At 47.8% G+C, this 110154-nt stretch overlaps 7 protein-coding genes, 3 long non-coding RNA genes and 1 other non-coding gene across 29 annotated transcripts; 6 read left to right on the top strand and 5 right to left on the bottom strand.

Moving 5' to 3' along the window:
- Nucleotides 1-3809: 3809 nt before the first annotated feature.
- Nucleotides 3810-12213, bottom strand: LOC120826556 (tRNA selenocysteine 1-associated protein 1). Of its 10 annotated transcripts, none has more exons than XM_078081225.1 (11): nucleotides 12091-12213; nucleotides 11708-11800; nucleotides 11566-11627; nucleotides 9840-9937; nucleotides 9663-9777; nucleotides 9530-9579; nucleotides 5321-5452; nucleotides 4789-4905; nucleotides 4513-4711; nucleotides 4408-4441; nucleotides 3810-4214 (listed from the first exon to the last, which is right to left on the bottom strand). In XM_078081225.1, the coding sequence occupies exons 3-11, from the start codon at nucleotides 11587-11589 to the stop codon at nucleotides 4054-4056; spliced, it is 930 nt and encodes a 309-aa protein (XP_077937351.1). In that variant the 5' UTR covers nucleotides 11590-11627; nucleotides 11708-11800; nucleotides 12091-12213; the 3' UTR covers nucleotides 3810-4053. The 10 variants fall into 10 exon arrangements, with proteins under 10 accessions (XP_077937351.1, XP_077937355.1, XP_077937356.1 ...); XM_078081229.1 differs by having other exon boundaries at nucleotides 9663-9762; nucleotides 11708-11797; nucleotides 12091-12208; XM_078081230.1 differs by having other exon boundaries at nucleotides 4513-4705; nucleotides 9663-9762; nucleotides 12091-12205.
- Nucleotides 12214-14824: 2611 nt separating this feature from the next.
- sacm1la (SAC1 like phosphatidylinositide phosphatase a) lies at nucleotides 14825-26677 on the bottom strand. Its single transcript, XM_040188731.2, has 20 exons — nucleotides 26475-26677; nucleotides 25509-25606; nucleotides 23763-23837; nucleotides 23561-23688; nucleotides 21579-21728; nucleotides 21241-21300; nucleotides 21122-21155; nucleotides 20919-21020; nucleotides 20765-20850; nucleotides 20597-20683; nucleotides 20457-20525; nucleotides 20303-20382; nucleotides 19779-19877; nucleotides 19560-19698; nucleotides 18479-18548; nucleotides 18327-18399; nucleotides 18152-18245; nucleotides 17752-17844; nucleotides 17617-17674; nucleotides 14825-16740 (listed from the first exon to the last, which is right to left on the bottom strand). The coding sequence occupies exons 1-20, from the start codon at nucleotides 26501-26503 to the stop codon at nucleotides 16604-16606; spliced, it is 1761 nt and encodes a 586-aa protein (XP_040044665.1). The 5' UTR covers nucleotides 26504-26677; the 3' UTR covers nucleotides 14825-16603.
- A 3883-nt stretch (nucleotides 26678-30560) lies between these two features.
- Nucleotides 30561-32651, top strand: LOC144383521 (uncharacterized). Of its 2 annotated transcripts, XR_013450948.1 has the most exons (7): nucleotides 30561-30819; nucleotides 31264-31341; nucleotides 31528-31633; nucleotides 31820-31858; nucleotides 32107-32162; nucleotides 32387-32433; nucleotides 32510-32651. It is a non-coding gene; the product is annotated as an uncharacterized LOC144383521 (long non-coding RNA). The 2 variants fall into 2 exon arrangements; XR_013450949.1 differs by lacking the exon at nucleotides 31528-31633.
- A 392-nt stretch (nucleotides 32652-33043) lies between these two features.
- Nucleotides 33044-37270, top strand: LOC120826086 (uncharacterized). Its single transcript, XR_013450950.1, has 3 exons — nucleotides 33044-33147; nucleotides 33266-34421; nucleotides 35609-37270. It is a non-coding gene; the product is annotated as an uncharacterized LOC120826086 (transcript).
- A 1894-nt stretch (nucleotides 37271-39164) lies between these two features.
- Nucleotides 39165-41983, bottom strand: ppp1r11 (protein phosphatase 1, regulatory (inhibitor) subunit 11). The gene is made up of 3 exons (XM_040188041.2): nucleotides 41507-41983; nucleotides 40598-40706; nucleotides 39165-39725 (listed from the first exon to the last, which is right to left on the bottom strand). The coding sequence occupies exons 1-3, from the start codon at nucleotides 41579-41581 to the stop codon at nucleotides 39532-39534; spliced, it is 378 nt and encodes a 125-aa protein (XP_040043975.1). The 5' UTR covers nucleotides 41582-41983; the 3' UTR covers nucleotides 39165-39531.
- Nucleotides 41984-42036: 53 nt separating this feature from the next.
- On the top strand, nucleotides 42037-59784 carry vars2 (valyl-tRNA synthetase 2, mitochondrial). Of its 3 annotated transcripts, XR_013450947.1 has the most exons (30): nucleotides 42037-42516; nucleotides 43891-43972; nucleotides 44040-44140; nucleotides 44599-44720; nucleotides 44796-44862; nucleotides 44982-45079; nucleotides 45164-45245; nucleotides 46561-46680; nucleotides 47364-47472; nucleotides 47554-47642; nucleotides 50329-50419; nucleotides 50505-50632; nucleotides 50714-50817; nucleotides 51045-51126; nucleotides 51419-51495; nucleotides 51576-51663; nucleotides 51779-51872; nucleotides 52497-52567; nucleotides 52647-52772; nucleotides 52863-52967; nucleotides 54304-54372; nucleotides 54452-54530; nucleotides 54979-55109; nucleotides 55659-55811; nucleotides 57280-57474; nucleotides 57709-57820; nucleotides 57930-58129; nucleotides 58655-58726; nucleotides 59011-59160; nucleotides 59539-59784. XR_013450947.1 is itself a non-coding variant. In XM_040188038.2 (29 exons), the coding sequence occupies exons 1-29, from the start codon at nucleotides 42328-42330 to the stop codon at nucleotides 59614-59616; spliced, it is 3189 nt and encodes a 1062-aa protein (XP_040043972.2). In that variant the 5' UTR covers nucleotides 42037-42327; the 3' UTR covers nucleotides 59617-59784. The 3 variants fall into 3 exon arrangements, 2 of the variants coding, with proteins under 2 accessions (XP_040043972.2, XP_040043971.2); XM_040188038.2 differs by lacking the exon at nucleotides 58655-58726 and having other exon boundaries at nucleotides 51782-51872; XM_040188037.2 differs by lacking the exon at nucleotides 58655-58726.
- A 751-nt stretch (nucleotides 59785-60535) lies between these two features.
- Nucleotides 60536-64686, bottom strand: LOC144383522 (uncharacterized). Of its 2 annotated transcripts, XR_013450952.1 has the most exons (4): nucleotides 64578-64686; nucleotides 62939-63266; nucleotides 61984-62209; nucleotides 60536-61841 (listed from the first exon to the last, which is right to left on the bottom strand). It is a non-coding gene; the product is annotated as an uncharacterized LOC144383522 (long non-coding RNA). The 2 variants fall into 2 exon arrangements; XR_013450951.1 differs by lacking the exon at nucleotides 64578-64686 and having other exon boundaries at nucleotides 62939-63678.
- Nucleotides 63645-73996, top strand: mgat1b (alpha-1,3-mannosyl-glycoprotein 2-beta-N-acetylglucosaminyltransferase b). 4 transcript variants are annotated; one of them, XM_040188663.2, is made up of 3 exons: nucleotides 63645-64328; nucleotides 68842-70063; nucleotides 71779-73996. In XM_040188663.2, the coding sequence occupies exons 2-3, from the start codon at nucleotides 69212-69214 to the stop codon at nucleotides 72478-72480; spliced, it is 1554 nt and encodes a 517-aa protein (XP_040044597.2). In that variant the 5' UTR covers nucleotides 63645-64328; nucleotides 68842-69211; the 3' UTR covers nucleotides 72481-73996. The 4 variants fall into 4 exon arrangements, with proteins under 4 accessions (XP_040044597.2, XP_040044598.2, XP_040044599.2 ...); XM_040188664.2 differs by lacking the exon at nucleotides 63645-64328 and adding an exon at nucleotides 64721-64836; XM_040188665.2 differs by lacking the exon at nucleotides 63645-64328 and adding an exon at nucleotides 64808-66997.
- Nucleotides 73997-74847: 851 nt separating this feature from the next.
- LOC120826518 (uncharacterized) lies at nucleotides 74848-76564 on the bottom strand. Its single transcript, XR_005713260.2, has 2 exons — nucleotides 76435-76564; nucleotides 74848-76344 (listed from the first exon to the last, which is right to left on the bottom strand). It is a non-coding gene; the product is annotated as an uncharacterized LOC120826518 (long non-coding RNA).
- Nucleotides 76565-77435: 871 nt separating this feature from the next.
- On the top strand, nucleotides 77436-78910 carry polr1h (RNA polymerase I subunit H). Of its 2 annotated transcripts, none has more exons than XM_040188885.2 (5): nucleotides 77436-77610; nucleotides 77855-78014; nucleotides 78306-78409; nucleotides 78488-78597; nucleotides 78686-78910. In XM_040188885.2, the coding sequence occupies exons 2-5, from the start codon at nucleotides 77897-77899 to the stop codon at nucleotides 78708-78710; spliced, it is 357 nt and encodes a 118-aa protein (XP_040044819.1). In that variant the 5' UTR covers nucleotides 77436-77610; nucleotides 77855-77896; the 3' UTR covers nucleotides 78711-78910. The 2 variants fall into 2 exon arrangements, with proteins under 2 accessions (XP_040044819.1, XP_077937349.1); XM_078081223.1 differs by having other exon boundaries at nucleotides 77495-77607.
- An 839-nt stretch (nucleotides 78911-79749) lies between these two features.
- Nucleotides 79750-87995, top strand: gtf2h4 (general transcription factor IIH, polypeptide 4). Of its 2 annotated transcripts, none has more exons than XM_040188882.2 (14): nucleotides 79750-80016; nucleotides 80137-80255; nucleotides 80327-80431; nucleotides 81522-81653; nucleotides 81790-81975; nucleotides 82576-82684; nucleotides 83371-83439; nucleotides 83536-83619; nucleotides 85447-85591; nucleotides 85983-86113; nucleotides 86754-86801; nucleotides 86870-86948; nucleotides 87319-87380; nucleotides 87753-87995. In XM_040188882.2, the coding sequence occupies exons 2-14, from the start codon at nucleotides 80140-80142 to the stop codon at nucleotides 87864-87866; spliced, it is 1380 nt and encodes a 459-aa protein (XP_040044816.1). In that variant the 5' UTR covers nucleotides 79750-80016; nucleotides 80137-80139; the 3' UTR covers nucleotides 87867-87995. The 2 variants fall into 2 exon arrangements, with proteins under 2 accessions (XP_040044816.1, XP_040044817.1); XM_040188883.2 differs by having other exon boundaries at nucleotides 79791-80016; nucleotides 86049-86113.
- The last annotated feature ends 22159 nt before the right edge of the window (nucleotides 87996-110154 follow it).

The following is a 110154-nucleotide window of genomic DNA, read 5'->3' as shown; positions in this document are numbered from 1 at the left end:
CATCTGAAAATCAACCCCGACAAGACTGAACTACTTCTCTTTCCGGGACAAGATTCTTCTACCCAGGACCTGACTGTTAACTTTGGCAACTCCGTGTTAACGCCCACTTTAACCGCTAGGAACCTCGGCGTGACACTCGACAGCCAACTCTCCCTGACTCCCAACATTACTGCAACAACACAATCCTGTAGATACACGCTCTACAACATCAGGAGAATAGGTCCCCTTCTCACTCAGAAGGCAGCGCAGGTACTGTTTCAGGCTCTTATCATCTCCCTCCTGGACTACTGTAACTCTCTCCTGCAGGTCTCCCTGCTACCACCATTCCACCTCTGCAGCTCATCCAGAATGCAGCAGCTCCACTGGTCTTTAACCTTCCTAAATTCTCCCACACTCCTCCACTCCTCCGCTTTCTTCACTGGCTGCCTCCATCCACTTCAAAACATTGGTACCCAGGTACCATGCTGTAAATGGATCGGGTCCAGTCTACATCCAGGACATGTTTAAACCCAGGTCTGTCGAAGTTGGTTCTTACAATACCAATCTCTTCCAGTCCTAACAATTTCGATTTTGACACTTTGAAGCCGTTATCCTGTAGCCACCGCTGGACTGTTCTGGTAGCGGACATAATGGTTTCTGGGCTAGTCCCTGCCAGCAGGGTGGTGTCCACATATAATAAGACGACTCGTACTGGAAGTTTTAACTTGGTCAAAATGTTTCTCTTGACTTCTCACCTGGAGGGATACAGAAAAAAGCATTAGCCCGGTTGGTGCAGGTGAATCATCTCCTATCAGGGCCTATTGCATTTAACATGGTGTAAGGATTTGGGGTGTCATAGTGAGTTGGCACTACAACTTTTCTGATGGGCCTCAAATTGTGCACCCGGTTAATCGGAGTATTCCAGGGGGGCCCCATCCTTTCCAAAATGTCTCCAGAAACCCTTCGATTGTTTTTGCTATCCCTAGTTTGTTCTTTCGTTAAGGATGGTAAATTGGGGCCAGTATGGTTTTTAATTCCCTTTTGTCCAAAATGTGTCAGGAAAACCATCTAGTTATGTGTTTTCATGGTCAGTGTTTTCCCTACTTAGCATGTCTTTCTTTGGAATGAGTTTTACTTCAAATGTGTGTGCAATATGGTACATGTCAGTGGCCTGCGAGTAATGTAAGTTAACATTTTGGGTGGGCCCGTCTGTGGTGTCAACCCGTCTTCACCATTGGCCCCATAATCTTAGCTTCTCTTCTGCATTGGATGAGCAAGGTGATGGGAGGAGCCCATGTCTCTTTTAACGCATACAAAACTTGTAACTCAGAGTTTAGTTCCAGCTGCTGTGCATTGGTTCCCCACGTAGATCTCGTAGACTTTAACCGTTGGATGTCCATGTACCTTGCTTTCTAACTCCAGTCCATGGTTCCACGAATGGTTCATTGTGCAATGGGAAGGATCCACCGGTGGTTCGGTCGGGTGCAGTTTGATCACAGTCTTCCACTCTCCCCCACTAGACCTCTGCCTCATTACTCAGTGTCTGTTAGACTTCAGCTTGCAGCAACCGGTGGCAATAGGAGTGGGGCGTGGCACTTCATTGTTGGGTTAACCGGGCAGCCAGTGACAACCAAAAAGGATTAGTCAAAACAGAGCAATTTCCATTTACACAGGACTCAGACAGAAAGTGGTCAGTCCTCTGGTTGACCCTAAAATCCGATAACTGGCGCAGTATTCCTCGATGGTGGCAGAGGCGTGTTTATTGTAGCATACCTAGCACCCAAATTAAGCATACATTTGTAATCTCATCAATTGACATTGCCAGAGTCACCATGGGAAACAGGTTACTGTCAGCTATCGGATCTGGTTACCCCTGTGGTGATGACCCCTTGTTGATGACCCAGGGCCTGATGCCGCAGGCTATGCGGGCTACCCTGTTGTGGTGTTTATGGTGCCCGTGGTCAATAGACATCATAAGGGTATTGAACTGGGTCGGACTGAGGCCTCTGGCCCTTCTCGGTTGGTTGTAGCCACCGTACAGTGACATGACACCCGTCATGGGTTGTGGTCCTGCTTGGTGCGGGGCATTAAGTTGGGGATAGCAAGCCTGTGGAGGAGTGTATAAGGCCCCTTTCTGGTTGCTGGTAGACCGGCGCATAAGGGTAGGGAGGGGGATCTGGTAAGGGCTGTGTTGAGGTGCGCTTCCACCTGAGATGATGTCCACTCTTACCCTGGTTCACATTTTCTCTGCTTTACCTCAGCCATGTTTTTGCCAATTGTAACTGGATATTGTTTAATTCTGCACTTTGTTAATATTTTTCCTTGGCTCAGTACACATTGTGTTTAAATTGTGTTGACCAAGCATCAAAGTTCATGCCAGATAACCCAACTATTCCTTTTAGTTGGACTTTACCGTCTCCGAGACAGATGACTCTATGGCGCTGGACCGGAGCTGGGTTCTCTGATCGTCCATGGCGTCTTGTGGTTCCATAGTTCCTTATCTCTCTTTAAATAACTAGTTTGTCCCTCACCATCTTTTGGAGGAATATACATGGGTTGTTGATAGCCACCTTCACAGGATATTAAAAGTCTGAGCCATTTAATTTATGATTGTCAGACAATATTTGTTTTCTTCTCCTTGATTTAGTTCAAATTCATTCATGTATTGGTCATGTATTGGTGTGGATTTTCTGGTCATTAAAATTTTAGGGTTGTGCTTTGCACAATAAATGCATGCCTAATTCTTTTTATTTTAGTAATTAGTACAGCTAAACTGTGTACATGCATTACCGTCCCTCCTTCTGAGGCATGTATTAATTTAAAACCTGCTGTGGTGCATTATTTCTCATGAACAGCCAAATTATAAATCACTACATAAATATTGCCGCCACAAGGAATTGTGGGACAAATTATTTCCTTTCCGTTTGTAAAGAATGATCCAGTGGTTCCTGTGCCAACAGGCCGAAGTAGGGAAGCATTGAAGCTCCTTTCCTTAGCATTAGAGAATTCCAACAGCTCTTATCATGGCGGCCGCTTAACAGTACTTCCGGGTGTTTTCACTCAGTGAGGGACCCTCCTAAGCAGAAAGGACTATTGGAACGCAGCCTGAACCAAGCGGCCTCTAAAATAGGACCATCTGAGCTGCGGTAATAGTCGTGCTTTGCCACTCCTGTTGCCCAACAACCTGCTGCGCTTGAAAGAAGCTTTAAACCCCCCAAAACATGTAGCATGCAGATAAGAGAAGGTAATCTTCCTCTTATTTGATTTAGCAGGACAACCTTCAGCTCCAGAGCATGATATATTTCAGCCTGAGATGAACATGAACATCATTATTTTAGATATTAATCATATTACTTATCGCCCGAAGTTGGCTGGGATGGACTCCAGCCCCCCGCGACCCTGTGTGCAGGATAAGCGGTTTGACAATGGATGGATGGATGGAATCATATTACTGTACTCCTAAACCAACATTACCCTCTCCTAGGTTTTTCATTTGTTGGGGAGTTTTTCCTGTGCCGATGGAGGGTTTCGGGACAGAGGATGTTGTATGTGTACAGACTGTAAAGCCCTCTGAGGCAAATTTGTAATTTGGGGCTACACAAAATAAAATGAATTGAACATTATGCATCGGCATAGGTTATATAGAGACATGGTTCAATTTCTGGAAATCTAGTGAATGACCAAAAGGAACACGGACCCTTTCATTTCTCCACCATCACGTACCGTGTTCCCAAAACGATCTACATACAAGACTTTAACGAGAGGACAAAATGAAGAATGTGCCAATGTTAGCTTATCTGTTTTACACAGACTCAAACCTCAGGTCACTGCGCTGTGGAATGGTATCATTTATTTTTGGTTTACTTCTTCCATTTTAGGATGATAGTTTTTCACATTACGCGTTTTGTTTATGTCAGAATATTTTGGTCTTACGTCTAAAATCACACCTAAGAATTTAACATGAAGTATTCAGTTTATTTCTGTGGGTCCATAAAAACATCAGAAATATGTTTGGTGGTAGAATCCCGGGCATGACGTGTGTCCTTCATGTGGACATAAAAGAGGTTGTGCGAGTCAGCAGTAGACCGGTTCTGGGAGGCTGGAGGTCATGTAGTCCTGCTCTGTAGACGCCTCCGCTGGCTGCCAATGACACTCGATCAGGGCATCATACAGTTCTTCACTGAGCTCCATGAACTTCCTGTTGGCCTCCACCACATCCAGCTCTGGACTGGGATCTGCAACACAGGCGGTTACTTACAAAAAGCTACACAGAACTGATAGAAATCCTAGATCCCGATTAAATGTTCAGATTCAGGTCGGATTTAAATGACACAATAAACACCGTTGAGAACAAACATCTGAAGAGTAAAGAGACAAAACAAATGAAAACTGTCACAGGAGTCAATGGAAGAGGGGGAATTTGTTTACCTTCAAGTCCGTCATCCGGAACAGCCTCACTTTCCTAGAAGAAGAAGAACACGTGTCAGAGAGTCACGTGTGAATGACGACGGGCTGACCGGGGTTCTAACTTACCTGTGGTGGGGGATACTGCGCGTAATCGTACTGCTGGTAGTTGTAGCCGTACCCTCCTCCAGTCTGATCATAGCCCCAAGAGGGGTAGTAGCCAGGATAAGCCTGCTGCTGGTACTGGTTGTACTGGTCATAGCTGGGCTTGTATCCGGAGCTGGACTGCCACAATCTGTGCTCTGACGGCTGCGGTCGGTTCCTTAAACTCAAGAGGTAGGGAGAGGCAGTCATTTGGCTTGTGCTCTTCAGGCCCAATTCAAAGAGTTGAGCAGATTAACTCACTTGTTAGCAGCCAGGCTTAATCGTAGAGGTTTACCCCCCAGTCCCACAGCGCCCTGACAGTCCTCCAGTGCACGCTTCTGGAGGCGCTCGTCTGGGAATTGAACAAAGCCACAGCCCCTACAGAGACATAGCATAGCTGACCTCCATTTGTATAGGATGCAGGGTATTATAGTCCAACCGACATTAAAAGAAAAGGCCATAGTGAGCTTGAGTAATGCAAGGATTCTCAAGTGACCTCATGAATCTTGTCATTGGTTTTGACACTAACTGCTGCTGGGATTCATGACATCCACTGTGTGGCCTACTGCAGGATAGATTATGGACAGCTCATTTCTCACCAAAGATGGGACTTTTTTCTGTGGAAGTGGGCTTAATGATGAAAACAAATATAAAGTGCATAAAAATGAGAGCCCCCCCCTCCCCCAATTATGTTGTACGGCTAAATGAGCAGCACCACACAAACCTGCACCGATGCAGGCCAACAACGTACACAAACATTTCTCCATATTGAGTGGTACGTTCTAATACTCACTTGGAGTTCCCCATGCTGTCCAGCACCACTTTCCCACCTCTACAGGAAGGGTAGCGGTTGTAAAAGAACTCGTAAAGCATTCCATCATCCACCTCTGGCGTTAGATCTCCTACAAATAGAGAATACATCTGTCTACAGGAAGAAGAAAGAAAAATGTGTCAATGACACTACGCACTCCTGTTACAGGGCACAGCCAGTATATTACAAGTGGGTCCTCCTCATGTTTATGCTTCAGTGACTGAATCGGCAGCCTTCACACGAATCGTAAAACTGGGTTCATACATTTTGACCAGTGGATTTCCATGACCAAAAGGTTTGTGAAATCTCTGTATACAGGAGTGAGAAAATGTATTTAAACGAACAATGAGAATACCATCATACAGTGTTTCCCCTCAATTAGTCCAAGAAAGTCTGTTTTTATGTTTACAATTATCCACTATGGAGGAGTATCATTTGGGGTTTTCCTGATGCCAGTGCTAAAACAAGACTTAAACATACGGGTGCCTAAAGAATTTACAATTCAAATTATGGACCATATAGAAACAGTCACACTGGCTATAACCAGAGACTACGTATGTATTACTTGGGAATCTTTAATAGCACTAGTTGGAAAATGACACGTCGCGTACAGAGCCGATGGCCGGAGAGAGAGAGCGACCCCTTCTGCTCAGCGTAGTGGGGTTCCTGTAGTAGCTTCACTAGCAGTCGCCCTCTGATGGGGTTGGTGTAGTAGCTTCGCTAGCAGTCGCCCTCTGATGGGGTTCCTGTAGTAGCTTCACTAGCAGTCGCCCTCTGATGGGGTTGGTGTAGTAGCTTCACTAGCAGTCGCCCTCTGATGGGGTTGGTGTAGTAGCTTCACTAGCAGTCGCCCTCTGATGGGGTTGGTGTAGTAGCTTCACTAGCAGTCGCCCTCTGATGGGGTTGGTGTAGTAGCTTCACTAGCAGTCGCCCTCTGATGGGGTTCCTGTAGTAGCTTCACTAGCAGTCGCCCTCTGATGGGGTTGGTGTAGTAGCTTCGCTAGCAGCCGCCCTCTGATGGGGTTGGTGTAGTAGCTTCGCTAGCAGCCGCCCTCTGATGGGGTTCGTGTAGTAGCTTCGCTAGCAGTCGCCCTCTGATGGGGTTCGTGTAGTAGCTTCACTAGCAGTCGCCCTCTGATGGGGTTCCTGTAGTAGCTTCACTAGCAGTCGCCCTCTGATGGGGTTGGTGTAGTAGCTTCGCTAGCAGTCGCCCTCTGATGGGGTTCCTGTAGTAGCTTCACTAGCAGTCGCCCTCTGATGGGGTTGGTGTAGTAGCTTCGCTAGCAGTCGCCCTCTGATGGGGTTGGTGTAGTAGCTTCACTAGCAGTCGCCCTCTGATGGGGTTGGTGTAGTAGCTTCACTAGCAGTCGCCCTCTGATGGGGTTGGTGTAGTAGCTTCACTAGCAGTCGCCCTCTGATGGGGTTGGTGTAGTAGCTTCGCTAGCAGTCGCCCTCTGATGGGGTTGGTGTAGTAGCTTCGCTAGCAGCCGCCCTCTGATGGGGTTGGTGTAGTAGCTTCGCTAGCAGTCGCCCTCTGATGGGGTTGGTGTAGTAGCTTCGCTAGCAGTCGCCCTCTGATGGGGTTGGTGTAGTAGCTTCGCTAGCAGCCGCCCTCTGATGGGGTTGGTGTAGTAGCTTCGCTAGCAGCCGCCCTCTGATGGGGTTGGTGTAGTAGCTTCGCTAGCAGTCGCCCTCTGATGGGGTTGGTGTAGTAGCTTCGCTAGCAGTCGCCCTCTGATGGGGTTCCTCTAGTAGCTTCGCTTGCAGCCGCCCTCTGATGGGGTTCCTCTAGTAGCTTCGCTAGCAGCCGCCCTCTGATGGGGTTGGTGTAGTAGCTTCGCTAGCAGTCGCCCTCTGATGGGGTTGGTGTAGTAGCTTCGCTAGCAGTCGCCCTCTGATGGGGTTGGTGTAGTAGCTTCGCTAGCAGCCGCCCTCTGATGGGGTTGGTGTAGTAGCTTCACTAGCAGTCGCCCTCTGATGGGGTTGGTGTAGTAGCTTCGCTAGCAGTCGCCCTCTGATGGGGTTGGTGTAGTAGCTTCGCTAGCAGTCGCCCTCTGATGGGGTTGGTGTAGTAGCTTCGCTAGCAGTCGCCCTCTGATGGGGTTGGTGTAGTAGCTTCGCTAGCAGTCGCCCTCTGATGGGGTTGGTGTAGTAGCTTCGCTAGCAGTCGCCCTCTGATGGGGTTGGTGTAGTAGCTTCGCTAGCAGTCGCCCTCTGATGGGGTTGGTGTAGTAGCTTCGCTAGCAGTCGCCCTCTGATGGGGTTGGTGTAGTAGCTTCGCTAGCAGTCGCCCTCTGATGGGGTTCCTGTAGTAGCTTCACTAGCAGTCGCCCTCCGATGGGGTTGGTGTAGTAGCTTCACTAGCAGTCGCCCTCTGATGGGGTTGGTGTAGTAGCTTCACTAGCAGTCGCCCTCTGATGGGGTTGGTGTAGTAGCTTCCCTAGCAGTCGCCCTCTGATGGGGTTGGTGTAGTAGCTTCGCTAGCAGTCGCCCTCTGATGGGGTTGGTGTAGTAGCTTCGCTAGCAGTCGCCCTCTGATGGGGTTGGTGTAGTAGCTTCGCTAGCAGTCGCCCTCTGATGGGGTTCCTGTAGTAGCTTCACTAGCAGTCGCCCTCTGATGGGGTTGGTGTAGTAGCTTCACTAGCAGTCGCCCTCTGATGGGGTTGGTGTAGTAGCTTCACTAGCAGTCGCCCTCTGATGGGGTTGGTGTAGTAGCTTCACTAGCAGTCGCCCTCTGATGGGGTTGGTGTAGTAGCTTCACTAGCAGTCGCCCTCTGATGGGGTTGGTGTAGTAGCTTCACTAGCAGTCGCCCTCTGATGGGGTTGGTGTAGTAGCTTCACTAGCAGTCGCCCTCTGATGGGGTTCCTGTAGTAGCTTCACTAGCAGTCGCCCTCTGATGGGGTTGGTGTAGTAGCTTCGCTAGCAGTCGCCCTCTGATGGGGTTGGTGTAGTAGCTTCGCTAGCAGCCGCCCTCTGATGGGGTTGGTGTAGTAGCTTCGCTAGCAGCCGCCCTCTGATGGGGTTGGTGTAGTAGCTTCGCTAGCAGTCGCCCTCTGATGGGGTTGGTGTAGTAGCTTCGCTAGCAGCCGCCCTCTGATGAGGTTGGTGTAGTAGCTTCGCTAGCAGCTGCCCTCTGATGGGGTTGGTGTAGTAGCTTCGCTAGCAGTCGCCCTCTAATGGGGTTCGTGTAGTAGCTTCACTAGCAGTCGCCCTCTGATGGGGTTCGTGTAGTAGCTTCACTAGCAGTCGCCCTCTGATGGGGTTGGTGTAGTAGCTTCGCTAGCAGTCGCCCTCTGATGGGGTTGGTGTAGTAGCTTCGCTAGCAGTCGCCCTCTGATGGGGTTGGTGTAGTAGCTTCGCTAGCAGTCGCCCTCTGATGGGGTTCCTGTAGTAGCTTCACTAGCAGTCGCCCTCTGATGGGGTTGGTGTAGTAGCTTCGCTAGCAGTCGCCCTCTGATGGGGTTCCTCTAGTAGCTTCGCTAGCAGCCGCCCTCTGATGGGGTTCCTCTAGTAGCTTCGCTAGCAGTCGCCCTCTGATGGGGTTCCTGTAGTAGCTTCACTAGCAGCCGCCCTCTGATGGGGTTCCTCTAGTAGCTTCGCTAGCAGTCGCCCTCTGATGGGGTTCCTGTAGTAGCTTCACTAGCAGCCGCCCTCTGATGGGGTTCCTCTAGTAGCTTTGCTAGCAGCAAACATGGTGAGATTTATTTGCGCTGCGAATAGGAGAGCGTCCTGCTTGTATTTTGAACGTCTCTTTTATAACCATATGAATTATTTCAAACGTATCTTAAATGAACCGCATGAACATAACAGATTTCCATTACTTTTCCAAACCTTTTGGGGTTCGACTTTTTCCATTACTTTTCCAGGCCTGGAAATGACCATTTTAAAATGTGACTTTTCCTGGTTTTCCATGACCAAACCCTGGGAAAACAAATATGTTAACCAAGAGTTCCACATAATGGCCAAAATTATCATAGATTATTTTTGATGTGGTTGTCTTTTGGCAACGCGTGACCACTGTGGGGTCAGGTCATAATTGGCTGCTCTCCCTCTACACCAGACCAACTGCAGAAATTGCTCTCCATTAGTCAGACTCAAAAACATGAAAGTTGGTCCTGGTTGAAAAATACAGATGCTGTCCTTTATATAAAAAGACCTCTAAGACCTCTTGGCTCTCCATATTCACTTACCCGCTTTCCTGTTTCCCAAAGGTGGCTCGGTTTAATTTGAATCTTGTGGGCTGTGGGAAAGAAACAAAAACAAATGCTATTTCTCAGGACAACGGGGATAATATTTTAAAAGTTACTGTCCGAACATCCATACCGGGTTGGCTCCTGGCAAGGCTTTTCCGTTGATTTTGCGGAGACATCTTTCTGCTGTGGCCTCATCGGTCATCTCAACAAAACAGTAGCCCAGGGCCCCCCTGGGTGATGACAAACTGTTTAACGTCAGCATAGATCAGGTCTAAAACAGACAATCGCTTGTGGATTTAATCCTTACCCGGTCATCTTGTTGCGTATGATCCGCACATTAACCACCTGCTCCCCCATGGTGGAGAAGGACCTGGTGATGAACTTCTCATCCATGTAGGTCTCCAGCTACAGACCACCAGATAAGAGGCGGCTTAAGAAGCATTCAGCGATGGTTCCCATTCATACATTCAGTTGTCAGACACTGTGGGACACCCTGAATACTGTTAACGCTGATTTTAATTCTGTATTCGGCAAGTGTAAAAACTGAACACGGCGGCTCATCGTTGTCCACTATCCAGATATCTATATGAAAAGCAGAGTTCTCAAAGCTAAAAATGGGTTCAAAGTAGGACTGGGCAGTAGCATATTCCAAGTGAACACATTCTTTAATGGACCCCGAAAAGGACCGCTGGCCGGCGAGGTCAGCCGGTTAGCCGCTATGTGGCCACCAGAGGGAATACCAGCGGCTCGACCAGTAAAGCCTTCTCTGATTGGACTTACGAAGGACTTTTCCAAACCACAAACCCTCCAAACAGACGCAGCTCCTCCGTTGGGCACACGTTGTGATGGTGCTGTACCCAGCATGCAGTTCGGCGGGGGCATTTTATAAATATGCAACTAATGGTGTTAAACATTGTTTATGTGTCGCAAACGTTTGTGTCGTGGTGTTTTATCCTGTTAAAGAGCCTTTGTTGTGGGTTAATAACTGTTGTAAAATGTTATAAACACGCAACACAAGTAGCTCAGAGTGGGCAGAGACACATTCAGACTTATCCTGGTTCGGCCCCTCATGAACACAGAGTCCTGGTTCGGCCCCTCATAAACACAGAGTCCTGGTTCGGCCCCACATGAACACAGAGTCCTGGTTCGGCCCCACATGAACACAGAGTCCTGGTTCGGCCCCTCATAGACACAGAGTCCTGGTTCGGCCCCTCATGAACACAGAGTCCTGGTTCGGCCCCTCATAGACACAGAGTCCTGGTTCGGCCCCACATAGACACAGAGTCCTGGTTCGGCCCCTCATAGACACAGAGTCCTGGTTCGGCCCCTCATAGACACAGAGTCCTGGTTCGGCCCCTCATAGACACAGAGTCCTGGTACGGCCCCTCATAGACACAGAGTCCTGGTTCGGCCCCTCATGAACATAGAGTCCTGGTTCGGCCCCTCATGAACACAGAGTCCTGGTTCGGCCCCTCATGAACACAGAGTCCTGGTTCGGCCCCTCATGAACACAGAGTCCTGGTTCGGCCCCTCATAAACACAGAGTCCTGGTTCGGCCCCTCATAAACACAGAGTCCTGGTTCGGCCCCTCATAAACACAGAGTCCTGGTTCGGCCCCACATAGACACAGAGTCCTGGTTCGGCCCCTCATAAACACAGAGTCCTGGTTCGGCCCCACATAGACACAGAGTCCTGGTTCGGCCCCACATAGACACAGAGTCCTGGTTCGGCCCCACATAGACACAGAGTCCTGGTTCGGCCCCTCATAAACACAGAGTCCTGGTTCGGCCCCTCATAAACACAGAGTCCTGGTTCGGCCCCTCATGAACCGGATCGCCGTACGGGTTACATTGCAGTGTGCCGTTAACCTACAGTGAACACCGAACAGGACTAACTAATATTACAGCGCCGCTTTCAGCGTTCGGAGTTTTGAATCCGAACCGATTTCCACAACGCATGAGGCGCAAGTCGCGGCGGCGTCAGCCAACACGTTGTTGGCAGGATTCGTCCATTGAACGTTGTTCAGTACTCACGTTCCCCATCCATAGCGTACTCATGCTGCTGCTGCTGAAGACGGCCGACGACAATGGGACTTCTGTGGGAATGTACAGTGTTAATTAGGCGGAACCTCCGAAGCTCAGCATGCTAACTGGCGTAGCAGAAGAGCACACTGACTTTATGTCGACGCTACGTCCCAACGGCGTTCTTCTTCTTCTTCTCTTGTTTTAATGGCGATCTGCATCCACTATGTTGAATTACCGCCACCTGCTGGTTTGAACAGTGCGCTGGTGAATGTGTTGTTAGTGGTACATGTTCTTTAAATAATAATAACTCAACGGTTTGGTTTGCTATAAACTTCAGAGATGTAGTTATAACCCTGCATACTGTTGAGTATTAAAATATAATCATGCACGCTCACGCTAGAATGAAATTACACTTGAACTATAAATGCATAGTAATAATGGATGAAGGCCGCTTAAAGGCCGGATTGCACGAACAGCATGTATTTCAAGTCACAACACCAGCACACGAACATGTAAAAAAAAAGCTGCACGCACTATCTGGGTCAGATGTAGAAAAACAGGAAACACCCGTTTCCCATATTAAGAATAACATGTCCATACTTGGAACTGCACTTAGCACTCGTAACACATCTTGCAAACATCCTGCTATGTAGGCGTAGTGAACCCATGCACAGCGGGAAGCGCGGTGATCCGAGAGCCTAGAGGGATGGACGTCCCTGTGCTCCAATGGGGCTCTCTGAGGGTTCCTAGCAGGAGCCGCCTCCATCTTAATAACCAATCACAAATGCTCCTAAAGACTATATAAATCGAGCGCACTTTGTATTTGTTTTTCATGTTGTTAAAATGCCTGAAATAGGTCCGTGCACGTTAAACTGCAGGACACGTTAAACTTGCCATATTGCTTTGAGTAAAGTCTAGTCCTTGTTTTGCTCGCACGACAATACTTATGAATAATGTTCTGTTTAATATCATTTTCGTATGAAAACCCATAGTTATAATCAGGCGGTGCTCAGGCACCTGCCCTTTTGCTCTGGACAAATGTGTTTTGATATCTGACCGGCATTTATTTGAGTCCTCGTGAGAATTTGGCCCTGACATGCTCCGCGGCGCTCACAAGCCCCTCCCCCCTCCCCGTGGTCATTTACGTCACATGACAGGTCGTTCTAGCGGAGCACCAAAGGGCTGCAACAAACAAAAGGCCCGATCCAGCTGTTTACTGATGTTTGTCGTGTTTAGTGAGAGAAACAGAGATACAGGCAGACCGAGAATGTCAAGGCAGTTTTACGGTTCTGATGATGTACAACATTGATTTATTCCATTTACAAAATGTGCATTATGCTGCACAGAGACCCCAAAGGCAGAAGGACAGGGAATATATCCCACTGTTTTTTTAATTAGTTGTATTATTCATATATAAGCCGGTTTCTGTTGATGCCACCTGTAACTGAACCGAGGTATAAGAAGTGCTCTGCCCTGTATGTAAAAAGATGTATGCTGAGCACGTAGCAGTGACCGTTTTCCCTTTGCAAGGAAATAAAGCTTAGTTTATGCTTCTGCGTTTTCAGAGCCCCTTGCGTGTCTTTTCACTCCTTGCGTGTCGAGACATTTTTCTAGACGCGTCTAAAGCGACGCAGCCTCCTGCAGCACCAGGCTGTGATTGGTCCGCTGACTGCGTCCTTTACGGAGTCTCACGTCTCCGTTTTCACAGCACAATACGGCCGTTATTAAAAGGAAGAACGTTTACTTGAGAACGGATCAGATTGAAGAGCTTTTGTGGGAAGAAATGCGTAAATATGAGCACTTGTAGAAGCGGGTTGGATTCACGGAGGGAGATCGCCGCAAACGCCGGTTTGCCGGTCGAGAGGAACAAAGTTGTGGAGGAAAATACGGGACAAATGTGTCCTTGATGAAAAGCAGCAGTGTCGATGCACGTGGCAATAAAGTCTATGATAAATAAATAAACAAGTAAATAAATAGACGTGACTCTCTAGGTCGTCTTCAACAAAACACGTCACTCCGCCTCTTGTTCTGGAGGTGAATCGCTCTGCAACACACGCAGGACTTTACAACCAGGAAGTGAAACGAGTGCGTCGACGCATGCGCAGAAGCATGCGCCAGCCTTAAACAGAGAAAGACTTTGATTTAGAAACTTTATTTTTAGAATTGAAGCAGTGAAAAGAAACCGTGTGATTCGCTCTTATCATGAGCACCTTAATCATTGTAGGAGCCAAACGTTCACATCAAATGTCCGTTTTATTCTGTGCACTGGGTGGCGCTGTTCTCGGGTCCTGTGCGCACCTACATAATTGATTGGGTAACAATTGACATCAGGTGTCGGATAAAAGGGAGAGCGAAAGGGTTTTGACCCGAGAGAGTTGGTTCCATTGGGAACAAACATTATATGTGAGGAATAAAAGTGAGATCAACGACACTCGAACGTGTCGGTGGATTCTGTCTGCAGGCCGAGACGGACGCGGGGCGATTAAGGCTGGAAGAACATACAGAGCGATCCGGCACCACACCGGGCTCCTTTAACAAGCACGGTCATAGAATTAGGAGTGCTTTTAATCTCCATGTAGCTTCAACCCAGCCATCAAGAATACATTTCAATTAAAAGGTGAAACATTGAATAACTTTGTTACCTAATTCCAACCTGCATTTACTGACATGGCCGCGTTACAAAAAGCTTTCCCATCTTCTCCACATAAAGTCTGATGGAGGTGATTCATTTAGCATCAGAAACTCTTCCTGATTTATTCTCCACTGCCATAATCATTGTGGCGTAGAGCGGGCGCGCCGGGAACCATGAGGTTGGCGGTTTGGAACCCGGCCATGTCGAAGTGTCCCTGAGCAAACCATGGGTTAAAATGTGATGAAAGGGTCAGCTAAATGACCTGTAATGAAGAACAGTCCATTAAAATGTTCTCACTGACAGTGGCATAGGGTCATGTCATTGTTTGGAGTCATAGCGTATGTGTTGTACTCCATAAGCACCGACCTGTTGTTGTTTGGGTGGGCTGCGGCGTGATGTGGTGCCCGTCTTCCTGTCTTTGAGCATCGATGGCGCTCGCACAGGACGTCATCGTGATGCCATAACAGGTCTTTGTGATGTCTGAGAAGTCTCTCCTATTAAACGTCTAACTCAGCGATTCCCAAAGTGGGTTTTCTGGGGGAGTGATGAACTAATCCAGACCTGATCGGTCTCATCTTATCCTGAAAACGATCCAGCCAACTCAGTCAGCCGTGGCCGAGGAACGAGGCCCGGTGGTTCCCAGCCTTTTACTTTATTTCCTTAAATGAAGAATCAACACATGGCAAAAGAAAGCAAATCACTGCTGTTGTAGAAGTGTGCAGTACACCTCAGTGGAGCAACTTGTTACTGGTCCCCCTGTTGTGTTTACAAGCTAAACTTATACACAAAAAACACATTAGAGATTTAATGATCACATACAAGAAAAAACCCAAAGTACTGTGAAACCTGCAGAACATGATGGTGGTAACATGGCCGAGCATCCTGGATCTCTGCATGTACATGGACACATGGACACATGGACACATGATGCCGCTGAGCTCCACTTACTTTATTTCCTCAAGTTCATATTTTCTTCTGTACTTCTGGCTACTTTTTGGGAGTAAGTGGACCTACACAGCTACACAAAGTTGCATAGTTCTGCTCAGAATGAATCAACATTTTACTAAATTTAACAAACAATCAATAACTAACGACCATGATGTGATGTTCACAGAGCAGGAATGATGAGAAGCACATTGGGGACGACTAACCGCACACATCCTGCCTGTGAAACAAACAGAATAAGGCGGCCGGGGGACCAAAGACCACCATGGGGGGCTCAATCTGAATAAGCAATAAGCATCTGACTTGTGTTCTCTGCAGAGGGGCAGGAAAGGAAGGCTGCTCCTCTGGACCAAAGGAACACGAAGACGAAACTGAACCACAGAGGAGACAATTTAAATCACTAACGATCAGCTCAACAAAGAGTATTTGGAATTCACCACCACATAATTATTATTAAGATACAGTATCCCACTAGTAGTTAGAGATATCAGAAAGAACAACATTGTTCGTGGGCCCTTTTCCTGATGAAACGCCATAAAGCGTCAACAGAAGGAGACGGAGCAGGTGATCACTACAGCTCATATCACAATTCAAGCCACAATGAAGAATTGAGACGCCGACAGCTCGTCGGCCTGCTGGGGACCCAAACAGCAAACTAATGACAAATGATTCCTTTCTTATTACCATTAATTAGGTTCTACCTCACCAAGCAGCGGACTGGGCCCGTTTGGATCTCCGGCCTAATTGAAGGTGCAGGCTGAGGTTAGTTAGCAGGTAGCAACGCTCACTGTGGACAACGGAAGCAGGCAGCACATTGCATGGTTCTGCAGAGGGCCACATTATCATGGACACCAGTCACGTTAGCTTCATACGAAGACATATTGTCCACACAGTCGAGCCAAATATTCAGATTCCATTGAGTTTGTAAGGTTTGTTACATTCAGAAGTCCACATATTGCACAGCGTGCTCCATCCATCAGCCAGATACATAGTATGTGTAATAAATGACCTGTTTAGAGAGAAGAAGAACCCTCCACCAAACAAAAGGTCTTCACCCAATTAACCTCACACACTTTCAGCTTAGTTCTGCCTACAAGGGAAAAAGGGCGGGACGTCTAACAACCTCCGCCGTTTCTATTGGTCGGTAGAGTTTGATGACGTGACATTTTCAGCACAGCTCCACCAAACGTCCCCCAGAAGGAGGTGGGACCCCTGTGTGGGGGTAAGCCTGCTGTCACATTATTACATGTATTATTTGCAGAACGGTGAAGGAATAGAAAAATGAGAAGTGTTTTTAAAGAAAAGTAAAGTGCGAACCACAAACCCCTCCTCAGGTACAGTACGTGAACAGAGCCAACAAACCCAACAAGTGGAGAGGCTACATGTGTTGGAGACAGCAGATCCGTCCAGAGTCCAGACCTGAGCAATCTGAGTCCACGTACACACACACACACACACACACACACACGCTCAGTCCATCTTCTCCTTGTGAACCAGTTTGGGGGCGTCGACAAAGTCTTGGCCGTTGAAAAGGATGATGGTGGCTGTGATGGCGCTAGCAGCCCCCCAGAACAGCACATAGGCCAGGGTCTCCGTCCACGTGTCCCCTACAAGACAAGTTGCAGTCTTTTATTCTGGTTGTAAAGGCGCCCAGCGCGAGGAAGAGACGTTTCAGCCGTAATACAGCTGAGCAGAGCAGGCGCTGGGAACTCACTGCTGCCGCCCGGCGCCCATAGTGGGCCAAACATAACGGTTTCCATGGTTTTGCCCAGATGCAGATAACACATCCATCTGTGGTAAAGCTTCATCTTATAGACCTGTGAATCCCAGTAGCTCATCCCCTCCCACACCGCCGACCCTTTAAGCTGTAAACTGACGGATGAATGACCATCCAAAACATTCAGTCAGTCTTTCTTAAGATGTCTTCATGTGAATATAAAGAGCAGGTCCCAGGAAACCAAGGGGTGATACAAAGGTGCGAATGGAAGGAGTGCTCGTGGTCCAACAGTAATGAACACGCCGTATTGCTTTGCACTGGTTTACGCAACTCCATTGGTTGATGCCTATTTTCACGCTACGACAGCTCAAACACAATTTCTCCCAAAATGACGTTGCTTTTTCATCATGTTTGTGAGAAAGTTAAAGTTATTAGAAGAACAACAATGAAAATTTACATTGACGTGTGAACTATTACACCAAATAAATGTACGGACTTTAGCATTAGCATTAGCTACAGGTTAGCGAGAGTCCATCCTTTGATAACTTATGACAATATAGAATGTAACATGCACGTGATGTTGGCTTTGAACCGATGTGGTACATCCTAGAACACGTGGAGTAAAAGGGGAACGTCTAGAGCCCATTGAACCACCGCGCTAATGCCACCAATGCTAAGAACTATTCAATCAAGCCCAGGTTAGAGTGGCCTGCAGCTGTAAACACGTTGTTTGTGGAAGAAGATGCTGAAGCCACATGGAACTTACCGGCCATGAGGAGACAGATGATGCACATGGAAAACGCCACCAGCATAATGATGGGCAGCTGCACAGAGAGCAGAATTAAAACGGTTAGACTGAGCGTCTCGTGTCCCGCTGATGAGACAATTCAGATAAACTGACCGTGAAGAACTTCCAGTCCTTCTGCACACGAAGAGGAGTGGGGGCATCAGACCCATCGACGGCGAAGTTACCCAGAAACAGGTCAATGGAATCCTGCAGCCAACAAACCACAGGGACACCTCCATTCTAACTGGTTCGTCTTCCTTTTGGTGCTCATTTCATATTCGGCTTCCATGGAACGTTAAACATGAGGAGGTAGCATCACACCAGTTTCTAACTATTGCTCCACGGTCTGTTCCCCCACCTGCACACTGGAACATCAGGAACCTTGTTGAAAACGTGTTGCCATAGTGAAGGTGTGCCTTCGCCATTTATTCAACAATGTGCTGATATCTGTGTTAGTCCAGTCTACTGAACATCGCTCATAAACCTCCATGATGTCCCGCCACAGACATCCTACCTGTCTGAATCCATCAGAGAAGTTGTTTTTGTAGTAGCGGATGACTGAGTTCCAGCCGTCCATCAGAAGCCCCCACCTGGTCCTCTTCCCCGTCCTGATGGGGATATCGGCTTTGATTAAAGGGGCCCTCCAGGACACACCACCACCACCACGGCCCGCTCGTATGCTACTGTACCTCGTGAAGTCAGTTTTCAGGGCGCCAGTTCCTGCGTACTGTACGGCGCATGCGTTGGCGTTGTCGGCCCATGCTAGTTGGAGCACACAAACAACAGTGAGGGCTCATTCCCACCAACACGTCACATGCTTACAGCACACGGAGGACATCACCATTCCTGTAGATCTTCTCAAACTCGGCTTGCTCTTCAATCCGCTGACCCACATTGAGAACGCCCATCCTCTGTGGGCACACAGGCACACCATGAACGAACGTGTGCTTTACTCAGGAAGTCTGGTAGTGTGAGCGCAGTGAGGTGAACGATATACGAGGATATACATACCGCCATCAGAGTGTACATGTACTCATACTAGTGCTGTGCAAAGATGACAGGAACTGTAATGGATTAATCACATGGTTTTCTGTGCCCGGCCCCTTGCACGGATTAGTATTTTTTGTTCCCATTCCAGTACATTCTTTGCTCTTTGAAAGAGCATTATATTGTCATTATTTTACCAGTGGCATAAAGCCGTCTGAAAATTGCAATATCATTGTTTATCGCAAATGATGTTGGTGCAATAAACGCACAACAAAAATGTTATATTGTGACAGCTCTATGCAGCGATTGTTCAACAGTAAGGTAGTAGTGAGCACAAAAAACTTGGCTAGTGGCTCTTGGGCTGCATCCATTCTGCGTAAGGCATTTAAATTGGTTAATTGGAGTTTGGAAACAGTGATTATTTGGTTTTGGATTTGTCCATGTTGTGCAGGAGCTGAGAACATACATATGTTGGATTGATTGGTCAACGCTTTTACTGTGTGAAATAAACACCAAACAAAAAGATCTCCTGTCATCCGCGTTAAGAAAATGAAATGATTGTGTCTGCAGCTCAATAATGGAGCGGCGCTTCAGTGGTACTTCAGGCGTGTAGTATTTTGGACTCATCGGTACGCAGTTTCTGACACACACAATGCTTCCTATTTACAGTAGTTACACCGAGCTTGTAAAGCTCCCCACCTGTCTCCACCTGTCTCCACCTGTCTCCATTCTCTCGTTAACGTGTGCAGCAGTGTTAAGCTCCTCCCAACGCTCAAACAAGAAGATGCTGCTAATGGCTTAATGGACGTCGTGTCTCTGTAAACCATATTGGGAATATGGATCGTACTACTTAGTCTAGTTTTACTGACATACGAGTAGTACGAGACGGCCGTGTTCCTTATACAGCCTTTCATAGAGGAGTAGCGTGAAGCCACCTGCAGCTGGGACTGAAGGGAGCGCCGGGCCAGCAGGCTCTGGATGACGTTGGTCCTGTCCAGGCAGTCCATGCAGTTACTGCGGAACAGTCCACTCTGTTGGGCCAACGGTTTCCCCTCTGGGCTCACCATGAAGTAACTGCACACAGAAACATCGGAAACGTCCCACACGGTAACCAACAGCAGCTATCAGCCCAAAGCGGACGCCGGTGAAGCTACCTGTATTGCTCTTGTGTCTCAGCGACGTTATCCACTAGGATCTGCAGGCGGTCCCACCTCATGTGGCTGCACTCTTTGTGGAAGTCAAAGGCAACGTAGCTGAGGAAAGGACAGTGTCAAAAGCCTTCGGGAGTAGATATCGTTTTAGTGTGAACTCAAGGTCTCTATGCAGGAGTAACACCAGATGAACCGGCTTCCTCCAGCAGCAGGTCCACCGAGCAGCAGCACAAGAACCGAAGACCACAAAAGAAGGTTCAAGGAGACAATGCAGAGCATCAAAACATCCTCCCCCATTAAGTTCTATGTTCAAACCGCCCAGACCACATCCCTCTGGTCACTCCGCATGGCCAGGAAACAGCACCATTACATTACAATCCATGAAGCTCACTGAGTGAGTGTGAACCAGGAGGCCAGGCTATTAAAGACATGCTGCCGGTGTACACAGACAACCGGGTGTCTCTGAGTAGCCTGAATGAAGTCGTAAGGGACAATGTCCTCTGCGAGCGAGTCAGGGAGGCACTTACTTGAGCATAGCGTGGTCCATGTCAGACACCATCTTGGCAAAGGCCTGCTCTAGTGGCTTCTCTGAGCCCTTCTGGTTCACCTGGAACAAAACCCCATCACACCAACTGGCCTCTGACATTCATTTACAGGGAAAGAATGATTAAGGGTCCTCACCAGATTCAGAATGGTTTGCTTGCCGTAGACCAGAAGCTGAGAGTCAAAGTGCCTCTGGAAACCATCCATCTACACAACGTTTTCAAAAGGTTAGCATGGTCTCCTCCCACTGACGAGCCGCAGAAAGCAACAACGCTTACGTGATTAGTGGTTTTGGTAATGACAGGTTTGGGTTTGTACTTCAGGTTGGGCCTCTGACTCCAGTAAAAGGGGATGGAGCCTCGTGTCTGGGGCGAGAGAGAAGGGAAATCAGCACGTCTCAATGTGAATACAGAGAGAGGGGTAGAAACAAGCCAGGCGGCGAGTACCTGTATGAATGACGCCCTGGCTCCCTCATACAGAACGATCTGCTCCGTCTCCACAAAGTTGGCAGCATGGCCTTCAGAGTCGATGCCTGGAGGCAGCAGCACACGTCAGCAGTGAGGCGGACAACCTTCATATTGCACAAAGAGGGAGGTCTACCTCTCACGTAGTATCTGACGCCGGCCCGGAAGCAGCTCCTCCTGGATATGAGGATCCACTCAAAGATCTTTCCGTTTATACGACATGGCTTCATGACGATGACTGCAGGCGGGTCAAGGAAACGCGTTCTATCTACCGGGAGCCGCAGATCACACGAGACGACATCACAGAGCATCACATATGAGATTCAGCAGAAAGGATACAGCCGTGGACAACTGGAAGAGCAAACCTATGGAGCTGTGGGGAAGCAGTAGCATCATTGTGATGACACGAGGAGAAAAGCATGGAGTGAAGAACAAACAGGCCAAGTCACTGGTGTTACCTCTGGCTGTGCAGACAGCTCTCTCAGAAGGTTCCCGTTCCACACAAACCTCTGATCCGCCTGAGAAGCACAACAATCCCATCAGTCATCAGGCGCATGATCCGCACCAGCTTCTGATCTACCTCCTAAGGGCCATTTAACCGAGCAGCAGAGGGATGCTCCGTCAGCCAGACCCTATCAACGGGGTCTGGGACGAGTTGACTGGTACCGGATAGTTTAGTAACTCATGACAGCTGAATCCACATTTAGTCCTCTGCGTGTAGGATGGGCGCACAAGAAGAGTATCACACATTCCCTGATTAACCCTTAACGTCCCTCTGCAGAGCCAAATGTCTCACCCTCTCCAGCAGACTCATCTCGTGGAAGTCAGGGCTGGTGTTGGCCAGCCGCTGCAGAGTGTGTGTCAGGTCGTAGTCAGTGCAGAAGTAGAAGCCGTCCGTCATCAGTACGTTGTTTATCATGGACAGGAAGGTCTTATTCTCCTGAGTCTGCAGGCGGGAAACAAACACGCCGTTAGGAGAAGCAGGACGATACACTTGAGAGAAGTGCTCACTTGTTTTTATGCTGCTGCTGTGCGTCCGGATGCATCTCTCATCTGCCTGTACAGAGTTCATCTCTGCAGGTTAACAGGCCACTAACTTAATCACCATCAGAGGATATCCACTAACTAGATCAGTTCTACCAGGCATCAGACTTGCAGTAGAAAGTACAAACTAGGCTGTAACAGTCGACACAGGTCTGACCTGGAGGCTGCAGATTAATAATGCACTGAAATACGAGTCCAGACTGTAAAGAATGGCTGAAACATGAGGTCTGACTCAGTACTCAACAATCAAACAGAGCCAATTCAGCAACGATGAGGAAATACTATGAAGACGCAACTTCACAACCTGATTTGGACAACGAGTGGTCACTAATGTGATCATCTAAAAACAGTCAAAGAAGTTAGTCCTGGATAGCATGAACGACACCAGAGCAGATAGATGGAAGCGTTTAGTCTTATTGACCAGATTTTATTGTTGTTGGTATTTCTGTCGACCACTAAAAGTAATCTGCACTATCGTGCTGCTCTGTTCACACCACGTGACACTGGAGCTCCTCCTTCTCCCGTGGAAGAGTTGTGTTTTTGTACTTGGCTTCTACAGGAGTGTGGGCGCACGCCTGACTATTGACTGAATAAAACAGACTACATAGGCGACAACAGCTTCATGCACTGGTTTGATTATTTGCCGTTCCATGTTTACAGCTCAGCTCACTCAGAGCGTTGAATGTCGGTACTGTAGAACCTTCAGGTTCAGTCACTGAATGAAGCCTGACGTGTGTGGGAACTTTGGCATCATAATGAGCCGTCGTGCAGGAACCTGAATGAAGCACTGGAGGACTGTAGAGAAGAACGCACAGAGCGGGCAGCTTGTCCAAATACCGGATCCTATAATCAATTAGGGGGTGCATTCCTCGGGACCAGTCCAAGAGTCAGTGATCAGAAAACTGGGACTAACTACACGGCACTGGTATAAGGACACGTGGGGAAAAGTTAGACGTTGTGCAAATTGCCATGACAGGGAGTTAAAGTTACTTCCTAAATGGATACACCTAGAAAGGACTCATGAGTAAACATGAAAATCCCGTCCAGCGAGCGTCAGAGAGAGAAGGAAGCACAATAGACCCACGGTACAGACATCTGCCACAGTTTGGAACATGATTCTATCCTTTAGAACATAACGATTCAGAAGTGTGCAGCATCATAGCGACATCTCCGAGGCTTATGGCAAACCAACCTGTTCCAAAAGTACGTGCACCACTGCCAACACACACACACACACACACACACACACACACACACACACACACACACACACACACACACACACACACACACACACACACACACACACACACACACACACACACACACACACACACACACACACACACACACTTCAGGCTAACCAGCAGCCAGCTTGATACCTGCTGGCTCGGACACCAACTACAGGCGTTGAGTCTCAGCTGTGCAGAGGATCTGTTCACTTGGCTGCATTTGCTTTCTGGGTCGCGTCTTTAGTATTCGCTTCATCCGGAATCATTGGAGTCTGTGCATTGTCTTTGCATGGAATCGACTCCCCCAAATAATTTGCTTGGCTTTTGGATGTACCATAAGAGCCCTTTGTCACCATTGAAATATATATTGTGCTTCTTTTCTGACATAGTGAAGACATGAAAAGGTTGCTTTTGAAATCCACAGGACTTGAGATCAGGAAAAGGGTGGATCTGTAGCTCCGGGTGCACTGAGACAGAAGCACATGAGAGAATTCTGGCTGACCTGGACCTCTGAGAGATGCAGCAGCGTCTTCTTATAAGAGATCACGTCAAAATCCACAGCCTTCCACACAGCGTGCCCCAGGAAGCTCCCCACGTTCCTCTTCCTGGTGATGACTATCAGGTACATCCCTGGGTGGGGGAGGGGGGCAGTCAGCGGTTTACCAGCATGATGTCCAAGGCGTCCACATCGGCGCGCTACCTACCTGCTACCAGGCGCACGGTTCCCATGATGCCACATATGGGCCTGGTGACCGTTGAGGGGGGGAGGCCTTTCCTACCTGGGAAAGGGAGCAAAATACAACGTCTACTCATCTTCCTCACAAACTGGATACGATGCTGATATTTCTATCTGGATAGTGATGAATATTCATAATCAGGATGACCAGAGATGTCAAGTAACGACGTACAAATACTTCGTTACTGTACTTAAGTAGAAATTTTGGGTATCTATACTTTACTGGAGTATTTATTTTTCAGACGACTTTTTACTTCTACTCCTTACATTTTCACGTAAATATCTGTACTTTCTACTCCTTACGTTTTAAAAACAGCCTCGTTACTTTCGGCTTGTCACAAACACAAAAACCCGTCCAGATAAATGGCGCTATGCGGACAGTGAATGTGGTTGGATGAGAAGTATAAACATTTAGCATCCTGACACCCGGTTGGTTTTCTCCGCGATGCGCAGATCGGAGCGACACCGGGTGGGAAAAGTGGTCGGTGGAAAGTTGGTATTTAGCGACATGGAGGCTCCTCCTCTTCCTCCTCCTCTTCCTCACGCAGATTCCATGTAACGTTAAATGAGTATCTTCTTGACGGTGGGTTTGTCCTAAATGTATTATTGAGAGTCTGGCACAACACAGCGACTTGCACGCAGTGCAGCGTATTAAATAAAGTGATGTGTGTTTTAATGCGGCTTTGGAAATGAACACAAAGGGATTCTGTATTTGCTCTTGAAGCCTGAACATTCTGGTTATTTGTTTTGATAACCGACGGCTGCCAGTTCAGTGTTTCCCATCATTAGAAACAGGCGTGCCCCCCCATGACGTAGTGAACCTGGGGGAGACACTGCAGTCTACCTGATCAATGCGGACAATGTGTGTGTGACTCGTGTCACTGGAAAATGGGTTGTGGTTTTATCTGTTTAAGTCAGATACATTTGTTGTTGTTGTTGTTGTTTCCACCATCCCATCGGCAGGTCACGTGATCTGCAGGCACCTTCTGATCACATTGTGACGGACTGACGTGTTGTGTGAGCGAGGTTACGCATTAAGAGTTTGTCCTTAATGGAATTTCTTACATTACGTTTACTTTTATACTTTAAGTAGTTTTGAATGCAGTACTTTTATACTTTTACTTAAGTAAAAAGCTTGAGTCGATACTTCAACTTCTACAGGAGTTTTTTTAAACCCTAGTATCTGTACCTCTACTTCAGTAATGAATGTGAATACTTTTGACACCTCTGAGAATTACAAACTAGTCATTAATCATTGAAGTGTATCCTTGGTGGTTTCAATGGAGAAAAACTGTTTTTCAAATAAAGCCCTGATGCTGGATATCAAGGTTTTCGGTCTGGTTCATTAGCTAGCACATTGACTGTGATGCTGAACGCATCCCAGCAGCAACAGGAGAACCAGGGGAATGGACCGGACTGGTGCCGTGGGCCCGACGCGGGGAAAAGGCTGCGTCCTTACAGCCAGCGTGAAGTAATAGAACATTAGGTCGTACCCGTTAACACCGTCCGTCATCAGGCATCATGCTGCATTTAATTCCCATCCCAGCCTAAATGTATGTCATACGACTAAACAGAGTTGAAATACATGTACGTGTTAACCGTGGCTCCACAGCGGAGCACGTAGCACCGGACGCTACATGCTGTGACGTATTCTACAGCAGGCAGCCAATGCATGTGGAGACGCAGGAATCCAGCTTGAACGTCACACTTCTACCTGTGAGGGTCATCTCGTTTGAGAGCCTGTCGATGGTCAGCACGGCATCCGCCCCGTCATCGCAGGCCTCGATGAAGAACTTCTCAGGGCTGGTGTGCCTGAGAGAGAAGAGTGTTCATCCGGGATAAAGGGACAGCAGACGGGCATTGTGGACATGCACACATGGAATAAAAGGCTTTCCCTTGGGCCGATATAAACACAGAATGATCATTACTGTGAGGGAGCTGATACCAAACACGTTGTAATGTAAGCCCTTGTTTCCTGACTGGACTTTTAGGCTTGAGTTCCAACACTTAATACTGCCTTGCGTTACAATATGTACCAATATAGCGTGGGTTAAATGCTGCAGTGTGTTGCTGACCACGTCCACCCCGTTATGACCAGTGTACATCTTCCGAATGCAACACGTCACTATATTAGTCCTCAACTGCAGCTTTAAAATGTAGATTATCGCGACAGCCGAGTTTCAAGTCTCGGCAGGAGAAGAATGTAACGTGTAATGTTGTAGTGACACAACGCACAAACACCCCATTGTTGGCCTTCCACACCCCACATGCCTGTGTGACACAGGCCTCGCCCCACTGCACAGCAAGCCGCTTCTGCCAGCAGGTCCAGCAGGTCCTCGGTGCCTTGTCAGTGCCAGACAAGCTAAAGTTCCCCCACATGTCAGCGTCCGGGTCGGTCAGCTGACCGAGGTTAGTCACGTGACGTTACCCCCGAGTGGAGACGTCCAAATAGGCTCATCTTAGCGAAACGACAAACCCACCACGTACAACAAGCATGTGCTGGGACCGAGGCCCTTCGCGGAGCCGAACCGGACCGCTTCCTGCTTTAAGCCCGAGCTGAGCCGCGGTGTCATCGGACCGAGCGACGGCACCGCGCGCATGCGCTCTGCCTCTCGTCTGTCTCCCATCGGACTTGGAAAAGAAACATTTAAAGAACATTTGCTGTATTGTATGTACTTACAAATTATATCTCTCGTAGGCTGTCGCCATCTTCGCTCTGTCCACCTGAGCCCGGTGTGACGACAGCAGCGGTGGGCGTGGCTTTCTGTGTGTGTTGCCAGGTACAGGCTGTAAAACCCACAGAGGACGCAGTGCTCAAACAACCTGGCATCCACCAGGCCTCTCCTCTTCTTCTTCTTCTTCTTCTTCTTCTTCTTCTTCTGTGGTGTTTAATGGCAGCTTGCATCCTATTGGTTGCATTAGCGCCATCTTCCGGTTCCCAACTATCCCCCTTCAGCCCTGTACCAGCCCCCTCTCTTCCCTTGTCTTTCCTTCCTTGTCCATTTCTCCCACTGTGTCTGTCCTTTCCCTGCTGCGTCTAGTAAAGGTGGTGATAGCATGAGCATTGCTCTTGAGTACATTATTTTAAGCAGCAGATCTTGTTGAGTATTGGACATCAGACTAGCAAGGGCAGACATGGATTCACTGCAAACAAGTACTTTGCCTGGTTTGTGTCGTTCAACCCACTCTGAAGCCATAACAATTACATACAATTCAACTGGATACACAGCCAGACAATTTGAAGTGCGTTTGTATATTTCTAAATTGTGACTAGGGACTGCTGCAGCTGGATCTTTAGACATCTGTAAACACCTGCACAGGCTCTGCATACGTTGTATCCAACTGTGCACCCAGTGAACCACAGAACATAAAGAACACTGAAATATATGTGCAATAAACACTGTAATACACTGTGTGGACGTTTACATATATTTATTTGGTTAATATTTCATTATTGTGTTTTTTTTGCACTCCTTTTTTTCTTTTTCTTTTCGTCTATTATTATTATATATTTACCTATCTACTTATTACTGCTGCCGGTATCCTGTGAATTTCCTCATTGTTGGACTTATAAAGGAATGTCTTATCTTATCTTATCTGTATATTCGTAGAACTCAATTACACGATCAGAGTTCTTTTCTCTTACCTTATTTAGTTAATTAGTTAGTTATTTGCCAAATGACCGTAGGGATAAGCACTATAGCGCCTTCTGAGTGAGAAGGGGACGTATGCTCCTGATGTTGTAGAGCGTGTATCTACAGGATCGCGTTGTCAGTGATGTTGGGAGTCAGGGAGAGTTGGCTGTCGATGTCACGCTGAGGTTCCTGATGACCTGCTTGCGTTTCAATCTCTTCTCTCCTCTTTTTCTGCTTCTACTGTATCTCTGCTGCCAAATACTCTTTCTACCAATCTAGAACTGAGTCCTCATTTTCTAACCTCCCAAAACTATTTTCTATCTTCTCCAACCTCCTCGAACCCCCTAGTCCTCCTCCCCCCTCCCCCCTTCTTCTGGGAGATTTTGTCAACTACTTTACCAAGAAAATATCTGACATACGCTCCTCTTTCTCAAACCCACCTCCTACTACTTGCGTCCCACTGACTTCACCTCTATCACCCTCACTTTCCTCTTTCACCCCCCTGTCTCCTAACCAAATTCTTACCCTAGTAACCTCTGCCCGTCCGACCACCTTGACCCCATTCCATCACATATTCCACAATCTATCGCTCCTGACCTTCTCGTCTCATCAACAATGCTCTGTTATCTGGCTGGTTTCTCTGAAGGAGGCAAGAGTCAACCCTCTCCTGAAGAAACCTACCCTCAACCCTTCTGAAGAAAACAACTACAGACCGGTCTCTCTTCTTCCCTTGCGACCTTTAACCAACTCTCCTCCTATCTCCACTGTAACAACCTCCTTGACCCCCACCAGTCAGGCTTCAAGGCCGTTCCAAAGAGACTGCTCTCCTCGCTGTCTCAGAACAACTCCACACTGCTAGAACTCCTCTCTCTCCTCTGTCCTCGTCCTTCTGGACCTCTCTGCTGCATTTGACACAGTCAACCACCAGATCCTTATTTCCTCCATTCAGGAACTTGGTGTCTCAGGCTCTGCTCTCTCCCTTCTCTCGTCCTACCTCGACGGCCGCACCTACCGAGTAACCTGGCGAGGATCTGTAATCTTACTACTGGAGTTCCTCAGGGTTCCGTCCTGGGTCCCCTCCTCTTCTCGTTCTACACCAACTCTTTCGCCGCTGTCATTTGCTTGCATGGCTTCTGCTACCACAGCTATGCCGATGACACCCAACTCTCTCCGTCCCTCACTCGACACCCAGGTGGCGGCACGGATCTCTGCCTGTCTGACTGACATCTCTCAGTGGATCCGCCCACCATCTGAAAATCAACCCCGACAAGACTGAACTACTTCTCTTTCTGGGAAAAGACTCTCCGACCCAGGACCTGACTGTTAATTTTGGCAACTCCGTGTAAATGCCCACTTTTACTGTCAGGAACCTCGGCGTGACACTCGACAGTCAACTCTCCCTGACTCCCAACATCACTGCGACAACGCGATCCTGTAGATACACGCTCTACAACATCAGGAGGATACGTCCTCTTCTCACTCAGAAGGCGGCGCAGGTACTGATTCAGGCTCTTGTCATCTCCCTCCTGGACTACTGCAACTCTCTCCTGCAGGTCTCCTGCTACCACCATTCCACCTCTGCAGCTCATCCAGAATGCAGCAGCTCCACTGGTCTTTAACCTAAGTTCTCCTCCACTCCTCCGCTCTCTTCACTGGTACCGGTGGCTCATCCAGTTCTAAACACTGGTGCTCACGTACCGTGCTGTGAATGGATGGGGTCCAGCTCACATCCAGGACCTGGTCCAACCCGACATCCCGACCCGCACTCTCCGCTCTGCATGTGATAAACTGCTTGTTCCTCCTCACTGAGAGCAAAACACTCGACTAGATCTACACTCTTTTCTGTCCTGCTCCTAAATGGTGGAAGGAGGTCTCTGAAGACACCAGGACCACAGAGAGCCTTCACATCTTCAGACTAAAGACACACCTCTTCACACTCTACCTCCACTAAAACACCAAGAAATTATGGCAGTTAAATTGTACTTCTAATGGTTCTTATCTATAACAAGTTGTAATTTACAACTTGTCTTGGCTTATTTGATGAAATTGGACTTCTTGTTTCTTGTTCTTCTGAGTTTGTGTCCTTATGGTTAAATGCACTTACTGAACTGATACGTTGAATTGATATGTGTGGTTGAATGGATGCCGACTACAATCACTTTTCTTTATATTCAGTTGAGCAGTGCGTGTTTTCATTGATGCTGACTGACAAACATAATTGACCGCTGTGCAATAATTAAGCAATAAAGCCCGAGACTCAACTTTGTTGCCAATAATGTTACAGTTAATCTGTTGGGAAAGCTAACATTGCCCCAAACAGACGCTGTCTTTTTTTTACCTTTATTTTTAAACTAACACATAGCCTCATATTCTAACCCATGACATTATATTACATGTTATTCCTCTTGCACTATGTCGTATTATCTGTCTTGTTGTCCATTGTCTAACTGTCTGCTGCTATGCACCAATTGCCAAGTCAAATTCCTTGTATGTTTGACATATTTTGGTAATAAATGTTTCCTGTTTCTTGACTGCTGATTCCTGAATAACTACATGTGTGTGTGTGTGTTTGTGTGTGTGTGTGTGTGTGTGTGTGTGTGTGTGTGTGTGTGTGTGTGTGTGTGTGTGTGCACGTGTGCCCGAGCGAACGAGATAGAGAGTAGTAGTTGTGATATGTCATCCTGATTGAAAATGTCTTGATTTCCACTGTGAGTGTGTGTGTGTGTGTCTGTGTGTGTGACTGATAGCTGCAGTTCCTTTTTAACACGTTCTTTCCAATTTTATGGCATTGTCCTCACATTGATAAGAAGTTCAATTAGATGGGCATGTTAAGGCTTCAAACGAGACTTTGCTTTACTTTTTATGTATCCTGTCTACCGTAAAAATACATAAAATAAATAAAATTGTGTATTATACGTTGTTCTTGTACTTTCTCTTTTCTTCTCTGTTCAAATGTATCTATTCATTCCTATTCATTCCTATTCATTCCTATTCATTCCTATTCATTCCTATTCTATTCTATTCTATTCTATTCTATTCTATTGTATTCTATTCTATTCAAGACCGTTGTATAATTTACACAACAGGCATTATTGAAGATACCTAAAGCACGTGGGTGCTGTGAAGGACCCGTATATATAAAGCCTGGCTGGCCCTTGCTTCAGCCTCTCTCGGCCCGCTCTCACAGCAGCAGGAGGCGACGCTCGGTCTCGCGGAGCGGGCAGCACGTGGGGAGAACCAACGGAAGCTGCCGAGGCCCCGCACGTGCGCTTACGATCATGACGTAGGTCGTGGTTTCCCCACGATGAGAACGTGGAGCTGCGGGCAGAGCACGTGGTCCGACGGGAGGAAAGCTTGTCTCTGGGCCTGCGGCCGACCAGGCGGTGAAATGTAAGTCCTCCAGTCCGTTATCATTGGATGCAAAATTAGTGAATTACATGTGTTAATGTCGTAACCTAGTTAGTTAAATAACCGGCTACGGTAAATTGCATATATTCTGAATTATCTAACGAACTTTTGTTTTTAAACATCTGTTAAAGTACCATTGACAAAAGCTTTTGAATATATATTTCCAAAGTGAGTCACATTGAACTGAAGGGTGTGCAGCAGCGCCCCCTGCAGGGCTTTACGCAAAGCTCTACATACAGGTTATAATCTTTAATACCAATACCACCATGGTATTTTAACTGAACTTATAAGTATTCTTGGCTCACTAGTAACTTGTATTCCTAAAATAGCCAGTATGAAATATGTAATGTATTGTCCATAAGATTCGTTAATGTTGTTCATTTAATAACTGGCTCTTTAATTGAAATTGACGCCCTGCATTTTCAGGCTCAATGACGAAGATGTAACTGAACCCACCAGGACTACTGGTGCTCCACCTCCAGTGAGGAGAGGTCTGCAGCCATGGTGAGGGCCAGGATGGGATGCCTGTGATACGCTATGAGAACAAGATGCTGCTGTGATGATTCACTAGACTAGAGTCTCTGATAACCATGAAGCTATTTCACAGTGCACTGAGCATGCATATTAAACATTCTACTCCCAAGTATACATGAGAACGGGTTGTGATGCTGTTGTCTGTGTACTCAACAGGTATCTACAGCAGTGGGACTAGATGAGACCACCAGTGGGTTCTCTGGACGGCTGGCAGTAGTACTACTAGTGCTCCACCTCCAGTGAGGAGAGGTCTGCAGCCATGGTGAGGGCCAGGATGGGATGCCTGTGATACGCTATGAGAACAAGATGCTGCTGTGATGATTCACTAGACTAGAGTCTCTGATAACCATGAAGCTATTTCACAGTGCACTGAGCATGCATATTACACATTCTACTCCCAAGTTCACATGAGAACGGGTTGTGATGCTGTTGTCTGTGTACTCAACAGGTATCTACAGCAGTGGGACTAGATGAGACTGCGCTCTTGGTAAGTTTGGCTTCTAGAGCTTTTGTTTCATGTGGAATGATTTAAGACGTGTTTTGAAAGTGCTGTTCATTTTCCTGTAATTAGGCTTTACTATACTGAGTTTTCTCAACCAAGTTATAAAACTATGCGATCTGAAGGGACTAGCTTCTTCAGAATAACTTTACAAAGGCGATGTGTGATTTAAGGGTGTGCTCTCAGAACGTGTCTTGGTTCTGCCATGTGGTGGTAATGCTACACATTTTCCACAGGTGGTGGACCTGCAGAGGGGCATTGCAGGGTGCAGCGGAGCGCACCAACCTCTCAGGTAATGTGTCTGCGCTCTAAGCCGGTTACTGATGAGCACATGGCGCTTAAGCTTCTCCCATAGCGCTTATGTCTGAGTTTGGTCAATGATGAGTCAGTTATTTGGTTCAACTGATCTTAACTGAAGTTTACTCGCAGCGCACTGAGACACTCGGACTGCCTGTCTTCCATATCCTCTTCAACATGAGCGCAAAGCAGTTTTCACTGATCTTTCCACTTTCTCAGGTATGACTGGCAGCCCCAGCTGGATGACCTCCAGACTGCACAGCCAGGTGAGTGTTGATGGGACGGTGACGTTTAGGACCAGACCTGCTGAGAATTAACCAAACGTGTCATTTGTCTTCACAGGTGCTGTGGGTCTGGAGTGGCTAGAGAGACGGGCCGACACAGAACCTTCAGAGAAACCAAGCATGAACTGTCCCACATTGTCCTTTGTTTGGTTGTGCAAAGTTTCCTAAACTTTTGTAATAAATAAAATATAACTCAAGGATTTTGTTTCCGTGATTGCAGTTTGATTAGAATAATAGACCGGAATCTTCTCCAGTGTTCTCTATTGATGACACCACTTTAATATAAATGGTTGAATATACTGCATGTGGTTGAGGCCTACATGTAACTATTTAATGAAGGATTTCTAACTTGGCACTTGAGGCTGCAGAACATGGTGTCCTCAGAAGACCCCTCGCTGCTATGACTGGTACCATGTAAACCCCCTGCAGTCGGTTCCCCACCAGGATGAGGTCATAGATAGAGACTATTAACCTCAGTGACGGAAGACGTCCTGCTCAATGGATACAAAAAGAGTAAACATTAACTACGTGGTGGCGAGGTGAGTTTTATTTTGAAGGATGACACTGAACCGGTAGCCCGTCTTTAGCCAGACGGCGTTCGCGACACGCGCTGCCGGAAGCTGCGTAACCCGAACCACAAAGCCCAGTGCGTCACAGCGCCTCGGCTCGTCTGAAGCTAGCGGACGCAAACTTACGGTGAGCGTTTATTTATCGTATTCGACACCAGGTCAAACTAGCGGGACGTTACGTCAGTGGCTGCTACGCTCCGACTAACTTCAGCTAACTGACGTGGCGCTTCTCGCGCTGGTTGCAGGTGGACACCGAACGGACACGTTTCTCAAGCGGAGCCGCCGATTGTCGTCGAGACTCCGCAGCGGGTTCGTCCGGTTGAACCCACGACACGTAGACGAGGAATGCGGTGATTCGTTAAGGGCGTTGGGAGTAATGCGGGGCGCGGACCCTCCATGTCCAACACACCCACAGGTGTGTATGGCCTGATGACGTCATCTCTCCGAGGCCTCAACCTGTGTGAACAAGTGTTACAACTTAGCGCTACGTACACGCGTCTCTAGCAGCCAGTCTAACTTGGAGCAGTCCAACAGAAGGCATGGCGGCTGAAGTGGGCCGCGTGTGGGGGTGGGTGCGCTCGTGGGGCAGCGCTGGCGTGTCAGACAATACCACGCCGGCAATAAACAGAAGCCATAGTCCCGGCTTGAGCGGGCGGGGCGCGGGGGGGTGGACCTCTTGGATCTGGGGGGGGTGGAAACGTCAAAATGAGCAAAGTAGCCCAGCAGAGGAGTACTGGGAGGCGCAGGAGAAGCTCCCTGCTGGGGGGAAACCGGAGACACGCGTGTCCAAGTGGTGGAATACTTCTTACCTTTCATGGCCAAGGAAAACCCAACCAAGTGAATTGAGACGGAGGAAACGTGATGCGTGTGACTGTGATATTGATGGGGACTTTTCGGATTACGGAACACCCCCGCCGTCTCCTACGCCCCCTTCCTCTGAGCTGCCGTCTCCTTTCAGAGTCTTTGCGCACAGCTGGAAGGTGGAAATCCTTCCAGAGCACTACGAGATCAGCTTCAACTTCCTCCGCCACTTGTTTGACCTGTTTGTGGTTGGCTTTCTGTGGACCGTGTCCCCCCCTGCCAAGCTGATCTTGGAGGTGTTGGGGGTCCAGGGAGCGCTGAGGCTGTGGTTCCACGGCATGGCCATGTTTTTTGTCTCCACGGTTGGAATGGCGGGATTACTGTGGTTGATCCAGGAGTACCTGCCTCAGTTTGCTCTGATCTTCGGCATCGTCCAGGCGTTGGTGATCTCGGTCAGTGTTCGTCAGAGTGTCGTCCTCGGCGTAGAGGAAGAAAAGAAAGACTATGAGGAGGAGGGAAAGATGGATGAAGACAGGAAGAATGGGAAGGAAGCCAAGGAAAGCCTTGAGTCTGTTGATGACCAGGTGAAGACGATGTAAGGTAAGCCCCTTGACTCAGCGTACTTTGTAACACCTACTGTTCTGCATTATTGAACCCAGAAAGCCAAGCTCTATGTTCCTGGGCCAGCAGTAGACGGACCACGTGGTCAGCTCCATTATCAGTGGCGTTTATCAATAACTACGGGGCGCGTGAACTTTGCACAAAGGCACGATGTTCTTTTAATATATAATGAACCACACAAATATTTATAAATGAGTTTAAATGGTTTCAATTTGCCCAACAGAGGGAAACACTGATAACACTGAAGCCTAGTTTATGCTTCTGCGTTTTCAGAGCGACGCAGACGCAAGAGCCCCTTGCGTGTCCCCTGCGTGTCCCCTGCGTGTCCCTTGCGTGTCCCTTGCGTGTCCCCTGCGTGTCCCCTCCGTGTCCCTTGCGTGTCCCTTGCGTGTCCCCTGCGTGTCCCCTGCGTGTCCCTTGCGTGTCTTCACGCCTCCTTGCGTGTGTCGAGACATTTTTGTAGACGCGTCTAAAGCTTTGCAGCCTCCCGCAGCACCAGGCTGTGATTGGTCCGCTGACTGCGTCCTTTACGGAGTCTCACGTTCCCGCTTTCATAGATCTGCAACACACGCAAGACTTTTAGAACCGTGAAGTGAAACGAGTGCGTGAAGACGCAGAAACATGCGTCAGCCTTAATATGAAACCTGGTAAGAAATCACTCAGGGTACAATTTTCTTTTTGAAAAGATCAATGTGTTCTTTATTTTTTATTATTTATGTAATAGTAGTAGTTTTGTGTCGAGGTAGCTCAAAAATAAGGATTTGTTTGGCACAAGTCTTTAAACTAATTATATTTAATTGATTCCATGATTCCTCTGCTAGGTTTAAGATCTTGGCCGGTGAACAGAACAAACTGGTAGTGATCTTTCCTTAGTCAGAACATAAGACTGATGAGAAGGGTCCACTTCCTCTGCGTATGTGTGTGTGGCAGCGTGAGGAGGACCAGTGTACCTCTACATGTTGTATTCTTCATCTTGCACTAAGCACATATTGATCAAAGGCTGGTATCAACCGCTATGACCCGATCCTTTGAGGAGCAGCTTCTCTGTCAGCTGGTAAACAACATTCACACACTTTGACTGAGCCAACAGATCAGCCGTAGCGTTACATGTCAGTGCCGTGAAACCCAACAGCTTCCTCATGACGACGCTTCTGTCTTTTCCACAGATGCTGAGAAGACGCAGCGAGTCGAGGAGTCCAGCTGTGTCAGACTGTTCATTGCACATCTGGGGGCTGCAGGGTCTCTTAGCAGTTGTGTTGCACGCATACACGTTTTGCTAATGTCACTATATGTTCAACACTATTGATCCTGATTCTGAATGTTTACATGGACTGCACAGTAGAACGTTTTGGATCAGAAGCTACCACTACATCAGTGGTCAGTAATAAAAGGAGCCATTATTGTTTGAACCTTTGGTTCTGTTGTAATGTTGGTGCTGTGGGTACTGGTCTGGTGATTCACCATGAGACATCATTCTGTTTTGGTACCAACTGCCTGCGGTTCTGAAGCTTCAATTTGTGTTTTGTCTTCGGCCCTCATCTTAAGACACTCACATTAAATGTCTCCCAAGCTCATTTCCTTCAATTCAACTGCAGCCTGTGAGACAGAAACATTCCGGCATGTGATCCTTCGGTGTCCTCTTCAGCCTGCTCCAGTGGACCAGCTGCAATTTGTCCATCGACCTTCGTTCAAACCCAACCAGCTCATTTCCACGCCGAGGACTGAAGCACTGCATTTGTAAATGCTTATTATTCTAATACGCCATCGTCAAGTAGTAATGTGAAATATTGCGCACACACACACACACACACACACACACACACACACACACACAAAATCGTGAAGTCCTCAAAGCGGCTTTTTGTCCCTTGAGGCGGATTTGTTGGTTCTGGGCTTAAGAAAACGTAATTGAATTTTATACTTCAAAATAAAAGTGTATTTTGAGAGTGAACACTAAATGAATAAAAGGCCGTTTGGTTTGATGTTGGTAAATGGTTCCAGCGCTCCGCTGTGATGGTCAAACACTTGGTTTGGTGATGAAGTGGAGGATCCCGTTGTGCAGCACTCGCAGCCATTGCCTGTGAGGAGGCTTCCGTTTACTGCACAAACCTTTACTTCATGCCTATTTTCTCTACTATCATATAGCTCTTCTCCACTACAGTGCATTTTTACTTCATTACCTTTCTTTAGATTTGAAGGTACAAACGATGTGTTGCTTTGGTTCATCAACCACTCTGTATAACGTGTAACCCATTCATTCTAAAAGCAGAGCCTACCTGTAACATTGTGATTAAAGCATCTTATTGAGATGTAAGGGTCCAATTGTGTGCACCTTATGATACGACATAATCAGAATATAAATGTTCAAATCCTCTGTGAGGAAGCAGACGTGAAACCAAGAGTCACGTCTTCTCATTTTAGTTTTCAAATGGAAAGTGAAACGTGCAGCTAAATACTGGCTGATAAGATAGTGGACAGTTCGCAGGCTGTGACAGTGTCTATTTGTTTAAGAAAAGCACATCAAATATCCAATTTATTTCATTTCAAAGGCATATTATGAGAGTATTCTTAGTTGTATAATTTCATATATTCTACAGTTGGCCAGGCGGACAACATGTTTCACAAGAAGCACAGACGGAACCAAGCCGGCGTCCGTTCCTCAGATGACATTTAGGCTCTTGTACAACTGCTTTTAAGTCTATACTGCTTTTATGGTACACATGGGCCAAATGTGTGATGCTATTCTCATCTAATTCATATTTTCTGGTTGATACAAAGCCAAAGTTTATGGGCTGTTAATTACCAATAATAAAAATATATGTATATATCGTTGTCTTCACTGACATTCTTTTTGCAGGGCTCACCAGAGCTTTGCGTACATCATAAAGCCACAACTTGGTGGTGCTATACCACATAGTGAGAAAACAGAACATGTAGAAAAAGATTTTCTATATTTTAATACATGTATTGTGATTTTGGTACATTTTCTGACATCAGTATTTTATTTTAATACATTTTTAGGGGTATTTTGTATTAAAATACATTTTCTGTTGCCGTTAATCGGTTGGATTGGTGAGGAGACCAATCCAATAGTTCAGTGAGGAGTTTTGAGTTTATGGAAATAGTGAAAGATTCAGTGCAGCTGCCTTCCAGGACACGGTGGCTCAGTGAAAGGGAGACAAACTAATGAGGGGCCGGAGCATCAGTTGGACGCACTGACGGGGGCTTGGTATCTCACCACGGAGTGCACCACCCACAGAAAAGAAGAATGGAGCAAGAACTGGAGCAAACGTTTGAAAGGTTTGACGTCTGAAGAGGATGCTTTTGAAATGGTCAAGAACATTACAGCTATCTTCAAGTTGTAAAAGTGGATCAGCAAGTCGTGAGGTGCGATTCGATATTCCAGAAGAACATAGTTGGATCTAGACGAGATAAATTGCCAGTAGAACAGGACTACAATGGTGCATTGAGATGCCACCTTCAAGTTTAAATGAAACATCGGAGAACAACCACATACGAGACGTGGGATGTTTCCAGTGATCAGTTCCAGCTCGGACCCGTGTCGCAGGATTGATCGAAAGATGGATGCAGCAATGTGCAGAGACATCCTCAATGAAAATCTGCCCAGAGCGCTCCGGACCTTCGGGACAACTCTGAATGTGTCCCAGGCGGAGCCCGGACTGCCCCCCGTTGAGCATCTCTGGAGAGACGCCGATGGAACCGGAGCTGTTTTGCAGAGAAGAATGGGAGAAAGTGCCCAGAAACAGGTGTGCCAAGCGTGTATTCATCCCACTCAAGAGACTTATTGAGCAATGGCTGTGAATACGCATGTACATCCTTTATTTTAAATGAATCCATTCTGGAATAAGGCTCTATGACAACAAAACGTGGACAGTGAAGCGCTGTCGAACCATTCTGGACGCACTGTATATTTCCGGTGCAACACACATTTGAAGACAAACGTCACACAGGAGAAGTCCTTATCAAAGCGGCTGTAATGTGAGGAGCGTCTGTCGTCATGGATACGCTCATCCACGGCCTCCATATGTACTCACACAGCTTCAGCTGGATCATTCAGTTCTTCCAACAAGAGAAGGAAGCTTTTGTAATCCGATGATCTCTATAATTCTATGTTAAGAAACAAGTTTGAAGAACTCAATAAACCAGTTAGTTAATGAATAAGGACCCAGGGCGGGCTTCTCCATCACGAATTACACTCACTGACCCATAAGCGTGTCACCAGAGCAGAAAAAGGAGGAGGGAGAATATAACCACACTTTATGGGAAGCAAAGCTCTGACAAATGAGTACGTTTACAAAGAAGTCCAGCAATAAATCCATAACAAGCAGCGTGGTAACAATAAGCTCCGCTTCATGCAGCACCAGAGACGTGTAAACTGCAGGTTGCTGCTGCTCCTCCTCGTACAGCAGTGCACACACCTCTGGAGAGCTGCAGCCATGTGCAGCCATGTGCAGCCTGACTAGAACGTCGTGCGTTGATCAACCTGGATGTTGGGCGGTTCAACAGCGTGGTGTGTTCGTGTGTGGAGAGGAGAACACGATCAATGATGCGTCGTGACATCACATGTTTCAGCTCATTTATGACCGTCACATTACTGCGAGAGTCACTTGGGCAGATTACACAACTAAGAAATAATCAGCAGTTGAAAATGTAATTCCCATCAGCGTAACAACCCAGACAAAAATGAAAGCAGCCGTGAAGTTACTGTGAAGGATCGCAAAACTCAAACGTTTATTGTCAGCAGGGTGAATTAAATGGAAACCAATGGCTGCCCAGGAAGTAGGAACGCATTGTTAATGTTACCATCTGTAGTCAACAGGCTAAAACATGCAGGTCTCCTTTAAGAAATCTAAAACGTGAACTTCATCATTCCATGAAGGCATGTCAGCTGGCCATTACTGAGCATGCTTTATTCAATGCTCCACGTGGCTCCGGGCGCTACAGGGCAGTGCTGCAGCTTCTCACTCTGCTGTACTCGAGTGACGGAACGGGACTAAAACAAAAGAAAGAAAAAAAGAGGAGCGCAGTCCTGGTCATGGTGTGATGCCTCTCAGACACACATTGCTCACTAGTGGGTGTGTGACCCTCCGGCGCTGGGGGGCACTGTGGTCCCTCCAGCCCCCGTCTGTCCATGGCCTCTCCTGCTGTGGCCCAGGATGCAGTGAGCACTGCCACAGCCTTCATCGTCATCCCCGTCGTCCTCCCCATCGCTCTCAGAAGACGACTCTCCAAACTGCCGCGGCTTCTCGTAGATGCAGCAGCCTGGAACACAACGTACGGGGTGAGGATCCATCTACGTGCTCAGATGATGCCTTCACTGACTCGCAGGGAGCTCCTACTTCTCCTACAGCACCACATTGTGTTCAGAAAAGGGCAGCGTGGTGTGGAAATAAAAGGTTAGATTTCATTCCATTTCACTCCCGAATGTACACTGCTCAGACAATAAAAGGGAACACTTAATAGTCTTATTAGTTACAACTAATGCTTTGTAAAGAACAAAGTCTTTGATAAGACTGTTACTTAATAGTCTTATTAGTTACAACTAATGCTTTGTAAAGAACAAAGTCTTTGATAAGACTGTTACTTAATAGTCTTATTAAATACTCTTCTTTACATTGAATGTGCTGACAACAAAATCACACAAAAGTGATCAATGAAAATGACACAACCCACATTTATTGCACTACAAATGTTTTAGGATCGCTTGATTGATCACGTAAACCTCTAAAGTCGTAGACTGAATTAAGGGCTTAGTTACAACTTTTTGTTGTTAGAACCTGGACCTCACTGGCCCATCTACACAGCAGGGATACGGGGGGCCAAGGGGTGAGAGAATGTTCCCCTGCTGCCACGATGAACGGAACCACTGCAGGAGATAGAAGATAGATATATATATAGATATATATAAGAATAGAAGTAGAACGGCCAGGCAGAGGGTTGGATACACATGATGTGTGCGTGTCGTGGTTGTAGCAGCAGTGACGTTGCAAGAATTAGCTTCTAGCCCTCGATTCATTTGAGATGGGGGACGTGGCAGGACATGGCGGAGTGAGACCCAGTGTTTAGGACTCGATACAGAAAGTAACCCGTGTGGAACTACTTTACAGTGCGGCTCCTGAGGAAGATGAACTCACATTTTGAAGACCTTCTCCCTAGGTGCTCGTTGTCGACGGTGTCACTGGACCACTCCACCTTCTTCTCAGTCTTCCTCTTCCTCAGCTTGATTGTCAGGCTTCGTCCCTCCTGTAATGGGGAGGGATACAGTGTTTGACTGTGTCCTCACAGCCATGAGGTCCTGTAGTGCTGGAGGTACTAGAGATGCTGTGTGGCTCCAGGGACGACACAGGAGACGATGCAAAAGGAACAGCTTCAGTGGTAAAACATCGCCGCGTTCCCAACAAACAGTTTGCCACATTGGACATTTAAACTGCGATCTTCATCATGCCAACGCATTTAAACGTGGTAGGTATCAGTGGGATGGATAGGACGTGTTGCATATAGAAGCCGTACTACGTGGTACTACGTGGTACTACGTGCTGATGGGGTCGGGGTCTAGGTGGGAATGCTCGCTGGACTCATCTGGTGAAACTGGACGGACCCAAAGTTAAAGCAACACTAATGTGTCACGTGTTCAAGTATTCCAACAAGTACAGAGCCAGAGCACAGCGCTACCACACCAGCTGAGGTTTAGGATTGTTTATACCGGATCCGGTGTTTCTTGGGTTTGCTCCGGACTGAATGCGGTCACGGTACCGTACCATCAGCACCGGCAGCATGCCTTGCACATGGGTCACACTGGTACCCGGCCTTCGCAGAGAGCCGCGAGCCAGCGACCCTGCTGATGCAAACGGTTAGCTAGCACTGTGACACACGTTTACCGTGATGCCCACGGTACCGTGACGTCACAGAGCTCACCGTTACCGGTGACGTCAGTGCCATGTTGTTACAGGTGAGGCCTCGTGAAGCTCCATGAAGTCACGTTAGCACGTAGCGCTTGACGCGTTAGCTAAACAGTATCGCGTCCTCGCGACCGGCCGGCTTACCTGCTGCGGCGGCGGGGTGCTCGTCTCAACCGTCTCCGTTATGGTCTCACTCGATGTCCCGGGAGCCTCCGCCATCCCTGGAGCTGCTCGCTGCTACTTACCGTTAGCTGGCGTAAAGACGGGAAGAGCCAGGGTCGACCGTCAGGGAGAGACAACGTCTGTCCGTTAGCTAGCTAACGTTACAATGGCGGATCTGAGTATTCAAAGAGATTGTTGACGTGCAGGTTGTGAGGCGTTGGACATGTCTTTGAGATGCGGTCAAGCTGCCACACAGGTCGTCGCACTTAAACGGAAGTTGAAGGTTTTCACCTCAGAACGATGCTCATCTAACTTAATTAAGAAATGTGAATATGGGGTCGCATTAACAAAACCCAGTCCCGCTAAACCACCGTGCTACTTCACTGTCTTATTTATTCCAGCTAAGGAGCAGTCAGGGCATTCGTATTGCGGTTCTGTAGAATCTTATTTCTGCGTGTCAGTTTATTTTGAAGGTCTGCAGGACGTTCCGTCTCTGACAGCAGTAGCGTGTGGGGAAGATAATCACAGACGCACACGGGTTACTTCCTGTTGTATTAGTCCGTCAATAACATGACCAGCATGCCAAGAATAAACATACGATATGAAGTGATATGAAAGGATAATTGTTCTAGGGATGAATGTTTACAGAGGACTTGATGAGAAACCGGATATAAACACCCTCTCCTGAAGTGGCGAACTTGAAAGGTCGCGCAGCTTTGGGGGACAGTGCGAGTATCGAAAGCACAGCGAGGACACGAAGCTTCCCTCGCGTGCGTGCTAACGCTCAGCTAACGTCACTCGGGATGTGGAGGACAGGACGTGTCCTCAGGCTGAGGCTGACAGCCACAGGAGAAGCCTCCTTGTGTTCCAGCAAGCCAGCGAACCCTTCTTTGTCTCCTTCACCTCAGTCCAACTCGTCTCCGCGGTCCCAGGCAGACAAGCAGAGGCGGAGACGACAGCGCGAGGACGCCATTCTGTCCAATGCACACTCGGTAAGTAGGAGAGAAGCTTCAGGACAAAACGACGCAAATCGATGTAGTCTCAACTATCGTCAGGTATGTTTTCTCCAGGTAGGATCAAGTCAAAGGTGAGATCACACATCACCTCGTCCAGTGAACAAGGGACTGAACATATGCACTCCTGGACAGACATGCAGGACACTGGCAATGCTCTGTGAGATCAGTTCCTTCCCTTTAAGAATAAACCCCAAATGTACAACGTTAGAGACAGCATGGTGTCCTCAAGAGGTCCAGGCTGTGTAGAGACGCAGTCCTGCTCTGTGACGTCACATCACTCACAGCAGCTCCACACACCAAATGCAAACACATAAACCCCAAAGAATGATTGCAGTTGGCAGCTTTTGGCCAGTTGAATGTTGCTTTTGGGATATGAGGGAGAATTATGTCAATATTTTGCCTGCTCACACGTCAAAATGATTCTGTGGACATTTAAACGTATTCACAGCTGTTGGGAAAGTGCTGAACTGACTGATCACCAAATATTTGAATTGAACTTTATCCTCCATGCACAGTTTTTACATTTGCCCATTTCAGGGCCGTTCCACCCACAGTCCTTACAGTGGAAGCAGCTGCTCTTTAGTGAAGGTGGACCATTTGTCCACACACACACACACACACACACACATCCTTTCTCTATAATACTTCCTATAAAGCATGAATCACTTCTTTGTGCCACTCTTTCTTCTTAAGAACAACAACTGTGTGTCCATATTCTGATGCTGTTAAAAGGGGATTTCTCAATACGACATCATTACTGATCCTAGTGGCCCCCACGTTTCAGTTCAACTGATGAACATGTTTCCCTCCCCCATAGTGGGGTCTGTGTCTCCGTGGGTCTGGGTGGTGGTAAGCTAACGGGGTGGTGACTGTGTCTCCGTGGGTCTGGGTGGTGGTAAGCTAACGGGGTGGTGACTGTGTCTCCGTGGGTCTGGGTGGTGGTAAGCTAACGGGGTGGTGACTGTGTCTCCGTGGGTCTGGGTGGTGGTAAGCTAACGGGGTGGTGACTGTGTCTCCGTGGGTCTGGGTGGTGGTAAGCTCACGGGTGGTGACTGTGTCTCCGTGGGTCTGGGTGGTGGTAAGCTCACGAGGTGGTGACTGTGTCTCCGTGGGTCTGGGTGGTGGTAAGCTCACGGGGTGGTGACTGTGTCTCCGTGGGTCTGGGTGGTGGTAAGCTAACGGGGTGGTGACTGTGTCTCCGTGGGTCTGGGTGGTGGTAAGCTAACGGGGTGGTGACTGTGTCTCCGTGGGTCTGGGTGGTGGTAAGCTAACGGGGTGGTGACTGTGTCTCCGTGGGTCTGGGTGGTGGTAAGCTAACGGGGTGGTGACTGTGTGCTCTGCTGCTTTCAGACTGCTGAAGAGGAAGCGGTGGGATGGAGCGAGAAGCAGACCATGGTGTACGCTGCTCAAACGCCTCCCGGGACAAAGAAAGGTGACTGACTTCTGCAGCAGCAGCTTGTGTATCTGTGCACATCTAAAGGGTGCGTTGTCCTCTGCAGACGCCCGGTCTCCGTTCCCGTCTTCGTACTGCCCACAGTACGTGGAGTCCAGCTGGTATCAGTGGTGGGAGAAAGAAGGATTCTTTCGTCCAGAACAACATGTGAGCAATTTCTAACCAAACAGCGCTTCACTTCTCATAAACTTAGTCCCGCCGTTAATAATATCTATATTATACTACAGACCGGTTTTGGACCGAAGAAGCAGCATTACCGGTCCAAATGCTGATGGTTCTTTACATTTGTTGCATTTAACCTATTTATTTGATGATTAGCAAACCAAGCTGAAATCTATCATTACTGGTTGGCGGAGGGAAGAATGTGTATTTGTATGAGTGTGACACAGACTACTAGCCCCCTTTGAACCCTCTCATTCTGTCAGAGCATGTTGAGCAACCAGCTCAACTAGAGCAGAACGTCCAAATGTGTCCATGTATTGTTTGTGCTCTGCACCCTCTCACAGTCCGATCAGCGGGCTTATTTCACGGCCCTCGTTGAGTTCATGCTCCATTCCAGTAGTTACTGCAAGTCACTGGTCACTCACTGCCGCCATGTTCCCCAGGAGGAGCTGTCTCACCGCGTGGATCAGACCTTCGCCCTGTGCTTGCCTCCACCAAACGTGACCGGCACTCTGCACCTGGGCCACGCTCTCACTGTGGCCGTGGAGGACGCTCTGGTTCGATGGTAACAACAAGTGCGGCTGGTTAACGATTGATCGGTTAGTTTGATGAAGTCAAATATCAACGTGTAATCCGCCAGGAGGAGGATGCAGGGCTACAGGGTCCTGTGGGTCCCTGGATGTGACCATGCAGGTATTGCCACACAGGTAAGACGGCATCTTCCCTTCTCCGTCTGCCCGCTCACTCTCAGGCGTCGAATAAAGGGGTCTGCTTGGGATGTTCCTCTTCCTCTGGCTTAACGTGGCATCCTGTGTGTCTCCGTCAGACGGTGGTGGAGAGGAGACTGCTGAGGGACCGAGGGAAGCGCAGACAGGACTTCACCAGGAAACAGTTTCTACGCGAGGTGTGGAAATGGAAGGAAGAGTGAGTCTTCACATTCACATGCTCCTCTTTATTGTGTGTCTGGGAGGCAGCACGTGTACTTCAGTCTGTCCCCGTGTCTCCCAGGACCGGAGAGGAGATCTACCACCAGCTGAGGAGGCTCGGAGCGTCTCTGGACTGGAGCAGAGCCTGTTTCACCATGGATCCAGTAAGCCGTGCCGTCCTCTGCTTAGAACCTGGGGAAGTCACTGTTTACTCAGCACAGGTTCATGAGACGTGTCCCACCTGCTGCGATGACACGGAGGTCCAGAGGGGGAGACTGGGGCTGTCCTCCCAACAGCTGTCCCTGTGTAATCATCTCATGATGAGGCTCTTAGATCAATACGAAATAACTAATCTCACCTTTTGAGATTCTTTAATTAGATCAATCCGGATGAATCACTTCAAATAGGGTGTATTTTAAACAAGCGAGGAACTACTGACTCTTCCTGTTGTCCTCGTGCACTTTGCTCTTGACTCCATAGTTTGACGTCTGTGACACATTTCGCCAGGACATTTAGTCTTTTATGGACACAGTGGTACATGTTGACATGCAAGTAGCCTAGCAGCTACTAGGGCTGCAGCTGACCATTCTTTGGATTATTGACCGTAGTGTAGGAGCGTGGAAACAAACAGACGCAAGTGTTCCTTCTGGCTACAACGTGTGGCCGTTTACTTCCATCAAATAACGTCTCTCACATTCACTTCCTGCTCCTGGTTTACCCCCCAGGTCACCAGGGTTACGCCCGTTCTCCTCAATTCAGTCCTTCAGGCCCCTAAATAGCTCATTAAAATGATGTATAAGGATGTATTTGAGTGACCAGTTAATACACATGTAATCCTAATGAATCCATTGAATAGTAATACAAAATGTAAGTGCAAATGTGTGTTTAAAAGTAACTCCAAATACTAATAGTCTTTGCAGGTGACAAGCGTGTTCTCTGTCCAGCTCCTTCATCTGCGTGCACGAGCCTCTGAGGGGCAAACGTGTGCACGACGCTCAGTACTACAAGAGGTTAACTATTCAGAAGGAACAAAGGATTCGCCCCTCCAACAGAGAAGTGTTAGCGAGCATCCACAGTGAGACCGTCTCCAACATGTAGCGTGTAAAGCGTAGGATCAGCTAACACGTGAGGACCTTTTAAATGCTGCTGTGAAACGCCAACTCGGTGCTGCGTTGTGCTGTTTGCTTTGGTTCGCTGATGAAATACTCTGGACTTTTTCCACTCTCCCACGTTCAACGTTTCCTTGGTGCATGTAGACACCAGAAGCCGTAGCCCCCCCAGCACTTCCTGCAGTCTATTGCAAGGCTGAATGAAAAAGACCTGTAGCTCTGAATCGTTTTCTAATATACTATAAAAATCCGACGTCAGTTATGTCGACCAATCGTTGCAGCTCAACGTGTTGCGGGTCCCATCGGTCCGTTTGCACTGCGCTGTAAACCCTGTTGATGGCATGTGTAATGTGCTTGGTTGTGACTGCAGGCGTTCAGCAGGGCCGTGACTGAGGCCTTCGTCAGGCTCAGCGACTCGGGTCTCATCTACCGCTCGGAGGCGCTGGTCAACTGGAGCTGTGCTCTGGGATCGGCCATCTCTGACATAGAGGTGAATACAAGGAGAACAAGTCTGAGATGTTCGTAAGTAGGGCTCTTCTTCTGGCACCAGCCGTGTGTTCAAACTGGGAAATATCTAATCCAATATACGGTTTATTAGCGGTCAGGTGACCTACAGTGCTTATGGGGGGCAGTGAGTTTTCTGTACACAAATGACTAAACTTCTTCCACGAGAGACCGACTGCCGGATGCAGCTGAAGGCTCTGGAAGAAGCTTGTAAGATGGTTTTTGTTTGTGTCAAACAGTGTTCATTTCGTCGACGAAAACTATGACGAAAAATGTTCGCGCTGCTTCACAGAAACATGAAGACCCGTTTAAAGACTGTGGGACCTTTCTGCTCTGTTCTCTGGCGACGGCAGGCAGCGTTTCCTCGCTGGATGAGACGTCCCAACCGCGTCTAACGTAATAAACTCATTGCATTTTCGTCTAAAGACTAAGACTAAATCAAAAATAGCTGACAAAATGAACACTGATGTCAAACTAGTTAGAATTTATTTTATTGTACTGTGAGTTGACGCCTGGTAAACACGGCCCATATTTAAATCACGGCTGGTGTCATGAAGAGCAGAATCATTGGCAGATTGTTTCTCATAAAGCAAATCTTCTGCTATAATGAGAAAGAGGAAGATCAGTAGAGATGGAGGTTTGTCGGTCAGCCTGTGCGTTTGCTGTCAGGTTGACTCAAAGGAGCTGTCGGGACGGACCATGCTGTCTGTTCCTGGTTATGACGAAGAGGTGGAGTTTGGAAGCCTGCTGACCTTCGCCTACCCTTTAGAAGGCCACGGTGAGTGCGTGAGACTGATCCCTGTGCTGTTCGATGGTGGTGGTGGTGGTGTGATGATCCCCTCCATCTGTTGTACTTTAGATGGAGAGGTGGCGGTGTCCACCACCCGTCCTGAGACCATGCTGGGAGATGTGGCCATAGCCGTTCACCCTGACGATCCTCGGTATCAGGCTAGTACCAGTCGGCATGCCCCATTGCTTCTGACACAAGGCCTGTAGAAGCACATAAGAACGTCTTTGTTTTCTCAGCGTATAACCACAGATTCTAATGGATTTCATATGAATGGACCACAAAACGGTCCATCATCTGGAGGTCAGGGGAAAGCTCACAAATCAAGGTCTAAAAAGTGAATATGTATTCACCCCCCAACTGTAAAACCCTAAAAGATCTGGTGTGACCAATTGTGTGACCTGAACCAGGAGCATCATGGAGACCAAGGAGCTCACTAAACACCTCAGCGAGGAAGTTTGAGCTCAAATATGAAGCAGGAAAAGTGGAACCAATACGGCACAACGAGAACCGTCCACCTAAAGTGAGCCAAGAAGAAGATGAATCAGAGAAGCAAACAAGAGGCTCATGGGAACTCTGGAGGAGCTGCAAAGAGCCGCACCTGAAGGAAGAATCTGGCCACAGGACAACTGTGACCATGTGCTCCACACATCTGTCCTGCATGGACGAGCGGCACAAGGAAAGCCGCTGTGGAGGTTGTTTGTGTCACAGATTGATTGAATGTCTATTTGAACCCCAGTTTGTAACGGACAGGCACTGTCTGACATTGTGTATGTGTTGCCGTGGTGATAGAAAGTGAATTGTAGAGGAGTCGGGCAGTGCACACCTCTCGTACTCCTCCTCCTCAGACAGGAAACATGTTATTTAGATATTGTACAGGCGGCGTTGGGGCTCTTCTCATGTGTGAGTAGAGCCTACTGGCTTTTAGACTAACTCATCTGCAACCATGTCCTCCATGTTGAGCTGTATTGAGGGAACGGGTTAGTGTCGACATGCCCCCACAATCCAAACAGAAATGATAACACACTGACGTCATATTAAGGTTATGAAAACATTTGACAAAAGCTGATTTTATATATTCAGTAAGATATGAGAAGTAGACCCAAAACAACAATACAGATCTTATGACTCTAGAGGGACAAATATTGACCATTTGGATCATAACCGTGTAAATGAGATGGAATCAGCATTCACATGATGATAAATATAATGTACTTATTATCTGCGGTTTAGTCCCCTGACAGCGCTAACCTCTTCAACGCTACATGACTTCATTCATCCACTGATGACAGGAGCTACCGCACACAGACACCTCCGTCACTAACGTCACACTAGGTACAGCCATCTGTCCATGTCCATCACGCCCAAGGACGTGTGGACATGGACGCCAGTGGAGCATTGGTTGGTATAAATATACCTGTTAAAGAAGATGTCCAGAAGATGGACAAAATGCTACAAGAAGAATTTAAAATCCAACTTTTAGGATTACTCTCATTCAAGAGGCCGTGTCAGAACATCACAGAATCCTGCAGATCGAGCCGCGAGAGGCATGAACGTTAACAACTTTAAGGAAGATTATATGTGGATAAAAGGGCCACCGTTTCTGTGGTGCCCAGATGGTGAACGGCCAACGAGACCAAACAAGGAGGCACAAGACCTGCAACAAGATCCACAGGTCAAGAACATCACGGTGTATCCAGTCTTAACTGAAGAGAATGCTGACACAGTCAACAAATTGCTTCAGTATTACTCACGTTGGGACAGACTTCAGAGAGCAGTGGCATGGATTACGAAAGCCAAGGAAACAGTGAGTTTTACAGCGCTCCATCAGTCGGGTCAACCAGGACCCAGCAAGCCTAAAATCACTTCTGCAGCAACGAATGAAAACGCTCAAACGGTGATATTAAAAGGAAAACACTGAGCTGGGAACAGTTGATGGCTGCAGAAGCAGAAATCATTCTACAGTCGGAAACAATCGTTCCCTGAAGAAGTGAAGGCCCTCTTTGGTAGTGGGTCTGTCAAAAGAAGTAGTCAGCTATACGGTGCCGGAGTATTGTCAAAAGATACGGTGTAATGTTCACCTGTCTCGCCATTCGAGCTGTACATATAGACATTGCAGACAGTCTTGCATCAACGCCTTACGTTGTTTAATAAGTAGAGGCCAGGTCCTGCGCGGAGGACCCTTAATTCTCTTGTGAGAGAGCCGACCTTCACTGACGACAATTTGCTAATGTGTGAGGTTGAAAGTATCTTTAATGGACGACCACGCACCGATGATCCGTGTGACATGGAGCCTTTGACTCCCAATCATCTGCTACTTATGAAAGAGCTGGGAACATTCAACAAAGACGATCTGTATCAGGAAGACGCTGGAGGCAAGTCCAGCATCTCGCAGATCTGTCTGGACCAAGAGCACCTACCTCTCCTCCAGGAGCGACCAAGTGTTCAAGTAGGAAAAGAAACTTCCAGCATGGAGATGTGGTGTTACTAGTGGATAGTTCTTCTCCACGAGACACATGACTAATGGGAAGGATCATCCAGAGCAAAGCTGCAGACCTGTTAATAAACTGTCTTTATTTGCAAGAAGCCACTTGAACATAAGATCATATAATGAAAGAGCACAGTACTTCTACCGTGTGACGGAATGAGCTTTGTGTTAACCAAATACACAAAAAGCTCATTCTGTCACACGGTAGGAAAACTGTGCTCTAGTGCCTCATCTCAGTTACACCTGCTGCAAACATGACGTCAATATAAGCAGGAAAACAAAGGGGGCATCATGCCAACATCTGCATCCAATATAATGTCCTCAATATTCCACTACCCAATTTGTCCACTTTGTTCCAGTGTGTGCACGGGAAGCAGTGCAGACACCCTTTCACCAACCGAGCCCTGCCCATCATCACTGATGCCATGGTGGACATGGAGCTGGGAACCGGTGACAGCAACACTACGCATCAGAAGCAAACACACGGGGCGCCGCCGCGTGATGTGCGCTCACTTCCTGTGTTTGGCTTCTGTAGGCGCCGTGAAGGTGACCCCTGCTCATGACCATACGGACTTCCTGCTGTCACAGAGACATTCTTTGCCACGCGTCACTGTGATTGGAGGAGATGGGACCATGACTCCGCCCTGTGGAAAATGGCTTGAGGTGCATTGAGACCACTGTTATAATGGGTGGATCTTCACGGTGGATTAGTGATAGAAGACAACTGGAATGTGTGTGTCTCAGGGAGTGAAGCGGTTCGATGCCAGACAGCTGATTGTGGATGCCCTGGTTGAGAAGGGGCTGTTCAGAGGGAAGAAGACTCACCCCATGACCTTACCTGTCTGCAGGTTAGTATTCAGACCTTCTGTCTGTGTCTCTTTTTCCTCTTTCTTCTTTACAACACGCAGGCTAAAGGCTGCGGCCTTTAGCCTGGAACGTGGAATAAACTCAGTTTAGGAGAGAGAGAAGCGAAAAGCACCTCTACTAATGAGTCGAGCAATGCACCAATTAAACGGTTAGAATAGGACTACTGTTAATGTTTGTGTCCTTCTTCCCTCCTCCCTCCTTTCCTCAGCCGCTCAGGGGACATCATCGAACCTCTTCTAAAGAAGCAATGGTTCGTACGCTGTGACGAAATGGCTGAAAAAGCGATCCAGGTAAGTTGGTTGAGATGTTGACATGGAGGAGAACCTGGTTGCATTACTTACTTTTAAGCTGTGGTTCTTAACCATTCTTTAGTGATGTACCCATTTCCTTCAGCCAAGTGCCCCCTAAAATTAAATGGATGCTCGTTTTAAATTCATTTAAAAGTAATCTCATGTAGCCTTGGAAGGCCTTAACGTTCCCCCATTCAAGAACTACGGCTTTAACGTAACCATGTCGGGCGCCATCATGTAAATGTAGATCTATAAAATGCTTAAAAATGGAGACTGCTTGTTTCCCTGTCAGGCTGTGGAGGACAAGCAGCTGGAAATCATCCCTCACTACCACACTAAGACATGGAATAACTGGCTGTCCAACATCAGGTGGGCTGTCCTGACCTGCTGGTGTTACTGGTGTGATGTGTGTGTGAAATGACAACAATGCAGCTCTGTTTCCCTTGCAGTGATTGGTGCATTTCCAGGCAGCTTTGGTGGGGTCATCAGATCCCTGCTTACCAAGTGGTCTTCCCTAATGCCACCGACAAACAAGAGGTTGGGTTTTAAGAATAACACCACGAAATGTTACACTGACTTCATCCAACGGAAGACTGGATCCCGTCAGTCTGTCCTAGTCTAAGGACACGGGACGTGTGTGTGTTTCTCATAGGAGCTGTGGGTTTGGGGACAGACTGAGGACGACGCCCGGCACCGAGCTGCCGTTAAATATGGAGTGAAGCCAGAAGACGTCACTTTGACTCAGGGTGACTGGTCTTATCTGTTAAGGGAAAAGCTCTGCCATTTAGCACCTCCCATATTATTGCTTGTGTTGTGCTGCCTCCTCACGTACTACTCTCCACCCCCCGTTATGATGTCATACCGCCTCCCCAGTCCTGCCCTGCTTTCCTAAGGCTGACTTTCTGCTGTGGTAGCAAACCTGTCCAGCAGCCAGGTCTCCACTCACCTTTCCCCGCCTGCAGCCAGCGAATGTGCATGTGTCCTGTCTTTTTTTAGAATTTATTTTTTAATGTTAATTCACATTAACATTTACACGCAGATGTCGGACAGTAAATAACATAAAAGCAACACATCTCTTACTGTGGCTACAGATTTTCTACTTACCCACATTCTTTACCCTCCTCACGTACTACTCTCAACCCCCCGCCGTCGTGGTTTGCCGTCGTGGTTTGCCGTCGTGGTTTGCCGTCGTGGTTTGCCGTCGTGGTTTGCCGTCGTGGTTTGCCGTCGTGGTTTGCCGTCATGGTTTGCCGTCCCTGTCATGAAGTGTGCGAGCTCTTCCAGTTTCGTGGGATCAGCTTTGCTGCCACAATCAAACTTGTAAATGAAAGAATGTCTTTGTTGATTGGTCTTCATGCGTTCTGTGGCAGACCCTGATGTCCTGGATACGTGGTTCTCCTCAGGGCTCTTTCCCTTTGCAATGCTTGGCTGGCCTGAGCAGGTACTGCATCAACACCAGCAGAACACGGTCCTCAATAAACCGCCCCGTCTCTTTATAACCACACCTTCACTTTCCACAGACCAATGACCTTCAGCGCTTCTACCCGAGCTCCATTCTGGAGACGGGCAGTGACCTCCTCTTCTTCTGGGTGGCGAGGATGGTGATGCTGGGCACAGAGCTGACGGGGCAGCTGCCCTTTAAACAGGTCCTTAGTCAACGACAAACAGGTCAGATGCAAACATTTAAATGCAGAAGTGCGTAAGCGCATCCTGCTGTGTTTCTCTCTCCCTTTCAGGTTCTCCTCCACTCTATGGTGAGAGACAAACATGGCAGGAAGATGAGCAAATCTCTGGGAAATGTCATTGACCCATTAGATGTTATACACGGAGTTTCTCTCGAGGTAGGTATACCTGGTCTGGTCCATGAGGCAAATATCTGCTAATGATTATAATCCCACTGAATGAGAGGACGGGAAGGGTCGGGTCGCCCCAGCAGGTTGACCCAGACTTCTTCTCAATGGCATTTCCCAGTTCATCCTGGAGGATCCCGATGCGCTTCCGGGCCGGCTGGGAAATAGAATCCTTCGATGTCATGTGTACACAATCAACAAAGTAAACGATGTACAATACGTCCACTGCATTTGATTCAAATGATTCATACCATGAGAGTAGTATACAAAATAATGATGGAAAAGTGACAAATAATAATAGTCTAAGGGGGAGAAAACAATAAAGAAAGGTCTACAGCAGCTTATATATGGGCTGGTCCAGTCTAAGCTGAGCCAGCCCTAACTAAGCGCTATCAAAGAAGCCTTAGGCCTACTCTACTACTACTAGCTCTAGGCTATAGATATTTTAATACAAATATGTTCAACAAAAGGTTTGTTATCCCTGAGAGTTAAAGGACACAGCCTGATGGATGATAACTAATAAACCATTGTTATGTAGAAAGTCACATAGTTGATCTCTCAAGGATCTTCGAGAGGAAGGGCAGATTAGAGACAGGTCTTAAGAGGAGGTTTAATTACAGCTACCTTGAAGGACTGATGCATGTCAAGACAGATTCATAATGTCTAGTAAAGACGTGCTAACTAAAGGAAAAACTACTTCAAGCAGCCAAGTCGGGATGGGACCCAAGAAACCGCTCTACGGGGAGCAAAGCCAGCAGTGTTTGGGGCTGTTTCTAAGGCTTCTACATTTGAGGATACAGCAGAGTGAAAACGGGTTTGCCTTTGCATGCTTGTCACACCCAAATGTTTCAGATCATCAAAACAAATGTAAATATTATATATATATATACATATAAACAAAAATGCAGAAAAAAACCCAAACCTACATGGCCCTTTCTAAAAAGGGGTTTTAATGGGGGGGGGATCCCTTTTTCACACAGGGCCATGTAAATTAAATCCATTTAAAATCTGTATTTAGTGTTTACGTGTTACTTTGTCTAATATTTAAATCTGTTTGATGATCTGAAACATCTAAGTGTGACAAACATCAGGAAGGGGGCAAACACTTTTTCCCACATCTGTGTATGGGTGCTGGTTTTCTCTCATAGTATCATTAAATAAGTCATTACTACTGAGGTCCACAGGAGTAAACATGCATACGAGCACACACCTGAGGGAGGAGGCCAACTCAATCAAGTGGACCTGCAGAATGTGTGTTGGGCTGCCCGGCTGGGACGGGTACCGCTCTGAGGCTCTCGGACCTGAGTAGTTGCTTGTTTCCTCACAGAGGCTTCAACAGAAAGTGAAGGAGGGGAACCTGGACCCCAGGGAGAGGCTGGTTGCCATGGGAGCGCAGGTCAGCCCCCGTCTCTCCTGTGTGTTGACCTGTGGCTCACTGAGTCTCTCATCTGTCACTTCCATCTGCTCCCCTGCAGAGCAAAGACTTCCCCAAAGGGATCCCTCAGTGTGGGACCGACGCCCTGAGGTTCGCCCTCTGCTCCCACAAGATGCAGGGTGAGAGACTGGTGTCCCCGTGGGCGACTGTGGGTGTGTGAGACAGGAGGAGAAGACGGAGAGCCTGAGGAGACGTGAGCAGTGTTTCATCACTCGCTGGCTCCTCAACACTGACACAGCTCTCAGATCACCCAAACAAATGTCCCTTCCCATTGCTTCAATTCTTGAGAGTTCACCTCAGTGACTTGTGTCAGGGACATTTGCTGTCATTGTAGACTAGGGCTCATGTGAAATAATGAGATGTATCTGAACCATTGAGTATTGAAGCTTTAAAGGGGGACGCTTAATATGTTTTGGTTAAAATAACTCTTTAATAACACTTGACTAGTGTATAATTCAGGCGCTGGTACGACTCATTTGTCCTTCAACTTGATTTGGATCAACTCATGAACTGTGATCATTCGCCTTGGGTCTACTCACGCTCTCACTATGTGGGATTCCTCTTCAGGAGAAGACATCAGTCTGTCCATCTCTGAGGTCCTGAGCTGCAGACACTTCTGTAATAAAATGTGGCAGACGCTGAGGTTCACACTGGGAGTGCTGGGTGACAACACAACACCAGTGGGAACTCTGGAGGAGGTACAGCAAAGACACTGACTTTCCTAGCAGGACACATTTATTTATCTACTCATGAAACATTAAATGTGGTCATCAAAGCAATTTTGACAAAAACATGTAGAGCACTACTTAAAATGACCTGATTTTATGAGCCTCGTTCAAACGGTACATTTTCTATTAAATAAATACCTATAATTGTAAATCATATTTGACGTTGTCATGACGTCGTGCCATGTGGCAGCAAAGTGCTTCATCAATTCATATTTACACCATTTAAAGCCCTCAGACACTCAAAGACTGACCTGGTCAGGGGTCAGGGTTTAGGGGGGGCATATTGGGCCGTAGCATTTCTTGGGGGTGGTGGCATTTGGGGGATCAGCCCCCCCTGTTCTCCTATAACACACCGGTCTAAACTCGGTATCTGTTATTATATGAACTTGTTCATTGATTTTTGAATGTTGTGTGATTGAATGCTTTGAAAGTTGCCTATAAATATAACACAGCCGTGTGTCTGTTAGACACAACGGACGTGAGCGGTAAGTCCTATAAAAGATGATATCAATGTTTCAGACGAGTGCTGTGAGCAGCTTGGACCGTTGGATCTGCTCCAGACTCTACAGCACCGTAGTGGAGTGTGAACGGGCCCTGGAGGCCTACGAGCTGCACGCTGTCACTTCTGCACTCTACTCCTTCTGGGTCCACAGCCTGTGTGACGTCTACGTGGTGAGGAGCTCAACGTGCTCTTTACTTTACTCACTGCTCACCTTCAGGCTAAAGTACACGTCTTTGCATCAGGCCTGTCCTCATCACAGTGCATCTCATAGAAGGAACATAGACTTTTTACCCAAAATGAAGACTTCCATGTTGTGCTACATTCCAGCTAATGTACACGTTGTTCCATCAAAAAGATTTGTGTACATATATCACAAAGTTACAGTGGCGCTGAAGTGCAAAACACAACGGCAAATAGGAAAGCACAACAACATTAACTCCTTACGGAAAGGGGAGGGCCTTATAGCAGAGGACGGGCCCTTCTGAGTGGACAGAGGGACTGTCTGTCTTTTAACAGGAAGTGATACAAGGCTCTCCAGTGTCACGCACTGAGCGAGACAGTCACGCATTTCAGTCTCTTGTCACGCACTCCCGCCACACACCAACTCCTAACGCCAAGGAATCGGACTCGGTCCCCGAGCCGTGTCGGCCGTAGCGTCCGCCATTTCCCAGCTTTCAGAATCCGATTGCGCAAATAGTTAAGGAGTCGCGGTAATTTGAATCCTCCATGTCACTTTCCATCGCAGGCAAAAGGCTTCAGATTAAGAGGGTTAAAAGACACAGTCCGTCTGTCCAATCAGAAGGGCCCGTCCTCTGCTTCCTGCTATAAGGCCCTCCCCTTTCCGTAAGGAGTTGATGTTGTTGTGTTTTGCACTTCAAGGCCACCGTAGAAATTAGCATCAGAGGGCTACACAGTCTGTACACATGCAACATCAAAGTAGCTACAGCATCAATTTGGGTCTTAAAAAGGTATATTATATTATAAAAAGTGTGTTTCACATACTAGATAAAGTAATTATGTACTATTTTATAATCAAGCTAGTGTAACTTGGAGGCTGGAGGAACCCTTTCAGCTCAGTATCATTCGGTTCTTTTAGCATGCAGCTACTTCCATGCTAACTGTATTTACTATTAGCTATTAGGTGTGTTTTCAATAGAAATTGAGCACGATTAAAATATTGTATGCGTAAAGCAACCAAACGCACAGAACATATGTTTACTTGCTGAATGCTAGCATGCTACGAGCTATGCTAACCAGCTTACCAAGGGCCCAAGTAAAAGGACTGGTTATAGTTGCAGGTGTGCTTCATGTAACACTGACGTACTGGCCGTGGTTTCATCAGCCCGTTCATGCCGCTGTTCATAGAGCGTCTTGTTAACAGCTCAGTCTATAGTTCCATATTTATGCCGTTTTAAATCCAATATTTAAATATGTTGAACTCACGTCTTCACGTAGACCAAATGTCGACCTTAATGATAACATTGTTACGACATTATCAAGAAATTAGCCTTTTTTTTTGCACGTCGCTCTTTCAACCACATTTTAGTCGGTTGGAAACACGTAGGAATGAGCTCTTGGCGGCTGAGGAAACCCGCTGACATGAGGCCTGGCGCTCGCGGGCTCTGTGTCTGTGTTCAGGAGCATATGAAGCCGGCGCTGGTCCTCCCTGACACACAGGTGGCCCCCAGCATCCTGTATCACTGTGTGTCCACGTCCCTGGCCCTGCTCTCCCCCTTCATGCCCTTCATCACCGAGGAGCTGTGGCAGAGACTTCCCCGAGCTGCTGCCCACAGCGCTCTGTGTTTACAGCCGTACCCCCGCTCCGCTCAGCTGGTAGGACGCCTTGTTTCCTGCGTGACGCTGTGGTGTAGTCCAGTAATGCAATAATGATTCTCAAAAGGACGATTCCGACTGTGGCTGATGACACTTCTATTGAGGGTTATCTGCTGACATTGATGGGGGAGGCTGTGGTTTGCAGGTGGAGGGGGTCCGTTTAGTCTGATTTATGATGCGTTTAACTTTCCATGTGTTTTAGCTGATGTGTTCTTATTTTCAACATCCTGCCAGGCACACTGGCATTTCCCTGAAGAGGAAAAGGATTTCCTCCTGGTGCAGGAAGTGATCCGAGTGGCCCGGTCACTACGAGCCCAGTGTGCCATGACCAAAGAAAAACCAGCCAGTGAGTCATTTAATGGCTCAAAAGGATCACGTTAATGAATAATACACTGCTGCTCCTCCTGTTAAATGAATGAATGGATCACATAACACGAGGCCGTCGTGTGCTTCAGTGTGGGCCGTGTGCTCAGCCAGCCAGGCCCAGGTCCTCCATCGCTTTGGGTCAGCTGTTTGGACTTTAAGCCGGATCTCCAACCTTCATATCTACTCTCCTGGAGCGGAGCCGCTCCCCCGGGTCCACTCCACCCCTCCACCTGTAGGGAGCCTCGTCGGCGTTGTGGACCACACATGTCAACTACACCTTTACATTCAGGTATGTACCAACGTCTTCCTGCGTCAGTCCTTAAGGGCCCAACCACGTGACTAAGCAAGAGAAGGAATCTACCATAATCAATGAATCATTTCTGGCTTTTCTTCATGTTATATATATATTTAAAAGATAAATGCCGTGTTCCAGATGTATAATGCAGCAAAGACAACAGATAAAAATCACACACAAATCTACTTCGCACAGCCAACAAAGTGTGCAGCGTGCGACAGTACACAGTCAAATAAAGCCGACTTTGAAATGCAATAGAATCAAATATCTTTGGTCATTATTTGAAGACACGGATACTTGGATAACAGTGAAAAATGTGCACAATACACTACTAACATTTTATAGCGTGAACAGTCCTTCCTGTCCATGTTACGGGTGAACGGTGCTTTGTGACACGCCGTCGTCAGCAGGTCATCACTGCATGTCACCACGCTGTTACAAACATATGGTCAAGCCGTGTCCTGTCTCGTATCCGCTGTCCTCTTTCCACCCTCAATCCTCCAAAAATAACAACAACAGTGTTGAAGCGTGCCCACCCGTCCACGTCCTCGGCTTCGCCCTCTGCACTACACTTCCTCAAACAAAGCCCAGGCAGGTACTTTCTCATGTACCAACAAGCTGCATTTCCTCACAACCCTGTTGTACAATGACAGTAAATGTACCTGTAACTTTGTAGCCTTGAATTAAGTTTCCTCCTGCCAACATAAATGGAAAACCTGGCTTCTGATGCCAGATAGATGATGGAATACTACAAAGTGTATACATTCATATCCATAAGGACAACAATGTATGAAACATTATTCAATGCCTTTTCTCGAGTGATTAGTTCCATTGGCATAGTGTGGAGAAGTTGACTTGGTGTCTGACTCTCTCAGGGTGGAATGAACATTGATAAGCGGATGCTGCAGCTCAGCCAGCGCAGAGAGAAGCTCCTTCCAAAGCTGGAGAAACTCCTCTGCAGAGTCCGGTCTCCAGACTACCTGTCCAAGGCTCCTGCTCATGTCAGGCAACAGATGGACACTAAGGTGAGTGCAGCCATGTGTCATCATTGGCTGGACATTTTCTACGATATACAATATTCTAAAGCAATGGGCAATAAGGTCAAAGTCTAGTCATGGTTTGTGGAGGCAGTAGTTCTATTCTTTGTTTCCCTCGTTGGCCCCATTAGGTTGGCCTCCACTTTGGTCCAGACTGGAACCTTCCTGTGCTTCCTGCCATATCATAGTGTTGTTTACCCTAAAAGCACCTTAGTTTAAGTGTTTGCACAGATAAAAGTGCACAATTCATTAATGCATTCGCATTGTTTAGCATTACAATGCAACTAAGCAGAGATTCATGTGATTAATAATAAGAATTGTATGTAAACGCTGCACTTTGAAGCCGTCCCCCTGCTGTGATTACAGACATCTGCCCTGCAGCAGGAGCTGAGGGCCATTGACGACCAGCTGAAGGTCCTGCAGCAGACCCGATCCAAAGAGTAACTACAGCTGCTGTGATCAATTATTTATAATGTTGTCTGAGAAGATGTTTCATAGTACCATGTGCCGGTGTCAAACTCTCATATTGCAGTTCTGCACTAGAAGGAAGTTGTGACAGGCCATTAATCCTTCATATGATCATTGTTTTTCAAATAAATCTGCCAAACTTCACCAACTGTGTTTTGTGAAAATACACACGCACATTCCCGGATGGAGTCTGATGTGGCCACACGCGGATGGAACAAGCATGTCGGACGTACGTACCCATACTGGACCTTTGTCCAACATGACTGTGCCTAGCATCCCTACCTGTGATGTGGAGCTGACCTTCAGTTGGGACCTAAGGTTCCACGACAACACCCATGTGACTGAAGAGTAGAAAGGGTTCAGTAAACTGAAGAAAGCAAGCAGGGCGTTTCTTCTCATGATTCATGTCCAAAATAGAGAATTCTGAGAAAGTGATCAACTCCGACCTCATCTGTGACCAGTGTGTTCACGAACAAAACCAAAATACAAGAAGAAACCTGATGCAACATAATATTGACTAAACGTAGGAGCATAATGGTCAACTTAATTTAAAGTTATATCGGGTATCTTAACAGGAAAAGAGGAGCCCCAACTCTCACTGTTACCTGACTGGGGCCCACAGACCTGTGTCTGAACAAGGAACCTGGGACGCTACTTTGCCCTAAAATAAAAGCCCAAACAGGCAGCTCAGGCATTCCTAAATTACTACGGGTGGATTTTGTTTTTCAAAACAAAGTTCAATTTGTGTCAGCTGATACATTTACAAGTTTCATTTATTTAAGGCAGAGGTCTTCAACAGGGGGTCTGTGAAGGTACTACAGGGAGGTTGCGAAATTTTTGGTTGATAAGACAATTTTTTTTTTTTATTCCCCCACAAATGTAAATGTCTTCAGAATCAGAATCAGAATTTTATTTATGGTCTTTAAATACACATTAACATGAATCCAACATATTGAAGCGAACGGATAAATTGATGCAGAAGACGTTATCTGTCAGTGCGCAACACACACACTCAGCTTCCCTCAGCGGCTCTCAAGCTGCTCACCGGTTCCCTCACAGCTCCTTTCACACTGATACGACCGCGCAGGCACCAGCCAATCAGATCGCCTTTATGCTCACGTCTAAAGAGCGTGAAGCTCAACAATAAAAGATGGCGGACCAAACTCCCTGCTCCACCTCGCCATCTGTTTGGGGGACCTTGGCTTGAAAAACGTTGAAGACCTCTGATTTAAGGCTTTTATCCAACGTGACTTACGTCTTACAATAAGTGCATTCAAGCCCGATGGACCAGAACCAGAACAATAAGAATCAAAGTGCAATGTCTTTACAGTTTTTCTCGATTGCGAAGACACATTTCTTGAAAGCTGCTCTCCTTTTCTCTAAACTGTGAACACAGAACCCAATTTTCAAGCTACGTAGAAAAATAGAAAACACGATGCTCAGACCACAGGACTTCATCCACGTCACAGGCAACGGGGGAAAACCCCTGGCGTGCCATATCCAGGCCTGGCGTGCCGTATCCAGGCCTGGCGTGCCGTATCCAGGCCTGGCGTGCCGTATCCAGGCCTGGCGTGCCGTATCCAGGCCTGGCGTGCCGTATCCAGGGCTGGCGTGCCGTATCCAGGGCTGGCGTGCCGTATCCAGGGCTGGCGTGCCGTATCCAGGGCTGGCGTGCCGTATCCAGGGCTGGCGTGCCGTATCCAGGGCTGGCGTGCCTCCACACCAGGTCACACAGGCAAGTCCTGTGGCTTGCAGGAGATCTACCCTGGTGTAAGGTTGCCGTTCATATACCTTCCACCGCCATGAGGAGAAGAATTCCTCAATGGGGTTTAGGAAAGGGGAGTACGGTGATAAAACCTTGGTTCATATTGAACCTCTCTAACCTGGAGGGCTCTGTGAAAACTCACATTGTCCCAAACAACATCGATGGGATGCTCATCCTGCTGCCCGAACAGAGCATCGCATGCAATTGAGGAAAATGAGGAGCTGGTGAGTGTTGCAGGGCCCCAGGTTGGCGTGACGGTGGACAGCCCCATCATTGCTGATGGCAGCACATAATGTGACGTTGCCACCACGCTGCCCAGGAACACCAACAATGGCCCGATGGCCAATCACATTACGGCCTCTCCTTCTCCTGGTGGGATTAAACCCATGTAGATGTATTCATGGGGTCTTTCCATTGCATCCAGTTGAAAAACCCTCTGTAGAAATAGACATAGTTTTGTAAGTGATACGGAAAAAGTGATTTAGGCCACTACAGTAAATCACTTAGAGTGATCAACATTGGATGTGTCTGGATATATGGCAACCTGTACATAATGGAATCTTTGCCCTTTGACTCACTCTGTAAAGCCGTTTCACGCGCAGTTTGTTGCGCTTGAGGACACGATCAACCGTAGAGAGGCTGACACTGTTGATACTCTCAAAATGTACATGGTCCTCAATGATCTTCTGCTGAATTCCACTCAGTTTAATGGCATTGTTCTCACGGACCATACCAACCATTAGGGTCTCTTGGTGTGGGGAGAACATCCCTGTCCTCCCACCCCCATGTGGCAGTTTTTCAATTCTACAAAGAGAACATGGAGTTACAAAAAATATACATGGAATACTAGGCCTACAAACAGACCAACCCTCCATTACAATACTACAGTACAGTGATGTACTGAAACATACATTTACTTACAGTATACTGTACCACAGTATATAGTATGTCATACAGTAATTGCTGTCAACATTTACACACTGTACTATAATGTAACGGTAATTACTTGTTCTTCTTCTCTAAATCTTTCGGTGGACACAGTGAATCTACTGATGTTTGGTTGTACCTTTTGTCCAGCCTCCCTCATGCTCACATCATGGACAAGAACATGGTCAATCACAGCTCTGATTTCATCAGATATCACTGCTCTTTGTCTTCGCTGACCTCCTCTCACACAAACTCTTCCTCTCAGATTTCTATCCATTATAGGGCCTCACCAACCAGTGCTCTCTGAACTGGCTCACTGTATATGTTCCCTCACATCATTAGCCACACGTGGGATCAATTTTGACTTGTTGTGTTCAAGTGGTGCCACCTGTGCTTTAATTGTGTTTGACATGACATTGTCACCTGTGCTCACCATTATGCAGCACGGGTGCATCACAATGAAAATGTGTTGGCGAGTTGTGTCTAAACAGGTGAAAAGTGCTTATGATTTTGCCAAAAGAGTGATTGATTCAATCAGTGGGTTCAGGCAACTGAGCATTTGGTTCAGACAATAGGGTTTAGTGTTTTAGCAACTAAAGTACATACAGAAGTAAGTGCCACCTCGTCCAGGTGTAGTGGGTAGAGGGCGCTTTTATCTGTATGGCTTTCTGCTGTCGATGGGGAGCTCATTCCACCGTTCACGAGCCAGGACAGCGAACGGTCAGGATTCTGTTGACTTTTTATCTTTCTGTGAGGGAGCAGGAAGCAGATTGTCTGGAACGGAAGGTTTGGCCCCGTTCTGGATGTAGACTGGACCGAAGTACCAATGTTTTGAAATGGATGCGGGCAGCCACTGGTAACCAGTGAAGGGAGCGGAGTACTGGGGGTGAATTTGGGTACGCTGAAGATCCGTCGCTGCTGCATTCTGGGTGAGCTGCAGAGGTCGGATGATGATATTTTATCCAAGTGACAAAAAACAAGGTGAACTATTTGGCTAGAGTTTTACGCTGCACATCTTTTTAAAACAATGTGCACATCTTTTTAAAACAATGAGTGCAGATATATATGAGTCCTCTCATAAAAACACATTCTATCAGTATTATTAGCTGGGTGGACTTGATACAGCCACTCAATTCATCCTCAATGTTGGGCTTGGACCTCCATCTCGGTAACAGCAGCCTGTGGACTTTGTAACATGGGAAGCTCTAAAGTAACTGAATTTCCCAGTGCGTCCCAACTGTAATACCACGCCGAACCACTAGAAGCTCGCGCCCCGCAGTTTGTATCAATTTGAATAATATAATTGAATACTATTATTCAAATTGTGAAGACAACGACCCCAACCCTTATTTTTCCATTCTGCATAAACAACTCAATTTCCTCAGAAATGCAATGAGCTACTTTTTAGCCCAGTAAAATAGACCCAACGCACAGACGCCGTTGTAATAAAGTGTTGCTTTTAGCAGCTTCACATCTCGGCCACATCAGACCGTGAAGTCCGGATACGTGGACCTCCGCTGCACGGATCGGACCCCGTACATAATGGAAATAAATGATTGGAGGTCGCTATCACGAATGGAATTGTCGGGTTTTCGTTCGCAGGTTTACGAATAGAAAAGTTAATTTGTTCGGACTCAAGCAAAACATTGAATAATCAGGAAGTGATCGTCATCACACATCGCAAGAGGCCGCCTGTGACAGCCGGACTCGGGTCGCTCCACCAGGCGACAGAGGAGGACATCTCGCTGCAACATGGCTACACGAGCCGGGCGTCGCTGTTCGAGCGTTAGCTGCTAACATGTGATGGCAACCGGGGCTGGAGGGGCCGTGTAGCACCGCAAAGATGTGCTTTGAATGTGACGCCGAAGGAAAGACCAGAGTGCTGTTACCCAGCTAGCTAGCTAGCTAGCTGGCCGGTCGGCGCTGCGGCTTGACATGAGCCGTTTCCCCTCACGCCGACCAGTGGAACCAATCGGTTCACAGCGGAACGTCAGGGGTGAGTGACACTCGCTTCGGCTGCTACGTCAACAGCTTCGGCCAGCGGGCTCCGGCGCGACAAGAACCCGTTCTGTTGTTCAGCATTAGCCGGCAAGCTAGCTACTGGCTAGCGCGCGCACAAGCTACCCTCCTTGCCCCGATGCGGAGCACCGTGCGCGGGTTTCACTAGCAGCCGAGGGGACGGGGGTCCCTGTCGATGGGCGGCCGCTGAGCCGCTCTGTGCGGCGGGGACTCTTCACGTGTTTACCGGTTAACGGTCCCGGAGGCCTCACTGGCTCCCCGCAGCGGGGTCCTGCGACCTGTCCGCCGGCTGCTACTCGGTGCGGTGCCTCAGTAAGGTCACCTGCCTGCCGCGGGCTCCTCTGCGCGCGCCTACCAGTCCGCTCCACGTTGTCACGGGGCGCCGGGGGGGGGCCCGGGGGGGCCCGGGGGGGCGGGAAGAAGAGACTTTAGTTGCAGCTGGTGCACTCAGTGAGCAGAGCAGCAGCTGCGAGGGACGACCTGTGGTAACGTGTCTACTTTTGCACTTTCATAATGCGTCCCACTGGTCTCCTGTGACTTGGACATGTGTCCCGTTGGACCTGGATGGACCAGCGTGGGCCGCCGTGTCTCCGGCCCCGCTTTGTCTCGTGCGGCCTGCTTGCGATACGGACTCAATGGCTGCGTCCTTATTTCTAGCACGTGATCCAAAGGAACATTAAGTCCTGTTGGACGTTTTGATCACTTTTCTGCAGCACAAAAAGTTGTGCTCATGTATTGTAATTTTACCCGATTTGTATCATAAGTCGTTTTTTAAAGTATAAATAAGGTTTCTTTATCTCCATATTGGTTTGTGTAAAGTCTAGGGTTGCACACTGGTGGGGCTGTTAAAGGCCAGTGGGGCTTAGAAAGCGACAAGTGGATCCGCTCATCCGTCCTCGTTGGGATCCGCTCATCCGTCCTCGCTCATCCGTCCTCGTTGGGATCCGCTCATCCGTCCTCGCTCATCCGTCCTCGCTCATCCGTCCTCGTTGGGATCCGCTCATCCGTCCTCGCTCATCCGTCCTCGTTGGGATCCGCTCATCCGTCCTCGCTCATCCGTCCTCGTTGGGATCCGCTCATCCGTCCTCGCTCATCCGTCCTCGTTGGCGATACCTTCCAGTGTCCATCAGTGGACTACGGGTTGGCTTTACTTTTTCCAGCCACATGGTAGAAATTGTCCGTCTTCGCTAGTCTTCCTTTCCGTTCTGAAAATAGCCGTACTGTGGACAGGGTAGAATAAGTTGACAGTATTTTGTTCTTGGACCAAACAATAGTCTTTGTGGACAACATTAGGTTGGATGTTTGTGGGCCGTTTATGAGAACTCGTATTCGTTCTCTGGTTGCATGTCCTCCTTCTCTTTAAATCCCCTCTTATTGTTTGTGGACAAGTCAATTTGAAGAAAACATTTTGCTTTGGTGTACACAATAGAACATTCCAAGCTTGATTACATCGTCTGCATCTTCACACTAAGAAAGCTTTTCATTTATTAGGCAATATTGTAGGAGGTGGTTTGTTTTGTCAAACAGAGGCAGTTTGCTGATTCAGCAAACACATATTGATGTAAAAAAAAACTTGTGAAAGTAACATTTTTATGTCACAAGTATGACGTATTGTGTACATGTGTTCAAGAACCGTCTTAAAATGATAATGTAGTATTTTGGATCATCCCGAAGCACCTCGTGTCCAGCAGCCCTCTTTAAACATGTCTGTCAGCAGGAAAGAGCAGCGTGGATTTTGGGCGTCGGGTTGCTTCCTCATAGCGGGATGCAAATGTGAGGATGAACGGGAATAACAAAGATTCATGGCTGATTAGTGTCTGTTGCTTCTAGTCAAACATCCACAGTACCGGATTATTGCGCGGCTATATTTATCAGCTGTAATTGGTTTAGCTTTCTAATTCTGAGGCTCTCCTGTGGAGCAGTCAGTGACTCACTGCGTCCCTCCATCTGTTAGGACAAGAACCCCACCTTTACTGACACACAGCCCCATGTAGCTGGACGGGAGGCTGTGTAAACATTTCGACATTTGTACGGGGGCATGTTTGCTCATGAGCAGTTGGACTTTGTTTTATAAAAAGTCAGATTCTTACTTGAATTTAAAGGTTATTTAAATAGTATGTAAATGTCAGCAAACTCAATGACAAAGCAGGTCTTCTCGTGTGGTGAGATATGGATGTCTGCCTCGTCCCCTATTCAGTGGCTGCGTGTGCGTGTGGTGTCTACGTTGACCAGCGTGTACCCGATGCTCTCTGGTCACATGACGCCACGTGGAGCCACTGGCGTGAGCTGTACGGGTCTTCAGTGAGGTGGGAGTCTGCCTGCGTGGCCGGGTCTCCGCTTCCTGGTTTGCATACAATGACTTTCTCAGCTGGCTCGTCGGGCATTAAGACGTGCATCACCTCGGGGGGTGTAACTAGGGTCAGCCTGTCAGCCTGTCAGCCTGTCAGCCTGGCCACCTGTAGAAAAGGTTCACTATGAAAGCGGCCTCCACATGTGCGACCAACAGCTGGAGAACGTTTGCTTAACAAATGGCCTAAACATTTGACTAATTGTTTACTTCAAAACTGGTTAGTTAGGATATGTGACCGTTTGTGTACCAGGGGTCCAACCTCCTGCCCCAAGTCAGCATTTTCATCCAAGTCGCAGGTAGGCACAACAAAATGGATCAGGATCACTAACACTATCCGAACTCATAGGAACGATATGAAGAATGCTCCACAACATCAGGACATGGAGATAAGCAGGGCTCCCCGACCCATTGCAAGCAATAAATTGACTTTTACAGCTTGGATCATTCATCAAGACTGTTTTTATAAGATAAGCATTGAAACAAATCATCCTCTTCTCCCAAACTAGTTTAATTGAAATATTCTACAACACCGGTAAAGTGCCTCGTCTGCATATTGAGCTGGATTCAGCAAGTAGTACCACGTCTTCTTCTGAACAGGACACTGTTGGCTATCTGTTATGAAGCACGTGTGGTTTAAACCTGATCTTAAACAGCCACACATTATATCATTACAGTGTCATAGGTATTGTTACAAAATATGTGTGATCTGGTTAACCGGCTGCGATGGAATGCTTGGATAGAAGTCGTTGTGGTCGCTCTCTGTCCCCGGATGGGCGCAACAACCGAAAGGATCTCTAGATGTGCAAATGCAGCCGTGTGGCCCCTCGTAAATCTGCCCAGGACACAAAGACCACCAGGGATAACTGTATAAAAGACTTTTATTCCTAATAAAACGTGGGAATAATTTATATTTTAAAGTGGCAGCCTCCTAATCCGTTATACTTCCACCGGGAACAATCCATTTACAAAGAGTCCATCTGCAGTCCACGATCAGCCAAAGTTCTGTTAAAACGCAGAAGCGTTAATCCGTATCAATCGTGTACTCCGGGATTTTGATGCCATTATCGCCCAATGACGGCGGCGTGCTCGTGTCTGCGCCACCCGTTACAGCTCCGTTCGTTCTGGTCCGTTTCAGTCCGTCGTCCTCCGTTCGTGTCTCCCTCCCGAATGGTGGCGGCCGTTGGCTTTTTAACACCCACCAACCAAGCAATAGCAATAGACTCGTGAGTTCTGTCGGGGGCAGCAGTCCATGCAACTCCCATTGCCACACAAAGATGATCATGCAATAATAAATAATAGTAAACACACCACAGCAATCAGTACAAATGGCACAGCACACTAGAAACACACCACTTCACTCCTAATCGGCTGACACAGAGCCAAGTGTGTCAAAGTACTGACTCAAGGGGGGCAATACTTCTGTTCTCATTGTTTGTGTCACAATAAAAGGAATTTTGCACCTTCAGAATACTAAACATGTGGTGTTGATCACGAGTCTATTTCAACAGTCCAAAGGTGGGGGGGGTACTCATGCAAGGTATCTGTTAGTCGCAGCGACCAGGTTTATTTAAGCATCATTATTTTAGTAATATTCCACTGCACAATATTTGGACTGTAAATGAGACGTGGTTGCAGTCATTGAGACGGCATTTGTTTTTTAATATTTGAAATGCAGAAGAGTGTCTTGGAGATGCTGCATCGATCACAGTAACCCCGTCCCAAAGCAGTCCCTGCTGTATGGTCCATCTGGCTCTTAATGGACCTTCATTTACTAAGTGAACATCTCGCAGCTTCACTCATCTTTTCAGGCTCGCAGAATTCGGTCAACACAATAGTCAAGTGCATTATTGTACTCTGGTCATCTAAAAACAAAGCGCTTAATTGATGTCAAATACAGATATGTTGTCATTTCTAGGAAAAATCCATATGGCTCTAGAAAAACTATATCTTACTATAAATATCTTGGTAATATCTAGTCTTTGCCAGTCCTACACAGATGTACATAGGATGCAATGATTCTGACAGTGTCTCAGCTTTCATTCAAGTGTACAGTGCATGAGTGGAAAGTGCTTTTCTTTCTCTTCAATCAAATGAGCTCCATACATTCTGCTGATTATTTGTTCTGCTCCTCTGTTTTCAGGAGGATGGCCGAAGGGTGATGTCCAAGAAGTCACTTCCCCTCCAGCCAAAGTGACCCCACTTCCCCCTTTTTTTATTCTCATCTGCACTTTTGAAACCTCCCGTTGCCTGACTTTGTGGGTCCTATCTCAGACAATTTCCCTTTTCTAAAAGGGATTTTAATGGGATGCATACATTCCGCAGCAGGATCATGTGAATTTATTTTAAATTGGAAAATTCTCCTCAGCCTCTCAACCAAAACCTAGGATGTATCCACTTTGAAAAAATCCAATGTGATCAGATATCACCTTCTGAGATTGCCACCTCAGCCTGCAGGAGTTTGACTCTGGTTCTTTTCCACAACCTCATCCGCCTTCTTGTGTCATTGGGCCATGGTTCGCAAGAAGGGTTCTCTTATACTATGCGGTGCTTTCCTCTTTGTAGCCTGGAATGCTTTGCTCCTACTTTATCTTTGGGGTCGTCCTCCTATCGGCCGCCTCGGAGAAGGTGTTGGAGCAGAACCAGGAGGAAAGGACGAGTGGGCCTTGGGAAGAGGGAAAGGAGGCCGAGTCAACCTGGCCGCAGAGGTGATCAGGCTGGCAGAGGAGGTTGAAATTCAGCTAGAGACCCAGAAAGAGCTACTGAAGCAGATTGAAAGTCACAGGGCAGTGTGGGCTCGGCAGAGAGACGTCGGGAAAAGAGAAACTGAGGATACAAAAGAAGTCAAACAAGATGTTGTCCACCAGCCATCAACGCCTCCACTCCCACTCAAAGTGGGCGTGGATGATGTGGACCAAGCTCACGTAAAAAACACACCAAAGCCTGTTCCTACGGTAGACCTGCATCAGGCCATTGGCATAAAGGGAGACATTGCTGAGAGCAATATATTGGCGACTTCTGTCGGCAACCCCGAAGTTGTCGTTCCCGTTTTAGTCATTGCTTGTGACAGAGTGACGGTAAAACGGAGCCTCGACAGACTAATACAGTACCGGCCTTCCGCAGCACTATATCCAATCATCGTCAGCCAAGACTGCGGCCACGCCGAGACCGCTCGAGTGATTGGCTCATATGGGGATCAAGTGACGCACATTAGACAACCAGACCTGTCTGACATCAGAGTTCGACCGGAGCACAGGAAGTTCCAGGGCTACTACAAAATTGCCCGTCATTACCACTGGGCGCTCAACCAGGTGTTCAACACCTTCTCCCACTCCACTGTGGTCATAGTGGAGGATGATCTGGAGGTGAGTGCTGTCAATGATGTGTCCATTGAGATGACTTCCAGGTACTGAATCTTCTCAGAAATGTCTGTACAGGAATGTAGTGTTGACAGACAACTGTAAACCTGCTCGCAGCTCACAGCGGTGACGAGACCGCTAAGAGATTCTTACCTTAAGTTTCCAAAGTAGCAATTGGCTGTAGATGCCAAGGCTACAAGATGGACCGTAGCAGTGAAATGGACTCTTCCTTAAATACACATATTAAAAACGACTGCATGCTCATAACTGCAGCATTCCATTAAATAGAAGTAGACTATTGCTTATTTTACATGCTTTTATTGTGAGCGTAAAGTTCAAGGACCGCCAGGCCTGTTTGTCTCTGCAGGATAAGGGAATCGGTGCGTGTGAGTCGGGTCACCCGGCGCTGTTGACTCTGTAATCATGCTGTGTCTGGCAAGCTCGGCAGTTTAGAAGATGTTTGACGGCCTTTCCATCATGGACACGCCGGTTCCATGATGGTCTCAAGTATTCACTGAAGACTCCTCGACATGGGCCACGGCAGCATGATGCACTCTCACCCGGACCCATCTTAGAGCGTCACAGAGCCCAGACTGGATTCCAGTCGCATCCCTCACTATGTAGGGCTGAGTGTGTTCTGGATCACAGCAGACACTGTGAATAATCTCTATTCACAAGACTTTCTTTCTCTGAGTTGGTTTTAAATGCAATATGGGACACTTGGAGGCCTACTTCGCTTAAATTGTCCCATTTCAACCTACTTTTGAAATCTACACCACACCATTTAAGAGGGAATATTTGGATTCCTCCTTTCCTTTCAGGTAGTAGTGACTTATTGAGTCACTACTACCTGAAAGTCACTACCAGTCTTACATTACAAAGACATGAGTCTTATAAATACAACGTAAGCCTTAAACAAGCAGTGGCCATCCTGATAAAGAGCAGTTTCTAGTTTAGTTTTCAGATGTCTTTGTAAACCTTTTATTCGGTTTAGAAGCACGACTTAAGCTGATCTCATGTTGGCTTTGTTGTTGAAGGTCTTTGACTTATCGTTGTAATAACATCAGCTGGGAACATGCTGACCTCCCTGAAACGAAGTCGGAAACGCAGCTCACTTCCTCCCAGCTCAGACCTGCTGTGTTTGCTGTATTTGTGCTCGTGTTCCCATATTTTAGCCCATAGCTTGTTCAGTGCAACATTATGAATCCTAATAACGGACCCAGTTCTTTTTTGAATGCTGTTCTGTGGTAAAAACCAGAGAGTTATGGTAAATGGTAAATGGCCTGTACTTGTAAAGCGCTTTTCTAGTCTTCTGACCACTCAAAGCGCTTTAACACTACATGACATCACCCATTCATTCACACCCATTCATACACTGATGACATCATTCACCCATTCACACCCATTCACACACTGATGACAGGAGAACCACACACAGTGACACCTGCCATCAGTAACTAACATTCACACACTGTAGTCGCAGCTACAGGAGCCATGTTGGTTAAGTGTCTTGGCCAAGGACACAACGACATGCGGGTTAGCAGAGCCTGGGATCGAACCGACAACCCTCTGATTGGAGGACGACCTGCTCCCCACTCACCCACAGTCACCCACAAGTGTTGAAATACAAGTTTTTGAATGATAGCGATGCATATAAAGTGTGAAGTGTTTTTTTCTGTGGACCGATTTCTGAACTCACCGCTGTGCTTCTTCATTTGAAGGTGGCGCCGGACTTCTTTGAGTATTTCCGAGCCCTGTACCCGATCTTGCGAGCTGACCCCACCCTGTGGTGTGTTTCTGCGTGGAACGATAACGGCAGAGACGCCCTGGTGGATCCATCCAAAGCTGAGCTCCTCTACAGAACAGACTTCTTCCCCGGGCTGGGCTGGATGCTGCTGAAGGAGATGTGGAATGAACTCGAGCCCAAATGGCCCTCGGCCTTCTGGGACGACTGGATGCGCCAACCAGAACAACGCAAGGACCGCTCCTGCATCCGACCCGAAATCTCCCGGACGATCACCTTCGGTCGGAAAGGCGTCAGTTTAGGTCAATTCTTTGACCAGTACCTTCGCTATATTAAGCTCAACACTGAATTTGTGCCTTTTACCAAACAAGATTTGTCTTATTTGTTGAAAGAGAAGTATGATGAAAACTTTAAAAAAGAGATTTACGGCACCCATCTGGTGAGGATTGAGGATCTGCAACAAGGGGGCAGTTTAAGAGGCGCTGCCCCGTACAGGGTGCAGTACTCCACCCGGGACAGTTTCAAAGTCTTTGCTCGAAATCTAGGGGTGATGGATGACTTGAAATCTGGAGTTCCTCGTACAGGTTACAGAGGCGTAGTGAATTTCCTGTACCGGGGTCAAAGGGTGTTCTTGGCTCCACCAGAGGGCTGGACGAAGTATGACGTCAGCTGGAGCTGAGGGGACGTTGCAGACTCTAATGTGAATGGTGTTAAAGAAGGGAGAGACACACCTCTCAGACCAAAGAAGATCAGCAGACACACGAAGGACCTAAAGCAGCGCCGATGGGCCGGGATGGACACCAAGTGTTGAGCCAGACTTAGTTGTTACGAAATGCTTATTCAGGAGTTAAAGGTTTAAGCGCAAGGCGATTCCAACAGAAATACAGCTACTGGCAATGGGCCTTGTTTTGTGGGGCCATTCGTTCCTGTGACTTACTGGCCAAATGCAGTGTTAACGTCACACGCACCAGTCGATTGGGTTAGCTAGTAGGAAACAGCTGATGTGTTTGTCATGTTAAAATACAACTGAGGCCAAACGCATCTCGAGAACTGGTTCATCTTTTTACTGTCAGCAATTCAATTCATGTTGAAATTAATTCAGCTCTTCAGATGTTACTTTTCAATTCTATAGCTAATCACAGGCAGTTTGAGCAAAATGAGAAGCTTGTCTTAACAATTCATAGGGAATACAAAAGCCTACCTAGTTTTGAACATAGTCACCGTATGAACTCAGCCGGTGGTTAACATTAAACACATTATTTCAGTTTGGGCTGAAACGGAAGAGCAAACGCCGCTAGAACAAGCGTCCAGAAAGCAGGACGTGCACATGAAGCGAGGCATATTCTTCCCAGATTACAGTTCCAACAAACTTCAGGAGACCTTCTAGAATCCCTGTCCACCAATGAGCAGGGAGGACATGACATGCTGCGTATTGCCTGTCAAAGCTTCCAGAAGATGACCTTCAATCCGCTGACTTGGCTTTCCGTTATCGTCTAAACACTAACTGTGAGCACATACGCCGCCTTCATCAGTTCAAACATCACTAGGTTTTCAAGCTTAGGAAATAATGAGGGAGGTGCCAGAAAGTAAAAACACCAAAAACCTATGAGGCTTTCAGGGCGTAGCAGATGTTTCTAGGTGCTGCTGAGCAGCGGGAGGACGTCCGTGATCTCAGTGGGGAGGCCGACGCATGCTGCACTCGTTGGGTGGACCTGACACTGGTGTGCGCTTTGTTAGAAGCATACTGAGGCCTTTACAGTGGACGTTCCCTCTAACATTTCTGAGCTTAAACTCATCAGTGTGACGGTCGAAGATAATTTGCTTCTACCCGAGGGTTTCTAGAAGGAAATGGTAAATATCAAGGGTTGAACTTTAATGGTAATGCTATTTTGAAATCATTTATTGTCTTGAACTTAAAGTTCAACAAGTTTATCGTCTAAAGTGCTGACTGCTTGTGATCCTCCCGAAGCCCTGATACAAGTAACATGTCATGGTGTCAGCTTGGGTTTGTTGAAGAACCACTGATTGTTCCACCAGTAAGAAAGCTGTGCAGTGGCTGGAGTGGTTATCACTGTACTGTATTTAGCTGTAGGAGATTATCCACGGTTCGTTTGATTCTCATTTCTATGGTGATGTGTAAACCCACTGTCTGGTGTTTATAACTTCAATACTATAAATAAAATCAACTATTTTAATTGTCCGTGTGCGCATGCACGTCATGAGAACGGCTTGGAATACTTTGTCTGTTGGTTACTGTATCAGTAAGTGTCTTATTTAGGGCTGTCTATAGATTAAAAAACATTACTCGCACATTTTGAAATTCATTAATCTCGATTAATGAATGTTGTTACGATGTTTTTAATAAATGTTTTTCTTCTAGAGACTAAATCTTAAAAATAATGAGTAATCACTTTAGAAAGCGTGTATTTTACAATTGTTCTATTGTTAATGTTTTAAACACAACTCCACACGTTTGATCATCTTGGAGGCAGAATTCCACCGGGGGGAACGTCGAACTAGCGACTTCCTGTTGTCCTCGTGCACTTTGCTCTCCATCATTTACCCGCTGTGTTTGAGTCCAACAATCTCCCCACATCTAGCAGGACGTTTTCAGACCACGTCTGGTAGGGACACAGTGGGGGTCCTCTGCCGACTGAGCCGCGCAGGGTAACGTTAGATGTTGAGGTGGAAGTAAGCTAGCTTAGCATAGCTTTAACTGGTCCGTTTGACACGTGGAGTAATTCCTCTGCATAGTTCTCCGCTCTGTTTTACTTCCAATGCAAAACGCAGCCAGCAGCCGCTTCCTTTCCGGGGTCAACTTCTGCGTTACTTCCGGAAGTAAACCAACGTACGTTAACTGCGCATTAATGTCGGCCGCATTAATCACATAGATTAATGCGTTTCTGTTGACAGCCCCAGTCTTACTTGTTCTTTTAAACGACAAAATTAAACCCTCACTCAAGGTTTAAGCTTTTTTCAAACTCAACTGTGGATCCGTTCTTCGGAGAGGACATCAATCAAGACAGTCAGAAAAACAGCAGCAAAGTAAATGTCAATTCATTTATTTTGCAGGGACAGTTCACAACAATCAACAGTTGTACTGTAAGTGAGCCAGAGAGGCTAATTTTCATCTGAGGCCAAATAAGGCAGCCTAAAATAAAACCAACAAACAGCATAAGAAAAGTGTACGACAACAGAGCAGACATGACATAGCAGAACAAACCCACCTTCAGTACAAGCACATACAGCGGGTACGGAAAGTATCCAGACCCCTCTACATTTTCACTGTTTCATTTTATTTCTCATTAATGTACACTCGTCACCCCATCTTCACAGAAAAAAACTGAAATGTAGAAATGTATTAAAAAAGAAATATGAAAGATATGAAATATGACATGGTCATAAGTATTAAGCAAATTTTGATTTTACAACGGCAAATTTCACCAAAAAGCGACAAGTACCTGGGGAAGTGTGGGAACAGGACACAATCAGACTGGTGACACATGAAGGGCAAGGAACCTGAAACGAGCGCAGAGTTCATTTCCAAAATAAAACAGGAAGTCACAAAAACCAACATGGAGACGGGATAAAAACTCAACTTGACATACAGGTGTGACATTACCCCCCACCCAAGGCCGAATACCAGGCGGCCTTGGAATAAAAGCCCTGAATGAGATCCGGGTCTACGGTGAGGCTAGGAGAGACGCATTGGTTTTCCTCTGGGCCGTATCCCCCCCCAGTCCACGAGGAACTGCCTGCCCCGGCTTCACCGTGTAGACGGGCCCCCGTCGATCATTCCAGCGGGTGGGGGTGGCTTGGGGTTCGGCATCATTGCGCTTTCCTTGACTGGCTTGATCTTGCTAACATGAAACGCAAGGTGTACCCTGAGGGACCGGGGCAGGCGCACCGCTGCTGGGTTCATTATCCTTGAGATGGGGAACGGGCCGACAAAGCGTGGAGCCAGCTTTCGTGATTCAACCTGTAAGGGTCGTTCCTTGGCCGGGGTGATATACAGGTGCTGGCCTCCTCCTGCGGTCTGCTGCTCTTTGAACTCTGTCCCCTGTCGGATTAGTGTCTGGCGTGCTGCTGCCCAGATGACAATATAAACAGTGGTGAAAGCTTTCAGCTTTTGCCCAATGTGAATCTGTAGATTCACGGCATCGCTGGTTTTTGCATGCTGCCCCGATTTTTTATGGCGTACGTCCCTGGCTGACTGGGTATGTAATGTCGGAAGGGGCATTTTCCTCGTAAAAGGATAAGACGTTCATCCACTGTCACCTGTGGCCCTGGGTTTAACATCAGTGGAAGGAGCTGCACCCACCTGTTTCAGACATCCCTGATGCGGGCAAGCTTATCAGAGCTTGCTCTGGTATCTCTGTGGCAACCCCGGGTGAGGGAGGCCAGCTCCCTGCATAAAATAAGCGTCTCAGAGGCCGGAAGTCCAAAACAAAAAGGGTCCTTTTAATAATAAGGCCAAAATAAAGTAGAAGTAGGGCTCCAGCGCTGGGCTAGTGACGCCGGTCTATTCCGCGCCTCCTTCGTCCTGTGAGGGGGAGAGCAGAGAAGAGGGGTGAGTCTTCTGTCCTCCCCTCGAGTCGGTCTCCCTCCCTACATGTATCCTCCACCTGATTACCTGATCGCTCGCAGGTGTGACCAATGCCACGTCCCCAGTGGCTGCAGCACCTGCACAGGATAATTATTACCTCCCCCAATCAGAGCCTGGAGATCTGCCTCCTGTGCTCGGTTCCTCCCCCTGGTCCACCACACTCTGTTGTCAAATCTGATAACTCTTGATATCATGTGAAAGTGACAGTGGCCTCATTGAAAATAGCAAAAGAAACACAATTCATTGCGGACGACAAGTGAAAACCCCATGTTGCACATGGATCCTCTATTCTTCATCATGTATGGCAAAAAGCACAGCTCTGTTGTGCTCTGCACGTAAATATCTTATGCCAGAAATCATCGACGTTATGTATTAAACATGGACTAATTCAAATGGAGATATTACCGGGCATTTGCACTGCTGACGTCACTATGAAATGCTACGCTGTTAGCCTAATCCCCTGCAAAGTCAAAATGACGGCAGCAGTGTCACAGATTCGAGGAAACATACATTCTACATGTCACGCACGTTGTTCCACGTCACGTGCAAAAAACTGTTTGATTCCCAAACACTGATTATAGGGACCTTGGGGCCTAATAGAAACGGTACCCTACGCCCCCTAGTGGTAGGAGGTTAACAAACAACAACAATAATACATATAATTACAGACCTTTTTGATTATCAACTTTTATCTATGGATTGTCGAGAGGATAGCATGATATGCAAAATTTATAATGTTGTTATATGACTTTTTAAGGACAAGAACTGTTAAGGGTTTAGGATAAGAAAAGGGGACACATAAATCCAAAATGTTTTAATCTTATGAGTAGGACCAAAAGTAATACTTTTTGATAAGATAATCAGCCATATTATGGAGTACACATAAAAAGAGATGCTCTGTAGATTTACCCAGACTTAACCTATGGAGCACATCTCCGAAAAGGGTCAGGTGGGACTGAATTATCCCCCTCGCGTTCCCCGAAAACGATCATTTGTGGGGTTTCGGCTTTTCTTTCGGCGCCACGAGAGAAACAGGCAGCACCGGAGCGCCCTGTGACGTCACAGGAGGCGACTGTCAGTAGTTGCAGGACCAGCAGTGAGCCCGGGCTTTAACCAAACTCACCGCTACGTCAGATACCCTCAGCGCAAGACTGCGTGTTGTGTGTTGGTACCAACGCCACACAACGTGCGCACATTAAAGCGGTGAGTAAAGTCAACCAGCTTGTGTTCTTCCCACGTGTGACGCATGTTGCATTTAGTGCTTTAAATTCTTCACGTGACCCGCTAGCCAGTGTCGGTATTATGATGTGATTTTGAAGGCAAGTCGTTAAATCTTGACTTTAAAAGCAAGACACGAAGTCGTGACTGCTGTACATCTATCAATGCACGTTGCTGTTACAAGGACTGCGTTAACTAACGTGACTTCTAATGTCTACAATGCCACCAGCTGCGCGTCACCGACCCCACGAACACGCGGACGCTCGTGGCGATGGCGTATTTTAGTGATGATCCCAATTTCTGCTCTCAATGTGGGAATGTGCTGCCTCTTCCTGGGATACAAGACGTCGTCCGCTGCCCCCGCTGCTCCTTCTGCATCCCGGGAACAGGTAGGGCTGCGCCCCCCCCCTGAGCCCCCCCTGAGCCCCCCCCCCCCCCCCCCCCGTCACCTCCTCTAGACCCTCTCAAGGAGACGTCAGCACAGGAGCCACGTTGACACCTTCACAGTAACCTGGAATCCATCCCTGAAACCCTTTCTTCCTCCGTATTGGTCGAACCAGCGTCTGGCTGATGTGCCTCTACTGGCTGACTGTAGAATGAATCCTCTTCACATGTGTGCTTTCATTGCTGGCCCGTACACCACGTGTTAATACCCTACACGCATGTATTGGATCACCTAGAGTTCTCGGGCCGGGAGATCCGCTCCACTGTGGTGTTGAACCCAGAGGAGCAGTCGTCGATGGCGCTGAAGGACGAGGAGGACGCTGAACTGAAGGGACCAGTGGTGAGAGGCGCTGCTCGCTGTGTGGCCTCGCTGTGTGCGACTGTTCGCCGTATTAATGAAGCTCCCTGCTGCGTGTAGATTGACAGGCGCTGCGCTCGGTGCAATAAAGAGGGAATGGTTTACCACACCAGGCAGATGAGATCTGCAGACGAAGGACAGACGGTCTTCTTCACCTGTATACACTGCAGGTAATCCTTATGGTGGCATTTTCTATGTTCATTTGAATGTCCAGTTCTGTCTGATCTCTTGCTGATCATTTTGGTTTGGGTGTTACAGGTATCAAGACAAGGAAGATTCCTGAGAAGAAGTCAAACGTGTGCCCTCATGTCTACTGGTGTCACTAGGTTGGATGCTGCAACAATCTTGCACTGGGCTCCTCTGGGTTCATCTAGCGATGCCGCTGAGCTTCTTACCTCCTGTTCTCTGATTCCTGGACTTCACTCCTTGAATAACTATAAATAAATCATGTTCCCCCAGTGAGAGCTGAGCGGGTGAAACATCCATGTTGTTATTACCGTACGTGTTTGGGCCCAATCGGTGATCTCGGGGACCCTCAGAAGGCCCTAGTTTAACAGCTCGAGGGTTCCGCCAAGGTTGAACCGAGCGGCCTCTGAAATGGGACGGTCTGTCCTCGGGGGGGACTTCCTGCTTACGTCATCAGCTTTACCGCTTCTGCTCTGAGCTGAACTATAAAAGCCTTAAAACACGAAAAACCAAAGTACAGATAAGAAACATGAACTTATTTCATTTAATTAACGTTATAAGTTGTGAATTTAAAAACACGACATGGTTACCAACGTCACGTAATAGTGATTTCATAAACTAAGATATGTTATATAATATATCATTAATAATCGGTAGATATTAGAGGGAATTCTATTACTTATTACATATATTACCATTTATTTAAAAGTAAATCACCCTCCTCTGTCCTGAATAAATTAAATCCTCGTCGGCCCGCACTGCATGCTGGGATATGATGGGCCGCAAAGGACCGATCCGGTGTGTCCTCCAAACCGGCTCCTGGAGGACTGCGTCCCTCGAGCGCGTTGGGAGGAGCTGACCGATTGGGACAGGCGAGGATAAGTGACGTATGCGGTGGACAAACGCGTCCTTAAGGACGCAGCCAGTGTTTGTGAAAATGTCCAAGGCAGCGAACTGTTGCAGTATTACAAGTTTCCTGCTTTTATGATGCGTTCAGGAGACACACAGGAGACCCTCCGGGGGTCTGTCATCGCCTGCACTTAGTATTCAACGTCACAAATTCGCAGCCTGTCACCCTACGCGCATGTGCGTTCTAGTCGTTTTATTTCTATGGACTGATTCATGAACCTGTCCAGCAGGAGGCGCTGCGGAGCCCTTTAACCTGCGTTGAAAACAGCTGAAGAAGAACGTGACCAATGAGGACGCTTCAAGTCACGTGACCTGAAACCATGGCTCCAAGAAAGCGAAGTGCAGCGTGACAACGATGCGATTCCTTTGTGCTTTGAAACCGCGGTTCTGTCTGGACTACAATGTGCTTACAAGCCGATAGCGGTTCCGTTGGGTTCGGTTGTGTCGTACATTTAACACAGTAGGCCGTTAGAGCACCGGATCACTAACACAAGGTACGTGTCGTCAATAAGAACGCAAGCCTCCGGTCTGTTATTCCGTCACTATGACGAAACGTTAGGCTGTCACGTGGATGAACGACGTCACTAATGGTGACATTCTGCTTCATTTGCTAGATAATGAAGCTTCGGGTCCAGTTGCAGTGTAAGAACCTGCACGAGTACCTGAGAGAGCTGAGTCCGGACGTTTTGGATCGGCTGTACAACCACCCGGCCACGTGTCTGGCTGTGTACAGGTGCGCGCAGGTGAAACGCTGTCCCGCGTCTCTGGCCGGGTGTCCTTTGACCCAGTGTCTGTGTCTCACAGGGAACTGCCCCCTCTGGCCAAGAACTACGTGATGCGCATGCTGTTCCTGGACCAGCCGCTGCCCCAAGCGGCTCTGGCGCTGTGGGTCAAAGTAGACAGTCAGAAGTAAGTCTTCCAACAGCACAGCACTGCGCGTGCGCCGCTCCGCCGGCTTCTGCTCTGCGCCACTGCACCACGGAACAGAAACGGTCCAGTACCTGTAATTCAAGGCCAGCGATCTTGTTTCAGACAAAACAAATAACACACACACACACACACACACACACCAGAGAGCGGCTCAGCCCAGTTTCCAAGGAGGCACCTTACCGATCAGAACCTGCCGTCTGTACATAAGTCTACGCCAACACATCTGATCCTGGTTTATACAATTAAATCGATTTCTCCTCCTCGTAGATGGCAGCAGATTTCTGTCAAGAATGTCACGTTTGCTGGTGCCATTTGCTGAAAAGCAGCCCCACACCTCCAAACCTCACTGTCAGGCTGATGTGTGTATTATGGCCAAACAGTTCAACTTTGCTCTCATCTGACCACACTACATTCTCCCAGTATTTCACTGGCTTTTCCAAATGTTGTGCAGCAAACTTTAAACCAGCTTCAACATGCTTTTTTTCAGCAGTGGAGTCTTGCGTGGTGAGCGTGCATACAGAGTGCATTACTAGCTGAGACAACCGTCTGCTAATCAGGGGCCTCATTTATAAACGTTGGCGTACGCCGCTCTCTACGCAATAATTGGTATTTATTAAAAGCAAACTTGACGGAAAAATGTGCTGTCCTTCACGCAAGCTCGGACCCATGCGTACGCACAAAAACGGGTGAAATGAGAACCGTCGGCAAACGCAAGAAACACGCAAACGTGTGTGAACGTGTGTAAAACTAGACTGTTAAGAAATGCCAATACTGCCTCATAAATAACACAAACACCCGATTGATCTGCAGCGTAAAACAAACAAATACTAATTAACACATTTTCCAAAAGAAAAGTGAAATATGTTCTGCAATAATATCGGCATGTTATTAAATTCATCCTCCACACACAGCTGTTGCTTGTCAGATGAGAGTCTCATCCCAACCAGCAGATAACTTCAAACCACTTGATGCGGGCTGTCCCATAGTGCTGAAGTGTCCCCACCAGAGGACCATGGAGCCCCTCAGTGGGACTCACTGTAGCTTCCTTGTCTGTGGTGTCTCCCTGCAGGGACCACGAGGAATGCGTGTCGGTGTTGGCGGGACTCCGCCTGTGGCACAGTCAGCAGCTGCAGGGAGGTCTGCAGGGATACATCCTAAACCCAGTGTTCAAAGACAACCTGAGGATCGCTCTGCTGGGCGGGTAGGTGCTCCTTGGTGCATGTGGCTCAGATGTACTAGAGGTTCACATCCTCAATGTGGTTCCAGTTATAGCATCCAACATGTCAGTGGCACCCCCCCGCTAGTTCAGTGTAACAGGGAGGGCTGTCGCCACACAGGGGCAAAGCGTGGGCAGACGAGGGCAGCACTCTGGGTCCTGACCGCCATGCGCGGGACATTGAGAGCCTGGACCGCTACGCTATGGAGCGCTGGGAGGTCATCCTGCATTTCATGGTGGGCTCTCCGTGTGCTGCTGTCAGTCAGGATCTGGCTCAGCTGCTGGTCCAAGCAGGCCTGATGAAAAGGTACACACGAGTTCCTCTCTGCCTCACTTTGTCTTTGTCATCTTACTGTTTCTGTTCAACTTAACTATAAATGTTAATGATGCCGTAGAACTTCATGGTTCAACGCTTCCTTCTCTCTCCTGCCACTCTAGCTTGTGTGTGTTTTGGAAAGCGCTCCACCCTGTGCCCATGATGCACCACTCACCTCTCCATGCAAACCCAGAACAGAGGGAATACATTGTGGATGTGATCATTTCTCTGCAGCTTTAATATCAAAGGCCGTTCCACATGTGATAATGAGCAGAAACAGTCAGCCAAAGGGCCTGCAGCCGTAATGACAAACCCATCTGACGAGTACATTACATTTAGCATTCCGCCAAGAGGGAAGGGACCCTCACAGCTAGAATGAAGTGGCATCCCGAGTGCTACCTGAAGTCTGCAGAGGGGGGGTTAGATGTCTCGGCTTTCTGCATCCTGATTGTAATTCCTCATTCCACCACTTATGTAGAACGAATGACTGATTAAAGTCTGAAGTACACGTTAAATAAGGGTTGTGTTAGTGCCACAGAAATGCATGTGAAGCCCACATGTCTCATGCTGTCCCCCTTGTTGCCCCGTCAGTGAAGCAGGAGAGGCGCCCTACATCACATCCGCTGGTTTCCAGTTCCTCCTGCTGGACACCGCCTCTCAGCTGTGGTACTTCACCCTGCAGTACCTCAAAACCGCTCAGGTATCTGGATCACCTGACTAACCAACGGCAGGGCAAGAAAACACGAACCTCAAGATGTCTGATAGCGTTCTTCTGTTCCTTTGTGTAGCCAGCTGTGTGTTTACTGGGACACTTTGATACTTGGTTCATTGGTATAGTAAGCAAACAAAGTCCAACCCGTCTTATCCCGGGTTACACCCTGAATCTTCTCTGCTGCTTTGGATTTGATCCAGGAGGCCAATATACTCACCATGGATGTTCTGCCTCTTGTACGTGTTGCACAGACGCTACTCAGGCCGACTAATGAGAGACGCGGACCCATTTGATGTAACGTAACACTGTAACTGCTTCACTTTCTGTTGATGGAGTTCACACTTAAATTCTGTCCAGCTCCAACAGGCTGCAGCCTTAATGGTGAATGGAGGACATCATCTAGTCTAACTCATGTAAAGGTAGTCAGTTGTTGGCTGTTCATAACTGATGGCTGTAAATGAAGGTGGATGGACCTTTTTCAAGTTCTGATGGACACGGACATGAGCTGCTGAAGACTCTTGATCACACTGGTCCGTTTGTAGGATTACTACCTGTAGGACATGAGTGAATCAGTGGTGTGGTGAACCTACCGGCTTCTAATATCAGGCAATGCTGGAATTCACTTATTTCATCAGCTGTCCACTGATCTATACTTCATGCCTTGTCTCTTGCAGACTAGAGGGATGGACCTGGTAGAGATCTTGTCCTTCTTGTTCCAGCTCAGCTTCTCTACTCTCGGCAGAGTGAGTGTGCTGCAAAGCAACATGACGAGAGAATTCCTGCTTCCTTTGTCGTTCTTTGTTGTTGTTGACCAACATGTTGTTGCTTGTGGGCCTCAGGATTACTCCGTGGAGGGCATGAGTGAGTCATTGCTCACTTTCCTGCAGCACCTGCGAGAATTTGGACTCGTCTTCCAGAGGAAGGTGAGTTCCTTGGAACGGGAGGGAGGATCCAATAACTCCACATCTCCTTCACATGATGCTCACAGGGCAGCCGGGTCACTGAAAGCAAAACCATCACGGCACTGATGAACGAGGGTCATCTTGTGACATCTACTAAAAGTTGCTGATCTTTTATGAAAATGTTTAATGAAATTAGTGTCAATATACTGCTTCCAGTAGGGACGGATCGGTATGTTACTTGTTGAAATGCTGCTTCAACTTCTTCATATTCTATTTCTTCTGTCGCACCTTTTAGCTATTAAAAGCCTTACAGGTGTTTCCAGCCATGACTTTTCTCCCTCTACCTGTTGGAAAATACTACTCAACACGACATTTACCCGACTCAAAGGATTCTTCCTTCGGCTTCAGGTTACAAACATCTGCCCCCCTCCTTGGGGGAGGGGGGGGCAGCATCAGCTCCCACTGCTCACCTCCACATCAAAGGGAGAGATAGCATTGTCATGTTGTTTCCACTGACGCCACACAGCATGGGGACTGGCATGCTGCAGTGGACAGAAGCTTAGAATCTGGTTAAGAAAATATTATTTTAATTAATTATTATTATAAAATAGTATTCCCACACATCCTCTGTCCCGAAACCCACCATCAGCACAGGAAAACTCCCCGAAAAACCCTTCATGGGGAAAAAAGGGAAGAAACCTTAGGGAGAACGTCGGAGGAGGATCCCACTCCCGGGATGGACAGACTACAATGGATGCCATGTGTACAGAATGAACAATGTGTAATACATGCAATTCCTATGATAGAAATGATTCAAGTAACTGAGTAGTAAGCCAGGCGCACAGCAGGACCACTGCAGGGGCCATCACCGTCAGATAGAACCACCATCAGATAGAACCACCATCACATAGAACCACCATCACATAGAACCACCGTCACATAGAACCACCGTCACATAGAACCCCCGTCACATAGAACCCCCGTCACATAGAACCACCGTCACATAGAACCACCGTCACATAGAACCACCATCAGATAGAGCCACCGTCACATAGAGCCACCGTCACATAGAACCACCGTCACATAGAACCACCGTCACATAGAGCCACCGTCACATAGAACCACCATCAGATAGAACCACCATCCACAGAAGCCTAATGTTGGTTTATGAGTGCAGTAATATGATTAATGTCTAAAATAATAATAATAATGATGATGATGATGGCAGCAGCAGGCGTCAGGACCAGGGTCCAGAAGGAACCACGATCTACGGAGACCTGATAGGGGAGAAAACACAAAAAACTCCCGGAAAGAAGCTGAATTAGTCACGTGCATTAATAAAACGTGAATTATTGTAGAACGAGAGCGTGAGAGAGGAGCTTGTGTGTCCTTCATGCCTCATTTGAACTAATGATTGACAATTCATAACGGTCGTGGATCCAACAGACTTACACATTTGGCCTCAGCCCCCCGAGAACCGAGGAGTCCAACTCTCGTCCCATAAGGACCAACTCCAATGTGGTGACCGAGAAAGCAGAAGGTACAAGTGTTTCAAACTGCTGGTGGAGTCGTATTTGTTGCCGGTAACCCCAGGGTTGGCGGTTCAAAATCACGACACCCTAACTGCTGCCCGGGGGCCTTTACTCCCACTTCTCTCTCTGATTCCCTGTACGTATTCTGCTATTGATAGTAATACTATTACTACAAGCCACATAGCCATTTGTTTGAATTCATTTTGGTTTTTCTCATTTCTGTATTTCTGTATTCTGTATTCGGCAATTTTTAAAATGTAATTTCAGCTTCTGGCATTTTCTAGTATTCTGTAATTCTTCTGCTTCTTGTCAACAGAGGAAGTCAAGGCGGTACTACCCCACCAGACTAGCCATAACCCTGGCTGCAGGAGTCACCACCTCCTCCTCATCCTCCATCTCTGTAGCTGGAGATGCAGGCTTCATCGTGGTAGAAACCAATTATCGTATCTACGCCTACACCGGTACGTATGAACTGTGGAAGCTTTCAGTGCTGCCTGCCAACACTCAGAAGTCCCTGCTGAGTGAGAAGACCGTGGCACCACATTGATCGGATTTCGGCCGCCCAGCTGGTTGTGTTTACCAAAATATTTGATACCTGATGTAAAATACAAATAGTATGTTCACTCAATACGAAGCCAGGGTCTCTCTGGCCTCTTGGTTCTGGAGTGAGGAAGTCAATAGCTTAGCATACTTAGCATAGACTGGATACAGGGGGAAACTGGTATCGTGGCTCCGCCCAGTGTTCATAAAACATACCAACACATCTAAAGCTTTTCACAATATTCATTCAACTCATGTATGTCACTATATGTCCGAGTCCGATATGTCCGAGACTGACCCGTTCCCCCACAGACTCCGAACTTCAGATCGCCCTGGTGGCCCTCTTCAGTGAAATGCTTTATCGCTTCCCCAACGTAGTGGTGGCGCATGTAACCAGGGAGTCCGTGCAACAGGCCATTGCCAACGGCATCACAGCACAACAGGTACTCTGCTACTGCACACAATGGAGGATTGTACCATTAATCCTTTGTTTCTTCACTTCTCTTGCGTAACAGGAGAATATCCAGAATATTGTCCAGCTGCCCACTATTCTCAATACTTCTTTTCATTACTCCCTGTTTATGTGTTGCTATTGGGAGTTGGAAGTAAACTCCTTAAAGGCTTGAATCAGAATGAAAATTCTGAAGGACACATTGATTTACTGAAGGCCGGGAAGACCTGCTAGTTCTGTTAAATTCCTCCTGTGTAAGTGACAGCTAGCACTCCACGGGTTATGTGCGTTATTACACATAACCCGTGGAATGTCATTCTAATGGCCGGTTGTTGAGCCCCGGTACCCCCCCCCCTTTTCCCCACTGCAAGATGACAAAGAACAGCACGGAGAACAGTCAAGTCTGACTAGATACATAAGCTAAGGCAATGAGTGAAGAGTTGCATATTTGATCCTCTTTACTCCTGTTATATTCATGTGCACTGTATGCACTGAGCTTTTCTTGCAGTTTATCCAGACATGTAAAAACATACCTCTGCAGGTGACGGTATCAGAAAGTAATGTGATTAACAGAGAAGATGTTGGGCAAAGGGAGATCAGTCTGAATATTTGATGTCCCTTTCCTCCTGCAGATTATCCACTTCCTGAGGACCAGAGCTCACCCTGTCATGCTCAAACAGGTACATCCTACACTTCCCATCTGCTCACACTTCATTCTACGGTTTGACCCTCCTTCTCTGTGCTTCAGACTCCAGTGCTGCCTCCAACTATAACAGACCAGATCCAGCTGTGGGAGCTAGAGAGAGATCGACTGCAGTTCACAGAGGGTATGTTTATTTCAATGGGGGTCGACCCTGCTCAGCTGCTGTGACTGGACGACAGGCCTGGACTTGTGATCTGCTCCTGTTTTCCTGTTTACCTGTAATCAATGTAGTATCAGGCACAGTTCCTCAGCACTAATTCTAAGTAGTGAAGATCAGCACGACAACTGAGCCGTGGGACAAAGATGCTTTTCTTCTATTTCGGCTTCGATAAAAATACCAAAACATTTTGTTGTACATGTTTTATAGCCACAGCTTTTGAGGTTTGTCATCTGTTAATTGATGGAGAAGTGAATGCGATAGCCAGGAGTCTGAGAGGCAGTAATCCAGAGGAGTGCTAGCGACGTGTTGACCTGTATGATGTTGTCTCCTTCAGGAGTGCTCTATAACCAGTTCCTCTCCCAGGCTGACTTCGAGGTGCTCCGAGACAGAGCTCAGGTTGGATTTTATTCCCCATCTGTTAATATCTTGTATTAAGTTGAATGTAAATGTGGATCTATTAATTCAGGAATACTACTGTACACAACAGGAAGCAAACAGCCACTATAAAGATAAACTGATTTGTGTTCCCATATGTTTGTCTACTTACTAAGGTAAATCTTCGAGGAGCACTGTGCTTCATTACATTGTGCTCACCAGTTTGTCATTGCTATGTAAAGGAATGTGCCGTAGATCTGACATGGTAGAACACTCTATCAGAACCCCAGCACATCTCTGACCAAGGGACAAGGCGCGCTTCGATGTGAAGTCCCAGTAACAGAGGACCTTTGCTCCTCATACTGTGTGTCTAATGGAGCCATTGTGGTGCAGGGTCTGGGCTGTCTGGTGTGGCAGGACGTAGCTCACAGAGTGATGGTGGTGTCACCGCACGGACACAGTGAGGTCAAGAGGTTCTGGAAACGGCAGAAGACTCCACACACCTAACTACACTTACTCCCATGATGTCAGGATTGTCTTGCTGCAACAATGGTTCCTTCCTGTCAGTGCTGTATGAAATCTTTTTTTGTTTCATAAAATAAATGCCATGTAATCTGGATTAAATACTAAAAGAAATCTACATCTCTGCTCATTCTTCTTTCTAATAGAAAAAAAAATCAAGTAATGTAAATTGCAGATGAAATTGTGGGTTATAACACCTGCAATAGGTCTGAGCGGATGAAGTAAAAGAGAGATGGGAGAAAAGAGTCAAGGCACCAGGTATATGAAAGACATTTTCGCCCTGGAGCACTGCAGCATTCCTCAAATACTTCAGCTGAATATGACACATGGCATAGCTGCATAATTGCTATACAGCTGGGTCTTATTCGTGCCTTCAATCTAGCACTGACAACTACCGTATCTCTCCAACTTAAAGGTTGGAAACATTTTGGTTTCATGATCACGTGTGAGTGTGCTTGGATGTGAAAAATATCACTGTTGATGTATCTGTGTACATTTTATATATATATATATATATTTTATACATTTTGTATTGGACAAAGAAAAATAACAGATTTGCCTGAAAAGAAAGTACTTGCATGGGCTGTATTCCTGGAAACCATGAAAGATCTTGGCCAAAACTCCTATATGATAGCCCAGTGTGTGAACTATATCTGTAAACGTTGTACTTTGAGGGAAGCAGAACAAATCTAAAAATACTTTAGTGGAGGCCTCACAAGAGTCATGACAGAGGAGTGATGTATATTCTTTCCACAGCTCAGTGAATCATGAGCCAATTTTCAAGTCAAGACCCTTGTTGTAATTGTCAGAACCAAAGTGACTAGAGAAAAGGTGTAGTGAAATCTGTTCCCCACATGGAAATTTCAGCTGAGCTTTATTACTTGAAATATTCAATACATTTTTTCATTGAAAAAGTCAAAGGTAAGGAGCACTTATGAATGAAAAGCCAGAAGGTGATTTCAGTGCTTCCAGTGCTCAACCTAAGATTTTTGCATGCCCCATTTTCGTACTTGTTTGCATCTTGGACTGATCTCCCGGTTTTGACCTTGCTATTAAAATCAAAGAGGAAAGTTTAAAGCTTTATCTTAAAAGAGCTGACCGAATCTGCCCCCTGGACTAAAAGTGGAAGCTGGTTCCACAAAAGTGGCGCTTGATAACTGAAAGCTCTCGCTCCCATCCTACTTTTTAAAACCCTAGAAACAACAAGTAACGCAGAGCAATTCCATCCATAAAAACTGTCACGTAACAGCTGGCTTCGAAGGCGTTCTGGGCCTATCAAGATAACTTATTTATTTACATATAGAGGGTAAATAAAATCGGTCCAAGTACAGAACCTTGTGGGACTCCGTGACCAACATTGGTGGCTTTGAGGATTCACCGTTTACAAGCACAAACTGGGATCGATCCGATAAGTAGGATTTAAACCAGCGGAGTGCAGTTCCTTTGATACTGTTGTGTTCAAAAATGAAGAAACGCCGGACGGACAGAGGTCATCGCTGATCAAAATGTTAAATCAAATGTATTTAATAAAAGAGATGGTGTTGTGGTAAAAAGAACATCTCAGCTGAGGAGCCGCTGGTCTCAGCAAACAAAAGGCCCCAGGTCAGTCCTTTGACCATCCCTAGTGCCCGTGTAGTGGCTAAAGTTCCCTTCTTGCGTTCGGCAGTTGCTTCTTCTTCTTCTTCGTTTACTGGCAGATCGCACCAACTTAAAGGTGCATATACCGCCACCTACTGCACTGGAGTGTGAGGCCGGTCACGGCCTCCCTTCTATATCCTGTTGTACAGCCCCGTGTTCCTAAGAAAAAGAAATACTGCCTTCATTACTGCCTCCTTTCCTTTTCCACCCCCAAGCACCCCACCTAAGTCCCAGCCCCGCTTTGTCTCCCTGACACTACCATACAACACCACCCTCTCCTTATCATACCTCCCACAAACAAACAGTACATGCTCAACTGTTTCCACCACCTCACATCTATCACACAAACCTGTGTCATGTTTTGCCATCACTCTCAACGTGCCATTCAACCCTGTGTGCCCATACCTTAACCTACTCCACACTACCTCTTCCCTCCTGCACCCCATCATTCCCCCAACCTCCTTCACTGAACTATTTATACCCCAGAAGTGCCTCCCTTTACCACCTTCACCCCACTGTCTCTCCCACTCCGCAATCCCTGCTTCCCGTATCAACGACTTAACCTCCCTACGCCCTAACGACACCCTTACATCCACCTCAGTCCTCCTTACAGCACTCTTTGCCACCATGTCAGCCACCTCATTACCCTCCACTCCAGCATGCGCAGGAACCCAGCAGAACCTCACCTCTACTCCCTGTCTCTCCAACCCCAGCAATATCCCCATCAATTCTCCCAGTAGGTCTTCCCTGTCAGACCTACCATCCAGAACACTGCTTAACACTGCTGCTGAGTCTGAACATATCAGCACCCTACATGGTTTCACATCCTCCACCCATCTCAACCCAATGATCATAGCCACCATCTCTGCTGTATACACCGACACATTATCAGTGACTCTTTTACAGATACTCACACTGAACTCAGGCACATGCACTCCTGCACCCACTCTACCACCATTCACTACCTTAGATCCATCAGTGTACACCCTTACAAAACCATAAAACCGTTTACAGACATACTTCTCCACACACACACTCACGTCCCCCTTGCCCCACTCCCTCTTCTCCTCCATCATGCCTACATCCACTCTTGGCATCGGGAACATCCACGGGGGGATGGGCCCCAATGCAATCGCTGGCCCTATCTCTATCCCCTCCAAGCCATACTCTATCACTTTCTGCCCTATTGTCCACCCATACATCCTCAAACTACTCTTGTCCTTCTCCCAACACTCCCTAGTTGCCACAACCGCCGTGTGGCTTTCAGCACACCCCTTCAGCCTGCCCCAATACGCCAGCGCCAACTTGTCCCTCCTCAAGCTCAGTGGCAATTCCCCTGTATCCACCTGCAACACCACTACTGGAGTGGTCCTGATAGCCCCCACACATAGCCTCAGTGCTCGTGATTGCACCCTGTCCATTCGCTGTATCACCGTCTTGGCCGCAGCTCCATAAATAAAACACCCATAGTCTATCGTGGATCTTACCAGTGCCTGATACATACACAACAGTGTCCTCCTATCTGCCCCCCAGTCTACACCTGCCACAGCCCTCATCAGATTCAGCACCTTCCTGCACTTCTGTTCTATAAACTCCACATGTTTCCTCCATGTGAGCCTTCCGTCAAACCATAATCCCAAATATTTAAACTCTAACACCCTTCCCAATTCCTGGCCATACATGTGTAACCGAACCTCCCCCACCCTCCTTCTCGAGTACACCATGAAACACGATTTAGTCACCGACATCCTAAAACCCCATCTCTTGGACCATTCCTCCACCACATCCACCGCCTCTTGCATCTTCCTCATTACAAACTTTTCATTCTTACCTCTCTTCCACAAAGCCCCATCATCTGCATATAGTGCCCTACCCATACCTCTCCCCACATCCCTAAACACATCGTCTATCATGATTGTAAACAACACAGGGCTAATCACACTGCCCTGTGGGGTGCCATTAGCAACCTCATACCTCTCTGACAATATTGTCCCAACCCTCACCTGTATGTACCTGTCAAACAAGAAATCCAGAATCCAATTATACATTCTGCCCTCAACTCCCAATGCACTTAACTTCATTAACACCCCCTCTCTCCACATAGTGTCATACGCCTTCTCTATATCAAAGTACACCACCACCATCTTCTCCTTCATAGCAAGTGCCTTGGCTATCTCTGTGCTAACCACCACCAGTGCATCCATAGTAGACCTTCCTCTCCTGAACCCACTCTGTGCTTCACTCATCAATCCCTTACTTTCCAGGTAGAATATCAATCTTTTCACTATCATCTTTTCCATCAGTTTACATAGGTTTGAGGTCAGCGCTATTGGTCTATAGCCATCCACCTTCCCTGGATCTTTCCCCGGTTTAGCAAACGGCAGTACTACCGCCTGCTTCCACCCGTCCGGCAGCACCCCAGTCCTCCACACCTTGTTAAACAGCCCTACTATAGCTTCCATTACATTATCAGGTGCCTTTTTCACCATCTCATAGCCTACCCTGTCCTCTCCCGGTGCCGAACGCCTGCATCCTACCAGTGCCTTCGTCAGCTCAAACTTAGTGAATTCCGCATCCATCACTTCCTCCGTCCCTGCCTTCGTATGCAACACATCTCCCTTTTGTTTTAATATCTCGCATCTCCTCCACTTACTCTCCTCACATAGGTGCTCGCCACTGTGAACCTTCGCAAATGCTACCCCCAACGCATCCGCCTTTTCCTTACCTGTCATAGCATCCCCCACCACCAACACTGGTATTTCCGCATTTCCTCCTTTCCCCAACATTTTCCGGAACATTTTCCACACCCTGCCAATGTCCGTCCCCCTCCCAATGGTAGAGCAGAACTCACGCCATGCTTCCCTTTTAGCTCTCTTTATTGTTCTCCTTGTCTCTGCCCTTTTACGTTGATACTCCAACACCTTCGTATCTGTCATGCTTCTCCTCAGTGCCCTAAACGCCTTATTCCTCTCACGTACTCTTTTGGAGCATTCATCAGTCCACCACGGTACCACCCTTCTCCTACCACCTCCCTTACTGACTGGAATAGCCACCTCTGCTGCTGCCACTAGCATACTTGTCAGTTCCTGAGCACATTCATTCACTGATCCCTCCATTGTCAACCTTGTCCTTCCTCCTCACACAAGTACTTGAACTTGATCCAATCAGCCTTCTCATAACACCACCTCTTGCCATGCCCTCTGCTCTGCATACATACACCAGCCTCAAACCTACAAACAATAGGGTAATGATCACTCCCTACAGTGGAGTCTCTCATCACTCGCCACTCACACCTCCCTGCCATAGCCGCAGACACCCACATTAGATCTAAACAGGACTCAGTCCCTTTCCCTATATTTACCCTAGTACCGCCCCCCTCATTGACACATACCATCCCACAACCCTCCATATATTCCTCCACCACTGCCCCATTACCATCCGTGTGTCCACTTCCCCATATCTCATTATGTGCATTAAAGTCTCCACACCAAATCATCTTTCCACCCCCACCACACCTACCCATTACATCTAACTGCTCTGCACTTATAGGCTTACACGGGTTATAAAAATTTAACACCACTATGCCGCCTTCCTTCCTGCACACCTCTATCCCGACATACTCTGCATCATTTACCTCCACTACTCTGTATGCCAGTCCGTCCTCAACAAACGTAGCACATCCCCCACCTACACCCTCTATCCTATCCTTCCTTACCGCATGAAACCCTGGAATTGCAAACTCTAGCATTGTTTTTAGCCACGTTTCCTGCACACAAATTACATTTGGCACTACATCTAACCCATATACATATCTCTTAAACTCCTGCCCGTTAGCTACTAAGCTTCTTGCATTCCATTGTAACACCACCAGTGACATCATTTACTACTGATATCCACATCCCCACTCTTTAGCTGTGCCAACATCCCATGTAACATCTCCCCTGTTACTTCCATAATCCCCATAAACTCCTTAGCAGCCCTAACAACCATCTCAATCCGTGCCGACTTTTTCTTCACCTGTTCACTCATATTAAGAATATGACACATAAATGCCAAAAAATCCACCCGTTTCACCACCAGTGTCTCTTCTGTAACTGAGCATCCCCCATGACTACACTTCTTATCTCCCCCCTCCACCACCTGCCCCTCCCCTCTCCCTGTGATCACTCCTGGCTGTTCCTGGGCCCTTATTTCTTGTTCCCTCCTGCTGCCTTGGCTTTTCCTTGCTGCCTCTGCATATGTTACTTTATTTACTATCTTGTATCTCTGTACCTCTGCCTCTTTTCTCTGCACAATACACCCCCCATATGCCGCACTATGTTCCCCGCCGCAGTTACAACACCTTATTTTAGCCTGTGCTTCACATTTCCCATACTCATGTGGGCCCCCACATTTAGCACACCGACACTGCCCCTTACACACACTGGCCACATGCCCCATGCGTTGACACTTGAAGCACCTTAGTGGCGCCGGCACATACTCCCTCACAAAGTAACTCACATACCCCAGACACACTCTACTGGGTATATGCCCATCAAACTCCACCATCACCGTAGGGCTCTCCTCTCCGTTCCCTTTGTTTTTATTTGTCATTCGTTTTGCCTCCACTACCCGTCCTCCCTTTACTTCTTTCTTGAATTCCTCCATTGTTATATCCAGCGGTACCCCCGTAATCACCCCCCTGCTCTTAGCCCTTCCACCCGGTACGTGACACTTCACCTTTGCTCCATTCAGCGACGTCAACGCCATTAACTTGCCTTGCTGCGCCCAATTAACAGCAAAAATCAACACTCTCCCATGCCCAACACACCTCGCATCTCTAACATGTCCCAACTCTGCTTCAATAGCTTTAGATAATGCTATCGGGTTCACCACTTTCCTCGTAGGCTCATCGAACACAGCCATAACTTTCCATTCCTCCACCTGCTCTCGCCTCTTATCCCTTCTCATTCTCTCCGCACCCCTCTGGTCATCCCCATCCGACATTGACTCCCCGTCTTTCCTACTACGTTTCTTCTCATTCTTCACCTTCCACTTTACCTTATTCCCCGCATGCATTTCTCCCTCCTCATTGTCCGACCTCTCACTGCCCTCCCGCATATCCACCTCGCTTCCACCCGAACTACCCGCCATGCCAACCTCAGTCACAGCGCAGCTGTGCAATCAACCAACTGCGAGCCCAATCTCCTTAGCAGCAGCTAGCAAAGTCCCGGCAGTTGCTTCTTCAGTTCTTCATTCATTTAACCACTCCAAAACTGTCACACTCACCTGCCAGCTCGATCTTCCATACCTGCCCCGCATCCACAATCAGTCACTCTCCTGCCTTCCACACCTGCTTCGCATTCACAATCAGCCCCGCTACATAAGCACTGCACACCCAGCCTGTCATTGCCAGATTGTTCTTCGCGTCATGCAAGTCTCTCCAGCACTCTACCTTGGACTGATCTCCCGGTTTCGACCCTGCCTGTTCCCGACCCGTTCGTCTGTCTCCGCCCCGGTGAGCACCTCAGCCTTCTGTCCCCGACCACGAGTCAAGTCAAGTCATTTTATTTTGTATAGCCCATAATCGCAAATTAAAAAATTTGCCTCAGAGGGCTTTACAGTCTGTACACATACAACATCCTCTGCCCCGAAACCCACCATCGGCACAGGAAAAACTCCCCAAAAAATGAAAAAACCCTTACAAGAGGGAAAAAAGGGAAGAAACCTTAGGGAGAACGTCAGAGGAGGGATCCCACTCCCGGGATGGACAGACTACAATGGATGCCATGTGTACAGAATGAACAATGCATAATACATGCAATTCCCATGACAGAAATGATTCAAGTAATTGTGAGTAGTGAGCCAGGCGCACAGCAGGACCACTGCAGGGGCAACCACCATCAGATAGAAACCACCATCCACAGAAGCCTGTGGGGAGGGAGAGCACAGAGATTTTAGGAGAGGGTAATGTCGGTTTATGAGTACAGTAATATGATTAATATCTAAAATGATGATGATGATGGCAGCAGCAGGCGTCAGCATGGCCACAGTAGGTGTCATGACCAGGGTCCCGAAGGAACCACGATCTACGGAGACTTGATAGGGGAGAAAGCACAAAAAAAAACTCCCGGAAAGAAGCTGAATTAGTCATGTGCATTAATAAAACTTGAATTATGGTAGAACGAGAGCGTGAGAGAGGAGCTTGGTGTGTCCTAAGAATTCCCCCGGCTTTCTAAGCCTATAGCAGCTTAACTAAGGGCTGGTCCGGACTAACCTGAGCCAGCCCTAACTATAGGCAGAATCAAAGAGGAACGTTTTAAGTTTTACTTTAAAAGAGGTGACCGAATCTGCTCCCCGGACTGAAAGTGGAAGCTGGTTCCACAAAAGAGGAGCTTGATAACTGAAGGCTCTGGCCCCCAGCCTACTTTTTAAAACCATAGGAACAACAAGTAACCCAGCATCTATGGAGCGCAGTTGCCTTGTAGGGCAATACGGTGTTACAAGCTCTTGAAGATACAACGGTGCCTCACCAGCAAGTGCCTTGTAGGTGAGGAGAAGTACCTTAAAATCTATTCTTGATTTAACAGGGAGCCAGTGCAGAGAAGTTAATACAGGAGTGATATGATCCCTTTTCTTAGTTCTTGTTAATACACGTGCTGCAGCATTCTGAATCAACTGGAGAGGCTTAAGAGATTTACAAGAGCAGCCTGATAACAAAGAATTACAGTATGTTACGTAGATGAAAATAGGCTTGAAGTCTTCTTTATATGCGAGTTGAAGGTCATATCCTGGTCGAAGAGAACTCCCAGATTCCTGACGGTGCTGCTGGGTACCAGAGCAATTCCATCCATAAAAACTGTATCACGTGACAGCTGGCTTCGAAGGCGCTCTGGGCCTATCAGGATAACTTCCGTTTTTTCTGAGTTTAGCATCAGGAAGTTGCCGGTCATCCAAGTTTTGATGTCTCCAAGACATTCTTGAAGTCTAACTAACTGGTCCGTCTCTTCTGGCTTGATCGACAGATACAGTTGAGTATCGTCTGCATAACAATGGAAGTTTATGCGGTGTTTCCTGATAAGATCACCCAAAGGAAGCGTATAAAGGTTAAATAAAATCGGTCCAAGTACAGAACCTTGTGGGACTCCGTGACCAACATTGGTGGTCTTTGAGGATTCACCGTTTACAAGCACAAACTGGGATCGGTCCGATAGGTAGGATTTAAACCAGCTGAGTGCAGTTCCTTTGATACCAATTAAATGTTCTAGTCTCTGCAACAGGATACAATGGTCTATGGTATCAAATGCGGCACTGAGGTCCAGCAAGACAAGAAAAGAGATGAGTCCTTGGTCCGATGCAAGTAGAAGATCATTCGTAATTTCCACCAGTGCTGTTTCTGTACTGTGATGCACTAATCCTGACTGGAAATCCTTGAACAAAGCATTGTTTTGTAGAAAGTCACATAATTGATTTGCGACGGATTTCTCAAGGATCTTAGAGAGGAAGGGAAGATTAGAGATAGGTCTGTAGTTAGCCAACACCTCTGGAGCAAGAGTAGGTTTCTTAAGAAGAGGTTTAATTACAGCTACCTTGAAGGACTGTGGTACATGTCCTGTCAACAAAGACAGATTCATAATATCTAATAAGGATGTGCTAACTAAAGGAAAAACTTCCTTAAGCAGTTTGGTCGGAATCGGATCCAAGAGTTCTGCCTGAGCGCCTCGGGTTTCTGTTGCCTGCTCCTTGGACTGCCCGGCGCCTCTGCCCCTGTGCTCCGGATCCCCGACCAGCCCAGCGATCGCACCAGCTGACTCGCGGCATCTCCTCCCCGATCCTGAGGACCGCACTCTGCTCTGAGTTAACCAAACACTCCGTGCCGTTGTGCTGCATTTGGCTCCGCCACACGCCTGTGTCAGTACAATCTGGCCACAAAATGGAGCCAGCGCACACCGGTTCACCACAGCAGCGCTTGGAGAGAGTCGAGGGCGCCCTCGTGCAGCACGAGGGGCTCCTCACATCCACCCTGGCTGAGGTGCGCCAGGCGACAGCCGCCAGCCAACAGGCCAGCGCCGCTCAGGAGCAGACGTTAACCGCCCTGGTCGCCCAGATCCAGCAGCTCGCCCTAAGGATCTCCCAGACGGAATCACAGAGCCCTCCAGCTGCACCTCCCGCAGCTGTATCTCCGCCGACTCCCCCCCGGCCCCGCCTTCGAACCCCGGATAGGAGCTCCAGAGCGCTACGGCGGTGACCCAGAGAGCTGCTCTCCCTTCCTGACTAACTGCCATTATCAACAGCGAGTTAACCCGGCAGTTGGACATTGAGAGAGTGCCTCAGCCCGTGCCCGCCAATGCCCTGGATGGTCACGCCCTGGGAATGGTGACCCACCAGACTGTCCCTGTCCAGATGCTGCTCTCCGGGAACCACCATGAGTCGATTTCTTTTCACATCCTGGACTCAACTCGGATCCCGCTCCTCCTGGGGTTCCCCTGGCTTCGCCGTCATAACCCGCACATCGACTGGGCGACAGGGTCCATCCGGGGGTGGAGCACAGCCTGTCATCAAGTCTGCCTGAAACAAGCCCTCGTCCCCCAGCCCCCATCCTGCCCCACTTCAGCCCCGGACCTGGCGGGCGTCCCGGCTGAGTACCACGATTTCAAGGAGGTCTTCAGCAAGTCAAAGGCTACCTCACTGCCTCCGCACCGGCCGTATGACTGTGCCATTCACCTCCTTCCTGGCACTAGCCCTCCCCGGGGCCGCCTCTACTCCATCTCGGCCCCGGAGAGAAAGGCAATGGAGGATTACATCAACGACTCTCTGTCCGCCGGCATCATCCGTCCCTCCTCGTCCCCGTTTGGGGCTGGGTTCTTTTTTGTCCAAAAGGACAAAACGTTGAGACCCTGCCTAGACTATCGGGGCCTCAATGACATCACGGTAAAGAACCGATACCCGCTCCCCCTCATCTCCTCAGCGTTTGAACTCCTGGAGGGGGCCACCGTTTTCACCAAACTGGACCTTCGAAACGCTTATCACCTGGTCCGCATCCGAGAAGGGGACGAGTGGAAGACGGCTTTCAATACGCCCACCGGCCACTACGAGTATCTGGTCATGCCCTTTGGCCTCACCAACGCCCCTGCCGTCTTCCAGTCCATGGTCAACGACGTCGTACGGGACATGCTTGACAAGTTTGTCTTTGTATACCTGGACGACATCCTAGTGTTTTCCAGATTCATGGAGGACCACATCCACCACGTCCAGGCGGTCCTCCAAAGACTCTTGCAAAACTCGCTCTTCGTCAAGGCCGAGAAGTGCGAGTTCCATGCCCCCTCTGTGTCCTTCCTTGGGTACATTATCGGTCAGGGGGACATCCGCATGGATCCAGCTAAAGTATCCTCTGTAACCGCCTGGCCGGTGCCAGAGTCTCGAAAACAGCTACAACGGTTCCTGGGGTTCGCGAACTTCTATCGCCGCTTCATCCGAGGGTACAGCACGGTGGCAGCCCCTCTCACGGCTCTCACCTCCCCCAAGGTCCCTTTCCGATGGTCACCTGCGGCCGACTCCGCCTTCCAGACCCTGAAGAGCCGCTTCACCTCCGCCCCCATCCTGCGCATGCCCAACCCAGAAAGGCAATTTGTAGTGGAGGTGGATGCCTCGGATGTTGGCGTAGGGGCCGTCCTGTCGCAGCGGGCCGCCGCCGACCAGAAACTCCACCCCTGCGCCTTCTTCGCTCGGCGTCTGAACCCCGCAGAGAGAAACTACGACATCGGCAACCGAGAGCTCCTGGCAGTAAAGGCGGCTCTGGAGGAGTGGCGGCACTGGCTGGAGGGGGCCAAACAGCCGTTCCTGGTGTGGACCGACCACAAGAACCTGGAGTACATCAGGACGGCCAGAAGACTAAATTCCAGGCAGGCCCGCTGGTCACTCTTCCTCACCCGTTTCAATTTCACCCTCTCCTATCGACCAGGTAGCCGCAACATCAAGCCCGATGCCCTGTCTCGCCTATTTCTGAAGGGGGAGGAGGAGGGTACTACAGAGGCGGACACCATCCTTCCCCCGGCTCGCCTGGCGGCTGCCATCACCTGGGGAGTCGAGGAGAGGGTCCAGGCAGCTCTGGAGGAGCAGCCAGGTCCCAGCGCCTGCCCACCCAACCGACTCTTTGTCCCGAGGCAACTCCGGTCTGAGGTGCTCCAGTGGGGCCACAGTACCCATCTCACCTGCCACCCAGGGATCCAGCGAACCAGAGAATTTCTCCGGCGCCGGTTCTGGTGGGAGTCCCTGAACAAAGACGTCCAGGAGTTTGTAAAAGCCTGCCCCGTCTGTAACCGGAACAAGTCCTCCAACCAGGCTCCGGCTGGACTCCTGCACCCGCTTCCCGTCCCTCATCGCCCCTGGTCCCACGTATCCCTGGACTTTGTAACCGCCCTACCACCATCTCAAGGGCACACCGCCATCCTCACGGTGGTGGACCGGTTCAGCAAGATGGCGCATTTTATCTCCTTTCCTAAGTTGCCATCGGCCAAAGAAACTGCGGAGGTGGTCCTTCGCGACGTGTTTAGACTCCATGCCTCCCTGTGGACGTGGTCTCGGACCGGGGACCACAGTTCACCTCTGTCTTTTGGAAGGAGTTCTGCACCCTCATCGGGGCCACGGCCAGCCTGTCCTCGGGGTTCCACCCCCAGTCCAATGGCCAGACGGAGCGGAAGAACCAGGAGATGGAGGCGTCTCTCCGGTGTATGGTCTCCAGCCACCCGTCGACCTGGTCCAAGAAACTAATGTGGGTGGAGTACGCCCACAATACACTGGTCAGCTCGTCCACCGGCCTCTCCCCATTCCAGTGCGCCCATGGGTACCAACCACCCCTGTTCCCTGCCCTGGAGAGGGAGGTCTCCTGCCCAGCCGTACAGACCTTCATCCGCCAATGTCGGCGCACCTGGGCCCAGGCCAGGGCCAACCTCCAGCGGTCGGTGACTAGATACTCCGCCTCTGCTAACCGCCGACGCTCCACTGCGCCCACTTACCGGGTGGGCCAGAAGGTCTTGTTATCGACCCAGGACCTTCCCCTTCGTGACGACTCCAAGAAACTGGCCCAGAAGTTCACTGGCCCATTTGAGATTCTCAAGATCATCAACCCTGCTGCAGTCCGCCTGAAGCTTCCGCGGACCATGCGTGTCCACCCTACGTTCCACGTCTCTAAGATTAAGCCTGTGGTGGAGAGCCCTCTCGTTCCCGCCACCCCGGCCCCCCCACCTCCCCGCATTGTAGATGGAGGCCGAGTCTGAGGAGTATTGAGGAGACTCCTCCAGAACCCTCCCCTCCCTCCCTCGGTGACATCGTTTTGGGACGTCAGGAGACGCCCCTTGAGGGGGGGGGGTTCTGTCACACTCACCTGCCAGCTCGATCTTCCACACCTGCCCCGCATCCACAATCAGTCACTCTCCTGCCTTCCACACCTGCTTCGCATTCACAATCAGCCCCGCTACATAAGCACTGCACACCCAGCCTGTCATTGCCAGATTGTTCTTCGCGTCATGCAAGTCTCTCCAGCACTCTACCTTGGACTGATCTCCCGGTTTTGACCCTGCCTGAGCGCCTCGGGTTTCTGTTGCCTGCTCCTTGGACTGCCGGTGCCTCTTCCCTTGTGCTCCGGATCCCCGACCGGCCCAGCGATCGCACCAGCTGACTCCCGGCATCTCCTCCCCGATCCTGAGGACCGCACTCTGCTCTGCCTCTCATTGTGCCCAAATGCCTGCTGTGAGGCCGTGTTTAATAAAAGCGTTAACCAAACACTCCGTGCCGTTGTGCTGCATTTGGCTCCACCACACGCCCGTGTCAAAAACGGAAAGAACGAGTTTACGCATGTTTAATGTGTTGAACAACGGTAGAAAACAGTGTGTTCGCTCCGTTCGCTTTACTGAAAGATCTGCACAGTGAACAATTACACAGCGTTTTCTCGCTTTGTCAAAGCACGGGTGCCTTACGTCATAAGTGAGTGCTGTTACGGCTGTCACCGTGGTCTGTATTTCTGTCTTGTCTGTACCAAGTAGGCTGTGCGGCCCTGTGGACTGAAGCCCCGCCTACTTCCTGGTTTCGGTGGAGCCCCACAGGTTCACTCCAGCTCCACCCATTGGTCCACCCTGTCCCAGCGCGCCCAATGGCAGGTCACCATCGCAGCCTTACCTCCAGCTCTTAAGGAGAGCCCACCAGTGGCTCGAGGCAGCTTGTCTTGGCCAGTGGACTTGTGTGCCTGCTGTGTTTGTAATTGAGTGCACCTGGGTAGAGTACTGTGCTTTGGTTCTGTGTGTTTTTGCTAGCACGGAGCTGACAAAAGGGGGTGAGTTAGGGCCAGAGTCTATACTGATTTCACCACACGTAGTTCTGTGTTTGTTAGCTTCATAGGTGTAGTGGTGCTGTGCTCTTTGTTTTTTTTCTGGTAAGCGCCTACTGTTTGTTTTAACGTATATTCAGGCATAGTCCTCCTTTTGGGGATCTCTTTTATTTTACTTAGTTTGTCTTTTCACAGCACCCTCATCCACCCTCCTTTTGTTTGTCGTTACGTGTCTGTTTACCTCTGGTTGCCAATAAATACTACCCTTTTACAACCGACCAGGTTCTGCCTATATGTTTATGGTCCCCTCACCCCTAGACCATCCAGGGGGTCGTAACAGTGCGCTCACTCGCGTCACTCCTATGTATCAAGCCAAACATGTACACTAAACGTGTATTAACTAACATGCAAATTATGGGTACAGTTATGTAATCATAGTGTAATTATACTTATGATATAATAAATCATCAATAAACATGAATCAAAATAATATCAATCTAAATCTAAATTACGACATGGAAAATTGCACTAACATTTCTGGCCCCTAATTGCTCATTATGGGAATGATAATTACATACTAACTAACTAAATAGACATTTTCTGCATCCAAATCAACTTATGTACTCCTTTACTAGGTTAACACAACATGAACAGCCTAGGTACATTCAGGTGACGTTTACAAGATAGACAATCATAGAAAATAACAAAGTCTAAGTAATAATGTCCTTCATTGTCCATGAGATTTGGGTCTTGTTTGGGACTTGTTTATGGGTCTCTCCAAGGTGTTGGTCTTCGTTTTGACGAGGACCCGACGGACAAAACCTAAGGAGTCGGGAATTGTCTTCTCCACTTTTCCCATCAACCAGGACCCTCTTGGAGCCCTGTCATCCACAATGAGTACGACGTCTCCCTCTTTCACATTTCTCTTTGTCTCCAGCCACTTCTGCCTTTCTTGTAGAAGGGGCAAGTATTCTCTGGACCAACGCATCTCTGAAGATGTCAGAGATATACTGCACCTGCCTCCATCTTCGTTTGGAGTATAGATCCTCCTTCTGAAACATGCCTGGAGGGAGTGCTGGTTTTCCCTTGAGAAGGAGAAGGTGGTTCGGTGTCAGTGGTTCGAGGTCGTCCATATCATCAGATGATTTGGTAAGGGGTCTGCTGTTGATCACCGCTTCTACTTCACCGGCACCGTTTGCAGACATTCGTCGTTGAGTGACTGAAGCTTCAGAAGGTTGGTAAGTATCTTCCGGACTGTTCTTATCTGTCGCTCCCAGATGCCACCGTGGTGCGACCCGGCGGGTGGGTTGAAGATCCAGGTGACTCCTTTCTGCAGTAGGGCCTCTGAGATCTGGGACTTGTTCCATTCTTTCGTCGCCTGGCGATCTTGTGTTCTGTAGCTACCTGGTTGGTTCCACTATCGGATCTCATGACCTCCACTTGCCCTCTTCTGGCTATGAAACGTCTCATTGCGTTTATGCACGAGTCGGTGTCGAGAGAATGTGCAATTTCTAAGTGGACTGCTCTGACTGTGCGACAAGTGAACAAGACTCCATAACGCTTGACTTGCACGCGTCCACGCTTTGCCTCAAAGGGGCCAAAATAGTCTACACCGACGTTGGTAAACGGTGGATGGTCGGGCAGTAGACGATCGGGTGGTAGGTTCGCCATCTTCTGCCTACTCACAGCGGCTTGACTCTTTCGACATTTCACACACTTTGAGAGCACGCTTCTCACAGCTGTGTTGCCTTTGCAGATCCAGACCCTTTTTCTCAGTTGAGCAAGGGTGTGGTTTCTCCCTCCATGTCCAATTTCTTTGTGAGCATTCCTGATGATCAGGGTCGTGACGTGATGATCCTTGGTCAGGATGGCTGGATGCTTAGTGTGTTCTGGCAAAGCTGCCTGGTGCAGTTGAGCTGACGTTAGTGGCCCGAATCCCTCAGGCTTGACGCACCTCCTGACAGAAAAGCTGGCGAACTGGCTCAAGTCAGACAGCCAAGCGAACAACCTGTTCGCCACGTCTTCTGGAATCCCTTCGTCCCAGGTAAGCTTCATTCGACAGAGACTGTGGACGAGGGTCTTCGCGAGAAGAATGAACGGCGACAGGAATCCAAGGGGGTCGTATATTGAGCTTACGACCGAGAGGATACCCCGTTGTTATGGGCATGTTCTTCACGTAGATCCGGAACTTGAAGGAATCTGATTCTATGCACCAGTCCACTCCAAAGGCCCTTTCCATGAGTAGTTCTCTGTCCAGGTCTAGATTCTTGATCTCCTTCGCTCTCTCTTGTTCTGGAAGTGATGATAGCACTTCGCGACTGTTGCTTGACCACTTAGTCAAGCGAAATCCTCCACTTTCACAAAGTGCAATGAGTTCTTTAGTCAAGGTTTTAGCTTTATTTTCGTTGGACGTTGAAACCAGGCAGTCATCGACGTAGAAGTGCTCTAGGACTGTAGTTACTGCTTCAGGTGATGAGCTGCCTTTCCCGTCCTCTGCTGTCCGTCTTAAAGCGTAGTTGGCACAGCTCGGGCTTGACTTGGCCCCGAACAGGTGGACCACCATCTTGTACTCGTGCAGAGGCTGGCTTAGATCCCCCTGTGGCCACCAAAGGAATCGTAGAATATCGGAGTCCTCGTCGTGGACTCTTACTTGATGGTACATCACTTCAATGTCGGAGATGAGTGCGATGTGTTTGTGTCGAAACCTCGTCAGGACTCCAACCAGAATATTAGTTAGGTCCGGACCCTGCAACAGTTCGTCGTTCAGTGACTTCCCTTGAAACGAAGCGGCAAAACAACCCGCAGCTTTCCCTTTTGTGGATGAGCCACGCTGTGATGGGGAATGTGCCATACCCGTCGTTGCGTTTGCACTCGTCTTCAGGAACTCCCACCGCGTAGCCTTTGTTCAGCAGGTCCGACATGGAGGTCTTGTAGTCGTCATGGAAGCTGGAGTTTTTGGCGAGTTTCCTTTTCAGGTTTGATGCTCGTTGCTCGGCAACACATTTGTTACTTGGCATCACCACATTTTTGTTTCTGAGAGGCATCCTAATACTGTAGTGCCCATTGACTTTCTTGATTGTCCCCGTCACAGACTTCATGAACTGGATGTCTTCTTGCGACATTTCTGACTTTTCTTCACAGGCTTGTTCCGGAAAGTCATGATTGTATTGTTGCAGTAGCATGCTATACACGTCGCTGACTGAGATTCTGTTGACTGAAGCCCTTTGACTGTAGTGACTTGACTTGTGGTAATTGTCACCTTTCTTGAGAGGACCATTAACTACCCAACCAAGGGTCGTCTTCACCGCATAAGGCCCATTGTCTTTGCTGTGGATTATCTTCCACGGCTCCATCGCAGAGTGAGAGTTCGTTCCGATTAGCATCTCAACGTCAGCGTCGATCTGTGGTAACTGCACTTCTTTCTGCAGATACGGCCATCTTTCCAAGTCCTTTTCAACAGGAACATTGTCCTTCGTTACAGGTGTCTTTGTGGGTATAGACATCTGGCAGGCTTATGTACTTGTTCTCTGTCAGGCCGCACACTTCTAGATCTGAGAGCACGTAGCAGGACACAGGCTTCTCCTGGCCCACAGTACGGAGTAGCACTTGAGTCTTCTTACCATGGACGCCAAGCTGTCTCATCAGCCTTTTGGAGCAAAACGTAGCAGAACTTCCTGAGTCAATGAACGCGTACGTTTCTATTGTCGTGTTGCTCTTCTTGGATTTGATGCGCACAGGCACGATAGACAGGATACAGTCGCTGTCTCCGGCCCCGGTGACTGCCGTGAATTCACTCTTGGCTGACTCGTCTTCTCGAGAAGTTGAGTGTCCACTGGTATAGCTTTGACCTCTCCCAGGTCTGATGTTCTCTTGGTCGGTGCTCTCGCTTTTGCTATGAAGCAGGCTTGGGTGTTTCTTTCCCATGTGCCCTTGGGTCAGACACCCGAAACAAAGTCCTTGACTTTTAAGGAACTCAATTCTCTCCTTGTTTGGCAGACTTCTTATTTTGTTACATGCACTCAGGGTGTGTCCTTTGTTGCAGTACAGGCATGGCTCCTGAAATACGTTGCTTGTCTGTTTGTTTTTACTTGGTTCTGAGGCATTCACTTCGTCTGGCTTAACACTTGTAGCAAAGCCAGTGGTTCTTTTAGGTCCGCCCTTCTTGGCGGGTCTAGTGCTTAATTTGCCCTTTTCGTTTACTTCGAAGGACTCTTTCACATCACCAAACAGTGGGTCTGAAGCTATCTTTGCTTGTCTGTTGATGAATGTCACGAGATCTGAGAACCTTGCCCTTCTTCCTTCCCTTTCCTGTATGTCAAAAGCTATGACTCTCCATCTTTCACGAAGTCTGAAGGGCAATTTTGAGACGACAATCCGAAGATTGCTTGAGCTGTTCATCTCCTCGAGGTATTCCATGCTCTTCATGACATTGTTGCATCCAGGGAGAAAGATGGAGAAGCTGTGAAGTGACTTGGCGTCTTCTGCTTTGATCTGAGGCCAGTTGATAGCCTTGTCCGTGTAGGCCGCAGCTATTTTCTGCTCGTTGCCAAAGTGATGGCTCAAGAGCTTTCTTGCTTCCATATAGCCTTGTTGTGTGCTCATATGTTGGCAGCTTCTCACAAGTTCTCTTGGTTCGCCGCTGGTGAATTGCTCAAGATAGTATAAGCGGTCTTCATCATTGTCTGTGCGACTTTGAATGATGTGCTCAAATGCCATCATGAACGGCAGGAACTCGAAAGGATCGCCACTGAATACAGGGACTTCTCGTTGAGGGTTGTGTGACTAACATCTCTGTGATATCCTTCTGGTTCAATATCAATTTGTCTGGTTCAACTTGCCTTCCATTGCAACCTGCACTTGTGTTATTGTCGCTTTCGTTACTCACTTGCACATACAACGTGTGTCTAGTTGGACTGTAAGATGCATCGTTGTCTTGAATAACTCAAACTGCTGGTCGACTTTGGTTTGACATCTGGAGCATGATGTTTGACGATTGCTGCTGTAGGCACGTTCTTGCCAAGGTAACAATTCATACCGTCGTCGTCCGAGTTTTCGTTGTTGTAAGCTTCCAGAACCTGTAGCTTTGCTGTGGACTCTGCAATAGCAGTTTCAATGTCTAGCTCCTCCATTCGAGCCTCTAACTGAATCTTCTTGGCTTTCATCTGTGCTTCTTCCAACTGCAGTGCCCGTTTCTTCGTAAATGCGGCTGCACGTGCGAGTAGGGCCGCACGATTAGCTTCCTCTATTATACGCAGAGACGAAGCATGAGAGGACGCTTTGGATGACCTTGAGTGTCTACTGCATACACTACGTGCTGTGACTGAACTATATTTTTCTTATTAATAGGACTGGCTAGCAATAGCACTTTTAGCAAAATGTCCTGTGTGGCTACTGGCTAGTAGCAATAGCTCGGCCACGTTGACTACGTCGGCTATGATGGCAGAGCTATCCTTATTTCGCCATAACTAGCAAGGTCTGCAGCTATAGCATATCCATTCATTCAATGTGGTTCCTTGTTTACTCAACCGTCATTGTTGAAGACGTCTGAAAATCCGGTCGGGTGCACGGCGTTGTCGCTGCAGCAAGCTATCTCTCGTCAACTCGTGTCCCGCGGCGCGCGTCTTCCCTTGGCTTCGGATGATCTTGTCTCGCTTTCGGCGACTGTTTTCTACTTAATGTAGTGGCTAAAGTTCCCTTCTTGCGTTCGGCAGTTGCTTCTTCAGTTCTTCATTCATTTAACCACTCCAAAACGGAAAAAACGAGTCTACGCGTGTTTAATGTGTTGAACAACGGTAGAAAACAGTGTGTTCGCTCCGTTCGCTTTACTGAAAGATCTGCACAGTGAACAATTACACAGCGCTTTCTCGCTTCGTCAAAGCACTGGTGCCTTACGTCATAAGTCAGTGCGCTCACTCGCTCACTCACTACAACCGACCAGGTTCTGCCTGTATGTTTATGGTCCCCTCACCCCTAGACCATCCAGGGGGTCGTAACAGTGCGCTCACTCGCGTCACTCCTATGTATCAAGCCAAACATGTACACTAAACGTGTATTAACTAACATGCAAATTATGGGTACAATTATGTAATCATAGTGTAATTATACTTATGATATAATAAATCATCAATAAACATGAATCAAAATGATATCAATCTAAATCACGATATGGAAAATGGCAGTAACAGCCCGTCTGTCGCCTCCACCAGCGAACCCTAGAACAATGGTCCCTCCAGGTATTTGGGGTCGTCGTGGCGCAGGGCTTAGAGAAGGTGTGCTGTGAAGCACAAGGTTGTTGGTTCGATTCCAGGCTGCCCCATGTTCCATGTCGAAGTGTCCCTGAGCAAGACACCTAACCCCTAATTGCTCCCCGGGCAAAAATGTGAAAAAGCCATTGTTTAATGTAAGTCGCTATGGATAAAAGCGTCTGCTAAATGACCTGTAATGTAATGTAATTTATAACAATGCTTAAAGGTGTGAAAGTCAGTGTCCACACCTCTGGTAGTGGTCTTCTGGTGAGTTCAATGTAACTCGGATTTCGAATGATCCTTAGTCAATATCAGTTGTTGTTCAAGTATTACATGCATGCATTCCGGTTGATTACATTACATTAAATACAATCATAACTACATTGGTATTGTTCTATTACAGTTGCAGAATTACAGTGGTTTTACAATATTGTCATTACTTTATTGATTACAGTTTCAGAATCATGGCTGTATTCTGGTGTACACTATATGCATTTTTATTAATTTTATGAACCGGGTCGTATATTTGTTTCTAATATCCTACAATACCAATTAAATGTTCTAGTCTCTGCAACAGGATACAATGGTCTATGGTATCAAATGCGGCACTGAGGTCCAGCAAGAAAAGAGAGGAGTCCTTGGTCCGATGCAAGTAGAAGATCATTCGTAATTTCCACCAGTGCTGTTTCTGTACTGTGATGCACTCGAAATCCTGACTGGAAATCCTCGAACAAAGCATTGTTTTGTAGAAAGTCACATAATTGATTTGCGACGGATTTCTCAAGGATCTTAGAGAGGAAGGGACGATTAGAGATAGGTCTGTAGTTAGCCAACACCTCTGGAGCAAGAGTAGGTTTCTTAAGAAGAGGTTTAATTACAGCTACCTTGAAGGACTGTGGTACATGTCCTGTCAACAAAGACAGATTCATAATATCGAATAAGGATGTGCTAACTAAAGGAAAAACTTCCTTAAGCAGTTTGGTCGGAATCGGATCCAAGAGACAAGTAGAAGATTTAGACTTTGAAAATAAAGAAGTCAGTTGATCAAGGTTGATGGAAGAGAAGGCATCCAAACAGGCATCAGGGCCCACTGCTGCATCCAAGGTTCCTACATCGGAGGACAGGTCGGCACTTGTTGAAGGCAGGAGACCATCAATTTTCTCTTTGATAGTCAGAATCTTATCATTGAAGAAGTTCATGAAGTCGTTACTAGTGAGGTCCAAAGGAATACACGGCTCGACAGAGCTGTGACTTTCTGTCAGTCTGACTACAGAGCTGAAGAGAAACCTGGAGTTGTTTTTATTTTTCTCTATTAATGATGAGTAATAAGATGCTCTTGCGTTACGGAGAGCCTTCTTACATGTTTTAAGGCTGTCTTGCCAAACTAGCCTAGATCCTTCTGATTTGGTGGAACGCCATAATCGTTCAAGTTTCCGCACAGTTTGCTTTAGGTTCCGTGTTTGAGGGTTATACCACGGAGCAGACTTCCTTCTTGTTGCTATTCTTCTTTCCAGAGGAGCAATAGCATCCAGCGCCACTCTCAAAGAGCCTGTAGCAGTATCGACAAAATGATCGATCTGGGACGGACTGAGGTTCTCACAGGAGTCTTCTTGTATCTTGAGGCAGGGCACTGAACTTGGAGTAGAAGGAATGGCTTCTTTAAATAAGGCTACAGCGGTATCCGATAAGCGTCGACTGTAGAAACCCTTGGCAGGAGGAGGTGGTTCTGATAGTAGAAATTCAAAGGTTATCAGACAATGGTCCGACAGGAGAGGGTTCTGTGGAAAAATAGTTAAATGTTCAATCCCAATCCCATACACAAGAACCAAGTCGAGAGTGTGGTTAAAACAGTGAGTTGGTTTATTTACACACTGACAGAAACCGATTGAATCTAACAATGAAAGGAATGCAGTACTAAGGCTGTCGTTGTCGACATCCACATGAATGTTAAAGTCACCCACAACAATTACCTCGTAAACTCGTTAAGAACTGTGAAAGAAATTCTGAATAAGGACCTGGGGCCCTGTACACTATTACAAAGAGAACCAGGCTTTCAAATGAGTTATAATCCACCTTAGGTTTAAAGTTT

The sequence above is a fragment of the Gasterosteus aculeatus genome, chromosome 10 (assembly GCF_964276395.1).
Source record: "Gasterosteus aculeatus chromosome 10, fGasAcu3.hap1.1, whole genome shotgun sequence".
Lineage (NCBI taxonomy): Eukaryota > Metazoa > Chordata > Actinopteri > Perciformes > Gasterosteidae > Gasterosteus > Gasterosteus aculeatus.
The sequence above is the reverse complement of the archived record's forward strand: the minus strand, read 5'-3'. Positions and strand labels throughout refer to the sequence as shown.

What these genes read in the sequence shown, in the direction of transcription:
- ppp1r11 (XM_040188041.2), bottom strand. Translation starts at nt 41,581, where the DNA reads ATGGCGGAGGCTCCCGGGACATCGAGTGAGACCATAACGGAGACGGTT. An exon ending in GCACCCCGCCGCCGCAGCAG is followed by an intron (nt 40,707 to 41,506) that starts GTAAGCCGGCCG and finishes TCCCCATTACAG; the next exon opens with GAGGGACGAAGCCTGACAAT. An exon ending in AGGGAGAAGGTCTTCAAAAT is followed by an intron (nt 39,726 to 40,597) that starts GTGAGTTCATCT and finishes GTTGTGTTCCAG; the next exon opens with GCTGCTGCATCTACGAGAAG.
- sacm1la (XM_040188731.2), bottom strand. Translation starts at nt 26,503, where the DNA reads ATGGCGACAGCCTACGAGAGATATAATTT. An exon ending in AACCGTGCGCCTGGTAGCAG is followed by an intron (nt 23,689 to 23,762) that starts GTAGGTAGCGCG and finishes TCCCCCACCCAG; the next exon opens with GGATGTACCTGATAGTCATC. An exon ending in TGAGAAGATCTACAGGAATG is followed by an intron (nt 18,400 to 18,478) that starts GTGATGTCCTCC and finishes TGCTCCAACTAG; the next exon opens with CATGGGCCGACAACGCCAAC.
- mgat1b (XM_040188663.2), top strand. Translation starts at nt 69,212, where the DNA reads ATGGTTCGCAAGAAGGGTTCTCTTATACTATGCGGTGCTTTCCTCTTT. An exon ending in TAGTGGAGGATGATCTGGAG is followed by an intron (nt 70,064 to 71,778) that starts GTGAGTGCTGTC and finishes CTTCATTTGAAG; the next exon opens with GTGGCGCCGGACTTCTTTGA.
- polr1h (XM_040188885.2), top strand. Translation starts at nt 77,897, where the DNA reads ATGGCGTATTTTAGTGATGATCCCAATTTCTGCTCTCAATGTGGGAAT. An exon ending in CTGAACTGAAGGGACCAGTG is followed by an intron (nt 78,410 to 78,487) that starts GTGAGAGGCGCT and finishes TGCTGCGTGTAG; the next exon opens with ATTGACAGGCGCTGCGCTCG. An exon ending in TTCACCTGTATACACTGCAG is followed by an intron (nt 78,598 to 78,685) that starts GTAATCCTTATG and finishes TGGGTGTTACAG; the next exon opens with GTATCAAGACAAGGAAGATT.
- gtf2h4 (XM_040188882.2), top strand. Translation starts at nt 80,140, where the DNA reads ATGAAGCTTCGGGTCCAGTTGCAGTGTAAGAACCTGCACGAGTACCTG. An exon ending in TCGTATCTACGCCTACACCG is followed by an intron (nt 85,592 to 85,982) that starts GTACGTATGAAC and finishes GTTCCCCCACAG; the next exon opens with ACTCCGAACTTCAGATCGCC. An exon ending in TCGACTGCAGTTCACAGAGG is followed by an intron (nt 86,949 to 87,318) that starts GTATGTTTATTT and finishes TGTCTCCTTCAG; the next exon opens with GAGTGCTCTATAACCAGTTC.
- vars2 (XM_040188037.2), top strand. Translation starts at nt 42,328, where the DNA reads ATGTGGAGGACAGGACGTGTCCTCAGGCTGAGGCTGACAGCCACAGGA. An exon ending in TCTTTCGTCCAGAACAACAT is followed by an intron (nt 44,141 to 44,598) that starts GTGAGCAATTTC and finishes CATGTTCCCCAG; the next exon opens with GAGGAGCTGTCTCACCGCGT. An exon ending in TGCTTGGCTGGCCTGAGCAG is followed by an intron (nt 52,568 to 52,646) that starts GTACTGCATCAA and finishes CACTTTCCACAG; the next exon opens with ACCAATGACCTTCAGCGCTT.
- LOC120826556 (XM_078081225.1), bottom strand. Translation starts at nt 11,589, where the DNA reads ATGAGTACGCTATGGATGGGGAAC. An exon ending in ATACGCAACAAGATGACCGG is followed by an intron (nt 9,778 to 9,839) that starts GTAAGGATTAAA and finishes GACGTTAAACAG; the next exon opens with TTTGTCATCACCCAGGGGGG. An exon ending in TTAAGCCTGGCTGCTAACAA is followed by an intron (nt 4,712 to 4,788) that starts GTGAGTTAATCT and finishes CTACCTCTTGAG; the next exon opens with TTTAAGGAACCGACCGCAGC.